This window comes from Abramis brama, assembly GCF_963993115.1.
Source record: "Abramis brama genome assembly, chromosome: 7".
Classification (NCBI taxonomy): domain Eukaryota; kingdom Metazoa; phylum Chordata; class Actinopteri; order Cypriniformes; family Leuciscidae; genus Abramis; species Abramis brama.
In genome coordinates, this window is record NC_139969.1 from 35,265,158 (window position 1) to 35,369,780 (window position 104,623).

General features: G+C 39.6%; 3 protein-coding genes and 2 long non-coding RNA genes across 5 annotated transcripts; 2 read left to right on the top strand and 3 right to left on the bottom strand.

The window, feature by feature from the left end:
- Window positions 1–7,350: 7,350 nt before the first annotated feature.
- LOC311087263 (uncharacterized protein) lies at window positions 7,351–18,055 on the top strand. Its single transcript, XM_084120565.1, has 2 exons — window positions 7,351–7,543; window positions 16,619–18,055. Exons 1-2 carry the CDS (start codon window positions 7,498–7,500, stop codon window positions 17,881–17,883), a joined length of 1,311 nt encoding a protein of 436 aa, XP_083976691.1. The 5' UTR covers window positions 7,351–7,497; the 3' UTR covers window positions 17,884–18,055.
- A 6,699-nt stretch (window positions 18,056–24,754) lies between these two features.
- On the top strand, window positions 24,755–25,483 carry LOC311087000. The gene is made up of 3 exons (XR_014607164.1): window positions 24,755–24,900; window positions 24,981–25,109; window positions 25,251–25,483. It is a non-coding gene; the product is annotated as an uncharacterized lncRNA (long non-coding RNA).
- Window positions 25,484–44,949: 19,466 nt separating this feature from the next.
- On the bottom strand, window positions 44,950–47,849 carry LOC311087561. The gene is made up of 4 exons (XR_014607297.1): window positions 47,735–47,849; window positions 47,436–47,545; window positions 45,356–45,553; window positions 44,950–45,215 (listed from the first exon to the last, which is right to left on the bottom strand). It is a non-coding gene; the product is annotated as an uncharacterized lncRNA (long non-coding RNA).
- An 11,735-nt stretch (window positions 47,850–59,584) lies between these two features.
- On the bottom strand, window positions 59,585–67,794 carry LOC311087258 (uncharacterized protein). Its single transcript, XM_084120561.1, has 2 exons — window positions 67,552–67,794; window positions 59,585–63,318 (listed from the first exon to the last, which is right to left on the bottom strand). The coding sequence occupies exons 1-2, from the start codon at window positions 67,691–67,693 to the stop codon at window positions 62,165–62,167; spliced, it is 1,296 nt and encodes a 431-aa protein (XP_083976687.1). The 5' UTR covers window positions 67,694–67,794; the 3' UTR covers window positions 59,585–62,164.
- Window positions 67,795–72,096: 4,302 nt separating this feature from the next.
- Window positions 72,097–82,137, bottom strand: LOC311087096 (E3 ubiquitin-protein ligase TRIM39-like). The gene is made up of 6 exons (XM_084120339.1): window positions 81,499–82,137; window positions 81,311–81,406; window positions 79,902–80,132; window positions 79,806–79,828; window positions 79,606–79,724; window positions 72,097–75,568 (listed from the first exon to the last, which is right to left on the bottom strand). The coding sequence occupies exons 1-6, from the start codon at window positions 81,892–81,894 to the stop codon at window positions 75,081–75,083; spliced, it is 1,353 nt and encodes a 450-aa protein (XP_083976465.1). The 5' UTR covers window positions 81,895–82,137; the 3' UTR covers window positions 72,097–75,080.
- Between the last annotated feature and the right edge of the window lie 22,486 nt (window positions 82,138–104,623).

Sequence of the window (104,623 nt, forward strand, 5' to 3'; positions counted from 1 at the left end):
CAGGTGTACGGATCTGACTTTGACCGGAGATGACCCACCCTCCCTGGGGCTGGCCCGGGAGGTCTGCGAGCATGGAGCTCTTCTTCAAATACAAGATATTTTTGGACATTTTTATGAGGAGGAATATACTCCAGTGTGTCTTTCACCCCTAGCTCACCCAGGATGGTGCACGCTCACCGGTATGCACGCCCTGGCACCGAGGGACTGGGTGTCCAAACCATACCCTATTTACTGGAAGTCTCGCCCGCACAAAGTGCACTTTCTCTGGGCTGGGTCAGGCGGTTTCCCCACCCGGTCTGACCACCACGGTTCTCTGGTCCGTGTTCCTTGTCTAAGTGGAGCATTGCCTCCACAAAGACCCAAAGGTCCGTTTTAGGACCAACTTTGCTCCAGACGGAGCTCCAGCGGTGGCGGACAAATCCGAATCTGGCCCAGGAAGGGCCACCCTCCTTGGGCTGGACAGGGGAGGTCTGACTGCATTGAGCTTCCAAATGTATCACAATATTTTGGACATAGTTCTTTTTTTTTTAGGAGGAATTTCCTCCAGTGTGCCATTTACCCTTAGCACGTCAAGAGCGTTGCACCTTCACTTGGATGCGCACCGGTGGGTCATCAAAAAAATGTGCTTAATTGACCAATCCCCATGATTCTGTTACTAGTCCGACATTAGTTTTGGAATGTGTGGTTGTCAAGCTAGCTGTCAGGATTCTAACTGTAACAACATATGTTGTTATGGAAGTTTCAGAGTGGAAAAAGTAAGTGGATCAGTTTACCCCCAGCTGGTTCACTTTACCCCCTTGATTTCTCTGGTCTGTCTCAGTTTACCCCTAAGCTGGGGTAAAGTGAGACACAAGACCACTTTTTAAAAACCATTCATATTTTCACTGCCCTTCATCCTGAATACATTCTAATAATTTCCATTGCTAGGAAACATCCTGAATTATTGGGAAATGTGTAACTTTGACTGATATATCATTTTAGCTCACTTAGGGAACAAATGTAAAAAATGTCTCACTTTACCCCACTCTCTCCCTACATGCATTTTCGTTTTTGGGCAAGATACAGTTACATCAAATATTGCACATATTGCATCTTCTTTTCTACAGCCATAGCAAATGTGTAAAGGTCACACTATACAGGTGTACTCACTATACAATGTCATACTGTTTACTGTGAGGTACAGTTGCTGCATGCTCATACATGTTTTACCTGTACATATTGGTAACACTGCTCGTGTTTACATAATCCACACTCACTCAGTGTTATAAGTAACACTGAAACAGTAGCTGCGTTATGGACACAATCGGAATGAAATCAATCCGATTGATGAATCCGAACAAGGTGTTTACATGAATGATAAATAAAGTAATCGGGTTGATGTTCGCGTTTATATGTCACAAGTTTCAAATCGGATCTGATGTTTTGACATGCGCACACTGCACAAATATACAGAGTTTCCCGCTTTCCGCGCATAAATATTCTCCCCTATTGGTTCTTTATTTGTTTTAAACAGCAGACGTAATATTAATCTGTATTTGGTCATAATTTAGAGCATATTAACCGTTTTGCCGTGCTGCTTATTGATCACACAGTAAAAATGCCCCTCCCCGCGGCCAAAACCAGACGTCTGTGGATGAGAATCCAAATCAAGGACTGGTGGGACATTGTCCTGCTTCACTTCACAGACGGGCGAGTGAAATGAGAATTTTAGAATGACGGGAAACTTAATATGACACTTTATTCAACAGGAAGAACAGCTCGTTCCGTGCGTCACATGTCATTACGCTATTTAACGTCATGGCACATGCGCAGTCCTTTCAGTTTCGGTTTTCAATCCGATCAAGTGTTTACATGTTCTCTCGATCGGATTACAAAAGGGATAAATCACCCCTTTCAATCCGATCGAAATTTCATTCGGATCGAGCTCAATCGGATCGATATATCACTCACCCTATAAAGCCTAAAACAATAAGAAAAGCAGTAGATAATGCTATGGGGTTTCACTTTTATGTGTTTTTGTAGTGCTGTCATGCAAGCTATGTGTTTTTAACCAAATTTGAGTATACAGAAATATTAAGTATATTTTGCATGTCTTGATGTGTCATATTTTGCCGTGTTAACAATGCACTTAAGATTGCACCCCTGTGTTAAGTACCCTTTTCTGCCTTTTTAGAACAATTCAGGGAAAAATGGGTCTGGGGAACGTAACTCCCATACAGGCACAAAATAATATTATTTTGTGCCTGTATGGGAGTTACATTCCCCAGACCCATTTTTATATATTTTATATATATATATATATATATATATATATATATATATATATAAGAAAATTAATACACACATCTTTGCTGAAATGTATTGTGCTGTTGTTGTTAACAAGCCATGGTTAATTTGCTCTGCCTTAGGATTGCATGTGTCCTGGGACAGGAGAGGGTGTGAGTGGGAAACCCACTGCTGAAACTTGGCCCTGGTTTGTCCTCATGGATGAGGTGTTGGGACAGAGGCATTGCACCAACCCCGCTGTCCTCATTGCCTCAATCCCTGAGGACAGACCAGGGCCGAGTTCAGCAGTGTGTGACCAAGAAGAGGAGGAGCCAGGGGCAACACCAGCATCAGCATCAGCACCAGCACCAGCACCACGAAGAAGGCGAGACAGAGAGGACGAGTTTTTGGACTTGATTAGAGAAGACATGGGACTGCAGAGGCGAGGAGAGCACTGGAGAGTAGGGAGAGGATGGACAGGCTGTTTTCTCTTCTTGAAAGAATTATTGAGAAATATATTCTTGTTTAACTTTTTTTCACCTACAGTATATTTTTTAAAAGGAAAAAAAAATCTGTACATTTATTTATTTTTATGCAACTTTAAATGTGTAAATAAAAGAGAATTCATTGCTCTGGACATTGTTTATTTTTGTAATGACAGTCATAATTTCTACATGAAACAAATTATTTTATACCTTTTTTTCCCCCAACTATTTACAACATACGTTAAACATATCAAAATCAACATAAACATTTAAATTTACAGTACATAAAATAAGAAAAATGATGTAGAGTTTTATTGAGCTGAGTGGGAGACCCTGGTGTGCTGCTGGACCGTGATGGGCTCCACAATAGAGACCCTGGTAAGGCCTCCTGCTGGTGGGACATCATCTGGGATGGTCTCCAGAGTGTTTGACTGCATATTTTCACTATCCACTAAGTTGTCTACCAACAGGTTTGCAGGGCTGACTCATGGAATAAATATTGAGATACTTTATTACACTAAAGTACTTTTAACTAGAAACAAACTTTGTTGTATTATTTTATTTTAATACTGTGAAGCTGCTTTGATACAATCTGTATTGTGAAAAGCGCTATACAAATATACTTGATTTGATTTGATTTGATTTAATAACCACTAATACCGCATTGGCGAAAAACTACTAGTCATATATTTTAAACCTTAGTTAAGCAATTTATTTTATTATTTTTTTTCATTATCTTGCATACTCTAATGTACTTAAGGTATCAAGAGTAAAAGTAAAGGAATTCTGCAGGAAAAAAAAATCCTTGTCAGGGTTTTATGATGTTTTGCATTTCTATTACTGCATGTTGCATTTTACTTCTGAATATGTTCAAGGTTGATACATTTAAACTATACTGTGTAGTTTAATGTAAAACAATGCATCATATTGTAAAATAACAATTTTGTAGTGTTGCTGTCCCGTGTGGGAAAATTACTTCGAGTAGGCTATTAACGAAGTACAGTCCCTGACAAAAGTCTTGTCGCTTATCTATTTTGTAGAAACACCTGCTATTAACCTGACTTTTAATTAATCAATTGGTGTTAGAAATAGCTCATATGAAAAGCTAAAACCCTCCCAAATGATGTTTAATGCACTGAAATAAATTAGTTTCACTGAAAAAAGATTTATCATTTAATCAAGACAGAAAGGTCAAATTTTGGCAAGACAAAAGTTTTGTCGCCTATACAGAAATTGAACAAATTTACTGCAAATACAAAAATATGTCAGCAAATTAAGTAGTGGTGCTGTGAGATCCAAATTTAATATCTTGTATGACTTCCATGAGCTTGAAGGACTGCATCCATGCGGTTTGGCAAGGATTCATACAATTTATTGATGAAGTCATCAGGAATAGCAAAGAAAGCAGTCTTGAATGCCTCCCAGAGTTCATCAATATTCTTTGGTTTCGTCTTCCATGCTTCCTCTTTCATCCTACCCCACATATGCTCAATGATGTTCATGTCTGGTGACTGGGCTGGCCAATCCTGGAGCATCTTGATCTTCTTTGCCTTGAGGAACTTTGATGTGGAGATGGAAGTATGCGATGGAGCACCATCCTGCTGCAGAATTTGGCCTCTTTTATGGTTGGGAATATAAGAGGTAGCTAAGAATTCTTGGTATTTTAGACTATTGATGTTGCCTTCCACCCTGCAGATCTCTCGCACACCCCCATACTGGCCACCAAACTTCACTGTTTTCTGGGTGAATCTCGGATCCATGCGGGCTCCAGTAGGTCTCCTGCAATATTTGCGGCGACTGTGGTGTAATTCAACAGAAGATTCATCTGAAAAATCCACCTTCTTCCACTTTTCCAGCGTCCATCCTTTTAGCAGGCTGTGGGCCTTGGCAAATGCCACACGGTTTTTCAGTTGTCTTTTGTTTAGTGCTGGCTTCTGGGCACTGATTCAACCATGGAGGCCATTTCGAGACAGAATCCGACAAATTGTTCTGGTTGACACAGGGACTTCAGGTGACCAGGTCTCGTGGAGCTCTGCTGCAGTGGAAAATGGGCTGGCCTTGGATTTTCGAGCCAACAAACGGTCCTCTCGAGCAGTTGTCTTGCGGGGTCTGCCTGACCTGGGCTTGTCAAAAACGTCTCCAGTGTCTTCAAATGTTTTTTTTATCCTCTTTACTTGACGCTGAGACACATTGAAGGTGTCTGCCACATCAGCAGTGGATCTGGTCTTCAGCCTCTTGATAATCAAAACTTTAGTCTCAGGGTGAATCTTAGGCATGTTTGCAGAGGTCTAGTTGCAGTTGATGTGAAGGTCTAGTGTACTGGGGTTGTTTTTATACACACCTGAGACCTAATTGACCCATTTTTAGTCACAGGTGAAGCTCATATGACAAGGCGACAACACTTATGTCTTTGCAAAAATTGACTCAATGGGCTTTACCAAGCTGTGAATATAGAATACTTTTTGACAGTTTCGTTTTGCACTGAAACATTATTACAAAAGCTGTTGGGATTAAAATGAGCCATTTCTTGTAAAAAATCTTGATTAGAAATATATTTCAGCGGCACTTCAGGTCAATTTGTACACAAGCGACAAGACTTTTGTCAGGGACTGTATGTAGTTCCTTACATACCACCACTGGTTATTTTGAAAATTAAAGTAACAAAATGTAGGCCTATTGTCACAGTATTAACAAATTGTTGCTAACTACAGCTCCGTCCCATTTCAAAGGGCGCATCTGAAGCGCTCGGACCGGTCTAGCCTACGGACGATTGTTCTTGTCGCCTAGCAACAGTGACTGACAGCTGCCGATGACGAGCGGGAGTAACATTCGCACTGGACTTTTTATATTCAACTGGGTTTTATATTCAAATGGGGTTAAAAACCTGTGTAAATATATTTACCATGGTCCATTTATGTGCATAATAAAAATAATACACTAGCCTATAAAATCGCATCAAGGTAAGATATAAATGAACATTTGAATCTTTGGCTAAGCCTTAAGTATGACCTGAAACATCCTTAATACCATGTCCTCCAGTAAAATATAAAACATAAAAATGACAATAGCCAATTCTGGCTCCATAGCATATCAAATGAATTGTCAGGATGGCAGCATACTCTCGCACCGTTGCTTGGCGCCTGGAGCCGTAATCGGGAACACCTGGCTGCGCAATTAGGAAATCCTACGGAGGCTACATGGTGCGTCCTTCGGAGGACGCATAGGCTGCATCCTTGAAGTCTTCAGTCCTTCGAAGGATGCAGCCTTCACATTGGGACACAGCTATTGTTTCTTTCTCCTCCAGGGGGCGATCGACAGGCTTTTCTCTCTCAGTCTACAAGCAACACACAACTCTGAGCGCTTGTTCTTTTGTAACCCGCTCCTTTCCTCAGCTTCAATTAGTCCAGAGGTTCCCAAACTTTTTTTGTCTGCCGAACACTCAGATTTGAAGCTAATATTTCAATATTTCCACACAAATTCGCATGTTCATGATTTTCATACGTTAGGAACGGTCACAAGAAGACATGCATGTAAACTGATGAAATTTAATCTTTTCTTTATTTTCGGTTTACTTGTTTAATTTTATTCGGTTTTATTTTAATATAGGGCTGTGAGTATAGGGCCTATTGATATTATTATTATAAAATTGTTTTAACTCTATAAAAATGAAGATATACAATGCATCCGGAAAGTATTCACAGCGCAAGTTTGTTTGAAATCTACTAGAGTTTGTTTTACTAATGCAAATTTAGTAAAAATAAAAAGTGAAAAATTCACATTTATACCCTAATGATATTGAAAACTTATTGGCATTACTGAATGTATTGATGTCCCATTAAATGAAGATACAAAATTATTTGTCCATATTAATATAGTACATTGAATAATGCTTCCATAAATAAATAAGACATGGCCATTGTGTCACTATTGTCTACATTATCCATTGGGGCTTTAATTTTGATAATCGCCGCTTGTGTCTATATTGTATTATTTGTCATTTATAATTTAATTGAAAATAAGTGTAATATATATATTTATATTTATATTTATATTTATATTATGGTTTATAATTTATAGTTTTTAATGTCACACACATAATTTAGTTAACTATGAAATTTTGCACTTATTTCTTTTACATGTATGGAAAACCAATTTATGCATGCTTTGGATTTTTGATATCTGTATAAGATTTTGAGGGTCATAGCAATTCTGGAAATTCAGTAGCCTAACATTAAATATGATCTTCTCAATGTTTTCAGCCCTATGATGAGCTCAGTAATATGGTCTAGGATTGTCCTTCATGTCTGCTCATTTAAGATCCAAGTCCATATAAAATCCAAGTATTTTGGCTACATAGTAAAGCCATGGATGGGGACAGAGTGGACTTTTCTTTTTTTTTTTTTTTTTACTGTTTATATTTCAACAACAAATTGGAGTATAAATAATTATTACATTTAAAATGTTTATATCAACCCTATATCGAGTTCAGTTACCTTAATTTATACTGAAACTTGATTTTTTTGTTATGATTTTAGCTAAATGAAAACTTTTAGTTTTTAGCCCTCCATACAGCAAGGTGGTGCCAAACCGCCATTAACTCAAAGAAGAAGACGACGACGACGAAGTAGAACAGATTGTAAATAAACGTTTAGTAACGTTAAAGGTTTCTAAGTTTTACGGAACCTTAATAAAACGTCAGGTATATCGCTTTTTAAAAATGAATCATAATAAATTGTAGCTCGTGAACATGAGTGAGGCAGAGCCCTGCAGAGTGAACACTGAAGAACAAAGAGGTTGGTGATCATTCTTGAGTCTCCATTAATTACTGCTGGTAACATAAAAAACATCCGTTCACTAGACTTATTTTTAAAAATATGTGACCTGTGAAATAACATTAAAAAATGTACAGCTAATCGTTTTGCTAACTTTCAAGAGAAACTGTCTGTTCAAAATGGAATTCCAGCTAAAGTGGCCACCATTATCAAAAATGATATGACATTTTAATACATTCTCAATAATCTTTTATGGAATTGTGTTAAATTAAGTGTTAAATGTCCAACTAATTCAGTTATAAATAAAACAAATTAATGATGTTCAATTATTAACATAATGGGCTATTATTATTATTATTATTATTATTATTATTATTTATTAACAGTTAATCAATTGTAAGAAATTACATTCAATTGGTTTATTATGCATTAATGTGTTTTCATACACATTACATATAGTAAGATATGTATTTTAAATCAATATCATTCGTATATACTTAGGATAATAATTAATTGACAGTTTGGGAAGACCCGATTTTGAGGGAGGACCCGATTTGTCAAACACAGCGAGAGATACAGTGAAGAAAGCTGTTGAATTAATAACATTGCTGCGAGATATAGTGAGAAGATGCATTCAAATTCAGCGCATAATTCTCTGTTATAAATCAGAGATATCAGATCAAACTGCGCTGACGTGGAAACCAGGAGAAACAAGAAGGCTTTCAGTCCAAAATTAAGTAAAGCTTCAAGATATAGGATATACACTTATTTAAAAATAAGAAAGACATTAAATTACCATTGAAACCAGTAGGTGGTTGCAGAGGAGCGCTTGTTAGCTATTTTCACTGCCTAATATATATATATATTTTTTCACTTGTTTTTCTTTTGAATGAATATTTAGACATTATGAATGATAATAATTTAAGTTAATTTTATCCACATCTCAACTCAAGCTCAGTGCTTATTGTCAGCCCACCAGCGCTAGCGAATCAGGGGCTGGCGCAACTTTCTGGCTTCGGTGCTGCTGCCCTCAAATGTTAGTCTGGTGTCCTGTGAACTTCAAATAAAACTGCACATTGTAATTTCTGTAAGTTAAGTCTATTTATTACCAAGTCATTTGTCAGTAATACAGTAAAATGCGGGAAAATGTGAATAAATACTTAAAATTAATAAAATGAAATGAATAAAATTTCAGTAAGGGGCTACAGTGCTTTTTTTGGTAAAAAAAAAAAGTTTAGTCTGAACTCTTAAGCCCTGTTTGTGATATTCAGAGATATTAATAAGTTAATATACTTATTATTGTGATATTCACAAAGCCACTGAATTATTTGTTGGAGTGGCCAGGTATTTAGTATCTTTAGCATCCGATTTAACTTTTAAAGACAGAAAAAGTATCATACTAGTATATGAATAAATTAATTCAATAAAATTACTATTACAATCTAGTTTTCAGCCATTTTTTTACTCTGACTTATTAATTGTTGGTTTAAATTAAAAATGTACATGGTTGCTGCACCTGATGAATATCAGCCACCTGACAACATTAATAATTACAGGGAATACAGTCCCTGACAAAAGTCTTGTCGCTTGTGTACAAATTGACCTGAAGTGCCGCTGAAATATATTTCTAATCAAGATGTTTTACAAGAAATGGCTCATTTTAATCCCAACAGCTTTTGTAATAATGTTTCAGTGCAAAACGAAACTGTCAAAAAGTATTCTAATATTCACAGCTTGGTAAAGCCCATTGAGTCAATTTTTGCAAAGACATAAGTGTTGTCGCCTTGTCATATGAGCTTCACCTGTGACTAAAAATGGGTCAATTAGGTCTCAGGTGTGTATAAAAACAACCCCAGTACACTAGACCTTCACATCAACTGCAACTAGACCTCTGCAAACATGCCTAAGATTCACCCTGAGACTAAAGTTTTGATTATCAAGAGGCTGAAGACCAGATCCACTGCTGATGTGGCAGACACCTTCAATGTGTCTCAGCGTCAAGTAAAGAGGATAAAAAAAACATTTGAAGACACTGGAGACGTTTTTGACAAGCCCAGGTCAGGCAGACCCCGCAAGACAACTGCTCGAGAGGACCGTTTGTTGGCTCGAAAATCCAAGGCCAGCCCATTTTCCACTGCAGCAGAGCTCCACGAGACCTGGTCACCTGAAGTCCCTGTGTCAACCAGAACAATTTGTCGGATTCTGTCTCGAAATGGCCTCCATGGTTGAATCAGTGCCCAGAAGCCAGCACTAAACAAAAGACAACTGAAAAACCGTGTTGCATTTGCCAAGGCCCACAGCCTGCTAAAAGGATGGATGCTGGAAAAGTGGAAGAAGGTGGATTTTTCAGATGAATCTTCTGTTGAATTACACCACAGTCGCCGCAAATATTGCAGGAGACCTACTGGAGCCCGCATGGATCCGAGATTCACCCAGAAAACAGTGAAGTTTGGTGGCCAGTATGGGGGTGTGCGAGAGATCTGCAGGGTGGAAGGCAACATCAATAGTCTAAATACCAAGAATTCTTAGCTACCTCTTATATTCCCAACCATAAAAGAGGCCAAATTCTGCAGCAGGATGGTGCTCCATCGCATACTTCCATCTCCACATCAAAGTTCCTCAAGGCAAAGAAGATCAAGATGCTCCAGGATTGGCCAGCCCAGTCACCAGACATGAACATCATTGAGCATATGTGGGGTAGGATGAAAGAGGAAGCATGGAAGACGAAACCAAAGAATATTGATGAACTCTGGGAGGCATTCAAGACTGCTTTCTTTGCTATTCCTGATGACTTCATCAATAAATTGTATGAATCCTTGCCAAACCGCATGGATGCAGTCCTTCAAGCTCATGGAAGTCATACAAGATATTAAATTTGGATCTCACAGCACCACTACTTAATTTGCTGACATATTTTTGTATTTGCAGTAAATTTGTTCAATTTCTGTATAGGCGACAAAACTTTTGTCTTGCCAAAATTTGACCTTTCTGTCTTGATTAAATGATAAATCTTTTTTCAGTGAAACTAATTTATTTCAGTGCATTAAACATCATTTGGGAGGGTTTTAGCTTTTCATATGAGCTATTTCTAACACCAATTGATTAATTAAAAGTCAGGTTAATAGCAGGTGTTTCTACAAAATAGATAAGCGACAAGACTTTTGTCAGGGACTGTATATGGTGAATACTGATTTTTTTATTTCAATTACAAAAAAACAAAATATACAAGTGAAGTAAAAGTAGTAAATTAATCAAAAACAGAATAAATCGCATGCCATCACATTCTGAACCATTTTGTGAATGAATGACAAAGTCATGTTTTATATTGATACAAAAATAATAATCCATTGAGTTCACTGAGATTTTGCATTTAAAATATCAACACTAAATAATAACTAGAACTACTAAACCAAACGGGTTGGCTTGAAATGTTAGTTCAGCATGGTTCAGGTGTGCATACAAAAGCAGTCCCAGTCTGCATGTTTTAGCCGTTTCTGATTGAAAACAGTTCAGCACATGTTCCAGTTTGTGCTTCTTTGACAAAATTGATACAGACTTTCAGCTGTTTGCAATGAGCAAATCAAACAAAAGTAATTGAAATAGCTCAACACAACAAATGTTTCAAGTGTGTTCCCCAAATTCAACTGAAAATTCAACTCCAGTGTGAGCCAGGGCTTTAAACGGGATGTGCTGGGCTAATATCCTTGGACCTGTAACACAGAGCCCAAAACCATGCTGGGTTTCCACTGTCGGGCCAGAAGCTCCACAGCACTTCACTAAAACCCACCCGTAACACGCCTCTCTGGAACAACGTCACACAAACCCATCATTTCATCAACAAATGGAAGTTTATCAGAAAACTAATCAGAAAGAAATCACTGGAAACTAGTGAGATCGCAAAACAAACATGATAAAAGCGTAAAATAAAAGCGATAAAAGTTTGTTTAAAGGGGACATATCATGAAAATCTGACTTTTTCAGTGTTTAAGTGCTATAATCGGGTCCCCGGTGCATCTACCAACCCAGAAAACGTGAAAAGTGACAACCCAGTAACTTTGTTTTGGTAAGCCTTTCTCTGCAAGCATGTCAAAAAATAAGCCGATCAGATTTTTCTCCCCTTCTGATGTAGGAAGGGGATATTATTATAATATTACCGCCCCTTAATCTGTACGTTTCCACCCACAGCATCACCATTTGGTTTTCGCAAGCAACAACAGTGTAACCAGTTCTAACGCAATGGCAAATGTTCGAGCAAAGCATGCAAACTGTTCTGTCGTTGCTGCACAGACGAGCACAGAACACTATTTGACCAAAAAATGTCAGCTTGTGTAAAAGTTAAATATGATATGTCAATATAAATATGACATAAATGTATCCACTAACCATTCAGAAACGTCCAGTTATGTCTAAAAACAGGGACTGGGAGTAGCAGCTCATTTGCATTTAGAGGGACACACAAAAACGGCGTGTTTTTGTTCACACCCAAAAAGGGGCAAATTTGACAAGGTATAATAAATGATCTGGGGGGTATTTTGAGCTGAAATTTCACAGACACATTCTGGGGACTCCATAGATTTATATTACATATTGTTAAAGGGGCTTAATATGTCACCTTTAAATATTTAAAACCCAAGCATCGATGTTTTACCACAGGTTTACAGTAAAAAGTGATACATTGATCATAATGAATTAATTTGTGTAAAAATAAAGTTGTTCATAAATAAAAGTGTAATTAATAAAGTGGCTTACCATTATTTCACAAAAGAAAGCAAGTACACACGTACTTATTCAGTCACGTCTGTTTCTGTTTATTTCAGTCACGTCTGTTTCTGTTTATTTGTAATCACAGGAGTCAGGATAGTATGTTTATATCACATTTAGAAAGAATGACAATTTCTTCAAATATGCCACCAAAAATATGCCACTCTCTCCCAGTACAGTTATATTTTCAGTCAGAGAAACTTCTGTTACATACGAGAAACAGCAAACAAAACGAAAGTTATTCGTTTGAGCGGCGCTGCGCGGGACGTTTAGCGGTTTTAAATCGTGGGCTGATCTCAATCACACGACGCGACACTGTTATTACACAGTGCTGGGAGATCCAGTGAGAAAGCGTTTGAATTCACTAATAACATCGCAGCGAGATCTAATTGGAAGTAAATTTGATGCAGAATTCTCTTATAAACCACATATGTCAGATCAAACAGCACTGAAGTGGAAACCAGGACAACCTTAAAAATTTCTACCCAACTCGAAAAAGGCAAAGCGAATAACAAACTCTGTCGCAATATTTATTGCCAAATCACCATTCTTCCATTTGTTTGATTAATAAAATATATTGGAAGTAAATTCATTATGGATCATTACAAATTCTTGCTTTAAAAGTAACAAGTAGTCTCTCAGTGCGAAAAAAGAAAATTTGTATAGGAAAAAAAGATGCATCGATAATCGTTTTATCATTGAATGGCAGCCCTTCGAATCGTAATTGAATCGAATTGTGAGGTGCATAGAGATGCCCACCCCTATTATTTTATGACATATGCGGAGCTAAATATGGATATCAGACAGTCCGGTATAAAGAGAATTGACTACTGACAGATAAAATTAAAACATGATTGTGATAGCCTATATGATTTGTCTGATTTCTTCAAGCGGTCATATTTACCATGTTTACTATGGTAATGGTTAGTGCGCATAGTCTTTTGCATCGCGTAAAAATATTTCTGCCTTATATGGTGATCAGAATCCACATCGGGTCACAAACAGAAGTTATTTTAAACACTCGCTGCTGTCTGAAAGTAATTTTTGAGCTAAAATATTTTAAAAGTCTTTAAAGGGGACCTATTATGCAAAATTCACTTTTGTATGGTGTTTGGACATAAATGTGTGTTGGCAGTGTGTGTACACAACCACCCTACAGTGATAAAAATCCACTCACTCCTTTTTTTTAATCCCCATGAATCATAAGCAGTCTCTCCAAACAACTCGTTTTCAGAATGTGGCTTTAGTGACATCACTAAAGCCACAGGCCCCGCCCCCGAATGTTGACTGACACTGCCGTTATAACTTAGACCCGCCCTGATCGAGTTCACTGCGAGTTGTACACATCAGCCATTGCTGCAGCAATGCACTCACGAGAAGCGTTGAAGCATCTCCCAAGCGTTGAAGGTGTTGTAGCAGGATGTATTCATTCACATAGCTCTCTTTATTTACTCTTGAAATCTGCCAGCCAGTGAAGACGAGGTGGATTCATTTTGTTTTCAAAGAAAATGCTCCCTCAACTCTACAGAAATTTATGTAAGTTACTTATGCACTTCTTATACTGTTTACTCAGCTCTAACAGCGATTTTCTGAAGAAAAACTGATGCTTCATCTCGTGTGACATACAGTAAACTTTATTAAACTCATCAGTATATTTTGTGTCATCATTCAGACAATTCAGATCGTCAGACGGAGTCCTACAGCAGGCTTGCATTAATAGTGTATACAAGCAATGCCAAATAGGTTATAATCATAATTAAACTAAACTATACCTTTTCCAACTCCATACAGCATATATTCTCTGACTCTGTAGGCATTTTTATGGTCGAAATGAACACCAATACTGTGACTGTCTGTTTTATTATTATCATCTTCCCTGTTCTAGCTCTGATCGCGGGATTCGCGGCTGCTTAGGCTCCGCCCCCTGTGACGTGAACCAGCAGCTCATTAGCATTTAAAGGAGAAGCACTAAAACAGTGCGTTTTTCACAGACCCAAAAAATGATGATTTAAACGTGCTGTAAATAAAATTCTGTTGGGTATTTTGAGCTAAAACTTCACATACACACTCTGGGGACATCAGAGAATTATTTTACATCTTGTGAAAAGGGGCATAATAGGTCCCCTTTAATGCTGATTAGCTGGTATATGGAATCATCCGGCGCTGCCGTCTCCAGACTCAGGTAAACTCCGCCTCTGTTAATGATCACTCCTCTAGCCCGAGTTGGCCCACTTTGGACCAAGGTATTCGGCAGGCCAAAAAACCCTGGGCGCTGGCCCAGAGGAAGCCCCAACGAGGCCCAATCAAGCCCCGGAAGAGACAGTGGAAACGCGACAGGCCCTGGCACGCACTAGCACGCCTGCTTTTGGCCCGACAGTGGAAACGTGGCTAATGACGCCCAAGCTTAAGCTTCCTCATTGATGGCATGATGTTTTCTCCAAGGATTTCCTGACACTTCAGTGAATCCATCTTGCCTTCCACACGTTGCAGGTTTCCAGTGCCGGAGGATGCAAAGCAGCCGCAGAGCATCACAGATCCGCCATGCTGAACTGAGAGACAGAGTTCTTTACAGCTAATGCTTCATTCTTCTTCCTCCAGACATACCACTGATCCATAGGGCCGAAAAGATACAGTTTTGTTTCATCGCTCCACAGAACAAAATCCCCAAACTTCTGTGGCTTTTTAAAATTATTTCGAGCAAATTGTAGCCGACTTTTCTTGTGCTTTTGGGTCAGTAGTGGTTTATGTTATGCGTTTAGTATGCTCCTTACTGTGCAGCTGAAATCTCAGTGTCTGTTCCCACCAATCTTGCTGCAGGTCTTTTGCAGTCACTCAAGGGTTTTTCTGAACCTGCCTTTTCAGAAATCTGGTTGCATCCATTGATAGCTTCCTTTTTCTCCCCCGTCCAGGTAGTGTAATCACTCTTCCTTTAACTTTGAACTTGTGAACTGTGCATCCGACGGTGTCTCTTGGAACATTTAGGCTACGCTCAGACTGTCAGCCAAATCCGATTTTTTTGCATATCCGATTGAAATCTGATCAGATTTAGCAAGTGTGCATGACAATTTGTTTTTTACAAATCTGTTTCAAGCTACATTCATAAGTGGTTTGAAATCCTATTCAAATCGCATTTCTGAAAATCCGTTTCTGTCTGCTCTGATCGGATTTTGCGTGGTTTATGTGAATTTCTCACGGCACGTAAAACAAACGGCAGACGTTGTTATAGGAAACATGCTTAAAGTCGCTATCGAAACAAGGCTGTGTTGTTGCAAAGTGCAGGACAAGCAGAAAATGACAACAAAACGGAGACATGTTTGTAACCGACTGAGACAACAGCGTGGAAAAAAGCAGACAACATCTCTATTGCAAAACCGTCCATGTTGCGGTTGTTGTTGTATTTGCCGTATTCCTACCAATCCGACGTCATTGCCATAGAAATCAATGCAGATATTTTCCCGGAAAACGAAAGAGCTGCATGGACACACAAATCGGATCTGAACAGTTGCAATACACAGTGTGGACGTCAATAATTTTAGGTCAGATTCCAATCGGATATACAAATAATAGGATTTGGACGGACTGTGTGAATGTAGCAATAGTTCTTTTGCTATCTTTTTGTATCCTGTTCCTTGTTTGTGAAGGGCAATGATATCTTCTCTAAACTTTTTGGTCCATTCTTTTGACTAAGCCATATTTCTAACATGCAGTCAAACGTGACACTCAACAAACCTAGCCACTTCAGACATTTCATGTGTTCTAGCTCAAGCACACCTGGTGTAACTAATGAAGCCCTTGATTAGTCGCATCAGGTTTGCTTGAGACAGCACTTGTTTTGCAGATGTGTGCTGTCGAGAGGGATTCGATTCAGGGGGTTGAATCATTTTGAGACTGCAGAAGTCATTAAAAGTTGAATTTTCATTTGAATTTTGGAAAACCATTTGTTGTGTTGAGCTATTTCAATTATTTTTGTTTGATTTGTTCATTGCAAACATAATAAATAAAGATTATAAATATAAATTATAGATAGATTACAACTGGATATATATAATTGTACATTGAACAGGCGTCTACTTGGATGGCTGTATTAGCTTTTGCTATGCTAGCAAGTTCAAACATGTAATTTTTTTATACAATAAAAACGCAAGTACGCAAGAAAAAGTGAGGTTACGCTACAGATTAAAATACAGAAGTGCCTGTACTGTGAAGTGCCAGTACTACCGGCCCACTTATTAACATGAAAATTAAAACTACAGAATTAATTTGTCAGTTACTCTTATTTCATTCTGTTTGACATTTGTCTAATTAAATTTTGACATTTTAATGTGTTCACTTTAGGTCTGATGGAGGTGAAAGAGGAATGTCAAGACATAAATGAAGCGGAGGAGAAACATCAGTATCCGGAACCTCACAATTTTAAACCTGAAGGAGAATCTTTGACTTTTGTGAATTATTATTTTCAGTTTTTGAAAAAAAGATCTCAAAGAAAAGAGGTACAACATTCTTTCACATGCAATCAGTGTGGAAAGAGTTTCATTCGTAAACAACTTCTCGTTGACCACATACGAATTCACTTAGGGTTGGAGCCCTTCACATGTGATCAGTGTGGAGAGAGTTTTGTGCGTAAAGCACTCTTGAATGAGCACATGCGAATCCACACTGGACAGAACCCTTTCGCATGCCTTCAGTGTGGAAAGAGTTTCTCTAATGAGGGAGACCTTAAGCTTCACAAGGAAATTCATATTGGAGTGAAACCTTACAGCTGTGATCAGTGTGGAAAGAGTTTCAGACGTAAAGGACTTCTCAATGATCACATGAGAGTTCACACTGGAGAAAAACCTTATTTATGTGCGCAGTGTGGAAAGAGTTTCATCCGTAAAGCACTCCTAAATGATCACATGCGAAGTCACACCGGAGAGAAGCCTTACAGATGCTCTCAGTGTGGGAAGGGTTTCTCACTTAGAGGAAACCTTTATTGTCACATGAGAATTCACACCGGAGAGAAGCCTTACAAATGTGATCAATGCGGGAAGAGTTTCACATTGAAAGGAAAACTTAAGCATCACTATAGAATTCACACTGGAGCGACACCTTTCACTTGCAATCAGTGTGGGAAGAATTTCGCACAGTCAGACAGCCTTGCGTATCATCTGCGCTCTCATGCTGGAATAAAGCCATTTATATGTGATCAGTGCGGTAAAGCATTTATTTTGGGATCACGTTTAAAACAACACATGAACGTTCATGCAAATGAGAGGCCTTACATTTGTTCTGTTTGTGGAAAGACTTTTTCACGTCTGGACTGTTTTAAAATGCACCATAAAGTTCATACTGGAGTGAAATCTCATGTGTGCTCTGAGTGTGGGAATAGCTTCGGCAGAGCCGGCGACTTGAAAATTCACCAAAGAATCCATACTGGAGAAAAACCACACAAGTGTTCACATTGTGACAAGAGTTTCAATCAGTTAGGGCAGCTGAAAATACATGAGCGAGTGCACACTGGAGAGAAGCCGTACCAGTGCCCTTCATGTGGAAAGAGTTTCAGCTCATCAAGTACTCGACAGATTCATGTAAAGAAGCATTGTCCAAAATTGTCAAAGTGAGCCATCTGATCTACAACAATGAGCAGATGATGAGTGAAGATGAGGAGTTTCATTCAACGAATGTTTGCTTTAAAAAAATCATCTGTATTGGTGAATATTTTGCTTGTTTAACAAATAGGAAAAAAATAATTAGTGGAGCAAAACTGATCTAATTAAAGTTATTTTGGTCATACTGATATTTCCACGGTGTTGTCTATTGCAGTTTCCCAAACCTTCTCCTAAAGTTTTATTGCACTACATTTTTTTTAATGTTTCTCTGGTCTGATACACCCGTTTCAAGTCTTGCAGTCTTCACTAATGGGCTGATGAGCAAATTGGGTGTATACAAAGACGTACAAAATTGCAGTGTTGGGAAAATGTGACTACTTAGACTTCTGATTCCATAATTACAGTTCCTTAAAACTACGCACACACAGACACACTACAAGAATTTTTGCCCAGTGCACACTTAAAAGATTCAGTGGGTCTCATTCTCTAAAAACTGTGTGGATTATTTTGTGTGCATGCACAGGAGAAGTTGTCACAAAAAAAATCTGCCTATTTCACAACGTGTGTATGCACGTGAATTTCTTCTTAACCCTGCTCTAAGGTTATCAATTTTTATATAACACCCCATATCATCTCCATATAAGGGCTTTCCACACAAACTTTACAGACATTCATTATTATCATCAATACAAGCTATTGAATCATGGGGTGTACTTAGTTCTTCACACATGGCTTCTCCATTTGGGCCTAGTTTATGTTAAAGGTCCACTTCAGTGCCTTGAAACGCTCACCATTGTTAAAATGTTTTGACATAGTAGGCTTGTTTGCGATGCGGCTTGCCTCGCCTGAAATGTATGTGAGAGTAGGCGGTTGCAGTGAGGGGAGGAGTGAAAAAAGCGCAGGCAAGACGGACAGTTCTCTCTTCTCGCAGTGGATCAGATACCTGTGAGATCAAAGATGGATATTGCGGGATTCACAGGATTCACGCTCGTGCACAGTGTTGCTAATAAACTGGATGTAATTTAAGTTCTGTTGCTTTTATATGAAAATAATTATAATGAACAAGACACCCATTTAATTACATACCAAATATGTGTTTATAAATCATTTTTACTTTAATTACAGACATGTTTTAAATATATTTGTATAAATAGGCCTATGACAACAATCAAATAACCCATAGATCACACTGTCAGAGAGTTTGGGAATACTAACACATAATTTATACACATAAAAACATGAGATCAGAGTTTTAAAATCAAAATTTTTAAAAGAGAACAATTCATCACGGTTGTTTAAACCAATGAGCAATAAGCTGTGTCGTCAGCAAGTCGTTTCCCATCATGCTTTTGATCAGCGCAGTCGGTGGAGAGCAACTGCGCTCGACTGCAGAATCCGACACGTCCGCCTTGCGATCGCGAGAGTTTTTTGACATACGTCAGCATGACATCAGAGCAAGTCGGACCGCACTCGGACACATTTCTAAAGCCGCCTTTCCACTGCGCACGACATTCGCATTCACCCCCTGGTGTCAGTCGCAAGGAACTTTGAAATTGGTCGTGAAGCAACCGTTACCCTCGGCGATTCACAATGGTAAAATTAATGCTTTTAATGAATATAATGCATGCATGAATATATCCACACAAAACGAATGACCCTCAATACATCTAATATAAAAAACAGTAGATTTTATAGAGCTAATCAATATAAATATTGATTTAATAATGATACAAATATTTTTTCAGCCATTATTATTAATAACCGTCATTTTGCAGGAATAGCGTTTACAATAAAGTATTAAAATATTGGCAATTCTAGCTTCGCGCTCATAGTTTTGATTAGAATACATCACATCCGGTCGACCGGTCGCATACGGTCTAGCCGCAGAAGTTCAGATATTTCAACGCATCCGAAGCTCAAATCGGATCCGAAATTTCCGCATACGCATATGATCGGAACTCCCCGCAGCTCCCGTACGACTCTCCATTGGAAATGAATGACTTCCGGTCCGACGGCTGTCGTTTGTCGTTTGCAGTGGAAAGGCGGCTTAACCGGCATGCATCTCGCGGTGATCACCGGTGATCGGTTCTGCGCAGATTTTGCTCATCTCAAACAAGCCCATCCACTGAAACAGTAAGACAGGACGGGACATATCAAACAGCTCCTCCCCTTTTTTAAAACATACAATAGCGTTTAGTTTATATACTGTGTCTCCTCCTAATCTCCCCCATATGATTTTAAAATATAGTAGTATTCTGTGCAGAATCCGATATGTTTTCTGGACTGGAGCAGACTGTGTGCGGTTCGCCTGACACTAACGTGAAACCAGACTTTATTCGCCCCACTGGTAAGCATATTTACACTGTCTGAATCGTTTCAGTGGTGTAGTCCTAAAACGAAAAGTGGTATACTATTACCCCTAACAAACCACAACACACACACACACACACACACACAAAAAACAGAAGTCACAAATGTTTGTTTGTTTGTTTATTAGTAATATGTCAATTATTATTACATTTCAATTATATTTAAAAATGTATGCTTTGCTTATTAAATTACAGTATTTTCCAAAAACATCTACTGTATTGTTACTGATTTACATTGCCGTGGCCCGTGACTGTGGGTCATGTGCAGTGCGATTTCGTCTTGCCCAGGACTTTACATAGTTTTCTGGGTTAAACAGTGAAATTGGTGGGCCACTGAGGTTGGTCATCATCAAATTTGAAACAAGAAGCACAGATCTCTTCTTAGACACAATTGAATTAATAACACTGAAACCTCTTTCGCACTGCAATGTAACAGGAAAGGTCTGCAAGCAGTTCTTGAGAGGTTTCAAATCCTGAGGTTTAGTTTAGAGAGATTCAATTAAGTCTCTCATTCCCCTAATGGCTTTGTTAGGGCACAAATTAAAACATGCATAGTATTGCATCTCGTTTGTCAGATCCATCGCGTTGACCGTTTTGCATGTCCTCGCACAATTATGTAGAATTGGTTCAGATTTAGTTGATATTTGTGAATGTATATGTTACTGTGCCCTTTATTTATTGAATTATTAACTTGTATTTGTTGGTGGTGTCGTTTATTTAGAATTGTTCCGTGCCAAGCATGTATGTTCTAACGTAGTAGCCTTAGCTGTAGCAAATTAATTGCAATATTATTTTGTGTTTTGGACAGTTAGGGCATTCATCGTACTACTAATGAAATGTAAGTTGTCAGTACAACCGTTTTTTTTTTTTATATATATATATATCTTGAATCGGCCATTCAGGTGAGGCTGTGGTTTACAGCAGTTAACGTTAGCTTAGCGCAGTTTTTGAACGAAGCGCGCTACTGATGATTGGTGCTCGATTAGATAAGGCAATTTTATCGTTATGTTGACTTGCAGTGTTTGTGAATTCAAATGCGTTTCATTGTCTGAATGTCTGAAGCACTGCAGAACCCACAGACATGTTAACAATGTATTTTTCTTGTGTGGCCATAAAGATTGTGGAAGAAAGTTTTCCTCATTCAACTGCTTTGCTGTTCATATGTCACGAACGCATCCAGACAGGAGGGCCACACAAACTTGGAACCGGAATGTGTCTGTTCAATTAAAGTGTTCAATAAGTTTGTGCAGTGCAGAATATGCAGATGTTAAAGGGCTTGTGTCTCACTTGAGTAGCCACATACAAGAGGGACTGACTGTAACTTGTCCTTTTGATGGATGTTCTAAGACTTTTAATGTAAAGACATCCTTTTCATCTCATATTTCCAGATATCATAGAAGGTGGGATGTCACCCAGATAACACCTGTTCATCTATGTGAAGTTGCAGAACAGTCTTCTCCAGGTGAGGGAGCACATGATGTTGATAGTGTTCCTGAAGAAATTGATGTGATTAATACAGAGTGTGACGAGTGTCCCGAGCCCACATCAGCGTTGCCCTGGGAAGTTACGAGGAACACCTGCTTGCCTCTCATCACGAGCTGAGCAGTCACACCTGCAGCTCGTCAGCTCGGCTGTATATAAGCTGTGTGTTCAGAAGGGAAAGTCTCTCCCCAGGAGAATACGAAGGACTAATCCTCTTGTTCTCTCTCTCTCATGTCCTTTTCATTTGGAACATTTCACAAGAACTGTTCTCAGAGGGGCTGTTAGGTCTTAATGTGACAGTATTACGTGCTGTACCTTCCAGTCCTGTGGCTGCAGTGTTTTCCGTCTCGACCCTCATCTGGACGCTGAAGGAGGTCTCTGTGTTTATAGCTGATCTCCATATACTCTTTCTCTTCGTGATGAGTTCACACTCAGCCCGTAACAACACGAGACAAATCACTGCTCTCCCACAGAACATCTTTGTTTGATAAACAAAAACACAAAATCTGGCTACGATATGTGTGTGGAAGCAGCGCTGCCTCAAATCAAGCAAGTTCCAGTTTCAAGACACTTTTTAATCTCGTAACACCTGTTATATAACATGTTATTTCACTTGCTCGCCCTTGTGTTGTTCCAAACCTTTACGAGTTTCTTTCTTCTGTTGAATACAAAAGAATATATTTTGATTACCCAATAGTTGACAGTAGCCATTGACTTCCATATAGGAAAGAGATACTATGGAAGTCAATGGCACATCAACTGTTGGGTAATCAAAATATATTCTTTTGTATTCAACAGAAGAAATCATACAGGTTTGGAACAACTTGAGGGCGAGTAAATGATTATTTGTGGGTGAATTTTCCCTTTAAGCCTTAAAATGTGTCAATTGGTGGTTTACTTGTCAGAGGGAATAAAAAGAAAAATCTAATTTATTCTGAAGCTATATTCTCATTAAAAAAATTTCACTTGCCACATCAAAAAAATCCACCTGTCCCAGACAAGCGTTAGTGTCAAGCCCTGATTAAATAAGTACTCAAAGTAAGAGTTTATTCAACCCTGTCTGCATGTTACTCTATTTCAGTTTTATTCATTTCATTACTTGATTAACTAAAAATTGTTTTATTCATTTCTTTAAGAGTTTTCCTGGGAATAAATCCTGAAGGAGGGTCAAAGGCTGAGATGAAGGGAACAAAACAGCAACACTTTCCTCCAAGACTGTTGAAGGTCCTGTGTGACTTGAACAACTTTGAAAATCCATGGAAAATTTGAGGGTTTGAAGCTCATAATGGAGTTTGGACTGAACAGTAGTTTTGCTCAAATTGGCTCATGGAAAAAGGTAATAACCCAAGCGCAAACACATGAAGCCCTGCGTCCCAATTCATGCTCTTCTCTCAAGGACAAATGGAACATTTTAAAGGTGCCATAGAATGTGAAATTGAATTTATCTTGGCATAGTTAAATAACAAGAGTTCAGTACATGGACATGACATACAGTGAGTCTCAAACACCATAGTTTTCTCTTTCTTATTTAAATCTCGTTTTTGAAAAACACCCCTGAAAAACGGGCGAATCTCCACATAACACCAACTGTGACGAAACCGATGGGATCATTAATATGTACGCCTCTAAAAATTTGCATATGCCAGCCCATGCTCAGTGCCAGGCGAAACTGCACAGCCGAATCATCGGAAGTTCTGCAGGTGAAGAAACAAGATCTATCTATAATCTATCTATCTATAATCGGATACCGCTACAGTTTAATTCGAAGTTGTTTAGTTGCTCTGCCCATTTCACCACGGACTGTTACAACAATATCAAGCAGCCAGGCTTCTCTCGGCGTCTCAAACGGACGAAGGGGGCAATTTCAACTAACGTTATATTCCCGCAAGCGGCAAGTAGGGATTTTATTAACGATAATTTACATTGTGTTATCTAGATCCAGCGCGATATTGTTTTTTCCTCGAGAGACATCATGGCTTGCAAACGAGCGAACGAAGCATGGCAGTTGCTCAGTGTTTGGTTGTACAAATGAACACAAAAATATTTTTTTGCTCCTTCATCCGAGCCTCTGGAGAACCAGTGGGTTATGTGAATTTCTGATGTGTAATTGTTCAAATTCAGACAGATAATCTTTCTTTCAAAGTCGTTCAACACTGTTTATGCATCAGTATATCGCGTTGCAGTGATAAGATCTTCATTCACGCGATCAACAGGCTGTCATCTGCTCAGTGCTCATCACTGAAACCTTTTATGTGATGGGAATAGATCTAAATACTTAAAAAACTTCTCATGATTCGTTAATCCCGATAGCTGTAATAGTAAAAACATATAAAAGCTGTAATAGTAAAAGTTTTCCAGATAGCTCTACATGTAATGCCAGATATTTCATATGCAAGCATGTCAGCCAATCACAGCAGTGGGCGTTTACACTGAAGTCTCACAGCAGACACGCCCCTTCAAACAGAGTGTTCAAATCAATGGATGAAATCAGGCTAGGAAATATGCCTTTTATTTCTAAATTATAACAAATTTTGATCTAAAAAACATACTAACATTATAAGGGCACCCCAGGAAACATTATAAAATAATAAAATAATCCATTCTATGGCACCTTTAAAGGTGACAATAGTCTTGTTATAGACAAGTCTAGAAATTATTATTAATGAACTGAGGGCAATGTTGGTGCTATGGTGTTATTATTATTATTTTTTTTTTTTTTGATGGTTGTGAATCTCTAAAATTCAATTGTTTTGAATGTTATCTTTGTTACCACTCTTTGGTGTTACATCATTATTATACCGATACATTGTTTTAATTGTCTTTTGCTCTTAAAAAGCAAAAAAAGTATTTTTTTACATTTAAAGTATTTTTTTTTTTTTATATTGCTTTGTACATTGTTATATGAATTGTTATATGAAATACCAACGTTCACAGTCAGCACTTGGAATTTTTGTAGGAAAACAAGGCCAGTTTTTTTTCTTTCTTTTTTTGCCTACAACCAGTCAGCCTGTTTTACACACGTGGAAAATTAATTGCTTGGTCACTGATGCATGGAGGCCCAGGCATTAAAGCCCTTCATCCGGCTTTATATGTGTTGATGTCTGGACAGGAAGGGCAGTTGGATAGGTTTGATTTGCAAGACTTGCCAGAGAATGAAGTGCAGTTAAAGTTGCAACAGGTAACCTATTACCACCTATATAATTAACCTGAGGAACAATTAAATGGTAATGTAATATTGTCTAAAACTGGTCTTTTTAGATCCAGCAGTGCAAAAGTGTGTGAGACCTAATTTCACTGAAGGCCTTTCTTGGTGACTGGATTGCAGATTGTGGGATACCCTGGATCTACAATGCTGGCCTTCCTGAAATGCCCAGAGTTTACAGCCTGGTCATTAAACACTTCATTTATCCTAAGTCAATATGAAAGTGTAATGTAGTCATCAAACCTAAAACAATTTTATAACAGTGCAGTTAAAATTGAAATAAACACCTTTATTTTGTTTGTTTGTTTGTTTGTTTGTTACCCCAGGTCTGCAAGCATAATTTCACAGTTCAAGGCAGGAATGAATTCATGTGGATCCATTTGGCAGACAGTGGAAAACAACTGGATGGTCTTCAAGCCTCTGTTAACTAACACACAGAAGCCACAGTCAAGAAGTGAGTTTAAAGACCTCCTTGTTGTGAACTGGAGTGATGAAGGCAGCAACCACAGACAGATTGAAGAGGATACCATCTTTGCATGGGAATGTTTACTCGAGCATTCAAGGTAGGTTGTAATATAATTGATTTATTTTGATCTATAATGTTGGTTTATGAGCTTAGTAGTTATTTCACTTGGGCCTGGTTTCACAGGTACTGGTTTTGACAGATCTTCTGACATTCATGACTGATGCTGATGCTACCCCTCCTCTTGGCTTTCCCAAAAAAGCTGAAATTTATTTTTACACACAAGAAGAGGGATCCTGGAGACTGCCTTGTGCATCAACATGCTCAATGCTTTTCCTTCCAAGAGGGGTACTTGATGAATCAGAGTTAGAAAACCTGCTGATATATGCACTAAAAGGCTCAGTTGGGTTGGGGGAAATTTAGATCTGGTTCGTTCAACTTCAGAAGACAAAAAGGCTATAGTTCACATCTAAATGAATTTCATTTTTCATAGTTTTAGCTGTGCCAGCCAACAGTTCCAAAATATAATTTTTAGTGACTGATTGTCACTAACATAATTTCAATAGTTGTTTATTGTTAAACAATTTACAGAGAATAGACTGAGAACACAGCTGCATGAAATACTATGTTCAAAATGTTTTGAAACTTGCATTATAAAATTACATTTTGTAACTGAATTCTTGTGTCGTTTGTTTAAAATATTATTATGTGTAGTGTGATAATAGATAGTTAAAAACAAATAAGTAGTGCTGTATTCCATAGTTTCCATCATCTGGTAAAGGATCCAGCATTGCACTAACTCTAAAAGTGCTTTCTGGAACTGTGATGACCCGTGTGTCATTGTCATATTCTTCTACAAAGTCACTTCCATAGTCTTCTATGTCAGATGCAGTAAGGACAAGGTTTGGCTCCATAATTAAACCAGAATTAGACAATGCCAGTGGACTCATGGCAGCCTCTGTTCTCAGACTGTGATAATTCAATTGAAGTGCATCTCATTATCTGGGTGTAGAATGTCCACATACTCCATGTACTGAAACAGCTGCCTATAAAACCCTGTTCACATCCCCCCAGAGACGTTCAATCCTTTGGTTATGCACACTTCTTCCCACAACAAAACTTCCTCGGTCTGTGCCTCTTCTTTATACTGCACAACATATACATTTTCCATACCTCTGTCTCCCCGTACTCTTACAGGAAAACCAAACTGAGAGACGCCATTTTGAAAAAATGACAGTACTGTGTTGGCACTATTGTTTGTGGCACATCTCAAATAAATAACCGTTCTGCTGACTCCATCGATGCAGCCGTGAAAAACAAATCTCCATGCAATCAGTTTGTGGTTGGAGTCAATATGCCTTGAGGAGAAAGAAAAAGAGGTTTAGTGGTATTTAGTGGTTTAGAGGTATTGTGTAGAAATAGCTCTTTAAGGTAATGATTGCAGGTAATTATTTTACCTCCTATAATTGTGCTATTCAAGCTACTAATATAACTGTAAACAACATCATTTTTAAGCAACTTTTATTATTAAAAACTCATTTGTGCAATCTGTCAGTGATGTTGATAATGAAACTGAGACAAATACACTGCAATTGGAACAATTTAAAAATATATATTTTCTTACTAATTGTCAGAATCAGTGTTATAGTATTGCATTGTTCAGTTTACATACCATAAATCAGTACTTCCAAAACTTTTTGCAGCATGCACCCTTTTCTAGTGTTTGACACCTGTCAAGCACCCCCCAACACCTTACTCTGGTTAAACTTAACATTTTTAATTGCAATAACTAAATACAAATATTCACTGTACATTAGAAAACATAAAAAAAAAATAAAAAAAAATCTGTTATAAATACAAAAAATGACTATTACCTTTTTTTTGTGTGAGATGGATGGGCCTGCATGTTTGCACACAGATCATCAAAATTCGGGGTAATGGATGACTGATCATTTTTGGCATCTAGTCTTTGTCGATGTTTTGTTTTCAACAATGTCAGTGCAGAAAAGCCTGCCTCGCATAAGTATGTGTTTGCAAAGGGCATCAACACTTTAAGTGCTTGCTTTGACAATCTTGGATACTCCACCATTGCTGAAGCCCAGAAATCCACCAGTGACTTATTTTTAAAAAGGGTTACTTATATTTAAAAATCAAAAATTCTTGCTAAAACCTTTCCACGTGATAACCAGCGCACTTCTGTGTGCAGTAGAAGTGTTTCATGCTCGCTGCCCATTTCGTTGCATATAGTGCGAAAAATCCGCGAATTTAACGGACGAGCCTTGATGAAGTTGACGATTTTCACAACATAAACTTCTACATTTCAAGTGCATGTCTGTGTGAGGTAAAAGGACACGCTCTTGAAGCTCCGCCCCCTGTGCTGAGAGCAACAGCTCATTTGCATTTAAAGGGACGTTTTTGCTCACCCTCAAAAAGTGACAATTTTAACATGCTATATAAAAATACCTGTAGGGTATTTTGAGCTAAAACTTCACATACACACTCTGAGGACATCAGAGACTTATTTTACATCTTGTGAAAAGGGCATTATACCACCCCTTTAAACTAAGACATTCAGATATGACATGAATAATTAAGACAGAGACACATGTGTATAGGGTTTTACACAATTATCTTCATCACGTAAATATCTGATGCATCTAATGCTAAATATTTCACTCTATTATTCACTTGTTCCGCTGAGTTTCAGAGTTGTACTCTGGCATTGACAATACAGAACTGAACCGTTTGGTGATGGAAATTCAAAGGCAGCACCCATGGTGTGGGTACCGTATGATGAGAGCTTTTCTCCATGCAAGTGGACATTTGATTCAGTGTAAGTTTGTTTTTGTTTACATACTTGAAGGCTGATTTATACTTCTGTGTCGGACCTATGGCAGACCTGCATAGCCTCTACGAGGTGCCCTACGTGTCTGTTTGCATTTATAGATCTGCTTTGGTGTGTTTGTATTGTTCTGCAAGTATAAAGCCAAACCAGTGGTGTCGATTACAGGAGTAAAGCGCATCAGAAGCTGGGGCACGTTCTTCGTACGTCGCTAACTCACTTAGCTGGATTTGATTGTTGGCGATTTGGCATGATCTTGGATTGTTTGGTTCTTCGACACTCATCCTGCATTGCTGTCATAGCAACAGGTGCGCAAGCTTAAACCTGCTCGGGAGCAGGCTTATTTCATGTAAACAGGATTATATTGCTGCTTTATAAGCGGAGCTGACACGGGAAGTCCAGCGCAGCGCGATAGTGCACTTTCTGAGATATATATTTTTTCTCGTGACTCGTGAGATTGTCGTTTACATTATTCATTTGTTGGAAACGCACATTTATTTTCGACTTGTCGGAGTCGGGCTTTAACTACAGCACAAACTGTTTGCATTGCCCTAAGATTATTTGCGAGTGGCTCTTTCCTTTACACTATTGGAGATCCGGAGAACTTGATGGAAAGTGCCGTCTGTCGTGTCATTCGGAGTTTACCTGACGCTTTTAGGTTTAAAAAACAGTTTTAGTTTTTTTTGTGGCATTTCCAAGCCACTTAAGACCCAATGTTGTAAAGCAGTTTTTTTTTTTTTTTAGGCTATCATAATTTTTTATGAAGATCATGCAATCATGACCATGCCGATTACAGTATATGTCACTCAGGCTTCACTAACGTGATTGGTACCATAGACTATAGACTGCCATCAAGGCCTCAATGAAGGGGATTATGTGAACAGAAAGGGGGTTCACAATAGCCGCGTTTCCACTGTCGGGCCAGGGCCGGGCCGTGCTAGGGCCAGGGCCAGTCGTGTTTCCACTGTCACTTCCGGGGCTTGATCGGGGCTTACTCGGGGCCAACGGCCAGGGTTTCTGGCCCGTCGAATACCTTGGGCCAAAGCGGGCCAGCTCGGGCTAGAGGAGTGGTTACGAACAGAGGCGGAGTTCACCTGAGTCGGGAGACGGCAGTGCCGGATGATTCTGTCAGCATTAAAGACTTTTAAAATAATTTAACTCGTGTTCATGTTTGAATGCCTTCTGTTTGTGAGGCAAAAGACTATGCGCGCTAACCATTACCATAGTAAACATAGTAAACGCTTGAAGAATAGCATAGTAAAAAAACATAGTGAACGCTTGAAGAAATCCGACCAATCATAAAGGCTATCACAGTCATGTTTTTATTTTATCTGTCAGTAGCCTACGTCTCGTCTCTTTATACCGGACTATCATAAAATAAAGCAACTTTTTTTCCGGGAGCTTCCTCTGTTTCTCTGACTGAAAATATCTGTACGTTATGGGAGTCGAGAGAGTGCTAAAGCTCCTCAGGTCGTATTTTTGGTGGCATATATTTGTAGAAATGATCATTCTTTCTAAATGTGATGTAAATATGTCCTGTAACAGATAAACAGAAACAAACGCGACTGAAGAAGTAAGTGTGTCCTATACCTCCTCTTTTGTGAAATAGACCTAACGGTAATTTATTTCTGAGTGACTAATGTGCAATTTTGACATAAATTAATTCATTATGATCAGTGTATTACTTTTTATTGTAAACCTGTGGTAAAACATCGATGCTTGGGTTTTAAATATTCAAGTAAACAACAAAAATGCCAGCAAACGGCCGCTTTTATCATGTTTTCAACGCTGTTTCCAGTGATTTCTGATTAGTTTTTTGATAAAACTTCCATTTTTTCTTCCATTTTTTGGTGAAATGATGGGTTAGTGTGACGTTGTTCCAGAGAGGCGTGTTACGGGCGTGTTTTAGTCAAGCGCTGTGGAGCTTCTGGCCCGACAGTGGAAACGCAGGCCCGGTGCTATTAGCCCGGCACGGCCCGTTTAAAGCCCTGGCTCGCACTGGCCCGACAGTGGAAACGCGGCTAATGTAAATGTGCAGCCCAGTTACTATTGTGATTCTTAATATTCCAGATTAGTAATATTATATCAAATAAAAAAAGGCAGTTGACTAAAATCTTCCATGTCACAAATGTGAAAGCAAAATGGCCAGGATCTGTGCATGACTTAAGAATTTTCAGAGATTCACATTTATGCACATTATTTGAAAGTGGTAAGGAAAGTTCCACAATTAAATATCAAGCTCACTGTATTACATACACTTATGCCGATCCTAACAGAACTGCATTTTTTCATAGGTGATTATGACATGTTCCTGCCTGCAGACAGGTGTTTTATGACCCCATTCCCTGACCCAAACCAGTTACAATGCAGCTCTAGCCAGGACAAGGGCACACAATGAAATGAACTTTGGCTAACTAAAGGGAAGATTTCAGTGTCTGAGAAGTCTGAGGGTTGCACACCTGACAGGGCCTGTGACATTGTTGCATGTGCCATATTACACAACATTGCCAAAAAAAACAAAACACTTTTCATTAAATGTTTAATAAAAGACAAATATTCTTAGTTCATTGAGTTATATTTCAATTGTTCTTTGTAAAGAAAAGCCAGTGGTCAAGTGCCTGCAACAAGAGATATAGACACATGCCTCATTCAACAAATAAAAAGGAAAAGTTGGCTATACACTGCCCACCTGTAGGCCTATGTCTCCTCTGTCTGTGCAGACTCTTCTGTAGGCCTTTCTGTAGATGTGGAATCCTGCAACTTATATTGCAGCCATAAAGCATACAAGTATAAATTAAGTAAAGTTATTTATGCACTTGCAGGTAGGCTAGTTCCTCCATATGACAGTTATCTGAGAGGGTTTATTCACTGTCCAGTGCAATGGAAACAAATGGACATTACAAAGTCTTATACTTTCTTTCCTTTGGAAAGTTAGAAAATGTCCACTTACTGCACATATTTCAGCCACTTTCTTGGGAACAGATACAAGTGTTGGTGTATTATGTAAAAGTGCACAAAAGAGGAAAACACAATGTCATTACAATGAACTACACTCGGGAAAATGTGATCAATAACTCATGGCAAAATATTTTTACATTAACATAAGTTTATCAGTTTTCACTTTCACAAGTCAAAGCAATTAATCATTACTCAAGATTTAACAGTTGAAATGACTATACGGCCTTAATTTAATGCAGCAAAAATTATTTTACAGTGTAGGCTACTAAGATCTTTTCTATTTTTTTCAGCCTTTTTCTTGGTTGCTTTTATAAACAGACAACCATTTATTTAACAGTGCCTTTTATAAAAGAGTCTATAATATAACTAAAAATTACCATTATGTAGAATATTTTTGTACTTCACTTTTATTTGTTCCCATGTTCTAGTGTGGTGACTCTGACATTACAATGAACAAAGTAATTATGCAGTTATTAAAATACAAATATATAGGCTAATAAGTGATAAAAACATCTAACATGGCCACTTCTAACGGATTTAAATTGTCTGCTACTTTTTGCCAGCCCTCTCTCCTGGCTTTTGCAGACTTTGAGGTGTTCCCTGGCGTTTTGATTAAACATTAAAATTCCGAATAAACTTCGACTATTAGTTCTTGCTCTGCTGAGGAGAAAAACTGAGCGCGCTCTTTGGCTACACTGAACAGCCAATAGCAGAGTTGCTGATCAATGTTTCTACTATCGATACATATCCCCTTTTAAACCAGCGCATGAACGCGCAGTTATCTCAGATAACGTACTCGGTTACTAACGTAACCTCGGTTCTCTCTAGAAGAGGGAACGAGTACTGCGTTTTATCAAAACGCTACGGGAAAAGTCTCTTTTCACGAAACACTGAAGCAAAAATTATCCTTTAATTTTCATATATGTAAAACGCGTTGCGGCAGCAGCAGACAGCTGAAGCAAGACGGCTTGTCCGCTCATTGGCTGCTCTGCGGCAACTGCATAAGCCTATCGAGCGCAGGCTGATGCAACATCAGACCAATGAGGGCGCTTCGCGCCCTCCTCGCCACTTCCCGCCGAGACAGGCGTGGCTTACCTCTATAAAAGGAGCTCGAGAAGGCTGATTCACTTGATTTTGATCACCGAAGCGAACCAGAGTGAACCAAACGCACGGCAAGGGAACGCAGTACTCGTTCCCTCTTCTAGAGAGAACCGAGGTTACGTTAGTAACCGAGTACGTTCTCTTACGAGAGTTCTCTCGTACTGCGTTTTATCAAAACGCTACGGGAACCCCTTGCAAAACGCCGTGCGTGCTGGGATAAAAACACTGATCACCGGAAGCTATTTCAGGCATACAGTGCATAATCACCAGATAGACTCACACAGAGTCAGGGAATAAGGGGGGGAGCCTTAATTCCCTATACTGTAGCGTCCGCAGGCTTAACATGACCTCACAGGGAGAGTCTAAAGACAGGAGGGGTTTCCTCCGTCCTTATATAGACATGTCCACAGACGCGAATATGACATCACATAGCCAGGGTAGGGAGCCTGCACTAATGTGGGAAAACGTGGGTCTTACACAGTTCTGCCCAGTATAGTCGGTAGCGCGTTGCGCCTGTAAATAGATTACACCGACAAAAGCTTAGCCTGTAAGGCGGGAACCTCTAGGTATAAAACCTGATAAATGTAGACGGAGAGGCCCAGCCTGCCGCCGTACATATATCCTGTAAGGAAATCCCGCTGGACCAAGCCCACGAGGAGGCAACGCCTCTCGTAGAGTGCGCTCTGACTCCCAACGGGCATTGAATGCCCTTGGCAGTATAAGCCAGCGCTATGGCGTCAACTATCCATCTGGATAGACTCTGTTTCGAAACAGCCGTTCCTTTGGAACGTCCGCTGAACGAGACAAAGAGCTGCTCTGTCTGTCTGAAGGCAGCAGAGCGGAACATATAAGTTCTTAAAGCCCTAACAGGGCAAAGAAAACTCGAGTCCCCTTCCTCACTCGACGCCGGCAGGGCAGCCAGGGAAATAACCTGAGCCCGAAAAGGCGTGTTGAGGGATTTCGGCACATAGCCGTGCTTAGGTTTGAGTATGACTTTAGAGTCATTAGGACCAAACTCCAAGCACGTCGGGCTCACAGAGAGCGCGTGCAGATCGCCTATGCGCTTCACTGAAGCGAGAGCCATCAAAAACACTGTTTTGAAAGACAAATGTTTGAGGCTGATAGACTGGATAGGCTCGAAAGGGGCACCTTTCATGGCCGCCAGGACCGTAGAAAGGTCCCACATAGGGACTGAAGGAGGTCTGGGTGGATTCAGTCTCCTAGCTCCCCTGAGGAAGCGGATGACTAAATCATTCCTTCCCAGTGACTGACCCAGCGTTGAACCGGAGAACGCTGAAATAGCCGCCACATACACTTTGAGCGTGGAAGGGGATCTGCCCTTATCCAACAGCTCTTGTAGGAAGGAGAGAACCTCCGCTACCTCACATTCAAGGGGTGAAAGGCTCCGAGCTGTACACCAGCTGGAGAAAACCGACCACTTTGAAGCGTAGAGCCGCCTGGTCGACGGCGCTCTAGCCTCAGTGATGGTATTCATGACTCCCTCTGCGAGACCAACGGGTATCCGTTGAGCGCCCACACATGAAGGGACCACAGTTCCGGGTGTGGGTGCCAAATCGAGCCCCTGGCCTGCGAGAGGAGATCTCTCCTCAACGGCACTGGCCATGGAGCGATGTCTGCTAACTGCATCAGAACTGGGAACCATGCCTGGTTCTTCCAGAACGGTGCTACAAGCAGCACTGGGCATTTTGTTTTCCTGACCCATTCCAACACCTGTGGCAGGAGGGAAACGGGGGGAAAAGCGTATAGCGGGCAGCGCGGCCACCTTTGGGACAGCGCGCTGTCGGTCTTTGAAAAGAATGCGGGGCAGTGAGCGTTTTCGTGGGACGCGAATAGGTCCACCTCCGCTTTGCCGAATCTCTCCCACAACAGCCGGACTGTTTGTGGGTGTAGAGACCATTCGCCTGTAGGAACGTTGTTCCTGGACAGTCTGTCCGGGCCCACATTCAGAAGCCCGGGTACATGCACTGCTCTCAGCGAGCGTAAGTTGTGCTGAGCCCATAGTAGGAGGCGTTTCGCCAGCCTGTACAGGGATATGGAATTCAGACCGCCCTGGCGATTTATGTAGGACACCACAGCCATGTTGTCCGAACGGACTATGACGTGTTGGTCCTTGATGTGGGGACAAAAACGCGTCAGCGCATTGTGCACTGCCAGCATTTCTAGGCAGTTTATGTGTTGGAGCTTTTCTCGTTCCGACCATAGGCCGAAGAACGGTCAGCCCTCGAGCAGCGCTCCCCATCCCGAGGTGGATGCGTCCGTCGACACCATCCTAACCCTCGAGGAAGTCCCCAGGCTTACACCTGATTGGTACCAGTCGTTCGCCATCCAAGGCACCAGGGCTGTGACACAGTCCTGATTGACCTTGAGGCGTAATTGACCGGACACCCACGCTCTGCGCGGTACCCGCGCTTTCAACCAGAACTGCAGCGGGCGCATGCGGAGCAAGCCCAGCCGGAGAACTGACGATGCTGAGGCCATGAGACCCAGCATCCTTTGAAATTTCCTGAGCGGGGTGAAAGCGCCGCGGCGGAAAGACGCTGAATGTTCAGCACACGCTGTGGCGACAGCTGCGCTGTCATAGACTGTGAGTCCAGAACTATACCCAGAAACGAAATCGTTTGACTGGGGTTCAGTGAACTCTTCGCCCAATTGACCGTGATACCAAGATTCTCGAGGTGATCGAGTAAAATGGCTCTGTGCTCTACGAGCTGAGATCGTGATTGGGCTAGGATCAACCAGTCGTCCAAGTAGTTCAGCACTCGCATGCCTCTGAGTCTGAGAGGAGCGAGCGCTGCATCCATGCATTTCGTAAATGTACGAGGTGCCAGGGACAAGCCGAAAGGCAGGACTGTATACTGGTATGTCTGACCCTCGAAGGCGAATCTCAAGAATCGCCTGTGATGTGACGCTATCTGTATTTGAAAATACGCGTCCTTCAGATCTATCGACATGAACCAGTCTTCCCGGCGAACATGCGCGAGAATTTTGCTGGTCGTGAGCATTTTGAAACGGCGTTTCACTAACACTCTGTTCAGTCGTCTTAGATCCAGAATGGGTCTGATACCGCCGTCCTTTTTGGGGACTAGAAAGTATCTGCTGTATATCCCCTGTTCGCTTTGATCTCGGGGAATAAGCTCTATCGCCCCTTTGCTTATCAGTTTTGATATTTCGGCGCGAAGTAGGTGTGCTACTTTCAGCGGTACCGAAGTTTCGACGCGCGCTGTGAAGCGCGGAGGGCGTCGAAAAAACTGTAGCGAGAAGCCTCTCTTTATAATGCCTAAGACCCAGTCCGAAACCCCTGGAAGCGCTGCCCATGCATCTGCATGGTTGGCTAAGGGCCGGATACAGAGCGCGCTCTGTTCGCCGTGCGACAGAGGTGCTACGGGGCTCACAAACGTAGGCGTTATGCCTGCGGCATTTGAGGCGGGGGGCGCGCTTAATACAGCGGGCGGAGCGCTCGTCCTCGACCTTACAACAGTGCTTGGCTGAGTGAGGGAGGGCTGCGCGAGTCCCGTGGGACTCATGTGTGCGAGTAGATGTGGGCTGGGAGCGGACACATTTACTGCTTTGGGCGCGCTGCCTGTGTAAGCAGCGCGCGCGCTCATAGGTCTCGTTTTTACAGAGAGCCTGTGATCTGATAGACATAGTGTTCGTGGGCACTGAGTAGTGGGCACTTTTACTATGTGGGGAGCGCAATCGACCTGAGTCGATTTTATTTGCGCGAGCCCTAAGTGCAGGGCTGTGCTTGTGTGTAGGGATGGGCACTGAGAAGTGGGCATCGACACTACATTTATAGCACCATCGGCCGTGGCCGGGACACCAGAAATACCGTGAGTAAGTGTGGGCGCGGGAGAGCGGGCACAGTTACTGCAATGAGTGCACTGTCTGTCTGAGCAGAGTGAATGCACACAGGTTTCGTCTTTACAGAAACCACAAGGCATGCAGAACATAGTGTTTGTGGGCACTAGGCAGTGGGCACGTTCACTATGTTGCGTGCGTGATCGACCCGAGTCGAATATATGAGCGCGGGCCCTGTGTGAAGGGCTGTGCTAGTGTGTAGGGATGGGCACTAGCAGTGGGCATCTTCTCTACACATATAGCATCATCGGCCGTGCTCGTGGGCAGCAAAAAACACGTCTGCAGTTGTCTCTCGGGGAACAAACAGAGTGATTTGCATTCGGCGGCATAAATATTTTCTGCCGGCCGGCCTGGGGTTCGAACCTCCAATCCCCGCGCGCAAGTCTAAGAATCTACCACTGGACCACAGTGAAGATACATAGACACGGTCAGCGTGAGTATTATCCGCACTGGCGTTTGCTTGCAGGCATGTACCACGTGCTCGTGGCCAGCAAAAAACACGTCTGCAGTTGCCTCTCGGGGAACAAACAGAGTGATTTGCATTCGGCGGCATAAATATTTTCTGCCGGCCGGCCTGGGGTTCGAACCTCCGATCGCCCGCGCGCAAGTCTAAGAATCTACCACTGGACCACAGTAAAGATACATAGACAAAGTCAGCGCGAGTATTATCCACACTGGCGTTTGCTTGCAGGCATGTACCACGTGCTCGTGGCCAGCAAAAAACACGTCTGCAGTTGCCTCTCGGGGAACAGACAGAGTGATTTGCATTTTCAGACGCCTGCAAAATGCCAGAATGTGAGAAGAGTGGAAATCGCCCAGTTTCAGCGGGGCTGAAAACACTCCATTCTCCTTTCGCCAGTGACGCGCGGGAACCGTAGAAACGGTGTTCGGTTGCAGGCAAGCGGGTACTACGCGCTCGCTGGCTGCAAAATGCATCTCTGCAGTCGCCTTCAGGGGACTTACAGAGCAAGCATTGGCGGCATAAATATATATGCCGCTAGACCGGGATCCGAACCCCGGTCTCCCGCGTGGAGAGCCTATAATTCCACCACTGAGCCACAGGGGGATACAGGCTTTGAAAGTGGCGTCAACATGTATTCTTCGGCGTTTGCTGGCAGGCAAGCGTGTAACAGACTCACTTGCTGCAATAATATTTCCAGTCGCCGAACAGGGAACTGAGAAATGTGAGAGAAAAGAGGTCAGACCGACCAACGGTGGGACTAAGAACACTCTTTTCTCCTTCGCCGGTGAATGACGCGTGCAGAGGCAGGGTAGCTTTTCTTGTAACGTAAAGAAAAACTAATCCCGCCATCCGCTTCCAGGAAGGGCAGCCTCGGAAGGATGCCCGGTGAGTCCTCAGAGTCACCTTAGGCAATTGGCTCGGAGTGAAGGCGTTCGCCGTCAGCGAGCGCGAGCGCTGCATGAGAAGGCATCTTGAAAAAGACGCAGCTCTTTTAGGGGTGTGTGTTGCAAAGCGAACACACACACACACACACAAACACAAGAACAAGAATGTAAAGGATATGGCGTCGGAAAGCGCAGCAGGTACGGCGGTAGAAGGCGGCGTTGGCCAGCGGCTTCAAGGGCTCGTCCCGCTGAAGTGCTTGCATCAGACGACGCGTGCTTCCTCGTGATCCAGCGATGCGTGCGCTTCGCTGAAGAGATTAAAATCAAGTGAATCAGCCTTCTCGAGCTCCTTTTATAGAGGTAAGCCACGCCTGTCTCGGCGGGAAGTGGCGAGGAGGGCGCGAAGCGCCCTCATTGGTCTGATGTTGCATCAGCCTGCGCTCGATAGGCTTATGCAGTTGCCGCAGAGCAGCCAATGAGCGGACAAGCCGTCTTGCTTCAGCTGTCTGCTGCTGCCGCAACGCGTTTTACATATATGAAAATTAAAGGATAATTTTTGCTTCAGTGTTTCGTGAAAAGAGACTTTTCCCGTAGCGTTTTGATAAAACGCAGTACGAGAGAACTCTCGTAAGAGAACTCAATCCAGCGATACTAATCATATCCGGCAGGTGTGTTCGAAGAACCTAATTAGCCAGATCATGATTAGCACGGTGATATCATCTTGGTGTGTAATTTGATCTCGGATGTTTTAAGCAACGTACGAAGAACGGGCCCCGGATATTTGTTTACTTTATGACTAATTGTTATTTGGGTAAATGTTTATTTGGATTCATGTTTTATGAGCTTTTCTTTCTACGTATTTGTGTGTAATCAGCCTTTGCACTTTCATTACAAGCAATCAGGCACTATTACATTTAGTCCCAATGAATGCGAAACTACTGCAGATATATTTTGTATAATCCTGGGGAGGGTCTTTGGTTCTGACCAATCACAGCACTTGCATTCTGCGTAAATGCAATGTATAGTTATATTATGGAGAGGTGTAACCATCGTAGCTACACAGAGCATACGGCTTTGGTCCAATGTAGAAGTATAAACCAGCCTTCAGTCTACACACACAAGATAGCTAATAAGATATATGGTGTGTACATTAAGTCCAGTTCAATTCTGGAAGACATGAAAACCATTAGTAATTTTTTAATTGATTTTTATCTCAGTAACTCTCTTTTTGAAATTCTTGTATTTACTTTGCATCAAGTAGAAGTGATTTTAACCAACTCCCATTAACTTTAAGCAAACGCAACAATACAAAAATCACAATAATATCTCATCATCTGAAGTTTCACTACACAAAGTGGACTCAGAGGGAACACAACTTTGAGCCCTGGCTAACCGGACTCTTCATAGCAGACAGTGCTCAGTTCCTGCTTCGAATTGCATGTGGCATATAGATGGAAATCATAAATTAATACGGTAATTCGATTTTTTGTATGGCACCCAACTGGGATTGTCAAATGTTTTGATGCCAAGGACCCCCAAATATTATGATCTCCTTGTGAGGGACCTACATATTTTCATTTACTACACATTTATACTGTGAGACAATAATATTAAGCATGATAATTTAAATGACAACATTGTTGTTATAATTATATTCATTATTAAATTACAAGACAGATTTATAAGGATGGTGATAGAAAAAGTCATGGGAATTTTCTAGTCAAAATGTGTACAAACTCTGATGTTCTTTTCTTGTCTGTCATCCTTTTTGTCTAAAATCAGCTGGCGATTTGTGATCCATGGAGGTATTGATGGGTTTAGTTGTCTTGTAGTGTATCTGAATGCTGCTACTAACAATAATGCCACCACTGTGCTGGATGCTTTCCTTGGTGCTGTTAGCCAGTATGGGTTGTCATCTTGTGTTCGTTCAGATAAAGGAGGAGAAAACATTGAGGTGGCTCAATTTATGGTTCAGAACTGTGGAGAAAACTCATTTCTCACATTACGGGAAGGAGCGTTCACAATCAGAGGTAAATGAAAAATTACTTGTATGGTTTGAAATCATGATGCTTTTCTGATGTATATATTTATGTTGGCTTGACATGTTCCTCTACAGATGATCAATGACCATAAAAATCAAATTTTACTTCTGGTTGAAATTCTGGCAGTGACAGAAGTTGAGGCACAGTCATGCATTGTGGTTTTGTTGTGGCCAATTCTTGATCTTTGGTTCAAGTCTTCAAAGTCTGGTTCAGGTCTCAGAAGAAATCTTTCAGAGTCAAAGTTTTCAGGTCTCAGTAGAAATAACTTTATTGAGCAGTTCAATAAAGTGAGATGGTAGCTAAGCAGCTGATCTTACAATGGTCTGCATTTGGGTCTTATACCTCATTTTACGTCATTTATTGTCCACTTTGGTATCCAATTAGCATTCATATAGTTATCTTTTTCTCTTTGCTCCTCCTTATCACTTCACCACGATTAGAAACACCTGCATTAATGCCCAATTTCTATTGGTGGCCATACTGGCGCATGCGCTTTTCTGATGATGACTTTGCATATGGTTTTTTGGGTACTTTTCCACTCTTTAGTCTTATTTTACCTTTTACCCAATTTTCTGTCTTGTCCTCACACGACTCTTATCCTCACATGCACTTTTGACATGTCCTGTGTTTCCCATCATACTTTGTTTTCTCTTTCTCCCTTAGTTGTAGGCCTTGTTTTCTCTTTCTCCCTTAGTTGTAGGCCTCCCTTATCCTAGGCCTAGTTTCTTCAATGTTTGTATCATGCATTTGGACTCATGTATGAGACAGATATAATTCTCCAACATAGACTCATGTATGAAATTCTCCAACAGTTTCTCCTTACGACAACCATGAAATCAAAAACCAATAGTAGCGCAGAACCTGATGACGCAATTAGTGAGACAACAAACCACCACTTGCTCCATACACGCGTCCTCGAAAAGCCATACTCAAAATGAATGCTAAAGATCGCTTTTCTTTGATGGACACCATTTATATCCCGTATGAACAATTGTAATCAAAATTATTCAACCCCATGACCTGCAAGTCATTTTGCTGCCAAGAACACAATTTTATGAAAAAATTCAACAAAGGCATCAGTAAACTATTATAGAACGTTTATTAATACACATTTGAGTGATTCTGAGAACGTAAAGCAGTCATTTATTCTTTATAACCTCTTTACAAACGCAGCCTGTGAGTGCTTAGAAGCATCTGTCACCTCTCTACTGCAATCTTGGCCCATTCCTTGCTTGAAAAAGCTTCCAGATCACTAATAATCTTTGGCATTCACGTTATCCCCGCTTTCTTCAAATTCCACCAGAATTTTTCAATGAGATTTACATCTGAACACTATACAGGCCACTCAAGAACATTCTAAGACTGATCCCTGAACCAAGCAAGTAGATCTAACTTTTTTTCTTTTCTTTTTTTTTTTTTTTTACAGTGCACCATCTCCATGGTCAAAAATGGAGGTGGTCCAGTCTCCTGTTCCTGGAGATCTGCCTACCTGCCAAGTTCAGTTCCAACCCTAATCAAACGCACCGGTCTGTAATTATCAAGTGCTCCTGAAGATCTTAATTAGCTTAGCCTAATTAGAGTCAGTTATGTTTGATCAGGGTTGGAGCTGAACTTTGAAGGCAGGTAGATCTCCAGGTACTGGATTGGACACGCGTGGTCAAGACTATTCAAACACCTGTCAAATTCAAATCTAAATGCACAGATATGGCTTTGATCTATAAAAAGGTTATGAATTTTAGTGTTCATAGTGTGATACTTGTTTTTATCATCTTCTTTTTAGGATTGAACGTCTTTGGCGAGATGTATACACACAAGTCCTTGATTTGACAAGTAAAGGGCCCGGGCATATTTTGTCTCTATCTAACACCATCTCAAACCCCAGGATTTTGTTTGAGAAGCACTGCATTAAACCACTGAATGTCTCGAAGTTAGGACATTCGGGAAGTCTTATTTAACACAATTAATGTAAATTATTAAATTAAATTTCCTCACTCATAACTACATCAGAACAATAAATGTATGCCTTGCTGGCACATAAATGCTTGTTATTTTGGTAAATGCATAATATTAAAGCATCTGTCATTGTATTTTTTTAAGGTTGATGAGGACTATGGTGTTGACTGGGATGGACCACATGCCATGGAAGATGCAAACAGCATTTCAATCCCAGATGTGCATTTGCCACGCAGCCTCACTGCAGAGGAGATTGCAGGACCTCCCAACCGGGATGTTCCACTAAATGACACAGTGAATTCCACAGTGGCACAACTGACAGAGATGTTAAGATATTAGATGTTCTTGTTTTGAGCATTGAGGACTGACACCATGAACTGACATTCTTTTGGTGAGTTTATTGTAACTGTGTATGAAATGCCTGAACTGCAGCAAGGCTTTGTGAGAAACAAGAGTAATGTTTTCTTATTAACATTTGTATTTAATTTATTCTTATGTTAACTTCATTTAACTTGTAAGAATTTCGAACAATGTAAAACTGGGAAAGTTCCTTTCAAGAACATGCATTTAAAAAAAAAAAAAATAACGTACGAAAACAATAAAAATGCTGAAGACGACCAACACGTCATTACATTTTTTTTTCCAAACATGCATTTATCAGTTCATGAACAATTTTAAATGTAACAACTCAGACAAGGCCAAAGCCAAACCTTGTGGATGAAACTGCTGCTCTCATGGCTTGTGTAAATGCAAGAAAGGTTCTGCATCTTAAAGGAAGTTTAAGTGTTGTGAGGCAGGTTGAAGCCACTGGCAATGACATGTCAGGTGATACTTCAACATAAAGATGTTGAGGCAGAACAGCACAGCCAGTCCAAAACTTCAGCAACGCGCACAGTTCAGCAGGTGATCCTGCATCAGTTCGGGTCAAACACAATATTTTACATTGCATCATTCCTACACATACAACCATCTGCTGCTGAACATTGAACCCGCATTAAACTTAATTTTTAAAAAATGTACAAGCACAATTTTTTTCCGTTTGAATATATTCACGCAAGAAGGTTCGTAACGTCACAATATTGCTCCAGGTTGAATTGGGCTTCATCTTAATCACTGTCAGGTTCTTAAGTATCATCTAATACAAAGATAGCAGGTTTGAATACAAGCCTAAACACAGGGCAGCAAAAATGATTTAGTAATTCATTCAACTACCTAGTGTTTTATTAGAAACTGCAATAAAACTGCAAGTATCAATACAAAAAATAAAGTAGAAAAGACCTCTGGTTCCAGCACTAGTGCAGAAGATCTGGGACACAATACTGCAGCTAAACTGGGTTGTTCTTTTATCGTTCTCAAAACACCAGTATCTTTGAGTCGTCTCCGCAGCTGTGAGATCTGTTTTTCACGTCGACCAATAACTTTAACCAATAACCATAAACCATACAAATAGGACAAATGCCATGCAAGCCATGATATATACCATGATAAACTTTTGTCCTCCTAACTACTTACGTGAAGATTATTTTTCTTTTGTAGTAGTAGACAGTGCAAGTAGCATATCCAACTGCAGTTAACAGCTTTCACCTTTAAATAGGATAATACATACCCCATGGTAGAGAATGGTTTCTGCCAACCATCTTCTGTTGATGTTGCTGACTACTGGCAGGTCCCAACTGATGGCCAGATTGTTGATACTGTCCATTTCGTTCGGATTCAATTCATTCTGGCTTTCCAGCTACAACCCCAAATCAGAAAAAGTTGTGACACTGTACAAATTGTGAATAAAAACAGAATGCAATGATGTGGAAGTTTCAAATTTCAATATTTTATTCAGAATACAACATAGATGACATATCAAATGTTGATATCAAATGTCTCAAAAACTGAGAAAATGTATCATTTTAAGGGAAAAATAAGTTGATTTTAAATTTCATGGCATCAACACATCTCAAAAAAGTTGAGACAAGGCCATGTTTACCACTGTGTGGCATCCCCTCTTCTTTTTATAACAGTCTGCAAATGTCTGGGGACTGAGGAGACAAGTTGCTCAAGTTTAGGAATAGGAATGTTGTCCCATTCTTGTCTAATACAGGCTTCTAGTTGCTCAACTGTCTTAGGTCTTTGTTGCATCTTCCTCTTTATGATGCACCAAATGTTTCTATGGGTGAAAGATCTGGACTGCAGGCCGGCCATTTCAGTACCAGGATCCTTCTTCTACGCAGCCATGATATTGTAATTGATGCAGTATGTGGTCTGGCATTGTCATGTTGGAAAATGCAAGGTCTTCCCTGAAAGAGACGACGTCTGGATGGGAGCATATGTTGTTCTAGAACTTGGATATACCTTTCAGCATTGATGGTACCTTTCCAGATGTATAAGCTGCCCATGCCACACGCACTCATACAACCCCATACCATCAGAGATGCAGGCTTCTGAACTGAGCGCTGATAACAACTTGGGTTGTCCTTGTCCTCTTTAGTCTGGATGACATGGCGTCCCAGTTTTCCAAAAAGAACTTCAAATTTTGATTCGTCTGACCACAGAACAGTTTTCAACTTTCCCACAGTCCATTTTAAATGAGCCTTGGCCCAGAGAAAACGCCTGCGCTTCTGGATCCTGTTTAGATATGGCTTCTTTTTTGACCCATAGAGTTTTAGCCGGCAACAGCGAATGGCACGGTGGATTGTGTTCACAGACAATGTTTTCTGGAAGTATTCCTGAGCCCATGTTGTGATTTCATTACAGTAGCATTCCTGTATGTGATGCAGTGCCGTCTAAGGACCCGAAGATCACAGGCATCCAGTATGGTTTTCCGGCCTTGACCCTTACGCACAGAGATTGTTTCAGATTCTCTGAATCTTTGGATGATATTATGCACTGTAGATGATGATAACTTCAAACTCTTTGCAATTTTTCTCTGAGAAACTCCTTTCTGATATTGCTCCACTATTTTTCGCTGCAGCATTGGGGGAATTAGTGATCCTCTGCCCATCTTGACTTCTGAGAGACACTGCCACTCTGAGAGGCTCTTTTTATACCCAATCATGTTGCCAATTGACCTAATAATTAGCAAATTGGTCCTGCAGCTGTTCCTTATATGTACATTTAACTTTTCTGGCCTCTTATTGCTACCTGTCCAAACTTTTTTGGAATGTGTAGCTCTCATGAAATCCAAAATGAGCCAGTATTTGGCATGACATTTCAAAATGTCTCACTTTCAACATTTGATATGTTATCTATATTCTATTGTGAATAAAATATAAGTTTATGAGATTTGTAAATTATTCCATTCCTTTTTTATTCACAATTTGTACAGTGTCCCAACTTTTTCTGATTTGGGGTTGTATGATTTATACAAAGTGTGAAAATGTAAGACTTAAACTTGTTAAAATGTATATTTTTCCACATAAAAAAATACATAAGACAGAGACAAAAGACAGAGTATACATACAAGGGACACAACTTCAATCACATCTGTATCAGGACAGTCCTTCAATTCCAGAATTGGATTATCATCCTTACTGCCACTTAAAAGGGGGAAGAAAGCAGCACCTGAGTCCTGAGTAGAGAGGACCTCCATTAATAAATGAATGTCCAATCATTCTTCCCACAACTCTGAACAGGTCACCATCCAAAAGTGCTCTAGATGTCGAAGGAACCTTGTGATCATCTTCTCCGTTGAATAAAAGTGTTTTGCCACAGTTATCTGGTAAATTTATAACAAGAAAAATGCACTCAGATGACCATTCTTAATAAACCCTTATATTAACTATGCTCATACTTATTAAATGAGTTGCAAGAGTGCTTCATCATAGATGAAATGCCTTTATATACAAATATTCATACCTTTAAGTTTTACAGTTAATGGACTTGTCCAATCAATATTTGGACGTTTATAAAAAGTTAACATTTCCCGTTCCCGATCATTTTCACAGCTGTGTAGATCTAGTGTAACAACTAGGTCTGGTTTGTCCTCAGCATTCTTTAAGATATGTCTTCGAAACACCCGGGCAGCTGTTTCAAGATCAGGCTCAATCTTACACTCTATGAAAACACAGACAAGTGATGACAACAAATCTTCAAAAGATGCGAATAACTGTGATATGATTAATATCCCTTTTTTTTTTTTTTATAGTTTAAGAAAAACATGATTTGTGTGCTAAAGCTAATACATAGAAAGCTATGTTCAGTGGTATGCTCATTTAGATGGAGACACCTTCAGTGGCTCTGCTGATGGGCTGGTACTGGAAACAGTAGTGAGTGATGTTGAGGCCCTTTCCTCCCTTTCAGCATTATCCTCTGACATGGTTGCTGCGATTTCTTCCTGTCTTGTAACTGCCAGTGTTATCTGATATCACTTTGCCTGACTCATGTAACCTGATATAACCAGTGTTGGGAGTAACGCGTTACAAAAGTAATGTATTACAGTAACTTATTACTTTTTGTTGTAACGCAGTAGTGTAAGGCATTAATAATCAATTTTCAGTAATATTTTACTCGGTACATGTTCAGTAACGCTTGCGTTACAGCACACTTTTAGCCCAAAATGTAATTGTTAAAAAAAAAAAAAAAAAACGGGGGAAAAAACAGCCAGACCGCGAGACATTAAAGAATGAAAAATGCCTAAGTTATTACATGTTCGTGGTCAGTCAATAGCCGCGTGTGGTGTCCAGTGTTGTGCAAGTTACTGCGCTTACTGTGCTTTCTGTTTGAGGTCTCTCACGTCCGTAACTGAGAACCGACACGACCATTGTTTTTTCCTCATGAATGCGAACACGAAAAATAAAATAAAATAAAATAAAATAAAATAAAATGAATATATTATGTTCTGTGGAGAGCCAACCCTTCTTCATCCGGTGGGTAGTATTAATTTTGGTTTGCTTAGCGTAATTCACAGAATTACTAAAAAATATTTTGCTACCTAAAAGTTAAAGATTTTTTTGTGTCACACATGCACACGTCTATTTCCCTCATATTAAATATAAAATGCATGTGTGTAGATTGATATTTTTCTAATATCTGGTCTCCTTTATTAAGGGAGTAGCCTATGGATATATAAACAGTCGTTTCAATATATTGGTATTAAATGCATTTTCTGAGAATTTATATTTCACGTTTTTACAGCAAATGTCAGGTCCACGCTGGAATTGCTCAATTTTAAAGAATTTATTCTCAACTAGTTTTGTGGTGTAGGTCCGTATTTTATAATGTTAATTTAAAATAATACTAATAGTAATTTAAAGATGTGGTAGCTTTGGATCTGGACGGGAAGGATAACTCTGGGAATTGGAAGGGGAAGTTCTGTCTTCTCACACCGCGCACCGTGACACAGGTTCGTGGATCTGAGTGTCGCAGTTTCATATCACATATCTTTACAGCCCTAGTCATTTTAGAATGTTAAGTTCTACTTCTGTAGTTATTTTGGTGAAAGTAACTCAAAAGTAATACAGGAGTAATGTAACGCATTACAATTCTGAGACAGTAATATTGTAAGGTAAAGAATTACTTTTAAATAACAGTAACAAGTAATGTATAATGTATTACAGTTTGGAAGTAACTTGCACAACACTGGATATAACCATAATCACAGTACAGCAGTGAAAAATATAAAATTCAACATCACTCCTTCAGCAGCAGTAGTACAAACCTTCCCACAATAGTGATAACTTTTTCTTTAATTGAATGCCCAAGTAATGTAATGTAAAGTATGTTGGCATAAATGCACATTCATTAAAATAACATGACTACAATCATTTTTTTGGGGGAAAGGCACCACCCAGGGTCTGTGAAAAAGGTCCAAAATGGTAAATCTGCATTCAGAGATTAGAGAACCACATCAAATATACATTATTTTAAAGGGAAAAAGGTGTCTGTATATAAAATGTTGAGTAATCATGTTTTTTTTAGTTTTTTTTTTGTCACCTACTTTTCACAAACATCAACATGGTCTTGTATTTCTGACAGGCTATACTTCTCATTGCAGTACAAGCATTCTGTCAGTGGTCCAGTGGAGATAGGCTGGTCACTCTCAAGAAACTAAACCACAAGAAGAAGAAAAAAGACCTAAACATTAGCAGATAGTAGGTTATCTATAAATAAAAAGAAATATTAATTTAGGGAAATCCTAAACTACCTTATTTAAAAGTAGCTTATCACTTAATGTTGGTAGTTTAAACTTTTCCCCAACTCCTAGAATATTACTAAGCATATTTTTTTTAAACCTACCTGCACATCTATATCTTTCTGGAGTGGCCTGATATATATGACAGCCTGCCAAATCATGACAGACTCACTTAAGAGGTACTCAGGGCAATAGCCATCGTCTGGACAGGGTATTGTCGCAATTCGCAATTTTCACACGATTTAAAAATAGTTGGAAACATTTGGGATATTGTAAGTAATCAACTTAACAAAATATATAACACTGGCCTTGTGATTTTGGGATATTTTAATGCAAAAATCTTACATATTGTACCTTTAAAGTCTAGTAGTGTGACCGCAGGTAAAGCCGGGGTGTCCGGTCTGTACTTTCGTACAGACGCACTATGGTCACGTAAGAGAGTGATCGTCAAATACACTCCACAGTCCAGACCCTGAGTGAAAGTTGGCAACTCTAGGCCTAACCATTTGACGACAGACCCCTTGTCTCTTCTCTTTCTGCCAACTTACCCCGTGTCCCACAACTTCGATCCGGAGGCGTCATGCTTAAGCTGGACGATGGCCTTTCTGAAGGGGCAGCATTTGCACTTTGTCGCTCTATTGCTTGGGCAGCTTCTCGGAGAAGCTGTGGAACTGACTTGTCCATGTTCCCTTACTTGAACCTTCTTGACCTTCTGCGTAATACCCCGACAACGCAACTCAAGCCCCACCCTGATGCAGTGATTGACAGGTCGGGAGGGGGCGGAGACGTGATCGGCTTGGAATGCATTTTCAATGTGCACATTGAATTTTGCTCCATTCATTGCGGGACAAATAATGAAAATGCAATCGCAAGTGTCTTGAGTGTGAGTGTAAATGCAATTAAAGGGGGGGTGAAACACTCATTTTCAGTCAATCTCATGTTAATCTTGAGTACCTATAGAGTAGTATTGCATCCTTCAAATCTCCAAAAAACCTTTAGTTTTATTATATTTATAAAAGAAAGATAGGCTGTACCGAGTCTTTCCGGAAAAAAACGAGCGGCTGGAGGCGTGCCGTGTGGGCGGAGCTAAAGCTGTGCTAATGCGCCGAGCTAACAACACACAGAGACATTTGAAGCAGTTTTACTCACCGCCTGCGGTTCCAACCACGACCGCGAACCTTTATCATTGTGACTGCTCGATCCTTAAGCATTAGACGATCTGCAAATCCGTCGATCTGGGCTTTGTTTATAAAACAATCATCGTCGAAAATGCAGGGAACAAACAGTCTTGCACAACTCCGTTGATGCTCTGGAAAAACAAACTCCATCCACTGGTCCCTTAACGCCGGGTTCTTTGGGAATCTGTGCAGGGTTGTCTTGCCCTGGCAACCAAAAACACACTTCTTTGGTGACATTGACTTCCCTAAAGCCGAGTAGAGCGCTTTGATGGCGTACTGCTTTGGCTCTCTTCTCTCTCTGGTCTACGGATGCGCGCGCGCCCGCGGCCTTCCGGGAGAAGTGCCCTTAGGACCCGTATAAGGAAATTCCGCCCCATCTGACGTCACACAGGCCCATACTCGAAAAAAACTTTCCGAAACTTGTGACAAACCGGAAAGAGAATTTTTGGCACAGAAATACTCCTTCAAACGTACAATTTAATTTTTGAAACTTTGTCCATGTTTAGCATGGGAATCCAACTCTTTAACAGTGTAAAAAACTCATGAAATAGCATTTCACCCCCCCTTTAAGAAAAATAACATTTGAATGATCATTTTGCCACAGTTTTTGCTTTAACATGTTACACATATCTAATCATTTCTGTAATACATTTTCATTTTAATTTTGCTACTTGTAAAGCATTAAAATAGTTTTCAATTTACATATTAAAACTAGTGTATGAAATGGTAAATGTAAATGATGTCATTTAATTTTCATTTTGCACCAAACGTTGCACAAATGGTAATGGAAAATGTAAATTTAAATACAGAATGCATTGCCATTTTACATATTGCATTGTCATTTTGCATATTACATTTCAAATTAAATATTGCTACCCATATGCTTCCATACTATCGAAGCTGTTGCTGTTTCCGTTCACCAGCAAACAGAAGTTCACCATTGCTGAAGGTGGTGGCTTTGCTGGAGACATGGCTGGTCTTTCCCCAAACACTCGCACAATAATTCACCTCTGCACTTTCCACACACACCCTTTATCCCGTAGTATGGTTCCTCTCAAAATGAGCAGTGAGTAATTTATTTATTTATTTAATTTTATTTACTCTATTTGCTTTGTTTTTGTTATTTTTCCTTGCCCCAAAACAAAAATTGACATTTCTGTTTTTTTCCTCTGCAAAAATCATAAATGTATGCAGCATTGAACATACTTCAAAGATTTGTTATATTGTTGCGGTTTTTGTTTGTTTGTGGTTATTAACCAAGAGTGAGAATTTAAGGTGGTTTCTTAAATTCTGGTTTCTTTCTTGTGTGAAATACAAAAAAATATTTCTAAACTGAATCCTATGTCCTTTGTGATTATTTCTTTTGGATTTGAGTTGATGTATGTAACTGGTGGTGTTTATGCTCTCTGGGTTATTTTTCTTAAAATATTGACAGGTTTACTCCTGTCTGGCGCCCGAATTTATTAACTTTAATCTACACTAAATAATTTGTTGATTTTTTTATTTATTTAAACTAGTCTCTTGTCCAATCGTTGTGCAATATTTCCTCCAGTATTCTCTTGTCGTTGTTTTAATTGATCTACTACTTACTTTTAGTTTCTGGTATTCTAGTACATTTTCCAATTCAAGACTTTTCTTTAATGTTTTGAATGCTTGATTTCTTATTTTAATTGCCTTTATCAAAAAGTTGATATTGAGCACTATATTGGTCATCACATGCATAATATGTCATCCCCCATTTAAAGGTGATTTCATCATGGTGATTCTTCAAATTTTAGCACTTTGGGTTGATTTTTATTAGGGGTTCAAGCACGAAGTGCTGAACACCTATTGTAATTGTACTGATTTTTATTATTATTATTATTATTATTCTTCTCCGCTAAAACGCATCGTGCAGCCCAAACCGTAAGTGCTGGAGACTTGAAACTTTGTCAGATGGTAGTACAAAAATCGAGGAAAGGTTCAGAGAGTATGACCCCGATTGGCCCATAGGTGGCGCTATAGCGACCAAACGCGCGAAACTGGTCATAACTCCTAGACCGTATGTCCTAGACTCAAGTGTCTTATATCAATGGAATCCAGACCTCATGGCGAACAAAACGTATATCTCCGATTTCATTTCCGGTATGCAAATTTTTCCGCCATTTTGAATTTTGTCAAAAACCTACTTTTGCAAACTAGTCCTAGGTTTTTCGCCCGATCGGAACCAAACCAGTGCAGAAATGTTCTCTGGAGTCTGAAGATCAATAATTATCGAAAAAACGTCGATATTTCGATTCAAAGTCGCTAGGGGGCTCAAAATGAACGTTGTGGGAGGAGCCTATTTTACTAAAATGGCTATAACTCAAAAAGTAAATGAGATAGCTTCACCAAACTTGGTACACATATGTAGGAGTTCAATCTGGGGTCACAGTAAAAAAATCACAACGATTAAACACTAGGTGGCGCTATAACATGAAAGAAACATGAAAAGGGCTATAACCACCTGACTGTTAGTCTGATTGACTTGAAAATTGGTATGCAGTGTCTTGGTCCAAGGTGCCATGTATGTCTATGAGGACATTGACGTATCTCAAAAAACATGGCCGCCATTGGCCAATGAAGTCGAGCACCTATTAGACAAGGTTAACGGAGGCCGATTGGAACGAAACTCGGTGGGCATGTTCGACTCATGGCCCTAGAGGTCTGTAAAATTTTTGAAAGAAATCGGCCACTAGTTGGCGCTAACGAGTTTTATGGCTCTGTAATCACGTGGTGTTACACTTATAGTCACATTATGCATATCATTTGATAGACCTACTCATGCTGAACAACTTTGCCTCAAGAACCATTGCTGTCAATCAAACCGTTCATTAAATATTCGTGAACATGTTAAAAACCTACTTTTGCGAACTAGTCCTAGGTTTTTCGCCCGATCGGAACCAGACCAGTCTAGGGCAATTCTCTGGACTCTCTAGATCAATAATTATCGAAAAAAAGAAGAAAATTTTGCTTTTGTTTGGCTATAACATGATCATTTAGAAAATGGGCGTGTCAAAATACACTCAAACGTTTATAAATCATAAATAAAAACTCAGAACTTTACAAAAATTGATGAGCACATGTGACATAACATGCTAAAGAAGCATGGGAATTTTTATGGAGATTGGACCATAGGTGGCGCTATAACTGTTAAAAAGCTTTAAAACAATATATATTCTATTGTAAATTGCCTGTATTGGCTGTAAATGGTGTTTTCCATTTATGATCTTATAATTTTCAAATCATAATATTCAAATCTAGTGCAGTACAATTCTCTGGACTCTCTAGATCAATAATTATCAGAAAAAGTATAACTTCTTCATTTGGATGGCTATAATAGGGTCACTTTAATATGTAGCCTTGACCAAGTGTCCCCAAAAGCCTATATCTTTTAAATATCTTTCAGATCTAGTCAGAACATGTTACTCTTAACAAGCATGAAAAATTTCAGACAGATCGGACAAAATTTGCCTCTATAACAGTTAAAAAGGTAAAAATGATATAACATGGCATATTAAGCCAATAAGTGGTATTGTACTGCCCCCTGCTGTCATTTCATCATACTACTCCCTAATATTGTTATATAATTCATATTTATACTTTATAAAATCATTATTTTAACATTTACAATCACATTTTGTCAAAATGCATCTATCGGAGTGTTACTATTGACAATTGTTTTACATTTAGAAAACGAAAGTAAAACCTTGTCCGCCATTTAGGCCACGCCCCCCCAGTACAAATTCACTCATAACTCGAAAACGGAAAGTCGCCGCGCGCTCAAATTTTGATGGTAAGGACCTCTCCGGGCTCTTGATCGAAACGTAGCGTCGCGGGCCTCGGGAGCGCGCCCCCCCCACGGAACGCTAGTCCGCGGGACCCCCGACTTTGAACGGCCGTAACTCCCGAACCAGATCACCCCGAACCTTGTGTGAGGGCTCATTGGAAAGGGCCCATCCTTGGCTAGCTTCGATTCAAATGTGGTGTAATTTGCCCTCGGCATTCCAGAGAAAATTGCTCCAAAAGACATGCCTTTGAATGGTCATAGCTCCCGGCCCCAATCGCCCAAAAACACTGTGATGGTCTCATTCAACAGGGCTCCTCAAGCACTATCTATGCTCTGAGGTTTAGAATTTTTCGCCATCTGGTTCCCGAGATATAAGTGAAAAAACTAATTCCCATTCATTCACTTCAATTGTAAGATGGAGGCTGTAATTCCACTGTTGTCAACTAGAGGGAGCAGCAGTATTAGACATAGTATTAATCTTTTTATCAGCTTTCAGCTTTGGCCAACAAGCAAATGCTTAAAGCTATTTATTATTATTATAACTGATAATACAGATCACAAAGAAATATGTGAAAATGGTTAGACCATTAAAAGATATTTTCACAATAACATCCCAAAAACATTGAAAACATATTTGTCTTTGTGTGTGTGTGTCTGTGTGTGTCTGTGTGTGTAAGCATGCTTAATGGAAAGAACATGGAGAAACTGCTTTGTTTTACTGGTGGATAAAAAAGTCTTTCAAATGAAAGTGAGTCAATTAGTGGTCTTCTACTGCCCTCTGCAGGACATTCTACTTATAAAAATATTTTTACCTGTGCTTTTGCATACATTTTTATTAGACTATATAAAATTGCTTGCATGAAAATCACCTATTATAACACAATCATGTTTTGTCAGTTTATCACTTCATTTGTACTGAGCTCTCAGTTTGAACAATTCTGCCTCTCAGTGATTAATTTGAAATCTGAAAATGGTGTTATACGGAGGAGATTTGCAATTATCATTTTGTTACCTATCTTTAATTTAAAATATCTACATCTACAACCAAATGTGTTTGCATGTGTGTGTTGAAGCATGGTTACTGTATTAAGTATTATTGTTTAAGTATTATTGTTTTCATTTACATTTTAACCACCAGAAGACCACTCATTGCTTCATTCTGCTTACTAAAATATTATTTTCCAGTTAGTTTCCGTTTGAAATATTGTTTAAACTTTATAAAATCATTAAAATAACATTTCAAATCATATTTTGTCTGTTTATAAATCCCACAGACTCACATTGGCTGCAATACTAATGTTTTTGAAAGACACAGACCTGAGAGTCTAATCTTTGTGTATTGTGCATATAGTATTGATATTATTACTATTGCAAATCATGTTATTGTAACTCATATCTTAACAGAATATTATTTGTAATTTTAATTCTTTATTTCTTAATTGTTTTTTTCTGATTACTACAGATATTATCAACAAAGATATCAACTACACCTTCACTTTTAATATTGATAAGCTGCACACACAGCGCAATCACACACCCACTAATGCATTCAAATAAATGTAATCTTACTGTGCTACTTTATTTGTACATGATTAGAATGAACAGACATCTAAGAATATTTTTCTTCTTTTGTTAAAGCCATTTCAGACTACAAGTAAGCATTATATTACTAATCAACTATTTTAAAGGTGCCATACAATTGAAAACTGTATTTATCTTGGCATAGTTGAATGGTAAGAGTTCTGGACAAGGAACTGACATACCGTGAGCCTCAAACACCATTGTTTCCTCCTTCATGTGTAAATCTCCTGTTTGCAAAAGACCGCTGAAAAATGAGTGAATTACAGCATAACACCGACTGTGACGTTGGAGTCGGGATCATTCATATTTATACCCCCCCAATTTGCATATACCAGCCCATGTCTAGGCCAGGCAGTGTTAACGTGGACCTGCACAGCCGAATCATCAGAAGTTCTGCAGGTATTGTGAAGAAGCAAGCAAGGACAATAGTGAAAATGTCAGATCATGGATATAAATGTTATGTTCGAGGCTGTGCTGCGGATTTCAGAACTTTTCATTCCCTTCCCACAAAAGAGAACTGCCAACAGGCATGGTTGATTTTTACAACAGGATACCTTACCATTTTAATTCAAAGCTGTTAGTTTGCTCTGCCCATTTCACCACTGACAGTTTTTCTAACCTGGGACAATATCAAGCAGGTTTCGCTCATCGTTTGATACTGAAGAAGGGGGCAGTTCCAACTAATGTTATATTTCCATTACAACCCCTACCGCAAGCAGAAAGTAACGTTAGTGATTTTATCCACTACTTGACTGTTGAAGACATTTCTGTTTCAGAGATATCATAGAACAATTTAAAATATATCAATGCATTCTACGGCACCTTTAAAATAATTATTTAAAATGGAGATCAGGCCAAACATCACTAAAACATGAAAAGGGCTATAACCACCTGACCATTAGTTCGATTGACTTTAAAATTGGCATGCAATGTTTTGGTCCAAGGTGCCATTTATGTCTATGCCGCCATAGGCCAATAAAGTTTGTGCACCTCTTAGACAAGGTTAACGAAGGTCGATCGGAACGAAACTCGGTGGGCATGTTCGACTCGTGGCCCTAGAGGTCTGTAAGAATTTTGAAAGAAATCGGCCACTAGTTGACGCTAACAGGTTTTACGGCTTTGTAATCACGTGATGCATGTCATTTGATGGATCTCCTCATACTGAACAACTTTGCCTCAAAAACTACTGCTGTCAATTAATTTGTTCATTAAATACTTGCGATTATGTTAAAAACCTACTTTTGCGAACTAGTCCTATGTTTTTCACCCGATCGGAAATATATCAGTGCAGTACAATTCTCTGGACTCTCTAGATCAATAATTATATAAAAAACTTAAACTTTACCCATTGGGTAGCCATAATAGGATCATTTAGAAAATGTGTATGGCAAAAAACACTCAAAAGCCTGTAAATCCTAAACGAAAACTCAGACAACTCACTAAACTGCCTTATGTGCTTAAAGACCCTAAATGCTTGAACTCCGCTAAATGCTGCTTGCAGCTTTAATTATTATTATTATTATTATTATTATTATTATTATTATTATTATTATTATTCTGCCGTAAAACGCATCGTGCAGCCCAAACCGTAAGAGCTGGAACTTTGAAACTTTGCCAGATGGTAGTACAAAAATCGAGGAAAGGTTCAGAGATTATGACCCCGATTGGCCCATAGGTGGCGCTATAACAACCAAAAGCGCGAAACTGCTCATAACTCCTAGACCGTATGTCGTAGACTCAAGTGTCTTATATCATTGGAAAGCTGGACGCCTGACGAACAAAACGTATATCTCCGATTTCATTTCCGCCATGATAGATTTTCCGCCATTTTGAATTTTGTCAAAAACCTACTTTTGCGAACTAGTCCCTGGTTTTTTACCCGATTGGTACCAAACCAGTGCAGAAATGTTCTCTGGAGACTGAATATCAATAATTATCGAAAAAAAGTTGAAATTTCGATTCACGGTCGCTAAGGGGCGCCAAAACGTACGTTGTGGGAGGGGCCTATTTTATTAAAATGGCTATAACTCCCGAAGTAAATGAGGTATCTTCACCAAACTTGGTACACATGTGTATGAGTTCAATCTGGGGTCACAGTAAAAAAATCGCGACGATTGGCCTCATGGTGGCGCTATAACATGAAAAAAACATAAATCAGGCTATAACCACCTGACCGTTAGTCCGATTGACTTGAAAATTGGTATGCAGTGTCTTGGTCCAAGGTGCCATGTATGTGTATGAGGACATTGGCGTATCTCAAAAAACATGGCCGCCATCGGCCAATGAAGTTTGAGCACCTATTAGACAAGGTTAACGGAGGCCGATCGAAACGAAACTCAATGGGCATGTTCGGCTCATGGCCCTAGAGGTCTGTAAGAATTTTAAAAGAAATCGGCCACTAGTTGGCGCTAACGAGTTTTACGGCTCTGTAATCACGTGGTGTTACAAATATCCACACAATATGCATATCATTTGATAGATCTCCTCATCCTGAACAACTTTGCCTCAAGAACCATTGCTGTCAATCAAACTGTTCATTAATTATTCATGAATATGTTAAAAACCTACTTTTGCGAACTAGTCCTAGGTTTTTTGCCCGATCGCAACCAGACCAGTCTAGGACAATTCTCTGGACTCTCTAGATTAATAATTATCAAAAAAAAGTTGAACTTTTGCATTTGGATGGCTGTAATAGGGTCATTTATAAAATGGGCGTGGCAAAATACACTAAAAACCCTATAAATCCTAAATGAAAACTCATAACTTCACAAAAGTTGGTGAGCATATGTGACATAATATCATTAACAAGCATGCAACATTTTATGGAGATCGGACCAAAGGTGGCGCTATAACAGTTAAAAGGCTTTTAAACCATATATTTCCTATGGCAAACTGCCTGTATTGGCTGTAAATGGTCTTTTCCATGTCTGATCATATAATTTTCATATCATAATGTTAAAAACTATCGCATAACCATTCTCTGGACTCACTAGAACAATAGTTGTCAGAAAAAGTTGAACTTCTTCATTTGGATAGCTATAATAGGTTCACTTCAAAATGTGGCCTTTACCAAGTGTCCCCGAAAGCCTATATCTCTTTAATCAATGCTCAGACCTTCTTAAAAACAAGTCAGAACGTGTGAAATATCACCCTGAACAAGGATGAAAAATTTCAGACAGATCGGACAAAATTTGCCTCTGTAACAGTTAAAAAGGTGAAAATGATATGAATTAATGGCATATTAAGCCAATAAGTGGTATTTTACTGCCCCCTGCTGTTTAAAATAGTCATTTTGTCATATTGTTCTATAATTTATATTTAGACTTTATAAAATCCCTATTTTAACATTTACAATTACATTTACTCAAAATCCATCTGTTAAAGTATTAGTATTGACAGTTTGATCACATCATATATTTCAAATATCTGTATCTACAACATAATGTGTGTGTGTAGTCTTAGGTTTCTAAATAAATTCTGAATAATCTGATTAATAGCTTACAAAGACTTTGTGAAATGTTTATAGACCATTGAAATATATTTTCATAATGACATACCCAATAGCATTGAAAAAACAACAACATTTGTCTTTGTGTGTGTGTGTGTGTGTGTGTGTGTGTGTGTGTGTGTGTGTGTGTGTGTGTGTGTGTGTAAACATGCATTATGGAGTTAAAATGGAAAAACTGGTTTGCTTTAGTACAGAAAAATGGTGAAAATCATGAAGTTTAAAGTGAAAGTGAGCCAATAAGTGGTCTTCTAGTGCCCTCTGCTGGCCATTCTACTTATTAATTAAATATTTCCACATGTGCTTGCATTTATACTTGAATACACACTAAAAAATCACTTATATAGCAATAACTATTATAACACAATCATATTTTGTCAGTGTTAATCACTTTATTTGCACTGACACTTCAAATAATTGCTAGTAATGTGATAAATCAGGCTAGAAACATGGTAAATCAAAGTAAATAATACTAGATTGTCGTTTATCTCCTGGTAAATAATACTAGAACGTGGTATATCATGGTAAATCATGGTTAACTATGCTGTGTGTGTATGTGTGTGTGTGTGTGTGTGTGTGTGTGTGTGTGTGTGTGTGTGTGTGTGTGTGTGTAAGCATGCATTGAGTTAACATGGAAAAACTGGTTTGCTTTAGTGCAGAAAACTGGTTTAAAGTGAAAGTGAGCCAATAAGTGGTCTTCTAGTGCCCTCTGCTGGCCATTCTACTTAATAATGAAATATTTTACATGTGCTTTTGCATTCATACTTGGACACACACTAAAAATCACGTATATAACTAACTATTATAACACAATAATATTTTGTCAGTGTTCATCACCTCATTTGCACTGACACTTCACATAATTGCTAGTAATGTGGTTAATCATGCTAGAAACATTGTAAATCATAGTAAATAATACTGAAATGAGGTGTATCAAGGTAAATCATGCTAGAATCCTAATAAATCATTCTGGAACATGGTATATGATAGTAAATCATGCTAGAATCATATTAAATAATTCTTGAATGTGGCAAATCGTTGTGGGAGGAGCCTATTTTACTCAAATGGCTATAACTCAAGAAGTAAATGAGATATCTTCACCAAAATCAGTACACATGTGTATGGGTTCAATTTGAGGTCACAATAAACAATTTTATGGAGATCGGACCATAGGTGGCGCTATAACTGTTAAAAAGCTTTAAAACCATATATATCCCATGGCAATTTGCCTGTATTGGCTGTAAATGGTCTTTTCCATCTATTATGTCAGTGTTTACATGCTTGCTAAATAAATCTTAATGACTTTTGATGCTTTTGTGCTTAAATGCCTTAAAGGCCTTAACTGCTTGAACCCCGATAAATGCTGCTTGCAGCTTTAATTTCTATTACTTTTTCAAAATGTTTAGATTTTGTTGCTACTGCATTAGTTTTTTCAGTCTGACACTGAAGTTTCAGTATAACACCATGAAGACCTACCACAGAAATATTACATTTAAAACTATGACTGAAATCAATTTAAATCACTTAAATATTCATTAAGTATTTTACACAAATTTTGATCATATATTTTTAACTGGCCAATTATAAAATAATTTATAGCAGGTGTTTTTTAAATATAAAGTATTTTTCAACATACATTTTTAATAGTCTTTTCTCACCTTTATGTTAAAGCCATGCAGATTTGCTAGCTAGACTAACTAGCTGAACTCCTATCAGCTGCAGCAGGACTGGACACTCCTGATTCATACAGCAACACCAGAGGACATTTATAGGAAATCATATGCATCAGTTTATTATAGAGGCAGTCAAAGACAACAAATCAGAATTCAGTGAAAAAAAAATAAAAAAAGCAAGGTTTATAAACGAAAAGACAAACACACAGATGAAACAGGCCGAGACGTCCATGAACACGAGGCCTGTTTCACACACAGCAGTGGTTATGAGGAGAATGCTTCAAATGGTAGCAATAGTGTGCAAAACTTGTCACAGTGAAACATGTTCCCTAGTTTTATCTGAAAAACATGAAATTGAGAACAATGGACCTGGATAAGAGTATTGTACACTTCATCAGAAATCGTTAAAAAAAATAAACATTTTACTGAAAGACAAACAAAAAACTAGAGCCCTGCGCTTTTTTGGGCTTCAAAATTTCAGTTACTATTCACTCTCATAACGCTTGGAAGAGCCAGGATAATTTCTATATTTATATATAATAGAAGGGAATCATTTACACCAGGATGGCTTGAGGTTGAGTGAATTATGGGATCATTTTTGGGTAAACTAACCCTTTAACTACAATCTATTAAAAGGTTAACAAAAAACATTTTTAGGGTCCTATGAAATCCTTTTAGTTCTTTCCAAAGTTTGTTCATATCTGGGTTCTGCTTTAATGGTTAAATTAATAAGCAAAAAGCATGTCTAATCAATTGAATACATAAAACTTTACCAATTTAATAATTTAGTAAAAAAAAAAAAAAAAAAAAAAAACCCCAATAGAACCTATTGAATCAGTTGTATTTTTCCCAACAATCTGTTTTTGTTTTTTTCCACTGTATTTTGTCTGGATTTCGTTTTAATGGTTAAGTTAAATTTTAGTATTCATGTTAATTGAAGTCATAAAACTAATTTATTAAAAGGTTCACAAAAACTTTTTTCATGGCTCTTTGAAAACCATTTTGCTTTTTCCAGAATTGGTTTTCCGCTTTGTTTATCTGGATTCTGCTTTAATGGTTCAATAAAATGAATAATTAAGAAACATTTCTAATCATTTCTACAATAATAGGACCCTATGAAATCAGCTGGAATTTGTTCCCAAATTAAAAATGTTTCTCTATTTTAATTGTTCTGGATTCCATTACAATGGTTAAATAAAATTTTAGTAATCATGTCCGATAACTGAAGTTATTGTCAAGAGAAAAAAGAAAGAAAGATCTGCACTTCTTTATCTTATTACATTTTAATTTAAGGAGTGCTGATCTTTCCATTTTTTCTTCAAATGAATGCAATTTACATGGATCGACGCAACCTGATTCAGTAGAGCACAATGATTTCATCTTTCTTAAAGGGCTAATTCACCCAAAGATGAAAATTCTGTCAGTAATTACTCACCCTCATGTTGTTCCAACCCCGTAAGACTTTCGTTCATCTTCGGAACACAAATTAATATATTATTATGAGCTGTCTCAATCCTCCATATAGGCTTCTCTGTTATTAAAACTTGCCGGCCCAAAAAGTTAGTAAAGACATCGTTAAAATAGTCCAAGTGACTACAGTGGCTCAACCTTAAGTTTATCAAGCGACGAGAATACTTTTTGTGTGCAAAAAACCCCCCAAAAATAACGACTTTATTCAACTATTAATTTTCTTCTGTGCGGGCCTCTGGTTTGTTGTACGTCACACGCATCACACACATGACCAGCGTCGGCCAATAGTGAGCCTACGTACAACCCAGAAGCGCTGCGCAGTTATACTACGTGAACTATTATTTTTGTTGTTTTTTTGCGCACAAAAAGTAAAAAGTCATCGCTTGATAAACTTATGGTTGAGCCACTGTAGTCACTTGGACTATTTTAAACATTGTCTTTTCTAATTTTCCGGGCCGGCAAGTTTCGATCCCAGAGAAGCCTATGGAGGAGTGAGCCAGCTCTCAGATTTAATCAAAAATATCTTAATTTGTGCTCCGAAGATGAACGAAAGTCTTACGGGGTTGGAACAACAAGAGGGCGAGTAATTACTGACAGAATTTTCATTTTTGGGTGAACTATCCTTTTAATAACTGAAGTTGTAAAACTCTTACAATTTTAAAGTCAATTCATGATTAATGGTTTTAATAAATTTTAATAATCAACAAGCATGTCTAATCAATTAAATTTATAAGACTTTAAAGCTGCAGTGCGTAACTTTTGGCGCTCTAGTGGTTAATAAACAGAACTGCATGCGTCTTGCGAACATTATAGCCGGATCTACTTCTCTCTGTTTATGTCTATGACGAGTCACGCGGCTACTGGACCAGTCTAAAATAGTCCCAGTATAAACATTTATTATAGGTGTACCGTAGTGATTCAGGATAAGACAAAAACACAGTTTGGGAAATGGATTCATGATGCTGCAGCTTTAACCATTAAACATTTTAAAATGTATATATTTTCCAAGAAACTGTGTTGTGTAGTTCATGAAACTGAGGCGCTCATTCACACAGAGACACGCGGAACATGCAGATTTCAGATTTCAATAGCAGTCTTTTTGTGATTCGATATTCACAGACACTGGCGATTTGTTTGAAGTGCACAGCAATACTCCTGATTTATTCATCCAAAATGTGCCAAATTCTTAGACATTCCATGTTATATGATAAATTTCATTTTTATAACTCGATTCCCAGCCATGTATTTCACATCACAGGGCCCTAAAAAAACAATTTCATCAAAACATGGAAGTGTTTGGACCTGACGATGAACTTTGCTCACTGTAACAACTTTGGACAATGCTGTTTTTTATGCATCTGTAGATTACTCGATGTGGCGAAACACTTGCCACACTGCGGGCATTTGTAGGGTTTCTCTCCGGTGTGAACCCTCTCGTGGTCTTTCATGTGTCCTGAATGAGTGAAGCTCTTCCCACATGTCAGGCAGTGAAACAGATTCTCTCCAGTATGGATTCTTTCATGTGCTTTCAGGGATCCCGAAACTTTAAAACTCTTATCGCAGTACGAACACTTGTACGGTGATATTCCAGTATGAGTGTTTTGGTGTTGCTCCAAGTAGTTGGCTCTGCTAAAGGCCTTCCCACACTCAAAGCACACATGATCTTTCATACCGGTGTGAGTTTTGTAGTGGTCTTTTAAATTGTGGAACCACACAAAGCTCTTGTCACAGAAAGAACAGGTGTAGGGCCGCTCATTCGCGTGAACTTTCAGGTGTCTCTTAAGCTGCGATGCGAAGAAAAAAGTCTGGCTGCACTGCTCACAGCTGAAGGGCCGTTCTCCGAAGTGATACAGCAGGTGTTTCTTGAGAAGCGCTGCCCCGGAGAAACTCTTGCCACACTGAGAGCAGTGGTGTAGCTTCTCTCCGGAGTGTAGTTTGGTGTGACTCATGAGGTTTCCTTGGTTCGTGAAGCTCTTCCCGCACTGCTGACAGGTGAACGGCTTCTCTCCGGTGTGAACTCTCAGGTGACTCTTCAAATGGCCTTTTTGTATGAAACTCTTCCCACACTGCAGGCATTTGAACGGCTTCTCTGCGGTGTGAATCCTGACGTGATCAGTGAGGTGTCCTCTTTGAGTGAAGCTCTTGCCACACTGGTCACACCGGTAAGGCCGTTCTCCGGTGTGACATCTAACGTGATCCTTAAGGTGTCCGTTGTGACTGAAACTCTTATCACAGTAACGGCACACGAACGACTTCTCTCCGGTGTGAACCCTCATGTGATCACTGAGCTGTTTCTTACACGTGAAACTCTTTGCACACTCGTGGCATGTGAACGGCTTCTCTCCAGAGTGAATTCTGATGTGATCGTTAAGGTTGCCTTTATTTTCTCCACTTACGAAATGAGGTTCCTGATGCTGATGTTTCCACTCCACTTCAGTCAGTTCTTGACTTTCCTCTTTCACCTCCACCAGGACTAAAAAAAGGGGACAAATGTAAACAACAGAAGACAACACGTCACACATCTGGCCAATACTATATATTGCTCGATACAGCTAAATAACAGATACTAGATAAAGCTAAAATAACTGGAGGCGACTGACACCGAAAGCCTTGCAAATTAAAGATATAAGCTTAAAATTAATTTGAAGGAACACTCCACTGTTTTTTTAAATAGGGCTTATTCACCTTCTTTCCTACATTTAGATAGGTGGGCAAACGCATTTTTGTCTCAGTGCATGCATTGTTTTAGATGGACAGGGTCGGCGCTAGCTTAGCTTAGCACAATGAATGGAATCCTTTGTTGCCAGCTAGCATGTCCTGAGTAAAAGTGATCAAAAAAACAAACAAAACACCTAATTACTTCTTGTGGCCTGCGTATTCACAACGAGTACAAACAGCGATGCAGATTAACAGGCGATTTCCTATGCAGATATTGACTTGGGACTATATTAGGGGGAAGCACAGGCGAAGCACTGCTACTTGGGCGCAGAGATATCACGTAACACATACCTGTATTATATGTATTATACCTGTATTCACAGTGTCGTGTGGAGTTATTTCACTGCCGTGAATGAAAACACTGTGAACTGCGATGTATGTAGAAAAGCAATTCGCTACCGTGGCAACACCAATAATTTATATAAACAAATCAAAACACACGAAAAAGCCAGCTGCAAAAAAAAAAAAATGTAGACAGGCTTAAGGCTAGATTAAATTATTTTGTCACGTCACAGGTGATTCCCTAAAAGCTATGGATATTACAAGGAGCCTTGCTGAAATGATTGCAAAAGACCTGCAACCTCTCTCTCTGATGGTTTTAGGAATTTTGACACACGATCCACGCTGCAGGATTACAAGTAGGGAAAATTTAATGGAAGGGAAAATATGAATGAGTGCCGTTCAAGAGTGAAAAGAATCTCTAGATCAGTGATCTCAAACTCAATTCCTGGAGGGCCACAGCTCTGCACAGTTTTGCTCCAACCCTAATCAAACACACCTGATCCAGCTAATCAAGGTCTTCAGGATTACTAGAAACTTCCTTGCAGGTGTGAGTTGGAGCTAAACTGTGCAGAGCTGTGGCCCTCCAGGAATTGAGTTTGAGATCACTGCTCTAGATGGTGCAAACAGTGTCATACTCACAACAGACATGTGGACATCAAGAGCCACAGAGGCTTATTTAACCGTCTCATTATTGATGAGAACTGGCAAATGCAAGCATATGTCCTAGAAACCCGTCGTTTTTCAGGACATTTGCTCAGAATTAAAAAGAGTCACTGATGAATGGGGCATAACAGACAAAGTTCAGGCTGTTATCACAGATAGTGATGCCGATATTGTTGCTGTTGTGCACAAAGCAGGTTAGGCACATTATCCATGTTTTGCACACACCCTGAATTTAGTAGTAAAAGACTCCATTGAGGCTCTCCCTGATCTCCTTCACATTCAGCAGAGATGCAGTGGTGTTGTAGCTTTCTTTCACCACAGCACAAGAGCTGCAGAAGCTCAAAAGTTTCCAGAACTCAAACTGATACAATCAGTTGAAAGACCTCACTGTGCTTAAGTGAGGAAGATTGGTCCACAGTCAGTTTCTCCATTGATGCCCTGAAACCATTTGAAGAAGTAACAAGAGAGATTTCAACGGAAAAACATGTTTCAGTTCCAAAAGGGATTCCCCTGGTGTCACCACTTCTGAGATCAACTCCATCTTATGAGTGCCAAGGTAGCAAGTTTTTTGTATGAGTTGTCAAAAAAGTACCAACTTCAGTACCAAAATCTTTGAGCAAATCGTAAACACCAATCACAGACATATCCAATGAGCACGTGAACACAATGGCCAATCAGAGGTGTTTACGATTCCGCTCAACAGCGACACATTCTTTAAATTTCAGTGTCGATTTGGCTGCTGAGATATCAGCACAATGCCAGCGTCGTTTCAGAGGTATCGAGACCTTTTATGGTCTTGCTGTCAGTGCCTTCCTGGATGCCAGATTTAAAAACCTTGGTTTCCGCGACATGGCAAATGTTGAATCTCTGAAAGGACGGCTCATCACTAAAATTCAGTCACTGAACCAGACCTCGGCCTCTTCACATCAGCTCGTGAATCAAGCTCATGCTCGGCCTCAGCAATGGCTACTGCAACTACCTCAAGCTCCTCTGCAGCAAAAGGTGGGATACGGTCAGAGTATGACTCCCAAGTCCTTGCATCCCAGCAGCATGTGGCACTGATGCCTTAATTGAAATGTGCCGGTACTCAGAAGAAAAGCCAATTCCATGGGATCAAAATCCACTACTTTGGGGGAAAATGAATGAGCCAACATTCCCCTGTCTTAGCAAGCTTGCCAAGAAACACCTGGGAGTCACTGCTTCTGTTCCTGCAGGAAGGAGTTTCTCGAAGGCAGGACAGTTAGTAAGCCAGAGAAGAAGTGCAATAAAAGGGAAAAATGTAAACATGTTATTATTTCTGAACAAAAACCTTTGTACTCAGTAGTAACAGGGTGACAGGGCATAAAGGAGGTCTCAGGGAACATTTCCTTGGACACAGGAGGGATCTGGGGTTAAAAACCAAAGATTGAGAATTATACAGGTTTGTAGTAGTTTTTATTTATTTATTATTTACACTTTATTTACTTTGTTTTTCCACAAACAAGTGTGTGCACTTTGTTTATAAACTAAAGCAGAGAAGTGTAATGAAAGGGAATATTTTTAATTTGTTCTATTATTGTGCTTTAACAAAAACTGCACCAAAAGTAACTGAAAAGAAGTTTTAAAACATTTGTTCAAAAATTATTATTATTATAAAAAACAGAAGTAGTACTGAGAAAGGGAGAAATTATGTTAATATATTGTTAATTATTGTTAATATATTATTGTTTTATTCTATTATTATTTTTATATTATTATTCTATTTTTCTGCTCCTAATCTGTTATTATTACTATTCCCCAGTAATAATTTGGTGTGAAGTTCATGTTAGCAAATTCAGCTTATTACAGTAATACATTTTTTTATTTATTTGGCTTAATTACAGGCACATTAAGAGCACAAATCACAAAATATTTAAGTGGTCATGAAAATGCTCCCAAATAAATTGAGGTCACACAGATTAAATTTCGAGCCTTGTTTTTAAAAGTAAAAAGTATCGGATCGATACCAAATTTTACAGTATTGCCCAATGTCCTAGCCTGACTACGTCAGACTTCGTACTTCCGCTCAATTTCATTTCGCTTCTGTACTCAGTCTGAGACAGCGTCAGAGCTTTCCGTTTTCCTCCGGCCTGAAAACAGCCGGCCAATCAACGAACAGAGAGCCGTGACGACGTAGACACTGATTGTACCGTGGATGCGTAGATTTACTTCACATAATCTGCAAAAGTCATTCACAGCCATGTTCACTCCGGTATTTCGCTCAATGTTTTTGTTTTCGCATCATACATGTGTTTACAGTGGAAGTTATAACACACGCCATAACCAAACGTTATGTGATTGGCTTACGGGTAACCAATGATTTTAAACTTCAGACAAGCGCGTGCCTCATATTCTTAACTTCCCCTTGCTCTTGCAACAACATCTCTTCTGTTTTTCTGATGTAGTGTTGGCACGAGGTCGGGACTACATTTTTTCTAATTCGACAAGACGTTTTGGTAACAAAATCAGGTCCTCCTTCGAAATCGGGTCTCTGTTAGGACCACAAGCAATCCCATTGGCTCAAAATACTTTTAATAGGTATGATAAATTCGGCTTGAACAACGTTATAATGACCATTAATGTCTGTATTAGTTAGCTTACATACCAGCGTAACATAAAGATACACAATTAGCCTGATAGCTTAGCTTATATATATATATATATATATATATATATATATATATATATATATATATATATGAATAAATTATACATTCATTTGCACTTCAAAATCATCCTTAAAGTATAACTTTACGTGTTAAATGTCCAAATATTTCAATATAATATATTATATATATAAATTCAATATATATATATATATATATATATAATTATCAAGTGTCCCTGATGATCTTGGTTAGCTGGTCCAGGTGTATTTAATAAGGGGTGGAGCTGAACTTTGCAAGAAAGTAGATCTCCAGCACAAGTAACACCTCTGACCTGAGACTGTTTAACAACAGCACTTCTTACTACAGCCGAGGAATGTAAAGAAGCGTGTGATGATTTGATGAAAACAGACACCAACCTCTTTGTTCATCAGTATCTTCATCTTTCACGCTGCATTGTTCTGGATCACTCATGTCCACAATCTCTACTTTAATATACTCCATCATTACAATATTATCACACATATTTGAGTTGTTAAACCCGGAGTTCTCCCCGCTCATTTTGAGTCTTCCTCAAGTTTAAGATGATGCGAATCTCTGCATTATTGAAACGTCTCGATCCAAACTAGCTTCCTCTACTCTTCTTCTTCTTCTTCTTCTTCTTCTTCTTCTTCTTCTTTTGAATTTAATGGCGGTTGGAAAACCAGCTTTGGCGCATTCCCTCCCCCTACTGGGACGGAGTGTGAAGCGTTGACGTAATTGTAGAAGGAAAGAAAGGGGGGGATTTTAGGGGGGAAAGAAAGAAATTTACCAATTTTAAAAAGCGGTTGATTCAAATATGTGTCATCCCTTATTTTGCCACAAACTCCTCTCACATTTAGACTTGTTAATTTCATATAAATGTCTTCCCTTTCCTTACTGTGTCCACAGCTCTTGCCATATACTCTTAATTATCTTTTTGAGTAACATTTGATTTGTTTCAGAGTGAAGAGCAACACTGTGTAACGCGGGTTCAGCTGTTTTCAGAGTCTCGGTTCACACAGAAAATGCTGCTTTTCACAGTCACTATTGTAATTTATATATCTTTTTATAATTAGAGTTAAAACAATATTATAATTATAATATCAATAGGCCCTATACTCGCAGCCCTATATATGCATAATAAAATAAAACATTTACAAATATATATATATATATATATATATATATATATATATATATATATATATATATATATATATATATTCAATATTTCATCAGTTTACCTGCATGTTGTGACCATTACCAACGTCAGAAAACCATGAACATGCGAATGTGTGTGGAAACTGAAATATTAAATTAAAACCTGAGCGTTCGGCTGACAAAAAACTATTGGGAACCTCTGGTCTAATTGAAGCTGAGGAAAGGAGCGGGTTACAAAAGAACAAGCGCTCAGAGTTGTGTGTTGCTTGTAGACTGAGAGAGAAAAGCCTGTCGATCGCCCCCTGGAGGAGGAAGAAACAATGACGAGGCTGAGCTGTCCTTTACCACACCGAAAGCAGACAGAAGCCAGAGAGAAAGCAACATGAAAGACAAATAAATGAAGCAATTGAACTGAAAAGGATAAAAGAAAAACCGTGGGAGCCGAGCCATTAAGTGTATTAGTGAATTGATAAAGCAAAAGCTTACAGCACCTGGTATTCCCAGGCGGTCTCCCATCCAAGTACTAACCAGGCCCGACTCTGCTTAGCTTCCGAGATCGGACGAGATCGGGCGTGTTCAGGGTGGTATGGCCGTAAGCGAGAGTCTCAGCCGATAGAAAGATATTTAAAGAAGGGACACCGAGGCTCGGCCCACATTCACACACACGTCCCGGGCTGCAGCTGCGAGACAAACAGCAACCACCAAAAGTTTTCATGTATTTATACAGCTGCCCAAAATATTAATTCATTAGACCTCTATAAGCACTAAATTAATAATAAATTAAATATTTTTCGGATTTTCCGGAAATGTAGCGTATGGATTTATGCATTTAAGCATGTATTTATGATACTAATAAGGCAGGGGCCTCCCCAGCTCTACAGCGCCCCACAAATTCTCCAATGTAAATCTGTGGTGAAAAATGGAACTGCAGCGCGCTCTAATGCACCTTATTTATTTTTAATTATTATTATTTTTTTCAATAGCAAGTTCTTGACTTTCTTTTATACATTTTCACATTGTGTAAGTGTAAATTGAAACACAACAATAATTTAAATAAAAAGAAACAAAAAATGAAACTTAAAAATAAAGGGCATCACAAACATAATTAAATTCTTTTAGCAAAGATACAGTTCTTTGGGCTTTTCGATTTTTTTATTGTTATAATTTTTTACTTTACAGATTCTAAACAAATGTTAAAGACTGTTTTAAAAAGAGCAAAATTGGGTTTCGAGTTACTCCATTTAGTTTGATGAATATAACTTCATCCTTCATATGACTTTTCCTAATAACAAAAAACATATCGATAACATATATTTTTATTTTGGAAAAGTCATATTCATTTGAATGAAGTAAAACAGAGGACAAATTTAAGACTAAGCTGCAGTTCATTTTAACACTAAGAAATTGAGACATCTCATACCAAAAGAAAAAATAATCAGGGACATTCAAAAATAAGTGCACAATAGGCTCTCTTTCAGAGTCTTTTTTTTTTTTTTCTTTTTTTTTTTACAAAAAATTGTAATCAACATCCAGATGAAAACACTCTAATGAGTCTTTCACAGGATATATTCTGTGAGCAATTTTAAATGACACTTGTTTGGTTTTATTTGTTACACTATACCGACTAAGAACTCCCCAAAAATGTTCCCACTCAAATGAGGGAAACATATCATCCCAAACAAATTTAGATGGAGGAGAAGAGATATTAACAAAAAGAGATCTAATTAATTGGTTACTGCATTTGTCATTAATTAAATCAAGTTTATCTAAAAACAAATGTTTGGAGACTTTACTTGCAGTGTTACACCAAGTGCCCTGATTTCTAAATAGAGATACAATTTTGGCAGAAATATAATTCATAACAATACAATATTCTTTAACAGAAATATGACACTTAAATGTAAGACATAGTTCAGTAATACTCAACAACTGACCAACTAATAACTCAAACCAATGTCTAAAAAATAAAGTTTTTCTTTGGTGTGTGATATACTTATTATTCCAAATAAAAAAGGAGGAGAGAAGTTATGTTTAAGAGTCAAACACCATGTCAAAGGGACTTGCTTGTGAAAATTAGATAAGCAAAGAGGTATTTTGTTAATATCAAAACTGTATCTAAGGAAAAAATGTATACCACCAAGTTGATTAATTAAGGAAAATATTCCACATAGAGCAATTATTTTTAATAAAACATTTTAACCAATTTATTTTAAAAGTGCTATTCAAAATCCACAACATTCAAACCACCCTGATCATATGGATTGCATAATATATTTTTCTTTAAATAATGAGGTTTGTTTTTCCAAACAAAATCAAATAACTTATCAAACTCTTTGGTAAATGTCTTGGGTACAAATAGAGCTTGGGAGAATACACAGACCTTGACAAACCCCTTGGATTTAGACAATAAGACACGACCATAAATGGATATTACAGAAATTATCGACAATATTAAGAAACTCAAGGACAACAAATCTCCTGGTAATGATGGGCTTACTAATGAATTTTCAAAACTTTCAGAGATGTGTTTATTTTAGCTATCTTTAATGAATCTATAAAGAATGGAATTTCACCTCTAATTGACAATGTAATTTTATGTCTGTGATTAAGGACAGCACAGTGGGAAACATTGTCTGAGCCAGAAAGTCTTTCCTTCAGATCTGGTTTCTCTCACGATCCAAAGATGTGTGAATTACAGATGCTCAGTTGTCTAAAGGTGAGTGGTTTCTTTTATTTTCATGATTTCTGAACAAACACACACTGTCTGTGAGTTGCTTTGCAATTACAAATGGAAATTACATTGAAATAAATGTGAGTTTAAATTGAATGCATCCTGAGAGTGTTTATTTGGTCCAGAAACAGTATAAATTGTCTTTGAAAAAATTGACGTTGAAAATATGTCCACAATGACCACATTTGAACTAGATTTTAACCTTGTACAGAGGTACGTCTGTATCAGACGTTCAGAACACGTAAAAAAAAAGCCGTCATAAAAACTTTCTAGTGGCTCCTCGGAGGACGTTTTTTCAATGTACGCTTTTGGGACAAATACGTTGAAAAGATGCCTTCTGAACATAATTTTGCTTAGTGGGTGCTGGCCTCCTGTGGGCAATGGCATGTCTCCTGTTAGCCAGAGCTGGGCCATGTGTGGCAATGATGGCAGAGTATGATCACGGCAAACAACATGAGGGCCGATTGTTGGTGTGAGGCGTGTGTCCCAGATCAATCCAGTGCTCATCTGCTCCAAATCAGGATTGTGACCTTGGGCCAATTAAGTGCACTTTAATGCAGCTGACTTGACTGATTTACAATTTACTTCATAATGATTTGAAATGATAATGTTTCATCGGTTATGACTTTGCATTTCAAAGATTAATTTTAAACAATTCTACAGTTTAAAATATTAAATTGATTAAAATTTCTGTGATCATTTAATCATGCAACATTTCATTCATTTTGTTATCATGTTATTAGTATGCTGTAATCCAAATCTTCGGGATGTGATGCTTTGTGTGAGGAACTGTTGCTGAGTGAGATTTAAAAGTTGTATGTGTATTTATGACAGTCTAATGGGGGCAGTCTAAGGGTGTGTTCATACAAAAAAGATGTACTAAAAACAGACAACAGGGCTGCGTTCAGCACCGACAAAACGTTGCACAACGTTTTTTAAACAGAAACGGTGATGCGTTGAACACACTGTTCTGATGACGCAAGAGTTGCAACTATGGCAGCTGAGAAGGCCATTCTTTGTTTTCTTTGTGAAGAATTTTCAGAGCCTGATGAAGTCGGTATAAATATGTGTTTAATACTACAAAATATGCCCGATGTTACAGTTACTGCACTTGCCGCCCAGAACAAAAGAGAACATCCCAATCGAGTGAAGGGATTGCTGAAACTGAAGCACACATCTTACCTAATTCAGACTAAAACACATCTATTTAGCCTCACATACTGACTTTATTTGTAGATCATACTGTTTTAATACCCTGTATTTTCTTTCTCATTTTTAGGAAAAGCACTTAATTACCATTGTTTATTTCTATACCAAATGTCATACACTTGCAATGAAGCTAAATATATAAACAACTACATCATTATGTTGATATCCTATATTTTTACAATAAAACTTACGACAAACATGTCTTCTAATATCCTCAGTTGTTGCGTATACCGAGCTGCATCGAACACATTTGTAAATTACTTTCCTTGAACCCATTGTGCGAGTTCACTTTAATACCGCGTGCTTTATATACATGTTGCTGCTGATTGGACTGCAGTTCTGACACACCCACCAAACAAGAGAAAACGTATCTCAAACCCCGTTGCACACCGGTGCACGCCGTTTCCAGGAAACATGACGTTCAACCCGGAAACCGTAGCAAAACGTTGCGCACCATTTTGAACTTGAACATGCCCCAGGGCTTAATTACACAGAGAAGGTAATCAACTGAACAGAAACAGGTGAGGGGAACTGTAATGAATTCACTGGAGGCAAGTTGGTAGAGAACAAGGGCATGGCAAGGCATGAAACTCAGAACTCAAAACAAGAACCTGGACAAACATTCAATACTCGATAAAGACACAGGGCAAACATGAGGGCTTAAATACACAGACTAATTACAAGACAAAGAACACCTGTGAACAATGATCAGACGATTAACCAATGACAAGACACATGGCAGGATCACATGGCAAAACACAGAAACATGACAATGACAAGAACAAGAAACAAAACCCAAACCGTGACAGGAACTAATTAAAAACCAAGGAAACTAACTAGGGAACACATACAGGCAAAACAGGGACAGAAAACAGTAAACGAAACCAAACTGAACATACACGCAACACCAATAAAATGACCCAACAGGCTAAACCTATCATTTGAGGTTTTAGCGTGAGAACATCTATTTATTTTAATCAAAATTATTTTAATCTGTGAACGTGGCTTTTGTGTAGTTGAAAACATTGATCTCTGTTCGGGATCATCGTCAAAACTAGCGAGGACGCGGGAAGCATCACATGGTAAAACTCCGGCCCGCTCCGCTCTTCCGTACAGTGGTTCTGACAGGTCTGTGTTCTAGTTTGCCACCCCATCATCGCCTGCGTTCAGTCTTAAGCATGACCCAAAACACATCGGGGTCAATCTGTTAACCCTTCCGACCCGTTAACAGGTCGAGCTTAAACACCCTTAAATTGACTCAAATGCATTCAGTCACAAGACAGGCCATTACCCCAAATTGGATGTACAAACCCTAAAAAAGATGATGAGATAACCATGAATAAACAGCCGCAAATGGTCAGCATTTAGTGCTGGCATCATGGCGGACGACTCAACGCTACAGCGAGGACCCGCGGCAGACACACAGGAATTAGGACTGAAAAGGAAGAGTACCTGTTTGAAAAAGTTTGGAGGGGACTGACACCAAAGGTGACAAGAAAAAACAAAAATAAACGTGTAAAAATCGGAGACGAGGTGTCAAACCTCAGCCAGTGTTTACAGAGTTTAGAAATAACAGACAGAAAGAGGGAACAAACCACAAAACGACACTGGAACGACTCTGGTGGACGTGGCTTCAGGGCAGATCCAGTATGTAAATGGGAGGAGCAACAGAGCAGAGACTGTCGCCCACACTTCCTGCCATCCATCACTCAAAGCGACTGTTTGCTTAACATCCCTCTGCTCCTTCTGGACAATTCCCTGCCCCCATCCCTCTGCTCCTTCTGGACAATTGCCTGCCCCCGTCGCCCTCCTCTCCGTCGGACATCCTGTTCTCTCCTCTATCTGTTTGTACTTTATTGTTACCGCATTTTAAAATAATACTAATATCATGAAAACTGTTAAATCACACAAATGGAAGTCTGGGAATGATGTAGTGATCAAAACATGCAAGACAAATAAAAACTCTCTTATTTTTGAGTTTCTTTTTTGTCACTTGATTCTCACTATATATTCACCAATCAAACTTCATAAAGACTATTATAGGAAAATGTGTGATGAGCACTTAATGATGCTTTTCTATTTCATACCCAAAAATAAATAATAAAAATAAAAACTGTTAGTTTTGCAGGCCCAATTTATATATGTGTACAAACTAGTTAAAGGGATCGTTCTCCCAACAATGAAAATTCTGTCATCATTTATTCACCCTCACGTTGCTCTAAACCTGTGAGTTTCTTTCTTCTGCTGAACACAAAAGATATTTTGAAGAATATGGGTAACTGTAGCAAGGTTAATTGTTGTGGGAAGGAGGCGGAAACCGGCAAATGTTGAACAGTTTAATAATAAATAATAAAACACAAAACCAAAGTAAAAGCGGCAGCCCCTCATGGATGACTGCCAGACAAACAAAACAACATAAATCTAGGCCTGGGACTCTCTCACTGTCCTTCACTGTCATCGCTCCTCCTTTTACGCTTCCGTAGCTCGTACGCATACGAGGCCGATGTGTTGCTCATTTGATGCTCATTATCAATAAAGGCCCTCTGCCTCGTCCTGCTTGCCATAGTAACCAAACAGTTTCTGATCCCATTTGACCAGACTATACGGAAAAAATACCATGGAAGTCAATGAGGACCAGTCATGACCACCATTCTTCAAAATATGTTCTTTAATGTTCAACAGAAAAAATAAACTCATACAGTATTGGAGAGTGAGTAATTGATGACAGAATTTTAATTTTGGGGTGAACTATCCCTTTAAGAGCATTTCTGAGAAGATTTACACTTAGAAATATTGCAGCTCGATCCAGAACTACAGGTGTAACATTTACTGAATTTTGACCGGTAAGATCGTCAGAGGGTAAAGAGTATAGAAGAATGGAAAGACTGTGTCAGTGAAGGTGGTTGTGAATGTGTGTAGATGTTTGTTAGTTACAGGGTCAGAGAATGACACTGTTCCTCTGTCATAGTCCAGAATAACTCTCACACGCTCAAGATCCTGTTCAACAGGAAAGCCAAACCGCTCACCCAGTCCGTACTGCACCCAACAGATATCAGTGTTACAGAAATCCCATCCCTTCCTCTGGTTTGATTCTGAAGTTACTCCAAGACTCCAGGCTGAACTCTCTTTAACCTCCACATCCCAGCAGTGTCTTCCTGAGTTAAAACCCTCTGATCCCAGAATACACTCATAGATATCAAATCTCTCTGGATTATCAGGAAGTGGTTGTTTGTTCTCACTCCATCTCACACCGGTCAGATCATCAGACAGGACGAGACATGGATTTGCAGTGTTTGGATCCAGAGTCACAGGAGCTGATGAGACACAATCAACAGCTGCTTTTATTCTGATCTTCATATAATGATCAGGAGTGAAAACGTACACATATTATTATGAATTATGACACACGCCCTATTGATCAAACACATCATACATTTTCCTCTAATCACTGTCAGTGTTTTTAGTTTCACACTAATTTTTATCATCGGTGTGTGATGGCATCAGCGACAAACATCAAATGTGTGATTCAAACATGTGTGTCTCATCAAGAGAAACTGATATTTTGTAAAAGTTTAAATCACAATCAAACAATCAGAGCTGTAGAGATGAAAAACTGTATCTGTAAAACTTATGTTCAGCATCTGATAAAGTTCATTAAACTGGGTCTTAATGTGTGTGTACTTGTTTTAAATACTTTGTTACTGTCTGATGTGTCTGAAGACCGTTTGACTTAGTAATGAATAAGCAATCATTTAAATATTTTAAGATGTAATAAATCTCTGTGGTGCGAGTAACTGAAGCAGGTTCTTCTGGTAAACACATCATTATCTGAACAGACCCTCATCACGTTTCTGAAACATGGAACAATTAAGATACACGAGGCAGCACTTCTAGAAACCCTTTCAAAATTGATTCAGGATTCATGAAATGCTATGCTTGAAAAATTTGGAGGTCCTCAATTATACCAACAAAAACAACTTAAGAAATATTTTCTTAAATCCCTTATGGAGATAAAAATATATCTCCATATATTAATGATAACTATTTCACAAGTTCACACTTACTTATAATTAAATAGAGTAAAGGTTATGCGTATTTGGCTTGCTGTCCAAGGGGAGGGCTCCGAGCTCAGAATTTGGCCCGAACCCAGAGTACTCCCCCAAAAAGCAAAGAACAGACAGCAGATGGATTGACTAAAAGACCCCTCAAAATGAGCGCCGAAATTTGGCAGACTGGCATTTCTGGAAGAAACCTAGTCGTCTGACAGGGATGGTCCATGCAACCTTCGACGGAAGCAGATCTCGGCGTCGGACAGGTGGGCCCTACCGGCCGATGAATGAGGAAGAGCATGATTTTAGCCACCCAACCGGGGGAAATGCACTGTCTGAGAAAGGCAAGGCAAGAGAAAGGCAAGGTTGCTCGGCCAAGAGGCTCTCGCAGCATTCGACAGGAGTTCAATACTCATGGCACAGGATGGATAAGCCTTGCCGGATAGATAAAGTCATGTTTGCTCAAATCGGGAGGGCTCTCGCAGCATCCGATGGGAGATCAATTGGTTGGGTAAAAACCTCGCCAGCAGTCGAAAGAGAAAGCATAAAGAAAGCAGTCGCTCGACTAGTGTGGGCTAGTAAGCCGAGTAGGGTTTGGTAGGCCTTTTTGATGTGGAACCGATTGGTCCTTATATAGCTTTTGAATGTGTCTAATTGTAGGAGAACAGATTTGAGGTGTTATTGGAAACAAAAGCATGTGACAAGATTGTTGTCATCTATGAATAGTGGTTCAAAAGGGGATTTAGTCTGAGAGCTTCTGAATTGGAGGGAGGCAAAAAGATATTGGTTTGGTTGGATTGGTGACTAGAGGTTGAAAATATAAACAAAATTACCTTTTTTTTTACTTGGTCTGCTTTCTTTGTTTAATCAAATAGGATATTGTTTCGCTTTCGAGTACAGATAAGGATGAGGTTGTGGGGTGGACTTTTGGGTTGAATTTGGAAGTGATAGTTCAGAGCATCTAAGAAAACCAAAAAAAGTTCAAATAAACATAGCACTGAGTGCGAGGGCAGTAAAAACATTTTGTGAGAATGTCTAGTGTTATGGGTTGTCTGGTGTGGGATTGTTGAATTCCTTTAATGAGGGAGGTTTGTGAAATATTTATCTCAGGGAGGGAGTGCCATTGTAACGAGTGGCCATTCAGGCAGGCAAAGGAACAGGGCGAGAAGCAGATCCAAATGCAGTTAGAGATTTATTAAAATAATCCACAAGGTTGAAAACACAGGGAGCGGGGGGAAACACAAGATTACCCAGGATACAAGCAAACATTTAATGACTCATAAACACAAGTAAAACACAAGGGGCCCTATCTTGCACCCAGTGCAATTGACTTTGTACACCGACGCATGTATCATTCCTATTTTGCACCCGCGCACAGCAGACTTCTCCCTCCACAGACGCACGTCGGTAAACTAGGAAATACACTTGCGCTCCCCGGGGTGGTTCAGCACAAAGAGGAGGCGTGTTCCGGCGCAAACGTTCCCTGATGCTATTTTGCAGGTTTAGAAAACCATTCCACCACAGACCAGGAGAAACCTAGTCTAAAGTCAGTGGCGCGTTGCGCATGATATTCATATGCTATTTTAAGGGCGCATGCTTGGCCATAATCAATGTAGTGTGTGCACAACGCGCATACACTTTGATTCTCTCATCTACACAGAAGCAGCAGTTTTGAAGTGACCATCTTGGGACGAGACTCAGATGTGGTGACCATCTTGGGACGAGACTCTGGAACGGCGGCCATGACGGCCGGAGACTCAGGAACTGCGGAGACTCTGGAACTCTCCTGAGATACCTTCATCCGATTGATTTCTGAAGGCAGCATAAATGTATCCTCTGCTGCCTTTGATATCCCACAATCCTGTTCGTTTCTTTCTGTGACAGTTAAGCTAGAAAATTAAAGCATCCGTTTGCTGTTCAGTTAGGTTCAGTTTCAGTTCAGTGTTGTCGGGTCTCGTCAATGTTATGGTTGTGTTTGCTCGCCTGCCTCTTTTAGGATCTCTTTTAGGACCTCTTTTAAATATGTTTTTTCTTCGTAGTGTATGTTACTACAGTCAGTGTGTGACAGAAAACCTGACCAAGATAAGATAAGAGGCGAAAGTTTTCTTTTTTCTTTTTGTGTTCCTGTACACAGGCCTGGACTGTCTTGTTATCCATCCCCCTCCCGGATCTTCGCCCTCGACCCAAAGCCTTATCCTGTCTCACCATCCCTTCGCCCACTCCTCTCCAACCCTTTACCATCCCCTCGCCTGCCCCTAGAGCACCTACCCTCTTTCTCTTATTCTTTCAGGCACGGCACCTTCGTGCCCTCAGGGAGGGGGCATACTTTAACAGTTTCCCTTTGTTTGGACTTTGTGTTCATTTTACACCATCTAATCTGTCGTCATGGACACTAATGTGATTCATTATTCAGTTCAGGTGTGTGTCTTTAATTATCCTTATTTACCTGTATTTAAGGTCCCTTGTTTCAGTTCAGTATTGTTGGGTCTTGTCAATGTTATGGTTGTGTTTGCTTGCCTGCCTCTGCTAGGAATTTCCTGTGGATACTATTAAAGACTATCTTGGATCTTCATCTTCTTCGTTGTGTGTGTTACTACAGTCAGTGTGTGACATTTTTTATGCAAAAGACATACAAAAATTTTCTTCAAATCAATTCCTTAGGTATTATTAAATATATTGTAATATATGAACGAAATATTTTTAAAATATATTCAAACCATTTAATATATTGATCATAAATATATGGAAATATATTTTATTTTTATTGTCTTAAGAACAACCTTGAAAAAAAAAACAGATAAGAAAAGTAGTAAGTCTCAACTTTTTCTCAAGTTATAATAAGAAAATAATTTTATCCTTAATGTTGTGAATCTGGCCGCAGCTTTCTAAGGAGATTATAAAATTAATACTTTTCTTCATGTACTCGAGAGACTGTAAATAGTTCCTCTAGTAAAACCATCATAATAGAAACTCTTTGAGGAACTTCAAAAACATATTGTATTTCCTTGAGTTTACAATAATATATTTGAGCTTAAGTGTTTCAGTCTGAAGAATAAAAAATGGAGATTCAAGAATCTTTTCACTTTTAAAAAGTGAGTTTGTTCTGGCCTTGAGTAGAAGAAGAAATGAGAAACAGTCTCAAAAAAGAGTTGATAATATTAATTATATACCAGAACTACTGTAGTATGACCTTTACTTACTACAAACTGAAATAATATAGTACTTTGTGTCATAAAAAACCTGTCCATCATGTGTGATTTCTAGTGTGTGTGTTTAACAGCACAGATCTTCTACAGACTCACTGTTTTGGACGATGTCCTGCATCTTTTTCCAGACTCTGAATGGCAGGTTGCCCAAGTAACGTGGCACATGAATCAAAGCTCCAGAAGCCATCTGTGGATCCGGCTGTGAGATCTGGACTCTGGAAGAACATTCAGGCGTCAGAACTGCAGTGGCTTTGGATCAGAAGCAGAGATACCAGAGACACCAGCATATCACTCACCTTTGCATTGAGAATGGAAACTCCTGCAGAACAAACACACCATTTATCATCAAGAACTCAATCAATCATCAATCAATCAATGATCTGAAATCAGACCTTCAGAAAGCAGACGTCATTGACTTTCATCATCTCCTCCATGTCTTTGATTGTGTGTGAAAGAGCTGAGACGTGTCTGTTTATCTCCTCCAGCTTCTCCTTCATCATCTGCTTCTTCTGCTCCTCTTCCTCCCTCAGTGCAGTGATTGTTGCTTCTTCTTCATCTCTGAGAAACTGATGAAGCTTCTCAAACTGCTGTTTAATCTGACGCTCTGTTTGCTCAGCTTGAGACTGAAATCAAATCACATTCACTTCAATCATCTCAAACATGCAACTTTTTCTGGAGCAGCATGAAGAGTCAGTGGGAAAATGTGGGATAGTTAACTACAGCTTTAACTTTCTGAAGTACTAGTACTGTTGTAGTAGATGTTCTGTGTCTGTAGGGTGAAAATACAGCAGTTCAGTGTCTGTTGCGCTTACAGGTTGTTGGGCTCATGAAAATAAAGTGAAGTTCACAAACGTAACTTCGGGAGGAGTGAACCCATCTAATCTTTCAATTAACTGCCAGAGCATATAAGCAGCCTGAGCATCTCACCTTGCTCTGGCATCAGCTGTTTTGGAATCTCTCTATCTCCCCAAGTCCACCAACATAATTTAAGCACCACAAATGCCCAACGTATACCATCTCTGAGATGCGCCGCGCATTACGTCATCATCACGTTGGAAAGGTCACACGTCACGCCATCTGTCTAAGTTATTTGTCTGTGTACTTCCATCTTATTTTCTCCTCCAACTTCAAAATTGTCTGACATCTTTGTTTTAATTTATTATTATTATTTATGTTTATTTTTTTTGTGACCTTTCCAAAGTGATGACGTAATGTGTGACGCATCTCAGAGATGGTACAAGACGAGCATTTGTGGTTAAAAAGTATATAATTATTATTATTATTATTATTATTTATTTTTATTTTTTTTAAATGGCCGATCATTTCGCTAGATAAGACCCTTATTTCTTGGCTGGGATTGTGTTGAGCCTTTGAAGCTGCATTGAGACTGACATTTGAACCTTCAAACCGTTGGTTGCCATTGAAGTCCATTATATGAAGAAAAATCCTGGAATGTTTTCTTCAAAAACCTTAATTTCTTTACGACTGAAGAAAGAAATACATGGACATCTTGGATGACATGGGGGTGAGTAAATTATCTGGATTTTCTATTTTTTTTTTAAAGTGAACTAATCCTTTATGGTGAGCGCTAGCCAATGGTATTAGTTCTGGCACATTAGTCCTGCACACTGCTGAATAACCACCTGACAGGCATCTGTGCTTGATCATCATTATACACAAACGGTTGTGGTTGGTTGTGTGTGTGTGTTTCAGTAAATAAAGGAATATGTAGTTATGTCAGACAAATTCTTTCAGCTGTTTTAATCAAACTTGTAAACAAGTCAAAAGAATCAGAAATTACCTTTATGAGTTGAACTGTTTTCTCAAACTCTTCTTTAATGTTTTCTATGTGTTTAAGTTTCTCTTGTAATGACTTCAGTGCTGATACGAGCTCCTCCTGGAATTTAAAGAGAAAATCTATAAGACACAAGAGATTTCTGATACATAAGCTCAAACAAGTGTTTATCCCCATCTTTAAATCTGTCTTACCTTATGTGATGGAACAACTTCACTGATGGGTCTGAATGTGTGATTGACGTGTTTATGCGAGTTAATACACACTACACACATAGGCTGTTTGTCCTCCAGACAGAAGAGTTTGAGTTTCTCACTGTGTAAACTGCAGAGCTCCTCAGACCCTGATGAACGCCTCTCATTTCTCTTCTTCAGTAAAGACTCACACAAGTTTTTTAACACAAGATTAAGTGGAGGATCATCTCTTGAGGATCTTCTCCTGCAGACAGGACACTCCTGAGTTTCCTTGGTTCTCCAGAACTGTTGAAGACACTCTTTACAGAAACTGTGACTACATGATAAAACAACAGGATCCTTGAAGATTTCACAGCACACGGTACAAGAAAAATCATCTTCACATAATGAAGCCATTTTCTCTATTTGATCTCCAGCAATCTGAACTTTACTTTCACTTTCTGAAAGATGTTTTCAAAAATTATACCACAAGAATCACAAAGATATGCTGTTTGTTTAGAACTTTGCAAAAATCCTCATTGAAAGTTTTTCTCTTCCTTCTTCATTGATTGCTGTTTTTGTTGTTGTTGTTTTTTTTGCTTTTGTCGAGAGAGAAGAGAGTCAGTGTAACTGAAAGAAGTCAGACTCTTCCTGGTAAGTGTTGTAAGAGGGTGGCGTTTCTGATCACCTTTGGGTGTGTTAAAACAGGTCAGACATGAACATCAGGATTTCTTCAGGTAAAATTTTAACAAAATGCATTCAAAATGAACTTACATTGAAAATATCAATTATAATGCTACAAAAACTCCAAACAAATATCGATTATAAAAAGACTCAAGAAACTTTAGTTTTATTTATTGCACTCTATTTGTTGTTGATTGTGTTCGTAAGATAACTGTAAGGGAAACAGCTCAAAAGGAATTATTAGTTAATTTATAGGGAATTTTGAAAGTCACTTATGTTACAGACGAGCAGATGGCTCGTCCAGCGTTCATTTGAATGGGCCGTGACCATCAGCTCTATATAAATATCCAAACTATAGAGAAAACTCTATTTATTAGCAAGGCAACTTAGATCAGAAGTTTAAGACATTCAATTCGTATAAGGACATAACACAAGACACTTCTCTTTAAATACAAACAAGACTTTATTGACTATTCTAATGCAAAAACTAATACCTAACACAAACACACACACATACACACGAGTTGCAGAAAGAAAAGAAAGAAAGAAAAGGAGGAAAGAGTGAATTTCAAGAGAGTGAAATTATGAAATCCCAAGTTTCTAGCAATATATGAACTTTGTAAAAACCTGACCTGAACGAACCATCAATCATTAATTTAACCCTTCTATCGTTTCTTAGACAGAGTTGTTACATTTTATATCAATACATCAATTCTGCTAAGAGTCTGGAGGCTACTTGCGTTTGTGTTTGGGGATTCCCTTAGGCGGAGTCCTTTGGTTTGAAAAGGGGGTTTTCTGGGTTAGTTGATTAACTGGCGGGTTACTCATGTCTTGATTGACGTCTTGGGTGGCCAATCACATTGTGTGTTGGCGTTTGGTTGGAAGTTGAAGAACTTAAAACTTAACACAAGACTCAACGGAAAAAAAAGAAACTAAGAGAAAGGAAAGAAAATTGAGACGAGAGTAGAGATGGCTTAAATGCTTCTGCTGAAGGCTTTGTTGGTGTCCTGAGATTTTTAAACTCAAATGTCTGCCCATCCTCCTGGATGAGGTCTGACCCATTAGGTATTTTCTTTAGTTCAGAGGTGACCGTGTTCCCTCCTCTTCAACCATAAATTACATATTATCTGTGGTCTCTTAACTTCTTGCTCTAAGCAGAGAGTACAGTTTAGACATGATTTCTATTATTAGGCATTCAATACATTTTTCACAGATTTCAATCAAGCCATCGTCTGAATTAATTAGTCTGAACAGATACATACAATGGTACAAAGTAAGGCACACTTTCAATCAACCATTCAATAGTTATAACATTTACATGAATTGTGAGTGATTTAAGCATAATGGTCACATATAAAGGTTGTGGACATGATAAAAAATTATGCAGTTGAACGATATCTGATTACAAGTCCGTTTAGTCATCATTTTGAAATGATTTGATGCGTTTTTATATGTAAAACCCTTGTGGTAGATTTTTCCCTAAACCTAACTACGTACCTGGGTCTCGTCTACAATCAACGTTCCCGTTCAATAATACTCTAGCGCGTCTCCAGTCGACGTTGGCCGAGTAACCTAACTAACTTGCACTGAAAAAAATGATTAGTTGAAATTAATCAATTTTTTTATCGTAAGTGGTTGCATTCAATTGATTTTATCTACATTTAAACAAATGCATTAATTTGAACAAAAAATTATTAAGTTCAACTTAATGCATTTGTGACTCAATGTCACAAATGCATTAAGAATCTGCATTGCAACTCAATGCAGATTGTTTGTTCACAATCTTCTTTCACTAAATGCTAGACGACAGTTTCACTGGTTGCAGTTTGTTCACAAATGCATTTTCTCAAACTACCCATCCTATCTGAAACAATACTTGATTCCATATCAATCATCCTACAGCCTAAGAGACACTGACCCTCTTTTCTTTTCTGTATCAAATATATCCAAAGAAAGTGGGAGGAGAGCCTTTAAATTTAAAGCCCCTTCTGATTGGAATAGTTTACCTAGGTCTTTTAGATCTATCTCCTCTTTTCACCAGTTTAAGATGTCTCTTCTTAATTATTTGCATACAAGCTGCAACTGTTTTCCTCATGCGTAGGTTTTTTATTTTATTTTTTATTTTTTATTGTCTATTACCTTAACTGTTTATTGTCTAATATCTAATGGTTGGATTGGGGAAGATATGGGTGGTTTTGGTGTGATGGAGAGCTTTTGTCTTTGTTCTGTTAGTATGTATGTATGTACGTGAAGTATGTTTTTCTTGAGGTCCCCTCGAAAACGAGATGTCACATCTCAAGGAGTTTTCCTCTTAACAATAAATCTGGTACATGTGGAATGATGATCTAGCCCACATGCAGCGTGGAATGATGGTCCTTGGGTGGCTCACTCCTGTTTCCCAGATCTGGGCCACAAGCAGGCCATAGCAATGCCACATGTCAGCCAAGAGCAAAGAAATAAACCAGAATTGGACCTTGGCTCGAGGTCATGGTGCAAAGGACCCTAGGTTGATTTTACTCCGAACCATGCCTTTAACTACTTGTTTGTTGTTTTATTTTAAATGGCCATTTTTCTCTATATTTTGATTCTAGTGATTTCGTTGTGCTACACAATGACAATAATGTACTTGACCTCGAAGCGTCAAAGTGGTAGTTGCGTAGCTGTCAATAGAGGGACTGAAAGCTCTCAGATTTCATCAAAAAGTTCTTCATTTGTGTTTCAAAGATGAACGAAAGGCTTACGGGTTTGGAACGACATGAGGGTGAGTAATTGATAAAAGAATTTTCATTTTTGGGTGAACTGTCCTTTTTATATTTGAACTGAAATGAGAAATAAAGCTAGTATATAGCTAGTTTAAATTAAATTTATACTCACGATTAATCACAAACTTTCACAAAATTGTGAAATTGAGCATACACCATTTATCTTGTTTAACATTTTGTCATCATTTGCTATATCCAACAAAGTAAACCATCAGACTGAAGGGAGATTCTCACAACAAAGTTGCAGCTTCCTGCAAGCTTTTTGTCAAGGTAAATTTAGGTGTCTTTCCAAAAAAGGACACTTGGAGACAGTGGCGTCAATTCACCAAAAGCCAAGGTATGGCAAACTCTGATGACGTCATCAAATCTTACTCGACATGACAACACGTGTGTGTATGGTGCGTCCAAAGATGAATCACATATAGCTTTGATCATAACCATCTAAAGCAAATTAGACAGTTAATAGACCACTGAGACTATCTGAATTCTGACTTGTGATGCAGCCTGAATCATAAGGGGCTTTCGCACCAGGTAGTTCTAGGAACCTAGGAAATTAGTTCCAGGAACTAGCAACCAGGGTGGTTCCCCGAGAACTAATGGTTCCCTAGGAACATTAGGGGCTTTCGCACCGGGTAGTTCTAGGAACTAGCCACCAGGGTGGTTCCCCGATAACTTATGGTTCCCTATAGGAACTTTTTCCTGGTTGCATTCACACCACCAGTAGGAACTCTGAAGTGACGTAAGCCACTCCCACAGCACTCCAATTGGTCCGCACAGCTCTGATGCATCTCGAACAAGCAATCCATCAACAATGGCGGTCGGTGTGTTACTATTGATGCTCATGGCTTTGCGAACCTACATTGGCATCCAAACACGGCGTATCCAACACGTTCGTGCAGCTCGCCGTAATTTGCATAGACGGAGATTACAATCGAGCTGCTATTAACTCGATTAGCTGCTATTTAAAAAACTGCAGTCACAAGTTTCTGTTCGTCTTGTTGGTCACGGTAACCCCGCCCCCAGCCCCTGACACAAGCGGTTTTTACTTCTAGACCAGCAATGTTTTGGCTGGGCGGGACCAGCTCGTCCAACATAAATCAGAGAGGCTCGGGAGGGATTAAAGGGGGTAGGGGTTCTTCCTCTCCAAAATCAAAACAATCGTTCATTTTGCTGGCCAGAAACTCACTTTCAGTGACAGGAGTGTGGGCGGGGCTCCATTCTACACCCTCGCACTCATAACAAACTCCCTCTGCGATGGATTATGCAGCCGGCTTGCACACCTGGTCAGACACTCGAGGCTCCGGTTCCGCGGCAATGTCTAGCTTAGTCATTTCTTTAATCGCTGGCTACTGAATCATGGTTGCGGTGGGCTCTCTGTCTGCGGTGGGCTCATGCCGTTCCTCGCCGTCTGGAGGTTCCTGGTTGGGCACTGGATTGGGAGTGGGGCTGGTGTTGTCGTTGTATCCAATAGTAAACGGCGATCCACAGGATACCAGCACCCACTCCACAAATGCGGCAAAGCTCCCTCGAGGTCCCTCCCCAGACAACTGTGCCGTCAACGTGGTCTCTTGATAAAAATGATGAAAAAACACTGAATAATCACTTTGTGGGACAATCAAAATATGTTTTTGACTGGTTGGCAGTCGGCCAATGAAGTAACTGTGGCGAAAGTGTTGGGGGAGATTCCAGAAAGAGAAAAGGAAGGAGAGCACCTGCAAATGAGGTCATTGGTTAAAACTGTATGAAAGTGTGAGTTGCGAGTGAGATAGTCAGATGTCCTGCAGGCATCTCGGCTTTGTTTGTCGGCAACATAAAGTTGGCGAATGACAGCCAGGAGTGGTCCGAGGCCTGACATCGATGAGAGCCGTGGCTGGTGGGGCTTGGCAGATCACGCAAACAAAGGCACGGCTATTAGGTAAGAGCAAATTTTTGCTTATTAATTTAAAAAAGTTTGCGTGATCTGCTGTGTCAAACTTGTGGCAGTGATCGGAGAAAGGGCTTCACCAAATCGAATCTAGAAAAATGAATGATAGAATAGAGGATATGGAGTTCCAGATTTCAAAAAAGTGCGCTTGCGTAGTGTAGATTAGGAGTTCTCTGGCCTGGGAACAGCCATGGGATGTAAGGAGCCCCTTGGTAGTGTAACGAAGCGTCACTCGAAGTGGGATCCATAAGCAGGCTTTTATTAAGATCGTGATCAAACAGGCAAATGTCGAGCACCAGCAAACACAGTAACTTAGAGAAAACACAATCGTGGTTGATAAACAGGCAGTAAGTCAGGGCAGGCGGAGAACAGCCACAAACCAGAGACAATGCAGATAATCCAAAAGGCAGGCAGCAGCGAATCATAAACGATGTACAAACAGGGTCACAGGCAGGCATAAACAGGAATGAACGCTCAGAAATGTCAACCGTAGTATAAAAAAAACAAAAAAAAAACAAGACCTCACAAAGAGGGAAGGGAAAGGGGAAAGAGACAGTTTAAATAGACCAGCAGACAGGCTACAGCTGGGCAATGTGATCAGTGCCAGGTACAGGGCTGATGGGAAATGTAGTGTGTATGTGAAAGAGTCAATATTCAGGTGAGGGAGCCCTTTGATGGCCGGAAGAGGGAACCATGGAGTTCAAGTGTGTGTGTGTGTGTGTGTGTGTGTGTGTGTGTGTGTGTTTGTGTGTGCGCGTGTGAGGAAGGAAACGAGGGAGACAGATATAAATAATTCACCCTTTCAGGTTCTGACTAGTTTATAAACCAGAAAGTGAGTAACCAACTCCAACATACACTTTGAACAACACTTTGAGAGATTTTATTGATAACTGTCATCCCCACCACTGGACCAGAAATACAGGAACTGACTTTTTTTAAAATACCTGAGAAAGTCTAATAAAATATCTTAATATTGTCTGACCATTTTGGTGAAAACTAGTTAAGAATTGATGCAAGCTGGGGTTAGTAAGGGTATACTAAAAGGGTGTGAAACATACGGTGATATTAATTAAGATTATAATGACATCAACACCTTTAGAGATACCACGGTCAGGACATCAATTACGCAGAGATACTAGGACAACCCTCCAAAATTGGGTAAAAAATGCCACAAAAAAAACAAACAAAAAACCCTAAAAACAAAATTACCAGCTGAGGGAACATTTGATGTGGCTATGTGCAGAGAAACTGAATCATTGATAAAAATATATAAGGTCAAAGGTAAGAGTAAAAAGGGGGAAATAAAAAGGGAAGAACAACAAGTACTGATTTTATTTCAAAAAGAGGGAGAAGAATTATTAAAAATTAGGAGACAGGTCTAAGGGAGATATAATAACAAAACTGAAAAGAAAATGGAAAGACTGTGGCGAAAGTGTTGGGGAGATTCCAGAAAGAGAAAAGGGAGGAGAGAACCTGCAAATGAGGTCATTGGTTAAAACTGTATAAAAGTGTGAGTTGCGAGTGAGAAAGTCAGATGTCCTGCAGGCATCTCGGCTTTGTTCAAGTCTTGTTTTGACTTCTGGAACTCTTGAGCTTCATTTGCAAGAAAGAGATGACTTTTCTCAATAACATAAAGTTTGCGAATGACAGCCAGGAGTGGTCCGAGGCCTGACATCGATGAGAGCCGTGGCTGGTGGGGCTTGGCAGATCACGTAAACAAAGTCGTGGGTTACATTTGAGGTAAGAGCAAATTTTTGCTTATTAATTTTAAAAAGTTTGCGTGATCTGCTGGGTCAAACCTGTCGCAGGGATCGGAGAAAGGGCTTCACCAAATCGAATCTAGAAAAATGAATGATAGAATAGAGGATATGGAGTTCCAGATTTGGTAGGAGAAAAAGGTGGCCTTACGGTGTTTACCACGTAAGAGTGCTCACACGTGTGAAATACCTGATATAGGTGTTTAGAGAAGAGAAGTATAAGAGTGGTTGACTTGTGTGAGTGAGTAGAGTAGGAATCAGCTTGTCTCTATCATGGCTGAATTGTGAGTGAGTGTGTGTGTGTGTGTGTGTGTGTGTGTGTGTGTGTGTGAGGAAGGAAACGAGGGAGACAGAGAGAAAGAATTCACCCTTTCAGGTTCTGACTAATTTATAAACCAGAAAGTGAGTAACCAACTCCAACATACACTTTGAACAACACTTTGAGAGATTTTATTGATAACTGTTATACTCTTCCACCAGTGGACCAGAAATACAGGAACTGACTTTTTTTTAAATACCTGAGAAAGACTAATAAAATATCTTAATATTGTCTGACCATCTTGGTGAAAACTAGTTAAGAATTGATGCAAGCTGGGGTTAGTAAGGGTATACTAAAAAGGTGTGAAACATACAGTGATAATAATTAAGATTATAATGACATCAACACCTTTAGAGATACCACGGTCAGGACATCAATTACGCAGAGATACTATAGGACAACCCTCATAAATTGGGTAAAAAATGCCACACACACAAAAAAAAAGCCTAAAAACAAAATGACCAGCTGAGGGAACATTTGATGTGGCTATGTGCAGAGAAACTGAATCATTGATAAAAATATATAAGGTCAAAGTGAAGAGTAAAAAGGGGGAAATAAAAAGGGAAGAACAAGTACTGATTTTATTTAAAAAAGAGGGAGAAGAATTATTAAAAATTAGGAGACAGGTCTAAGGGAGATATAATGACAAAACTGAAAAGAAAATGGAAAGACTGCCCCCCCATGCACCACCTTATGGCCCCTCAGAGAAACAGATGTCTGACATAACAGGAACAGTAGAAGTAAGAGGTAGGGCTGCACGATATTGAAGAAAAATGCGATATTCAATATGAGATAAGTGTGTAAAATAAATTTAAATTATATTTAAATATATTTAAAAACTAAAATGACATAACCTAATATGTTTACATGAACACTTGCCAAGACAGGCATTTTGACAGAACTGTATGTGTATTGGACTGTTAGAGTGCAGTGGGCCGCGAAAGATAACTGGATTCAGGATTGCGCGATGTATGAGAGGCCACTTTCTGTGCGCTCGCTTTGGGTGTGTGTCAGATGGCGCAAGACCACAATGAGTTGTTTTCCGCAGCTTATTGCACTGAATAACTCTTTTTTATGACAAGCAAGTCTATACTCTGCTATATGGATCAGCCTAAAACTTTGACTTTTCTAAACTTTTTGAAGTAGCCTATTAAAATCATTCAGATATCGCAAGCTGTAATGCAGGATAATGAAGAAAGAGAGATAAGACACTGAATAATCACTTTGTGGGACAATCAAAATATGTTTTTGACTGGTTAGCAGTCGGCCAATGAAGTAACTGTGGTGAGAGTGTTGGGGAGATTCCAGAAAGAGAAAAGGGAGGAGAGCACCTGCAAATGAGGTCATTGGTTAAAACTGTATAAAAGTGTGAATTGCGAGTGAGAAAGTCAGATGTCCTGCAGGCATCTCGGCTTTGTTCAAGTCTTGTTTTGACTTCTGGAACTCTGCCTCTTGAGCTTCATTTGCCAGAAAGAGATGACTTTACTGCGAATGACAGCCAGGAGCAGTCCGAGGCCTGACATCGATGAGAGCCGTGGCTGGTGGGGCTTGGCAGATCACGCAAACAAAGGTGCGCCTATGAGGTAAGAGCAAATTTTTGCTTATTAGTTTAAAATTGTTTGCATGGTTTGCTGGGTCAAACCTGTGGCGGTGATCGGAGAAAGGGCTTCACCAAATCGAACCTGGAAAATGTTAATAAAATAGAAGATGAGGAGTTCCAGATTTCAAAAGATGCACTTGCGTAGTGTAGATTAAGTACTCTGGCCTGGGAACAGCCATGGGATGTAAGGAGCCCCTTGGTAGGAGAAAAAGGTGGCCTTACGGTGTTTACCACGTAAGAGTGCTCACACGTGTGAAATACCTGATATAGGTATTTAGAGAAGAGAAGTATAAGAGTGAAACACCAGCAGAGAGGTGTAAGAGTATTTACACGCAAGAGGCGTGTGACACCTGAGAGGGGTGTGAGAGTATTTACACCTGAGAGGGGTGTGAGAGTATTTACACGCAAGAGGCGTGAGGTGTGAGAGTATTTACACGCAAGAGGCGTGTGACACCTGAGAGGGGTGTGAGAGTATTTACACACAAGAGGTGTGTGAAACCTGAGAGGGGTGTGAGAGTATTTACACGCAATAGGTGTGTGAAACCTGAGAGGGGTGTGAGAGTATTTACACGCAAGAGGCGTGTGACACCTGAGAGGGGTGTGAAACCTGAGAGGGGTGTGAGAGTATTTACACCTGAGAGGGGTGTGAGAGTATTTACACGCAAGAGGTGTGTGACACCTGAGAGGGGTGTACGAGTATTTACACGCAAGAGGCGTGTGACACCTGAGAGGGGTGTGAGAGTATTTACACGCAAGAGGCGTGTGACACCTGAGAGGGGTGTATGAGTATTTACATGCAAGAGGCGTGTGAAACCTGAGAGGGGTGTGAGAGTATTTACACGCAAAAGGCGTCTGAGACCTGAGAGAGGTGTGAGAGTATTTACACGCAAAAGGCGTGTGACACCTGATAGGGGTGTACGAGTATTTACACGCAAGAGGCGTGTGACACCTGAGAGGGGTGTGAGAGTATTTACACGCAAGAGGCGTGTGACACCTGAGAGGGGTGTATGAGTATTTACATGCAAGAGGCGTGTGAAACCTGAGAGGGGTGTGAGAGTATTTACACGCAAAAGGCGTCTGACACCTGAGAGGGGTGTACGAGTATTTACACGCAAGAGGCGTGTGACACCTGAGAGGGGTGTGAGAGTATTTACACGCAAGAGGCGTGTGACACCTGAGAGAGGTGTGAGAGTATTTACACGCAAGAGGCGTGTGACACCTGAGAGAGGTGTACGAGTATTTACACGCAAGAGGCGTGTGACACCTGAGAGGGGTGTGAGAGTATTTACACGCAAGAGGCGTGTGACACCTGAGAGGGGTGTGAGAGTATTTACACGCAAGAGGCGTCTGAGACCTGAGAGAGGTGTGAGAGTATTTACACGCAAGAGGCGTGTGACACCTGAGAGGGGTGTAAGAGTATTTACACGCAAGAGGCGTGAGGTGTGAGAGTATTTACACGCAAGAGGCGTGTGACACCTGAGAGGGGTGTGAGAGTATTTACACGCAAGAGGCGTCTGAGACCTGAGAGAGGTGTGAGAGTATTTACACGCAAGAGGCGTGTGACACCTGAGAGGGGTGTACGAGTATTTACACGCAAGAGGCGTGTGACACCTGAGAGGGGTGTGAGAGTATTTACACGCAAGAGGCGTGTGACACCTGAGAGAGGTGTGAGAGTATTTACACGCAAGAGGCGTGTGACACCTGAGAGAGGTGTACGAGTATTTACACGCAAGAGGCGTGTGACACCTGAGAGGGGTGTGAGAGTATTTACACGCAAGAGGCGTCTGAGACCTGAGAGAAGTGTGAGAGTATTTACACGCAAGAGGCGTGTGACACCTGAGAGGGGTGTAAGAGTATTTACACGCAAGAGGCGTGAGGTGTGAGAGTATTTACACGCAAGAGGCGTGTGATACCTGAGAGGGGTGTACGAGTATTTACACGCAAGAGGCGTGTGACACCTGAGAGGGGTGTGAGAGTATTTACACGCAAGAGGCGTGTGACACCTGAGAGGGGTGTGAGAGTATTTACACGCAAGAGGCGTCTGAGACCTGAGAGAGGTGTGAGAGTATTTACACGCAAGAGGCGTGTGACACCTGAGAGGGGTGTGAGAGTATTTACACGCAAGAGGCGTGTGACACCTGAGAGAGGTGTGAGAGTATTTACACGCAAGAGGCGTGTGACACCTGAGAGAGGTGTACGAGTATTTACACGCAAGAGGCGTGTGACACCTGAGAGGGGTGTGAGAGTATTTACACGCAAGAGGCGTGTGACACCTGAGAGGGGTGTGAGAGTATTTACACGCAAGAGGCGTGTGACACCTGAGAGGGGTGTGAGAGTATTTACACGCAAGGGGCGTGTGACACCTGGGAGGGGTGTGAGAGTATTTACACGCAAGAGGCGTGTGACACCTGAGAGGGGTGTGAGAGTATTTACACGCAAGAGGCGTCTGAGACCTGAGAGAGGTGTGAGAGTATTTACACGCAAGAGGCGTGTGACACCTGAGAGGGGTGTACGAGTATTTACACGCAAGAGGCGTGTGACACCTGAGAGGGGTGTACGAGTATTTACACGCAAGAGGCGTGTGACACCTGAGAGGGGTGTGAGAGTATTTACACGCAAGAGGCGTGTGACACCTGAGAGGGGTGTGAGAGTATTTACACGCAAGAGGCGTGTGACACCTGAGAGGGGTGTGAGAGTATTTACACGCAAGAGGCGTGTGACACCTGAGAGGGGTGTGAGAGTATTTACACGCAAGAGGCGTGTGACACCTGAGAGGGGTGTACGAGTATTTACACGCAAGAGGCGTGTGACACCTGAGAGGGGTGTGAGAGTATTTACACGCAAGAGGCGTGTGACACCTGAGAGGGGTGTACGAGTATTTACACGCAAGAGGCGTGTGACACCTGAGAGGGGTGTGAGAGTATTTACACGCAAGAGGCGTCTGAGACCTGAGAGAGGTGTGAGAGTATTTACACGCAAGAGGCGTCTGAGACCTGAGAGAGGTGTGAGAGTATTTACACGCAAGAGGCGTCTGAGACCTGAGAGAGGTGTGAGAGTATTTACACGCAAGAGGCGTGTGACACCTGAGAGGGGTGTGAGAGTATTTACACGCAAGAGGCGTCTGAGACCTGAGAGAGGTGTGAGAGTATTTACACGCAAGAGGCGTCTGAGACCTGAGAGAGGTGTGAGAGTATTTACACGCAAGAGGCGTGTGACACCTGAGAGGGGTGTGAGAGTATTTACACGCAAGAGGCGTGTGACACCTGAGAGGGGTGTGAGAGTATTTACACGCAAGAGGCGTGTGACACCTGAGAAAGGTGTGAGAGTATTTACACGCAAGAGGCGTGTGACACCTGAGAGGGGTGTACGAGTATTTACACGCAAGAGGCGTGTGACACCTGAGAGGGGTGTGAGAGTATTTACACGCAAGAGGCGTGAGGTAAGAGCAAATTTTTGCTTATTAGTTTAAAATTGTTTGCATGGTTTGCTGGGTCAAACCTGTGGCGGTGATCGGAGAAAGGGCTTCACCAAATCGAACCTGGAAAATTTTAATAAAATAGAAGATGAGGAGTTCCAGATTTCAAAAGATGCACTTGCGTAGTGTAGATTAAGTACTCTGGCCTGGGAACAGCCATGGGATGTAAGGAGCCCCTTGGTAGGAGAAAAAGGTGGCCTTACGGTGTTTACCACGTAAGAGTGCTCACACGTGTGAAATACCTGATATAGGTATTTAGAGAAGAGAAGTATAAGAGTGAAACACCAGCAGAGAGGTGTAAGAGTATTTACACGCAAGAGGTGTGTGACACCTGAGAGGGGTGTGAGAGTATTTACACGCAAGAGGCGTGAGGTGTGAGAGTATTTACACGCAAGAGGCGTGTGAAACCTGAGAGGGGTGTGAGAGTATTTACATGCAAGAGGCGTGAGGTGTGAGAGTATTTACACGCAAGAGGCGTGTGAAACCTGAGAGGGGTGTGAGAGTATTTACACGCAAGAGGCGTGAGGTGTGAGAGTATTTACACGCAAGAGGCGTGTGACACCTGAGAGGGGTGTACGAGTATTTACACGCAAGAGGCGTCTGAGACCTGAGAGGGGTGTGAGAGTATTTACACCTGAGAGGGGTGTGAGAGTATTTACACCTGAGAGGGGTGTGAGAGTATTTACACGCAAGAGGCGTGAGGTGTGAGAGTATTTACACGCAAGAGGCGTGTGACACCTGAGAGAGGTGTGAGAGTATTTACACGCAAGAGGCGTCTGAGACCTGAGAGGGGTGTGAGAGTATTTACACCTGAGAGGGGTGTGAGAGTATTTACACGCAAGAGGCGTGAGGTGTGAGAGTATTTACACGCAAGAGGTGTGTGACACCTGAGAGGGGTGTGAGAGTATTTACACGCAAGAGGCGTGTGACACCTGAGAGGGGTGTGAGAGTATTTACACCTGAGAGGGGTGTGAGAGTATTTACACGCAAGAGGCGTGAGGTGTGAGAGTATTTACACGCAAGAGGCGTGTGACACCTGAGAGAGGTGTAAGAGTATTTACACCTAAGAGAGGTGTACGAGTATTTACACGCAAGAGGCGTGTGACACCTGAGAGGGGTGTGAGAGTATTTACACCTGAGAGGGGTGTACGTGTATTTACACGAAAGAGGCGTCTGACACCTGAGAGAGGTGTAAGAGTATTTACATGCAAGAGGCATGTGACACCAGCAGAGAGGTGAGAAGTGTCTCTTCCATACCGCTTCCAGTGTGGGCGCGGCCACGGGAAGTGAGGAGACCCTTTGGTAGGCGATAAGGGTGGCCTCATGTCGTGTCCCACTCAGGGAAGTTCTGCACAGGCAGGTGCTCAGGAGCTGAGAAGTGAACTGTTAGTATGTGAGCCTGAGTTTGTCTAGTATTTGTTTCAATGTTGAAAAAGCGTGTGATATTGAGTGTTTTCATGTTGGGTGCTGTGTGTGTGATATTAGTTGTCTCTGTGTTGGGTGTTAAATTGTGTTGTATTAACCGTTCGTCTAAAGTACTAATTGCACTGGCTGTGTTGTGTTGTGTATGCAAAGTGTGTTGAATATAAATGTTTTTGTGACGGCTTGAGGATTCTCTGGCATGAAAAAACTAGTAGAAAAATTGTAAAAACAAAAGAGAAAAAATATTGAATGTAAGACAAGGGGGAAGTAAAAGAAATCAGAAAAATCACCCCCCAGAACAACAAAAAAAAAAGCCCAAACATTTGCTTTGCCAAATGTTTGGACATCATCCAAATTGCAAGGAAATGAGGGAGACAGAGAGAAATAATTCACCCTTTCTGGTTCTGTCTAGTTTATAAACCAGAAAGTGAGTAACCAACTCCAACATACACTTTGAGAGATTTTATTGATAACTGTCATCCCCACCAGTGGACCAGAGATACAGGAAATGACTTTTTTTAAAATACCTGAGAAAGACTAATAAAATATCTTAATATTGTCTGAACATCGTGGTGAAAACTAGTTAAGAATTGATGCAAGCTGGGGTTAGTAAGGGTATACTAAAAAGGTGTGAAACATACAGTGAAAATAATTAAGATTATAATGACATCAACACCTTTAGAGATACCACGGTCAGGACATCAATTACGCAGAGATACTAGGACAACCCTCCAAAAATGTGTAAAAAAAAAAAAGGCCAAAAAGACTAAAAACAAAATGACCAGCTGAGAGAACATTTGATGTGGCTATGTTCAAGTTACAGGGAAAAGGTGAGAGCAAGTGCACATATAAGACATGAGGATGAAAGGGAAAAGGAGGCATCAAGCCGAAAGTGGGAGTCAAGAAAAGAGACACCAAGGCCATATGAAGAAAGCCTAAAGAAAAGAGAGACATCTAATGAAAGTTTGGCAGATAAAATGAAGGAGTAAGAGCAAGACATAAGGACTGATGAATGGATAAAGAAAGGGAAGCTCTGAGAAAAGAGCTGGCAAAGATGGATTTCTGAAAGCAAAAGACAGACAATCAAAGGTTAACTCAAAAATGTTCAATTTAAACATTTCTAATGATTGGTCACAAATACATTTTTCAATTGGCCTAACTGGGTTTTTGTGAATTTAATTTTATCAGTTGTGGCAACAGTCTATTAACGTGCTCAATCAGAAATATGTTGAGCCAATGGATGATGCCATATTGTTTACCAAAACGTGTTGTTGTAATTTCACAATTACCAAGAAAACACCAATAAAAATAATTGATAGGAAATTAACCTAAAAGAAAATAATAAAATTGCATTAATGTTAGTTGACCGGTCAATAGGGGAATTCAATTAATAAGCAGGCCTAACAGGGATTGATATGGAGGATTGTGCAAACTGGTGGCCATCAAAAACACTGGAGTTTTCTCCTTAGTATGAGCGGTTTGTGCAGTTCCCCGAGGAAATTCAAATAATTGACAAAAAGGATTATAGAAATATCGGACATTTAGAGATAAAAATATATAGAGAGAGACATGCTAGATGTGGGTATGACTGACCTGTTATATAAAGACTATGATATTTGTATCTTGTTATCCCTGGGAGACAATTTGAAATTTGATCCATTGCAGAAATTTTGAGATTTTTGGATTGTGTTACTTAAAATAACTTGTGCATTGTGTTGAATGAGCAGGATTGGGTGACCAAGCTAAACAGACATTTTTAAAAGACATACTGTATTACACACATTTTACAGAAATGAGGCTCATTGATTTAATCCTAAAAGGTTTGAGAGAGTAGGAATCAATATAACGAGTGATACAAATACTATAAATGTGACTGAAAATAAGGCAAACCAGACAGACTGAAAGACTGTTATTTTCTGCATACTGCAAAGAAGAAAGATGCTTGCTCATTTCTGCAAAGAAGAACTTTCTTTATTAAAATTGCATGGGGAAACTGCTGTTATCAACCAGATGATACTTCTGAAATTAAGGGACAATTGAAAGAGATGGTTGCAGAATTTATAAAGGATGAATTTGATTCATGCGGATCTCTGAGTGTTCAATTTCCAGATGACACCAGCTTTTGGGACGGCTGCCTCGTCTTAAACAACAGCAACTGGACTGTGCAACAAGTGAAAGCAAGAAACACAAGGACACGGCTGCAGAGAAAATAAGAGGCATTTGGTTGGTGGGCCTTCATCCTCCCTGAAAGAGGAAGTTGAAACTTGTATGGACAAAGACTGAGTTGATGCAGAAACAACCAAGAAAAACATCCTGCCATTATGCAAAATTGCCTCCTCCGTGGCTTGACCAAAAGCCAGACTGATGAGAGGCAGAGAGACAACAGCATCCAGAGTCAAACCACTATGTCCCAACATGACGCCAGACCCTTGAATGCCAACAAAGACTGACAGATCAAATGCATCGGGTGAGGAGGGAAACACTCAAACAGCAACCCAACCAGTTGAACTGGTCCAAGCAGAAGGACTTCATCCTTTCCTAAGTGGGCACAGGTGATAAGTTTTCAATGATCACTACAGAGACCGCTTCAGATTTCATTGATTGGCCATTTTAATTGTATTTTGATTATTCACTGGTCCAACAGCAGTTCTCTATATTCTGTTAAGCTAACACTCTCTATTTGCTTTCTTTCAATAGACATTAGTCCAGCTGTACGTATTAAAAAAATTAAAAAAGAAAGAAAAGAGGAGGAGAAGTTGAGTGTTTGCGTGACTCAACTATTAACTAAACTGGGGCTGGACTTTTGCAGAGAGGGACTATTGCATTAACCAACTAGGGGTAAATGAATAATTGATGATGTTGTCCAATGGACAGAGAGATTTGGGGATCTTCTTTCAAGACAGAGCTGATAAGCTTGTATGATACTGAGCTCTCTATCAGGAAAAAAAAATGGACAAAAATGTGGATGATAAAGCTATGGGGCTGGTCACTCCATCTTGGTCAATAGTTACTTTTTTTTAGGTTTAGAAATAAAATAGTAACTACAAACATTTCAAACTTGTGATATCACAAATGCTGTCATTACCAGGGATTACGAGATGTTAATATTGTTGGTCATGAATTCAAGATTATGCTGAGATCTCCAGTCATTTAAAAGAGGACGAAGTGGATGGATACTTATGCATATGGATGAAGTAAATCAGGCTTTGAGTATATTTGTATGGATAACTTATAAAATGCAGAATGGATGAATTACATTTATTGCAATCAAAAGAAGTTCATTAACACACCGAAGGCACATTGAGAGCCTTGGGAGAACATTTGGGGACCCATAAGCGACATGACATGGCTAAACAGACAAACATTAAATTGGTTATTCTCTGAGAAAGAATGTGTTGTGTAAAATTTGAAGCTAACTGTTTTACTTATGTTCCAAATAATACAGCTCTTGATGAATCATTCACCGAGGCATTGAAGAAACTGAATAATAAGAGTAGAAGTCACTGAAAATGTGGGAGATAAGCATATTGGGAACTATATATTTGGATCATGGCGTAAATGGCTTACTAAAATGGGAATAATAATAGCTACAGTAGTTGTTATTTTTGTGCTGTTGTTCTGTTGTGTTATGCCTTTCCTCAGATCAATGATGGCCAATGCAGCAGATAATCATATGATTAATGTGTCTGTGAGGAGATCTGGAGTTGATGCACCAATATGTATCCAATGGGTCCTGGACTGGATGAACTGGACGAGATTAAATAAAACCCCTTAAGCAAAATGTGGTAGGGAAGGGGGGCCTTTTCTTTACTCTTTATTTTCAAATTGATTGTATTCTTTGGGAGTAAGGGAGTCAGTATGCTCATTGTATTTTTCTTTTTTTCTAAAATTATTTAGCATGATTAGAATTGGGGTAGAGTAGGCAGGAAGTTAGAGGGTGTTATGTTTGTTATTTTTGGCGTATACCCCTTCCTGAAGTCATTTATTATAATCTATTTATTAAAATCAAGATCCCCCCTGAAAGTAAGGGGACGATGAGGGTCAGAAGCAGGTCATTGCCTGTGTTACGAGGTAATGCAACCAGATTTAAGGGGACGATAAGAAAGATGTTTGAATTTTTTATTTCATTTGCATGACAAATATCATTTATTACCTGAGTCTATTTTGATTAGTAGCTAGACCAATTTTGAGTGTAATATGACAGCCAGAGACTGAGAAGAAAAGGATCAACAAGCACTTCAGTGTTTAGCAGAAAGAGCAGACTCAACTGGTGGTTTAAAAACCCGCAGCCTGCTCCAACGAGGGAGCACCACCGGATAGCACCTCAGACTACCCTGAAGTAGATGAGGTTCCTCTGGCAACGCAGGAGCACCCCAGATAGCGCTCCAGGCTACCGGAAACGTCTGGAGTTCCTCTGGCAATGTGGGAGAACCAGTGCATCAAAATATATATTCTTAAGCATCTTATATTAACCGGAATAAGTTTAATCACCGCTGTATTCTACATATGACAACCATGGGCAATGCTCAGACATTCCACGCACACGTTTTAACACAAAATGTTGATTTGTTTTTGATTTTGTTGAGCCCCTACAATGTTTAGTTAGGGAGGCGGAGTCTTTTACACTGCCCTAGTAAAAATTGTGGGCAGTGATGTTTGGCTGCGACCTCTTCCGGAGTGCAGTTACTGTTGTGGAGAAAAGTCATCTCTTTCTTGCAAATGAAGCTCAAGAGGCAGAGTTCCAGAAGTCAAAACAAGACTTGAACAAAGCCGAGATGCCTGCAGGACATCTGACTTTCTCACTCGCAACTCACACTTTTATACAGTTTTAACCAATGACCTCATTTGCAGGTTCTCTCCTCCCTTTTCTCTTTCTGGAATCTCCCCAACACTCTCACCACAGTTACTTCATTAATTGTATATCTTCTTCTCTTTGTAAGGGTGGCCGACTGCTAACCAGTCAAAAACATATTTTGATTGTTCCACAAAGTGATTATTCTAAACTGAACTCAAATGGCACTGAGAATTGGGTAAGAGACAAACATAAATTACTCTGAAATGTAAAGTGGGAAATTGAGAGATGAAACCATGTTGATGACCTGAGTCTGTGGTAGAGTAGTGAGTTTAATGTCAAACTCGAGGTCAGGGACCAAATCTGTTCTGTGGGGTGCGGACTGGAGTCAGTCCTAGAGCCTCTGAACAAATGGGGTGCGGATTGGATCGATTCCTTTCCTAGAACTCTTCCTGTCCGATTTTAGGGAAAAATCGGATCTATTTGAGACGTCCAATAGATTACTGAGGCGCGCCGAAAGAACACCACAGACACAGTACAGTCAGCATGGGAAAATCTCACAGTAAAACAAGCAGCTGTGCAAAATATGATACACCGGTGTTTTGCCAGATGAGAAGTTTATCATCTTTTTACTCTTTTAATTCTTTTTATAACTGTATCCACTGTTCGTCCGACTGATTGCACTGTATTCTATTTTTGCATTCCTCCTTTTGATTCTAAACTGAAATCAAATGGCACTGAGAATTGGGTAAGAGACAAACATAAATTACTCTGAAATGTAAATTGGGGAATTGAGAGATGAAACCATGTTGATGACCTGAGTCTGTGGTAGAGTAGTGAGTTTAATGTGAAACTCGAGGTCAGGGACCAAATCTGTTCTGTGGGGTGCGGACTGGAGTCAGTCCTAGAGCCTCTGAACAAATGGGGTGCGGATTGGATCGATTCCTTTCCTAGAACTCTTCCTGTCCGATTTTAGGGAAAAATCGGATCTATTCGAGACGTCCAATAGATTACTGAGGCGCGCCGAAAGAACACCACAGACACAGTACAATCAACATGGGAAAATCTCACAGTAAAACAAGCAGCTGTGCAAAATATGATACACCGGTGTTTTGCCAGATGAGAAGTTTATGTATGTCATCTTTTTACTCTTTTAATTCTTTTTATAACTGTGTCATCTTTATATCTCTTTTAATTCCTTTTATAACTGTTTTAATTTTCCTTGCTTTTATTTTGTGATTATTTTAATTCCTTTCTGTGTAAAGCACTTTGAATTACCATAGTGTTGAAATGTGCTATATAAATAAACTTGCCTTGCCTTGCCTAAAATCCCTCACCATCAGCACTGGCGCCCCCCAAGGGTGCGTTCTCTCCCCACTGCTCTTCTCCCTTTACACTAATGACTGCACTTCTAAAGACCCCTCTGTCAAGCTCCTGAAATTTGCAGACGACACCACTGTCATCGGTCTCATCCAAAATGGTGACGAGTCTGCTTACAGACTGGGGGTTGAACAGCTGGCTGTCTGGTGCAGTTATAACAACCTTGAGCTGAACACACTCAAAACAGTGGAGATGATTGTGGACTTCAGGAGAAACACCCCAGCACTCCCCCCTCTCACCATCATGAACAGCACTGTGGAAGCAGTGGAGTCATTCAGGTTCCTGGGCTCTACCATCTCTCAGGACCTGAAGTGGGCAAATCACATTGACTCCATTGTGAAAAAGGCCCAGCAGAGACTGTACTTCCTTCGCCAGCTGAAGAAGTTCAATCTGCCACAGGAGCTGCTGATCCAGTTCTACTCAGCCATCATTGAGTCTGTTTTAAGCACTTCCATCACTGTCTGGTTTGGTTCAGCTTCCAAATTGGACATCAGGAGACTGCAGCGGACAGTCCGGACTGCAGAGAGGATTATTGGTGCCCCCCTGCCAACCCTCCAGGACCTGTACTCTTCCAGAGTGAGGAAGAGAGCAGGTAAAATCATCACAGACTCCACTCACCCTGGACACCACCTGTTTGAACTGTTACCGTCAGGACGGCGACACAGATCACTGGCCACAAGAACATCCAGGCACAGGAACAGTTTCTTTCCACAGGCCATTTCCCTTCTGAACACTTAACATGCCCCCAAGGCATATGCCTGTAAGTGCAATACTCCCACTGTCTAGTGCAATATTCTCTAACTCAGGTGATATTTATATCTATATTATTCATACTACTCAAAATACTGTAAATATGTTTATAATCTGTAACATGCGCTAGACTCCCACTGTCTGGTGCAATATTCTCTAACTCAGGTGATATTTATATTTATATTATTCATACTACTCAAAATACTGTAAATATGTTCATAATCTGTAAATGTTTATTCGGACTAAACCCAACTGTGACCCTACTTTTTTACTTTTATACAATTTTTATTTATTTTTTATATATTTTTATTCTTAGAATTTGTATTACTATGTTTCTTGTTGTATTTGTATTTGTATATGTGCACTGGAAGCTTCAGTACCAAGAAAAATTCCTTGTGGGTGCAAGCACACTTGGCAATAAAGCTCTTTCTGATTCTGATTCTGATTCTGATTCTTTCCTGTCTGACTTCTCTCACAGTAAGGTGACAATTTCTGAAATGGAAACCGGGGACTGCCCCCAGATCCTTGAGATCGGAGAATCATCATATTTTATGTGTTAGTAGGACAAAATACAAACATAAGGGTGACAGAGCTTTCTCACGAGTGGGTCCAAAACTTTACAATGATCTATTAGATCAGCCAAATCACTAGGTACTTTAAAATTTAGGTTAAAATTACATCTGTTAAAGGCTATGTGAGCACTCTCATGAAGGGGTTTCGATTGCAACTGTGTCTGTTTTATGTGGTTCTATGTATTTTTATCTCTATGAATTTTTTTATTTTTTTTATTGTGAAGCACTTTGGGAAACTCGTGTTGCATGAAACTGTGCTATAGGAATGAATAAATGAAATAAATTGAAAATAATAATAATTATGATTTAGTTTGATTATTAGGTTTTTGGTCTGGTTTTAATAGAATTCATCACCGCACCCGCACAAAAAAAATAAAAATAAAATAAAATAAAAAAATACAAATATTCACAATGAAAACAGTTCATATTAATAGTAACCATTGTAGTCAAGTCAAGTCACCTTTATTTATATCCTAGCGCTTTTTACAATACAGATTGTATCAAAGCAGCTTCACAGTGATAACATGAAAATAATACAACAAAGTTTGTTTCTAGAAGAAAATTGCGTCAACGTCCACCCTAAGTAAGGCAGATCAATATTTTTTTTAAATAATTTTTCAATTAATGCAGAATTTCAGATTAATAAAGAGACTAAGCCTTTTAAATCCAATTTTTGAAGGCAGATTAGCGCTATCTGTTGAGAGAAAATAAAATAAAACATGTAATTTTATGGTGTTACCACTAGATGCCTGTATAGCTCTCTATAGAGAGGCTTGTGAATTCCCTACTAGTTTTTGGACAAAATTACTTTACTAAAATTTACTAAAATTCTTACTTTTTACTACTTTTTGTCAAGTATATGTATATATATATAAAAGTGTACACGTATTATTACAGTCAAACCTGAATATACAGAAAGCATTTTGTTACACGTAACATTAAAATACAATAAAAAATGTATCAAAAATAAACAGGAATGTTTTATCACAGCTTAAGTGGGTGTGTCTGTTTTGCTCTCTTGATGTTTTAGAGTGTAACCCCTTCCTTGCTGTCCACTTTTTTTCTGCATTGTGGTGGTTGATTTTATTTGACATATTTGTTATTATTTGTATACAGATTTGACATTACAGTCACACTAATTCATTGGTGTGTGTATATAAGTGTGTGTCTGTTTTGCACTCTTGATGTTTCAGAGTTTCACCCCTTTGCTGTGCACTTTTTTCTGCATCATGACTGATTTGTAGATTGTACACACAAAAATATTCCATGTTTCCATGTTTTTTGTCCATTTCCCATTCATTTCCCATGGAGGTCATTTTTGACCGCGAAAACCATGAGTGTGACCATTTTTAATTTTTTTACGACCACTTAGCCTTTTCAAAACCCTTTGTGTGTGTGTGTGTGTGTGTGTGTTCATACCAAGTGCCATAAAAGTCGCCAGGTTTTGTACCATTCCGATGAAGCTTTCAATTTTCAAAATGTAAAACTTTTCGGTCAAAAGTGACCGAAGAGCACCAGGGGGTCTGTTTCGACTGACTAAAAATAATTACCCCATAATTATAAACACAGCAACACATGACAAATCAAAATATGATCCTGAATGTCTGTGTAGTGAAATGTGTTTGTGCATAAATACAATGTGCAATCAGTGCGTTATTTGCACGTCAATAATATTATTTTAACGCATTAAGGATTTTTAATTAATCGCG

Coding starts and splice junctions, on each gene's coding strand:
- LOC311087263 (XM_084120565.1), top strand. CDS start 7,498: ATGAGTGAGGCAGAGCCCTGCAGAGTGAACACTGAAGAACAAAGAG. Junction 7,544..16,618: donor GAACACTGAAGAACAAAGAG/GTTGGTGATCAT, acceptor TGTTCACTTTAG/GTCTGATGGAGGTGAAAGAG.
- LOC311087096 (XM_084120339.1), bottom strand. CDS start 81,894: ATGGCTTCATTATGTGAAGATGATTTTTCTTGTACCGTGTGCTGTGAA. Junction 80,133..81,310: donor AAACAGTTCAACTCATAAAG/GTAATTTCTGAT, acceptor ATTTGATTTCAG/TCTCAAGCTGAGCAAACAGA. Junction 79,725..79,805: donor TTTCCATTCTCAATGCAAAG/GTGAGTGATATG, acceptor ATGTTCTTCCAG/AGTCCAGATCTCACAGCCGG.
- LOC311087258 (XM_084120561.1), bottom strand. CDS start 67,693: ATGAGCGGGGAGAACTCCGGGTTTAACAACTCAAATATGTGTGATAAT. Junction 63,319..67,551: donor AGATACTGATGAACAAAGAG/GTTGGTGTCTGT, acceptor CCCTTTTTTTAG/TCCTGGTGGAGGTGAAAGAG.